Source organism: Medicago sativa, chromosome 3, assembly GCF_051527215.1.
Source record: "Medicago sativa cultivar Bolivia chromosome 3, Bolivia_mono, whole genome shotgun sequence".
Classification (NCBI taxonomy): domain Eukaryota; kingdom Viridiplantae; phylum Streptophyta; class Magnoliopsida; order Fabales; family Fabaceae; genus Medicago; species Medicago sativa.
In genome coordinates this window covers 70978960-71123138 of record NC_140751.1, presented here as the reverse complement: position 1 = coordinate 71123138, position 144179 = coordinate 70978960, and the positions used below count along the sequence as shown (strand labels likewise).

Genomic DNA, 144179 nt, shown 5'->3' with positions numbered 1-144179 from the left:
CTTTTAAAATTATAAAATAACGTATACACGTCTCCGTACGCACAACTCAGTTGGCAGATACAGTGCATTGTTATATGTAGGGCCGGGGTTCAAACCACCCACTTACCACCTTAAAATGGGGATTGTCAATACCCAAATTACCCTTTTTGTTGCTTGGTATTCATACTTCACTTTCTTTTTTAAGTGCCCCCTCTCTCCCTTTTTATAAATACAATAACCGCTAATTCTATATATACATTAATAAGAAGTTGAGGCCTACGTCATCCTTTATGACTTGGCACCAATCAAATTGAGGCATATGGAGTCAACTTTCAAAGTAAAACATGTGAGTCGATTTTAATCACAATGTATTTTTTACTTCTTTTGGTTTTTAATTAATTATGGGTCCGTTTGTTTAAGATTTTTTTAGAAAAAAACTATCTTTTTTAAAAGAAATCACTTTTGTCATTTTTACGTGTTTGTTTTGGTTTTTAAAAAAAATTCATTTTATAAAAGAAAAAAAAATCTATTTTGACTCTAGAATGAAAACCTGTTAGGATTAGTTTTTCTAAATTTTTTTTTTCTTTCAAAAATAAGGAGGTAACACATGAAGGGGTGGTAAACAAATACACATAGCTTCAATTTTATTTTATTTTTTGGTATAAAATCTCTTAAAAAAATCTATGAAATTTTTCTAACACAAAATCTTTTTTTAAAAAAGCTAAAACAAATAGACCCTATAATTTAGTTGTTCAATTTCGATCCAGACCCTATATTTTAGTTGTTCAATTTCGATCCATTTGCACATCTCATACATATAATTTGATTCATGGCTCAACAACTAATGCACAACTAGTAGCTGTGCATAAATATATGAATTAATGTTATTTGAGTTGAAAGATTAATCTTTATAGTTGCGCATAATTATATCTAATTTATTAAAAACACATCCAATGGTGATAAGTTGGACATACATAAGTATGAGAAGATTAAACTTTGGTTACACAAAGTGAAAAGGGGTCTTCTAATTTCAGTTTGATTCTTTCAACTTGAAATTTCAAGATTTTCATTGCACAGGACACATACATTGGATATTTAACATCCTAACTGTGAAGCTTAATTTGAGTGGACAAACAATTCCAACAAGCTCTCCCCATAATAACATCAGTCATGAGGCATGATAGAGGATAAATTTTTACTTAACTGAACTAACCTTTAGTTAGTTGGGTTTCAGTTAGCAAACCATGTAACTGCCTTGTAAGTTGTAACTGTCCAAAACTGAATTCATAACTGTTTTGGCTGCTGACAAAAATCTTGCTAGCTTAAGATTACAATATAAGAAAGTATTCCTCTAAGATTTTGTAACTAACTTCATTCAATAAGAAACTATAGTTTACGAAATCTAGTAAGGCGGAAATTAAACGAGCTAACTGGGTTCGAGGACTTGTCAAATCATATCAGAATTCAAACCTAAGAAAACAATGAGTTCCAAATGTTTCTGGCCAGAATTTACGATGCAAATTAGATCCTCTCGATTTTATGGTGCAGCCGCTTGTAGACCTTTAGATTAAGAGAGAAATTTCTAATCTAACTATCTACAACCGACTTCATCATAAAACCAGCAGCGCAGATGTAGAGCATCTGAGATCCTTAAGAATTAAGATCATATATATTGAACTTCTACTAGCATTTCTTTAGTCCTAAGCCCTAGCAAACATGCAGTGCAACATTGAGAATGATTCTGCATTAGTAATGATAAATATATGAAATCAAAGCAATTGCAAAACCTTAAATCCTGTTTTCCATCAGTACTACATTTCATTCAGTAAATTAAGGTAAATATAATATTACACATAAATTTACAAACTATCAAGAGCCTAAAGTTTTCCACCCAACAACAACAAACATGCACAATCAGTCACAATTCATAAGTATAAACAAAAGTCATAAAAATACCATCATACTACAAAGTAAAAACTTTACTCTTTCATTAGTAACCTACATACATCCAAAGAAACATACTACTTCTACACTGCCTTTGTAGAAGCAACACTAATGATATACTCAATCTCCTCTGACACTTCTTTCATTGAAGGTCGATTCTGTCTTTTCTCCTCCAAACAACCCAATGCCAAAAGTGCCACAGCCTTCATAGTATCAAGCTCTATATTACTAGCTCCATTTTTCAAAATAGGATCAATAACATCAATCAACTTCTCTTCGTCCACCATCCTCTGCACATAAATTGCCAAATTCACATCATCCGAAGCCCTGTTGAAATCTATCGCCTTCTGAGACGTCAAAAGCTCAAGCAACACAACTCCGAAACTATAGACATCGCTCTTATCGGTCAATTGATAGTTTCTATAATACTCAGGATCAAGGTATCCAAGTGTCCCTTGAGCACAAGTTGAGATATGACTCATATCCGTTTGAGCTAACCGTGATAACCCAAAATCTGAAACCTTAGCATTCATCTTGAAATCCAAAAGAATGTTACTTGACTTAACATCTCTATGGTAAATTGGCGGCACTGCCATGAAGTGAAGGTATGCAAGTCCTTCAGCAGTATCACGGGCAACGTGAAGGCGATGGTTCCAATTAAGTGAAGCACGACCCTTTGGCATTTGACCTGTATCAGAGAAAAAGTTAGTTAATAGTTAGTTAAGTTAGTTATCCTCATTATCTTTTTCATTTTCAAATGGACTCATGTATAACTAATATGATATTTTACATTCGTTATTAATCAACCGGTCAAGTTATCAATAAACGAGATACTAAATAATCACCTGTTAAATGATCCATAAGTGTTCCATTTTCTATGAACTCATAAACCAAAATTGGCTGCTCCAATTCCACACAGCAACCGAGTAATCCAACGAGGTTTCTGTGGTTAACTTGGCATAAAATGCGAACTTCGTTTAGGACTTGGTCAGTGCCTTTTGCATTTCCAATTTTAGCACATTTAACGGCTATGGCGGTGCCATCTGGAAGAAAGCCTTTGTAGACTTCGCCATAACCACCAATGCCGAGGAGGCGATCAGCTGAGAAGTCATTTGTGGCTTTCTTGATCTCTTTGCCGGTGAAAAGTTTGGCTGCTTTGCCACCACCACTTGCGTTTAGAATTCCTTCGCGCTCTTTGGCTAGGCGTTGTTGTGCTTCTAATATGCGTTTGTGACGTTTGTAGAGAAGAAACGCAATTGCTGCTAGGATTAGTGCAGCTCCAACTCCACATGTTGTACCTGAATATAGTTGTTGCCATCAAATTAAGAGTGAATACAAAAGAATGAATATGAGAGCTCCTATAGTTCTATGTTTCTTGTTTAAATTTTATTTCAAGATCACTATATTTTATTTTACAATGTTTGAAAATGGATTCACCCATTTCAGAAAGAATTTTTTTATTTTATAAATTTCAACATTACTTTGTTGTTACTAAAAATACATTATCTATTGCTATTATTTTATTTTCAATGCATTACAATTGTTAACTATATAAATGATATATCTCCTTCTAACAATATAAGATGAACATTGACTTTACAAAATGGAAATTAAAAATGTTTTAGAAAGTGAACAAGTTCAAGTTTTAGATGAATACCATTAAGATAAATATGAAGTTCAAATTTCTTTTATTCATTTACAAAATTTCATTTTTATGTACTCCGTAGTATAACGAGTTTCTTCAAGTTTTTATTTGTCTATGGTCGAAATGACAATATTGATATAGTCTAACAATTGCAAAGTTCCTTGCTCAAAAAAAAAAAAAAACAATTGCAAAGTTCCGAGTTCAAATTCAAATGAAAATATGTATAGTCTAACAATATTGATATCGTTAGTTGAGGTAGATCTTATATATCTTTCCTTCAAGTCTTAATTATGTAACTTATTAGTAAAAAAACTATGTAATTTATTTCAGACTTTCTTTCTTTTTCAACTTTCACAAGAAAGGAAAACGCGTGGTATGTTAGTTGAGATCCATATTGGCCTATTTATGTTTGAAATGGCTTCATCCTTCCAAATTCAACTTGAACAAGAATAACGAAGTCACTTGTCAAAAAAAAAGAATAACGAAGTCAGTCAACTTGTTTGGCAATGTGACAGCTAGATACAGAGAGATCACATGCACGATTGAAAGTTGAAAATAAAATCATGTATTGCAATCTCTCAATCAATTTTTCCATGAACATTTTATTTTATACATATATCTTTGGTTGGTGATTTTATGCATAAATCTTATGGGAGCTTCTACGGTGCAGTTAGAAAACTGACTTTTTTGGAAAAGTTAATTTTGATCTTAATGTTTGATTCATTTTTAAATTGTTGATTACTGATTAATGATCAATAGTAATTCATCTAGTAATGCTTGCAACATTTTGGACATACAAGTACTATTTTATCGTTGGCATCTTTAACATGCATACAGAGTTGATGATATTATGTGATAGTCTTAAGTGTTACACTTTGTGGGGTGTTACACTTAACAAAAGGTAGGATAAAATTAGATTAAGTGTAGTCTTGTTAATCTGATTAATTGATGATACTATGGGGACTGAACTTTTGACGCCACTGTGCAAACGGTGGGGTGTTACTCTCTACACTTTTGATGTTATAGTGTTAACTTTACCAGAAAAGTCATTTTCATAACTTCAGGTTATTCTTAAATAATAATAAAAACATGTATATCTGAAAGAGATACACCTTCAATGATATCATACATTAATGTGTATATAGTAATATTATTGGTAAAAAAAGTCATATTCTTCAACTCTAAAAATAGAAAGGAAAAAAAAGGTTTGAAAAGTAAGTAAAATACCACCATACCTGCTATTATGGCTGTCTTATTACTTGATTCACACCCATCTGGATTAAAACAAGTTATTTCTGCATCAAAGTCAAACCAAAACTCCAAATTAGTCAAACATCCAGAAGAAGAAGAAAAAAAAGAAGAAAAAATGGGATCATAATCCTTTACAACTCACTTTTAGCACACACCCCTTGAATAGGGTCCCACACAAGATCTCCATTACATAAACACCTCTTGATCCCATTAGGTGATGAACTATCAACCCCACAAGTCGACGTGGCAGCATCACAATCATTCTGAGACGTGCACACAGTTTCTCTAGGTGACATCCATTGAATCTCCAAACCCGGTCTAGACCACCGGTTCACCGCAAGACCGGAGTCAAGGTTAACAAAACTCGAATAAGCACTACACCCAGAACTCCTAACACGAATCTGGTAAGAGTTACTCGATCCACCGGTTCGGTAAGTGCAACAAAGCGGACCGGACTGACACGTAGGCACGGTGGCGTTGATGTAAGCATGACAAGCACTTGCGGCGGAGCAGTTGAGAGGAGAGCGAAGAAGGTCGCGTGTGCAGTTGAGGTACACGATGGTGTTGGAGCTAGTGATGTTGAACGGAAGAGTGTTGTTGAGTATGATACCTTCATGGATTTTATCTGTGGTGGTGCATGTGTTAGGGATGAGTGGTGCTGGTTGTATTACGAAGCGTTGGGTTTGAGGATTTATGGATTGGATTGGATAGGAGTTGTTGACTGTTTCGAAAACTAATGTTCCGGTGGAGGTGCAGTTGATTTTGTATGATTGGTCGCCGCATGTTGGGGTGGTGCTGAGTGGGAAAGGGACGGTGGTGTTGCCGCAGGGTGGACATGGTGTGGCGGAGAAGACGTGGGTGGTGCATGTTAGCAGGAAGAGTGTTGCTGTTACAAGGAGGAAGCTCGTTGTCTTCATAGTCAAAGTAATGTATGTGCAAATTTGGAAGATCAATATTGGTGATGTTACTTTATACTAGTATATAGTTTTAGAGGAATGCTAGCAACACTCTCTTTTGAGCACTCTCTTTAACACTCACTCTTCTATTGGGTAAAATCAATGTATGTTCCACCACTTTATGTGGGTTCCATTTCCAAAGTGTAGGTGCCACATTGATTTCACCCAATAAAAGAGTGAGTGTTAGAGAGAGTGCTCAAAAGAGAGTGTTGCTAGCATTTCTCATAGTTTTATAATAGTGTGATCTTGCTTTGAGATTGCAATATATTAACTTTTATATGACAAATATGACTCTATTTTTTGTTCTTATCGTTGTTGTTTTTTTCATTAATTATTGTAGTTAGTTTAGTACTACATCCGTTTTAAAATGAGTGTCGCTTTAGCCAACAAAAATTGTTTTAAAATGAATGTCACTTACATATTCCAATGCAATAATAACTTTTTCTTTTCAATTGTACCCTCCAATTAATACTCAGCACACTACTTCTAAAATATTACTTTTAAAACTAACCAATAGTTAACAAGGATAATTTGGTAAAATAACCATTATCTTTCTTTTAATCATTGTATTTCTTAATATGTGTGTAAACACCTAAAGCGACACTCATTTTAAAATGGAGGGAGTAAAATGAATGGGATGTGAAGACCAACAACTTATTTATGGGCGGCTTACGTGAGTTGTTGTTTGACAAAAGTCAAAACTATATTATTTTATGTTTTTTTTTTAACAAGACAAAAAAATATATATTAATAAAACAGGTGTGTTACTTGAAAAAACGATTTGTATGACAATCTACAGATTTATAAAGAAAGTATGTATTGACACAAAAATCAAAGCAATAAAGAGTTAAAGTAAAAATATAATGTGAGTATAAGACTATGTGCAATGGGAGTGTTTAACCTGACAGTCAACAAGGAAAACCACTGCAATGGCATGTTGAAGCTGTGTTGAATGAACTGCTGGATGAGAGAGAGGATTAACGGATTCAACACCAATTAATCTGCCACAGGATGCCACGTGGTGGCGTGCAATTGGACCGCACAGGCGCGTGCAGCACACGCGCAGACAGCAGCGTGTGAGCTGCAGACCGGAAGAGAGAGGGATTGCTTTTTGGATAAGCCTGCTGACGTGTCACTCTCTCATTGGTCACGCAGATTTTATGATTTTAATTTTTTAAATCAATTATTTCGGTGAAAAATAATTTAAAAAAACAATACCAAAATTCATGATTTTTTTTCCTCTATAAATAGAGACTTGGTTCATTTGATTTGGACAAAAAAAAAAACCAAGTTTTTCACTATCTTCATCTCATTATTATCTTGGCTAAAGTGTACTTTTGGCCCCCTAACTTTTAAAAGCTTGCGATTTTGGCCCCCCAAGAAAAAAATATCAATTTTGGCCATCTATGTTTTCCCCCTTTTGCACTATTCGTCCAAATGGCAAATTTTGACCGGTCAACGTCTGCGTGGCATGCCACGCGTGTAATTACTTAATTAAAAATAAATAAAAAATCCAGATAATTATCTTCTAAATTAAAAATAAAAATAAAAAACAGAAAATTAATTTTCAAAAATTTAAAAATTTTAAAAAATAAAAATTATTTTTCAAAATTTTAAAAAAAAATCAGAGAAAACAATTTAAAATAGAAAAAAAATCTGATTGTTTTCAAAATTAAGAAGATATTTAAAAATCTAGAAAATAATTTTCAAAATAAAATAAAGTTCAGATTTTTTATGATCATTTAGAAAATTTAAAATTCAGAAAAGCTCAAATATAAATTTTTTTAAAATTTTTAAATTTAGAAAAAATTCAGATTTTTTTTTTGTGAAAATTTTATTCTTGAATTTTTATAAAATCTGGAATTATTAGTCCAGAATTCAGATTTTACGTAATTATGAAAATTCAGATTTATAAAAAAAGAATTTAGAAAAGAATTCAGATTTTTTTTCGAAAATTTAAAAAAAAAGTTATATCCAGATTTTTAAAAGTTAAAATATTTTCCAGAATTTTTATTTTTTGTAGAAAAAATCTGATATTTTTTTTTATTTTGAAAATTTGACACCAGAATTTAAAATATATTCTTAATTTGGAAAAAAAAATCAGAACTTTTTTCTATTTTTAAAATTTCGAAAAAAAAACTAATGGTTTTTTCTGATTTTTTTTACCTTTTTAAAAAATCTAATTTTTTTTTTTAAAAATATTAATTTTTTTCTGATTTTTTGGATTTTTTTTATTTTTGAAAATTAATTTTCTGATTTTTAATTTAAAAGATGATTATCTGGCTTTTTTTATTTATTTTTAATTAAGTAATTACACGCGTGGCATGCCACGCAGGCGTTGACGTGTCAAAATTGGCCATTTGGACGAATAGTGCAAAAGGGGGAAAACATAGATGGCCAAAATTGATATTTTTTTTCTTGAGGGGCTAAAATCGCAAGATTTTAAAAGTTAGGGGGCCAAAAGTACACTTTAGCCTATTATCTTTCTATTAGCAAACTAAGTGAAGTTTTAATCTTCTTTTTTGTGAAATGGATCCCAATAATAACCCTTTCAACAGCCAAAATTATTCTAATTTCCCATTTAACTACGAAAATCCCAACAATCATCCAAATCCAAATCTATTTTTCAACCAACGTCCTCAAAATATACCTCAAAACATACCTCAAAACGTACCTAATTTTGGTTTTACACCAAATTTCAACCGGTCATCCTCTGTTCCAAACTTTCATGGATATTATGGATCTATGATGAGATATCCATCTCAAACACCCCCGTTTCATGGTTATATGCCAATGGAGAATGAAAATTTTCCCAGTGGTAGTGTATCTCAATATCCTGAATTTTCAACACAAATAACTCCTGGTGGCATGGCAGTTGCTGATGAAGGCACTGCAGAAGATTCAACTCCTAAGAGCAAGAAAAGTAAGGAACCAGCATGGAACACTCAACAAAATTTGGTGCTAATTAGTGCATGGATTAAATATGGGACAAGCAGTGTTGTTGGGAGAAACCAGAGAGGAGAAACATATTGGGGTAAAATTGCTGAGTATTGTAATGAGTATTGCTCATTTGATTCTCCCCGTGATCTAGTTGCATGCCGAAACCGTTTTAATTACATGAACAAAGTAATAAATAAATGGGTTGGTGCTTATGATGCCGCTAAGCGTTTGCAAGGAAGCGGTTGGTCGGAAGATGATGTGGAGGCAAAAGCCCAGGAATTATATGCATGTGGGAAGAATGTTCAGTTTACTTTAAAGGAAGAATGGCGCGCTCTCCGTGATCAACCACGTTATGTTAGTCAAGTAGGAGGAAATGTTGGCTCAGGAAGTAGTGGATCTAAGAGATCTCACGAGGACTCTGTAGGATCTAGTGCTCGTCCAATGGGTAGGGAGGCAGCTAAAAAAAAGGAAAAAAGCAAAGCAAGGACGCTGCCTTGGAGGAGGAGAAAAATGAGTGGGTTCAATTCAAAGAAATGAAGGTGCAAGAGATTGAACACTTGAAAGAGTACACTGCAGAAATGAAAGAGTACACTGCAGTGCAACAAGAGAAAAACAGATTGAAGAAAATGAAATTGTACGTAAAGTTAAGTTCCCAAGAGCATCTCAATGACAGGAAAAAAGAAATGTTGGAAAACTTGGAGCGTGAGCTGTATGGAAATTAATTTCACTGTAATATTTGTTTGTATTCGGTCAAAATTGTCAGTGTTGTCTAGTCCCCAATGTTTACTTTAAATAATAAATTGTCAGTGTTATCTAGTCCCCAATGTTTACTTTAAATAATTGTCAGTGTTGTCTAGTCCCCAATATTTACTTTAAATATTTATGCATACTATGCATACGTGACTTTAATTTCACAGAGCCCATGGTATTCCTCACTATTTGCTTTACACATACTATGCATACTTGAATTTAATTTCACAGCCCATGGTATTCCAAACTAGTTGTTTTACACATACTATGCATACGTGACTTTAATTTCACAGAGCCCATGGTATTCCTCACTAGTTGCTTTACACATACTATGCATACGTGACTTTAATTATCATCACTGTCCACCACACATATTCTATATATAGGAACTCAGATCTACTTCCAATATCACAAAAAATATCATATTTACTTCCAATATCACAAATTGCATTCAGATCTACTTCCAATATCACAAATCTTATTCATATCTACTTCCAATATCACCAAAAATTATCAATGGATCCTTATGATTTCACAGCCTACTTCAAAAAACGTGATGCTGAAGACACTTATATCGTCAACCGATTTATTCAGCGTCGAAAACAAATAGAGGAAGGTAGTGGATCTCGTAGTAGAAAATATTTAAATAGAGATCATTCAGCGGCAAACCAAAGACTCATTGACGACTACTTTGCCAATGAGCCTACATATGACGATGCAATGTTTCGTCGTCGGTTCCGGATGCAAAAACACGTTTTCCTTCGAATCGTTGGAGACCTTTCAAGTAGTGATAACTACTTCACCCAGCGAGTTGATGCCACTGACAAAGAAGGTATATCACCCTTAGCAAAATGTACAACAGCAATGCGAATGTTAGCATACGGTGTGGCAGCAGATGCGGTCGATGAATACATCAAAATAGGAGGTACTACAACATTGGAGTGCTTACGTAGATTCTGTAAAGGAATCATACGATTGTATGAGGAAGTGTACCTGAGAGCACCAACCCAAGATGACCTTCAAAGAATACTACATGTTAGTGAAATGCGGGGGTTCCCAGGGATGATCGGGAGTATTGACTGCATGCATTGGGAGTGGAAAAATTGTCCTAAAGCATGGGAAGGTCAATTTACTATGGGGGATAAGGGAACCACCACAGTTATTCTTGAAGCAGTTGCATCTCATGATCTATGGATCTGGCATGCCTTTTTTGGATGTCCAGGAACGTTGAACGATATCAACGTTCTAGACCAGTCACCGGTGTTTGATGATGTGGAACAGGGAAAGGCTCCAAGGGTGAATTTCTTTGTGAATCAACGTCCCTATAATATGGCATACTATCTAGCTGATGGTATCTACCCTTCTTATCCAACTTTCGTCAAATCGATTAGACTTCCTCAAAGTGAACCCGATAAGTTATTTGCAAAACAACAGGAGAGCTGTAGGAAGGACATCGAACGTGCTTTTGGAGTGCTTCAAGCTCGATTTAAAATCATCCGTGAACCAGCTCGCTTGTGGGACATAGCCGATTTGGGTATCATCATGAGGTCATGCATCATATTACATAATATGATTGTTGAGGATGAACGAGATACATATGCTCAACGTTGGACCGATTTTGAGCAATCTGAGGGAAGTGGATCTAGTACACCGCAACCATACTCAACCGAGGTGTTACCCACTTTTGCAAATCATGTGCGTGCTAGATCCGAGTTGCGTGATCCAAATGTTCATCACGAATTGCAAGCAGATCTAGTGAAGCACATATGGACAAAGTTTGGAATGTTTCGTGATTGAAGATGATTTGTATCGTACTAAATAAATTACTTGTGTGTTGTGTGCTTTTTTTTTCTTGCATTTTAATCTATTTGTGCGTTGCGTGCTTAGTTTGTTGTATTGCATTTTAAGTTAAGAAAATAAAAATAAATTATTTAAATAAATTTTGTTTTTACAAAAAAAAATGTTAAGTGTTTCTTTATTTTAATTTAATTATAATCGATAATTTTAATTTTATGTAATTATAAAAACAAAAATATAAAATTAAATAAGAATAAGAAATAAAAGGTGGTGGGGTAGAGTGTTGAATGAGTTAAACCATTGGAGAGGTTAAAGTTGAATGGGTGTTGAATTAAGAGAGAGAAAATGATGTGGAGTGTTGGGAATTGAAAAAGTGGGTGTTGAAGGTTCTTTAATGTTGGTGACCATTGTAAATGGTCTAAGAGACAAAGTTGTCGTATAAGTTGGCATAAAATGGTTGTGCAAATATCATTTCTCTAAATAAAAAGAGAGAAAGGGACCAAGTTAAGCATAAGATACGCCTAACAAAGAATTAATCATGACAAAATCTCAAAATACAACAAATCTATAAGACAGTAAATAATGTTACAAGGTAGAGTAACCTAAACAAAGAGACTGATTGGTCCACCAGACATTAAAAAAAACGAAGGAAAGAATTAGGCCTTAAGTCACCACCAAGAATGAAATTTCACTCTATCAACTATTTGAGTGTAGTTTACTCTTTGTTTTGAAATATCGGAAGGTTACACACCTTCCATATAACCCATAAACTACTCAACCAAATTATTTGAAGACAAGTTCGAATATCGTTCCTGAAAGATGGACCCCACCAAACTGAAGAGCATGCATACCAATATCACAAGGAAGCCCGGTATATATCCCTAGCTACTATAAAATATATATATAAGGTCAGACATTTCCAAAGAAAGTGTAATACAAGAACATATGATTGACAAGTTGCTCCTCCTCGCAACCACACGAGCAAAATAGCGACTCTAGACGTAGAGCTCCACGTCGAGTCAAGTTATCCTTAGTTGGAAGTCTTTTATCAATAATATCCACGTAAAAAGAGACACTTTGAGAGGCATGACTTTATTCCAAATGATGTATGTGAATGGCGTTTGAACTTGCTGATGATCAGAAGTCAAGATATTGTAAACTCTTTTTATTGAATAACCTTGGACCTGATCGAGTTTCCAACACAAAGTATTTGCAATCAAAACCTGAAAACAATATTATCCAACAACGAACAACATTCCACAACCAGTTCCTCCTCCATCTTCATCTCGCACCCTCAACACCCAAACCTAATCTCCTCATCTCAACTGAAATGTTAGTATCGACATAAAGATTAAAAAAAAAAAACCTATTAAATCTATCTCGTAAAAGTTCTTCTTCTAGTAAAGGATTGTTTTAAAAGGAGGGATTTATTTTCACCATTACCTAGGTGACGTCCCATATCAGCCGCCCTCTTGCACACCTATATCCTCTCTAACACCACATAAATTTTTCTACCAACCAAACACCTTTGAGCCACCCCCCACCCCCGATTCGACTGCCCTCTACCCCATATTTGACCACCCCACAATTCCAACAATGGCCATATTAAATTCTCTAATTTTTCGAATCCTTAAACCTCCTAAATCATTCTCAGAATAAATCTTACCTTAGTGGATCCAGTTGATTTTGTGATCATCTGCACTCCACCCCCTCAAAAAGAAAGATTTAAAAAAAGTTTCTATTTAAGAAATGAATACATGTGGGAGTCGTGAAAAAGAAAAGAAAGTAAACAAGAAGAAGCGACAAGACATGTCTGATCAAGACACGTCGATTACCCATAGACAATTTTTCGCTCTTTCCACCCACATAATCTTTTGTGAATGCTTTCAAACAAAGGAATCCAAAAAGACAAACATCGTGAGTTACCACTATTAGAAAGACACAAATAGATAAACAATAGCCGAACAACTCTATGAATCAAAACTACAACAACTTCTAACAACCAAGACTCCACATTAACGCAAATGAGAAGACTCTTATGAAAATTCACTTTAAGCCAGAAATAATTTCAGAGATGATCAAATAATTTGCCTTAAAGCTCTAATACTACCCTAGCTTTTCTCGTCTAGAAGCAGCGTGTTATCTGCAAATTGCAAACGTAAAACCCAAAAGTTGAATTTTGCCCAACACCATAATTAGTAAAGATATCCGCATGTAATTTAACATCACATTCGGACCTTCAACTACAATAAGGAACAAGAAATATGAAAGATGATTGTCTTAGCACAATCCCTTCCCCCAAATGAAATTCATCCATGCGACTTCCATTCACCAACTGTGCGATTAGTCAAACAAAATACCGGTTAATCAATGATAACTTTCTTTCTCAATGTAATTTTTGGTGCACACAATGGTATCTACTCCCTCCGTTTTAAAATGAGTGTCGTTTTAGCACAAAAAAAATTGTTTCAAAATGAATGTCACTTTCAGTTTCCAATGCAATAATAACTTTTTCTTTTCAATTGTACCCTCCAATTAATACTCTGCACACCACTTCCAAATTATTACTTTTAAAACTAACCAATAGTTAATAAGGATAATTTGGTAAAATAACCATTCTTTTTCTTTTAATCATTACATTTTCTTAATATGTGTGTAAACACCTAAAACGACACTCATTTTAAAACGGATGGAGTAGATAGTTTGGTTGTATAGGTACCTAAGGATTTTTTACTGCTTTGTTTTTTTCACGCGGAAATCCGGTTTGGTTTGACTAAATAGCACTTTACTTTACCTATTGCAGCGATAGCGATTGACGTGTTCTGTTTAGTGCGCAATAAAGGTGGCAGGTAAGCTTTTCTCTTGGTAAGCGTTGACTTTGAAATTTTGGCTTGAGCCACCAACGTAAAAGTACAATATTGAATTGTTTTAACTAATATTATTTGTATTCTCTAAAATACACTAGACTATAAGTTATGGTGGAATTTAGTATGGGAAAATGGAGTTTTTTTCTATGATGGGAAAGTTGCACAACAGCCATTGATTTAATATTATTTTATTTGGATGGTTGGGATGAAAGACTTGCAACTTGTTGTGTAAAAAAAAATCCGGCCCCACCAACTAATTAAATAATATTATAGCATTTGTTTGTTGTCTTTTTTTTTTTGTAAAAATTAACGGGCCTTAGCAATTTGGTTTGGGCTTATTGTTTATAACTCAAAATTTCCGGACTAAATAAACCATAATGCTGCCACATTAAATTGAATTAGAGAATGAAAGGAAGTGATAATTTTCTAAATTTGATTAAAACTATAAGTAATGTGTGGCATAAAATTAAATCACGTGTACTATTCTATGTGACATAAAATTAATTTTGTTCTTTAAAAAAAATGTTGTTGACATTAAATATGGGTGTCGTAAATTAATTTGTTTATATAAAATTATATACACATTGGACTGTGTAACTATTGTTGTAGTACACAATATTAAACCACTTAGTATTTTTGGAAAATTAGGGGGGGTTTACCTCCTCTAATGCAATGTACGTCATGTATTTGTATTCTGATTTTTAATAAAACAAATTAAGTCTGTTAAAAAAAAATTATAGGCATCAATTTAGGATTAACATCTAAGTATTTAACCACATGTTTCAATTAAAATTTAATTCATTTTAATTGTAATGCGAATATTATAGGCATCAGTTCAGGATTTACCTGCAAGGCTGTAATGCGAAAATTTCAATTTTAATTTCAAATAAAACTTAATTCATTTTCATAGAGGTCATTACAATTATAGTACTGAACATAGAGGTCATTCTGCTGAACAACAAACCCATATTATCCAGTTCTTGTTGTATGCATATCTGCAGATTATCTTATTTTCCAGTTCTTGTTCTGTATTGTTGTAGCAAATAGGTTTTAATGGCATCTTCTTAATCGAATCTGCGATCCAGAGTGAAATGGATCAAATACGCCAACAAGAACTGTTTCTGTGGTTGATTTGCCGCGATTAAGGTATCGATGACTGTTGATAATCCTAACAGACTATTCTATTGCTGCAAGGAGGAATCAGAGGAGAAGAAATGCAGTCTCTTTCGCTGGTGTGAACCTATCGGATATGAGGATGGTACATTGCAATTGTTGGAAGCTGCGGCAACGAGTTCAGTCGGCGTGAGTAGTTCTGATGAGAGGAAGATATGTATGAGAGATGAAATTGATAGCTTGGTCTTGACATATGATGCTATGATTGATGAATTGAAGAAAGATGTTGATGTTAAATTTTCTGCTATAAACAAATTGATGGAAGATGAGATAAAAACTATGAAGCAAACGATATGGGTCTAGATCTGAGATGTTCTTGCCACTGTCGAGATCGAGAATGTTGCGTTGCGGTGAAGAAGGTTTGTGAGACAAGTTTTGATTTTTTTGGTAATTTGCTGTGATTACTATGAGCAAAGCTTTGTATGAAGAAGCTCAACGTATTGAAGGGAGGAAACAGAGTCTGAATTTTTTGTCCTTTGTTGGTGTAGTAGTAATAAAAGGGAGAATAGTTAGTAAAGGTAAAGAAAATAATATAAAACAAATTTTTAGTTTTTCTTTTTTTTTACTCTACCGGTGGAAACAGCCACCTGTCATTTAAAATTGAAGTTTCCCATCATGGGAAACAACTATAGTGTCCCAGGCTAAATCCCACCATAAGTTATATATACGAATCTATATTCTGTCAAAAAAAAAATATACGAATCTATATATAACGTTATTGTTGATCACAAAATATATATATATATATATATATAAATATAACGTTATTGTTTAATTAAATTATTTATGATTAATTTTCAATTTTTCGATAAGTTTTTAAATATAATTTACTTTCCGTTAAATCTATTTGTAGTTAAAAACTTTGGACATGTCAAGCAACATGAGATTATCAACTAATGGATTGAGAAATTATCAAATTCAAACACTAATCATCCTAGACCAATACGCAAAACAACAGTGAGTATATGTTTGATGTACTCTTATCCAGTTAGTTAAGTAACTCATCAGTTACCACTGGTAGTTTTTTTTTGCTTGGTACAATGTTATTGGCACCAGTAGTTTACTACAGTAGAAACTAGAAAGTAGAAACTGCCACCAGCATGCAATGTAAGTTTTCATGCGAAAGCGTGAAACCGAGTTAAGCCATTTGCGAAGGGGTTGACAAGAAATAGAAAGTTGTAAGTAAGGCATTGTTTGGTTGCCAAGAAATAAAACTAACCAATAGTTAATAAGGGTAATTTGGTAAAATAACCATTCTCTTTCTTTTAATCATTGCATTTCTTAATATGTGTGTAAACACCTAAAACGACACTCATTTTGAAACGGAGGGAGTACTAATGAATTCCTCAACTATTTTTGGGAAAATCATGGGTAACTTGTAGTACTATCGGTCGATTTTCACCCGTTTACTTCGTATTACACAATATTTCTATTTTTGTAAAGAATGTTTAATAATATATATTTTTAACATGCACCCCTCCCCTTTTACGCTTAAAATTCATTTGAAAAAGTTAAGATGCCATCCGCCAACTTATAATTTTGTAAGACATTTCTTGAAAATAATATTAGATCACATTCATTGAGGAGACCTTTGAAAATGTTTATTTGATTATTTTTTGACAAAATGTTTATTTGAATTTATTTTATGACTTTGCTTAACTTATAGAAATGGAAACCATTTGTCCAAAACAAATTTCAACTTATTTTCATAATTTTCTCTGGATTCATTGCAATGGAAAGATCAGGCCATCTGATGGCATACGATTAGATTGAGTAATCATGATATCAAGCAAAATGGTTAGATGTACAGACAGTATGAACACAATGAGTTATATGCAAATCAATTATTCAACTTTCGTCATAACTCGTAAGTTTTGGTCAATTTTTTTTGAGTAAATAGTCAATTACCCCCCTTAAAATTGTAAGTTTCGTCAATTACCCCCCTGAAATTAATAAAACTTCAATTACCTCCATGAAATTGCACAACGTTAATCAATTTACCCCCTCCGTCAAATTTTTATGTTAGTCAACATGACGTTTTGCAAATACCTCCCTGAAGTTTTGCACTTATGTGCAAAATGCCCCCTAAACTTAAAAATTTATATAAACTTGCTAAGTATGTTAGCTGTTCATAAAATGTGATCTAAAATATGTTCCCAATCCATAATTTATGGCAATCAAACTTCTTTAAACCTTGTCTGATCAAATATTTTAAAGTTTAGTGGTTAAAGCCACCATGGTCTGTAAACATATTTTGAAAGAATCATTAGGATATACATCACACACTCATGTTAAAATATGTAATCCATTGTTATGCCAATATTAATATCAAATGCTAATATGTATAAGTAATATCGTCGATTCGTTTGGTAAAAAAATAAAAATTGTTTACCACGTGTGGCCAAATTGAGTGAACCTATTATAGTTTTCTCAAAACATTAATGAGTGAGACAAATTTAAATTAGATAAAATCAATTAAAATGTATTGTTCATGCTCAAACCTTCAATTTTGGCATCAATTGATATGTGCAGGGGAACACCATATGTGAGTTTTTTGTATGATGGTTATTGGAACAACAATGACCCATAACTATAAGAAAAAAAATATATAAAATTTTTGCAATCACTTTTAAGAATAAGAAAAAAAATATATAAATTTTCAAGTTTATGGGGCATTTTGCACATAAGTGCAAAACTTCAGGGGATATTTGCAAAACGTCATGTTGACTAACAGAAAAATTTAACGGAGGGGGTAAATTGATTAACGTTGTGCAATTTCAGGGAGGTAATTGAAGTTTTGTTAATTTCAGGGAGGTAATTAACGAAACCTACAATTTCAGGGGGGTAATTGACTATTTACTCAAAATCTTTTGTTATAAGTGAGATTGCCGAATAATTTTAAAATCAATATATTATTAGTTTATATGTCAAGTCAAATAACCTTTCAAAAAAAAAATCAAGTCAAATAAGAAAAAGAAACAACTATTGAGGAAAACACCCTCTCAAAAAATAATAATAATAATAATAATAATAATTTTTATTGACGTAAACAAGATTTCATTAAGCAACCAAATCGGCTGCAACAGAAGAAACAATACAAGGAGGACATTCCTCAATCCAAACGGTATCTGAGGAAGTTAATGCAAATTTAGCTAAAAAGTGAGCTGCCGTATTAGCACTACGTTTAACATGACTCAATGAAAAGGAATTAAAATGGGAACTAAGATGATTACAATCAACAAGAATCAAACCAAAGTAAGATTGATTATTTGAGATGTTGTGAAAACCACGGACCACATTTAGGGAGTCACCTTCAAACATCACCTAGAAAAAACCCGTAGAGCAAACTGAATCGCTAGCCTTACACCCAATGCCTCGCCAATATCAGGATCCGGAAGGGCTTCAACAGACCAAGTAGCTGCTGCTGCAACATTTCCATCTGAATCTCTAACAACAACACCAATACCCCACATATTGTTAATCAGACCAGCAGCGTCAACATTAACTTTATAACAATGTGGAGGAGGGGGGTTCCAAGAAATGGGGGAATTGGAAGGCTTTGGATTATCAGATGTTACATGTGTGTTCAACATTAAATTGTAGTCATCTACTACATTCCAAGCCTTACGAACAATATCCTCCGCAAAAATTTATCTCCCATCAAAACAAGACTTATTACGAGCATACCAAATACCATAACATAACGAAAGAACATACGAGATGACTTCTAATGTTGAATGAGAAATGACATGATCGAGTCAAGATATAAAAGAGAGGGGAGAATCCTCTAATCGAACACCCAAAGGAGATTGAAACCACACCTTTTTTGCCCAGATGCACTCTTTAAAGACATGGTTCAAATCTTCATCAGCATTACCACACCGAGGACAAAAAGGGTCAATTATCATTCCTCTATGGATCAACTTCTTTTTTGTGGGGAGACTATCATGAATAATAATGAGGAAAACACTAAAATTTGCATTTGAATAAAGATACAATGTCACCCCAGGCATTAAACATTGACTTCAAAGGCCAACTTGCATGGATATACTAATCTATAAAATCTCCCATACCCCCACAGCTTCATGTTAGGACTCAGCAACTTACAAACAAGGTATCTAATTAATTATAAACTTACATATACACTTTGAAATATAATGTTACATAGATGAAAAGGACCCAAAATTCCCTTCCCACATACCAGAAATTACTATCCATGTTGTTAATAGCTAGAGCCAGTCATGGTAATTTACACCATGAAAGAATACAAAGCTTATATGCAGATTTATTCCACTACTGTATGTACATATACATATAACTTAGTGATTTACCCTTTTTACCAAATAAAATGAAGATCTAGCTAACAAAATTGGGTCGAGGAAACCATGGCATCAAGTCGGTGACTCGGCCAAAAGAAGAGTGTGCCACCAACCACATGCAACGTTTTTAGCTACACAACCTTCTATTGCGACTTCAGATGGAATGTTTCGGTCAGTCACGTCCCCAAGGCCGAGCTGTCACAACCACAAATTGTGACTTAGACAACACTATAATACCATACCAATTATATATTCCATTATTGCACCAAACTAGAACATTATCACTTAAATACATATGTCAGGTAGAACTTTCAATAATGTTCATTTTTTAAAATATGAAATAAAAAGGAGATAAATAAAAATGGCAGCGCAATATACTCACCTGTCCATATTTGTTCCATCCCCAGCTGAAGACTTTTCCATTATCTTGAAGAAACAAAAACAAAAGGAAAACTAGTGATAATCTATTAATGATAGGGATTACTACATTTTACAATAACTAAACTAGCATGAATGCCATTGTAAACTTTTGATAAATTCAACTGTCATTAAGAGGGGGAAGAAAAGAGTAAAGGAAACACAGCTAGAGTAATTGTATTAACATTGGTTGCCAATGTAACTAGGATAAGACTTCACAATTCTCTTGGTTAATTAGAGAGCACCTAAAACTCTCTTCACTCGGTTGTACTTCTCCACCCTCTATCTTCTCTTTTCCCTTCTACTTATAATTGCTTGCCCCCTTACTTCCTATATATGTTCTGTAATGTTACATTTTGTTAATTTTAATAGTTAGTATTACATCATCATTAACTACTCTTCTTTATCCCTTTTCAGACAGACCCTCTTACTGTGAGGTCTGATATCAACGTCACAAGATTAAAGAATATACCTCCACCATTTCACAATAGCACCAGCATCCTTCATCTTTTACAAAGGAAATAAAAAACAGTCCCATTATTTTCCGTCGCTCTAGTTGGTTGTATTGGCAAAAGATAATGTAACTAAACTTGAGGGAAAAACCCAGTCTCTTTTGATGGAATCCATTTCGGAACAAACAAACAAAAGGAAGATGCAAGTATTAAGATTTTAGTACTTTATCGACAGTACCTTCTAGAATTCATTTTAAGGAATTTTATTGAGAAATTATACATGAATTCAAGTCTAGCAGCCTTTAGAGATGCACTAAAGTAAATTCAACAGTGGAACGATTGCTTTGCCAATGAAGATACCGAAATGACATACACAGGTTGCATACCTGTTACTAGAGCAGTGTGACGGGCCCCACAAGATATGGTCTTTACATTCACATTTTCCAGGCTCGGACAATCCAGTAGTCTTGGTAGAGTCTGCCTCGTAATTCAAGTTAACAATTAAAAACTAATACACATAATACCTCATTAAAACTGAGTATGTAGCCTAAGGTGACAGCAATAAAGATATAGTCATGGTACACTGGACAAAAATATAAGATCCATTTGTTAAGCTTAAAAAATGTGGTTTTTAGATTGTGTAAAAGTTCTTTTTTAGAGATTCTGACTTCAGAAACGCTCAAGACAAACCTCCTACGAATTCTTACAAACTGAGTTTTTATACAAGATTTTTTAAGTAAAATTCCCAAACAAATGGGCTCATAAGTCATAATCATACCATTGTGTTTTGTTTCAAATTAAGTGACAATAAGAGTGGGGGTGTGGGTCATCTGTGGGATGGCTAGGGCGTACCTCAGCTTGATCAGAACCAGTTCCCAGCTGCCCAAACTGGTTCCCACCAAATGCATATACATCACCATCAGCAGATGTACAGACAGTATGCCACAAACCTGCAGCAACTCCCTCTATTTGAATGCCCAATAAGGAAGATACGCAGGTCGGACTCAGTTCATCGTCGGTGCTTCCTTGCCCGCACTTATCAAAAACAAGATAACAAAATTTAGTATAAAAAGCAAAAGCATGCATCAACAAAGAAAGCGATCAAAAAGATAAATAGTGGAACAGAATATCCCTTGTTAGAGTGAACCTCATCTTCAACATCTACATTGCTTTTGGTCTCTCATATTCTACTTACCTACATGTTGATCCTAAAGAATGGTTAAAAGTTGAAAACAGGAAGTGTTGTTGTAAGCAAATAAAAAACTCATGAATGTAGGTGCCTTTTGCAAACACACAATGCCAAGGAAGTATTAGACAGTAAAATTAAAAAGATGTTGGCGACATGAAAACTTAAGCAACAATTAACGCCAATAGAAAGCAAAGGCTGATACATATTGTATCAAGAAAACGCATGGAACCTAGTAAGGTGAACTGCATGGTCTTCCCGGAGAGGAATACAACACTAGAATATGCTTTTTAAAATTAGGATCCAAGCAAACTACCACAGGTAAGAACACGTCAGGGGATTTTATTTACAATAAACACAGCCAAAACTTTCTAAAAAGGTAAATTCTGCATGTGTAATGCTGGTTAACAGTATCCTTAGTTAGGTAGCCACATAAGATAGGGAAAAATGCAGATAACTAAAAATAATTTACACTGCCAGCTAGGATATGCAAGTGGAGAAAAGGCTTCATAAGTATCTTTAGTTCCCTTAAATCACCTGTCCATAAAGTCCCCAACCAAACGCAAGCACAGCTCCGGCATCTGTCATTTCAGCAGGCAGATATTAGAAAATCAGTATATATGAAGCTAGAAAGTGACCGAAAATAGTTAAGAAACAATTATAGGACGCAATAAAAAACAATAGAATCTGTTTAATTTTCAATAGATTAACTAGTCAGTTCTTAAGCTAGCATTAAGAAAGACAAGATTTATTGATATTTTCACTGACTGAAGGACCTGTTGTAGTTTCTCCCTCTCATTAAATCATACAATTCAATATCTGATTGTACACATAAACACATTTTCTCTTTCTAAGCACTTTTAACCACCAATCCTGATACCAGTCAGGTAAATTAAGCATATGGATATTCTCATTGTTGGTTCCCCAAAGAAACTAATGCAGGCTTCCTGAAAAATGTTTATTTGTGACATAGAAAAGACTGACACGCGCACCTGTGATTACTGCACTATGTCGACCACCACAAGCAATAGCCTTTATACAGCTTCCAGGAATCCTAAAATTGTGTCCTTCTGAACTCATGCTTCCCTGAACCAGTGAAGAGGAATCAATGCAAGGAATAATATGAGGAGAGGACACCATACGTACTCTGGAGCCCAAACCAAGCTGCCCTTCACCTCCATAGCCCCAACCCCACACCTGTCCTAAATCTGAAAAATTCAGAAAGTTACAATTAATGACATGTCTAAGACTGTATGTCTGATCTTCAATAGCACAAAAGTGATGCTTCAACCAAAAGATGGTCACGTTACATGAAATTTTAAGCTCGGGAGAATAAATAATCCATATGAAGTCAATACCTGACAATACTAGGGTATGACGCCCACCAGCAGCAACACTTGTTATCTTTACCCCTGGATTTAGTGTGACAAGACACGGCATTGCTGTTAGAATATCATCACCAGATGATGAGGTTTGAGCCGCTTGCTTTGCTGAAGATACTTTCCTTCTCTTAGTACTTTCTTCTCCACTTGAAACAGTTCCTCCTGTGGATTTTGAGACTTGAGAACGAGAGCTCACTGTTGCAAAATCACTCTACATCAGTTTGTTAGATAAAGCATAAGTATCCTTCTTTGCTCATCATAAAGTGCAAAACTCTTTTCTTCTTTCTTTTTGGGGTTTCGAACTTTGTATCTTAAATCAGTTCCCTTCTCCATAATCCTTTTCGTAGACCTTGGCTAAGCTTAGACCACCTCCTGGGAGGGGCAGGTATCTGTAGACAAATGTCCATTGAAAAGAGGTTAGACATACCTTGTTCTGTCAAGAATGAACTCTGCTTTCCTTTTGCATCTTTTTCAGGACTTACCCCTTGCGAAGTTTCACCAAATACCTTCCCAGAAGGAATACATTCCTTCCATCCCCATGTGTAAACTTCTCCACAATCTACAACAGGACAGCAGAATATACTTGTAAGATGATGCCAGTAAGACATACAATCTCTTACCCAGATAAATATAATTTCTTGAATCCTATTTGATATTCATGATTTTTTGTTTTGAATCAAAGATGAAGAGAGGCTTCAGATTAGCATTTAGGCACATTCTTCAACGCCGTAACAACTCAGTGCGCATAATGTTGTTACAGCTCATGCCAATAATACTTTCATCATCAGCTACGATATTCATGAAATTAACAGTCAGTAAGCATTGGTTGATTTCTCCAGCAAGACATTACCACTGATTCAATTTTAATTTATCCCTTGTCCTTTCAATCACATCAATTTTTTTCTCAGGCAAGCAATATAAAGAAACAAAGCTTACCCGTTGCAGCAACACAATGTGCCCACGCAGAAGCAGCTTTTACAATAGACACTTCATTTGGAAGAGGGAAAGGCTCTGGAGTTTCCTTTACAAACAAAATTATAAAATGTTGGTTAACCGACAAAAAAACCAAGAGAAACAGTAGAATTCAATATGCTTAAACATTACCCCGTGTTTGCCCGACGTCACATAACTTTGGCCTAGATCATCTGTCGAACCCCATGTTATAAGCTTTCCTTGTTCTGATTAAGGAAGAAAATATGAGCAATGATGAGTCATTTACAGTTTTCAATAATAAAATGTAAAAAGAAAATGATTAAAGAGAGAGAGTGACGGAAAGATATGCATTGCCATAACTTCCTCAAAAAAACGTTCATGGCTGGTAATACGGAGTTCAGCCCAATGTTTGGTCAAAGATTGTTGCAGAATCGAATTTCATGCTCCAAATCAATTTGACCTTGATTGAAATCATTTAAATTAAAAAAGATTAATTAAGTAAATGGTCTCCGTAGATATTCATAACCAGAATTTCACTTTTAGTTCTTACAAAAAAAAAAAAAAACCGCACTTTTTAGTCCCTAGCATTTTAACCGACAATTTAGTCGGGGACAAGAACTGCCGATGGAAAATTTTACAAGAACTAAAAATGCTAACGTTACAGACTAAAAAGTGTAAATTTTTTGTTGTAAGAATTAAAAACATATTTACGGAGACCATTTACTTAATTGACTAAATTAAAAAATAATAACAATAACAATTAAAAAATTAGGCTGAAAAAACAGAACTTTGATGCCAACAAAACCACACAATCAAACAAACACATATATTACTAATAAGAATAACTAAAAATATCTCAATGAATTTCTCACTTAATTAAAATGGAAATGAAACACTCAATGCAAATTTCATCATTTCAAGCATCTTATCAAACAGTAAATGAGCATAACAACACAAAGTAAAAAAAAAAAAAATTCAAACTCAACAAATTAATTGAAAATGGTAAAATACCAGATATAGCCATGGCAAATCCACAACCACCACCAGAAACATCCTTCCAGTTATAACCACCAGACGACGCCGGAACCCTAACAAGTACCGGCGTCAATAACGGCGTCCTTTGCGGTAAAGCTCCCGGTAAATAACCCCACATGTAAACCATTTTCTCCTTCACTTCACATCCTTCACCATTCATGGTTACGATTTTCCCACCAAAAACACACACAAAACCCAATGCAGTTAATTTCAAAACAGTTTTGTGGCGGTTTCTCAGAAAACTTCGACGAGTGAAAGAAAGAAACAACGATTGACCTAAATGTGTTGTCTTCGTTGCTTCGTTAAAAAGAGGGTGTATCATTTTCACTGGAATGCGTGCGCCACGTAGGATTCTCACGTGGTTCAACTAACACGTGGCGTGATGTAAGCCGTTATTTTCTTCGTTGATTTGTGGCCACGAATTTTAAAGAAGTTTCTGGAATGTATGAAAAGTCCAAAAATTCTAGGGCCGTGTTCATTAAGAGCACTTACGTGGGGGTTAGTTCTGTCGCCACGTGTTGTTTGGTCCTTCAACTGACAATCATTAAGTTTTATTACGGTTTGACACGTCATCGATGGAAGGTGCTCCAATGAAGTTGAGTTTGGTGGGTGGGAATGGGATGTGAGTTAGAATAGTGTTATTTTTGGCAATTCAAATGATTTATGATTTTATGCAATTGGACAAATTTGAGCTAAGATTCTTGTGGTTAAGTGACTTAGATGTGTCCTTATTTTCCTTTCCTAATCCAAGGACAACGATATATATAATTTGAAATAATTCATCTAAATTAATTATGAAATGAAATAACAAAAGGTAAGACTTTTCTTTCAAAAAAAGGTAAGACTTTATGGAGGAATAATATTATTAGGAAAAAGTTTATGTCTAACATCAGATAGATATGACTTTTGATAAAAATTTTATAAAAAGAGATATTTTTCATGTAATAAATCAGTTTTGCAACGATGAGTTAGAACTAATATCAACTTCAACAAATATGGAGTTATATTTGTTCAATTTCTTAAAAAAACTTCAAAAAAAATTGTTTTATTTTTAGTCATGAAATACAAACATTATTCTCGTCGAATTTTTGTAAGATACACGGAGAAAAAAAAACAGACAATGAAAAGCAAGAAAAGAGTTAGAAAGATATCTTACATATGCGGAACACCTTTCGAACCACCAAAAGCCAATAAATCTAGCATTAGAGGGAACAAAACACCCAAAAAATTCATTTATCATACATTTTTTTTTAAATAAAAGAGGATTGACTTCTAAAAACGAATAAGAATTCCATAGTTACATGAATGTTTTTAAACATATAAGTCCTAAAAATGTCATAAAAAAGGAGACTAGAGACCTCACTATGACGTGTTTCTATAATATGAATGTTAAAAGAATTTGAAGAGAAACTAAGATTAGTTAACCAATCAACACTCATATTTTCTTTTTGTCACGTATGATTGAAATGCATATGCCAATAATCTATCATTTATGTCTACATCTTATTAAGTTATCATTTATGTCTACGTCTTTCATAAATTATTAATGTATTAATGAATTATTTTGATCTATCAAAATTCAAATCCATCTAACCTATTCTTTTTACCACCCTTAGATTTAAGTGAGCTCTAAGACTCGATTAATCTAATTTTGTTCTATAAAGAATAAATAATAACAAAAGTGTGCTTAATTCTCAATTTTCTTAAATGACTCGTTTTTCAATTTTATGTATGGTACACTTCAATATGTAGCCTGACTTTGATACTTCAATATGGAGCATGACTTTAACTTTACAAGAATTCATTCCAATTTTATGGAAGACAACGACCAATCCAAACTGAGATCCTCACATATATGTAGAAATGGACAAAATAGTTTTGTAAAATAAAAATGTGGAACTCTCAACACATTTGTTATTGGACATCTCAAAAGTGACTAAAGTAGATGTTCCAATTAATCTTAAATAATTTTTCATACAATTATAAAATTTTAAATGAGGATCATTTAAAATTTGTTTAACTTTTACAATTATTTTAATATAAATTAATTAATACTATAAAAACTACGACATTATATTCAATAATTGGATAAAAAGTACATATTCAATCGAATTTCATGAGTATCATTGTGTCCATCTTTAAATTTTATACTCCATCCGTTTCAAAATGAGTGTCGCTTTAATTAAAAAAAATTGTTTCAAAATGATTACGACGCAAATGCAGTTATTAAATAGGTCCATTTTAAAGCGACACTCATTTTGAAATCTACTTGTCCTGTACTAGAAAAGATTACGACGCAAATGCAGTTATTAAATAGGTCCATTTTCAGGATGGTTCCATTATTAACGTGGCTATCAAGCTTCAGTTATTAACTTTATTGATTGATTATTTGATTCATCAGCCCTGTGGTTAAGAATAGCAGAGAAATTATTGATGTGGTCGGGTCCATGGTAAAAACGATATGTAACTAACTCATCACTTTGCGTCAAAAAAAACTCATCACAATCAAAATTATATTTATGAAGTTATGAACGAAGAATTCGTGAGAAGCTAGAACCGTTAGATGTTTATTCACAATCATTGGACTGTTCCTGGTATGAGATCTTGTGGCAAAGAAGAGGTGATGTTTTATTCATTTGATGTCGGCATGATTGTACGATTTCTTATCATTGGTTGATGGTTGTCAATTATATAATAATTGATAAAATGTACGTATAAATGATTTATACATGGGATATGGTTGTTGAAATGTCTATTTTTATCTTACCAATCACAAAAGAATTAATATGGCTAAGACAACGATACGAGAATGAAGAGAAATAATAGTCCATTTTGTATGAAATAATGTGCACAACTTCTACAAAAGTTTTAAAATTATTTGGTTGGATGTTGTGATTTGAGTTCGAACTTCAACTCTTGCACTTATGTATTTGAGTTTTTGATGACTATTGTTATTTCATCTATCTAAAATAATAGAAATAATAAACCATGCTTACAATTGTATTAGTACAAATCATGGTGATTTGATAAAAATCAATTGTTGTTTATCGTGATTTTGGTAGTTCATTGTGAATTTGTCAAACTCAGCATGCATCCAAACGTGCACTTATAATGTTCTTTGTTTTAGTTTAATAGAAAAGAAAAAAAAAATATCATTTATATTTCAAATTGTGGCTTGATTTTTTTTTTTTATAGTCATTATGCAAATAATTTGGCTACTCATCCAGGGATGATAATAGAAATGGTTTGCTAGTTTCTTTTTTACTTGTATCTGTAAAATAAAATATCAAATTTCTTTAAATAATAGACCATTTTGTTTCTAATATTTAGAGAAATGTTGTTTAATTGATTTTGTATGTATAGAGTATTGTAAGATTATAGACTTAATTGTAACGACTGAAAATTGATGACTAAAATTTCTCAAAAAACTATTGAAAAACTAAAATTGGACATTTCTCACAATCACAAAATATGATCAATTTCAAAAATAAAAGAAAATTTGATTGACCTGAAAACTAACATAGACCACAGTCTACTTTAAAATAAATAAATAAAAAATGATAAAGGATAAAGAAATGCCTTTAGATCATTGTTCAAGTAACCAAAGGAAATAGTTTTTGCATAGAAAATGGTATAATTATTACGTTGCCAAGTGTTTAACTCAAATGATATAATGTGTGGTTTGAATTGATGGTCTCTGAAAACGAGTTAGCGTGTGAAAGGGTAAACTGGTGCACTGAAGCTCCCGCATACGCAGGGTCCGGGAAGGGGTCCCACCATTTGGTGTATTGTACGCAACCTTACCCTGTTTTACACAAGAGGCTGTTTTCAGGACTTAAACCCGTGACCTTACAGTCACATGACAACAACTTTAGCGGTTAGCGTGTGAAGCTTGAAATTTTTTCAATAGAAACTAAATCTCGTTAACTAAAACAAGTTGATTTGGAATTAGCCTACACTAAGACCATCTGATCAAAGAGAGGACCTTCAACCTCAAGTTCTTATCAACAGGGCTGGCAATGGCAACACCACTTTTCGTAAGCTCACGACGGTCAATATCTAGTAGAGAAATGCTAAATATCGCAAGAGAATGTCTTATGAATCCTTCACAACTTAATACCACTACTGTCTTATGAAACCACACCTTAACTGCAATCTTTTCTTACTTACTTTCTATTCTATTCAATAAACCATTCAGCCATTTGCCTATTTCATGTCTGAACTCTCCACAGATACATGACAGATAGACAAGGTCACACTACAAAACCCAGTTACCTATATAGGGGAAACAAAATGGGGATAGGTCTACCCTTCCAAGACATCATTGCAAAAACAAATATATCAACTATTTACTACTACTAGTATTCTTATTAAACTCATCAAACATGGTATACCCTACATTAGAAATTTGGAACTGATCTAATGTCAAACTATAGTTGAAAATGTTGTCCAGATTAGCCCTTTGAGACAAGGTATGAGGGATAGAAACTTCACAAATAAAAGTTGAGGAATCAGGTGAAAAGAAATCCGAGAATCACTCGTATAGACAGACAGTTTCATAACTTTTCAAGGTTGAAGATACAGATTTTAAATTACTTTTACGTACGCCTCCTGACACGCCTGCCAATTGGATTAGTTATTATGATGCCCCTCCTCCATCTGCTATATCTTGCCCGTATATGCTACTGCCACTTCTTTTCCCGCTCAACGTCTGACCTGAGTTATCATCCACTGATGCAAAAGTCTCTAGCAATTCTAATAACATTGAAGGACAGCTCTCTTTCAAATGCAAAAAAGCTTCGGACTGCATTACAGCTGCACAAAGCATAATAATACATCAAAAAGTATTGAAAAGTTGAGATTTCAATGGTTCGAAAAGGCGCTAAGAGCAAGATTTGAATTTATTTAAATTCCTATAGAGTATGCAGTGAGCAAAATTAAAATTAAAATAACAAGTCATTAAAACCTCAAAGATATTGTTTCTGAACAGCGACAAAACATTTATTCCAAGACTAGTAGATGCAAGAGAATGGAAGAAGCCTCAAACAAACCCCCTTTAAGAATAATTTCAAGAATTTGAAATTCAACACCAAATTCCAAACAATTTTCAAATCCACTAACTGTGCATAAACTTGATATTTCATGCATAGAACCTTCTAAAATTGCTCCAAGTTGCAACAAGATGAGGTGCCATGGAAAGGGGGGAAATGAAAACCTTGACAGAGGTGGAAAATTTTGGTAAGTACAGGAAATTGAATCACCATGACGATTTCATGATAAGCTCACTTCAAAATCAATCAATACGCAAAATTATGAAATCTGGACTACTAACGCACATCACCATTTCCTTTTATTTATATGATATCAATAATTTATATAAATAAACATAGATGATGAAAAGAAGAAATTACATGTCATTACACGCATTGTTGTAACTCGAAAAATAGGGCAACACAATACAAATGAAAACGAGAAATAAGAAAGATGTTAAAAAGAGCAAGAAAAAGATCATAGCCATGGGAGTCAAATGGGGCCAGGCTCACGATGCAACTGGTGGGAGACGCATAGTTGCCACTGCTCGAGGCCACAGACGGAGATGCTGAATGAGGCTCAGTCTGAAGATGAAGATGACAGAGCTCAAAGCAGACAAATAAGGAGACTTGCATCGAACACTTAGTAGGAAAGAACGCAGCAGTCGTACAATTGACAAAGAATCATTCATCTTATCCTTCCTCCCTGCTTCTTTCTCATCCTCTTTTCTATTTATCATTTTTAATCCATGGTAATAGTAATTTCTTTATTTTACAGAAACTGTTCTGGTAACCTTTGAAAATTAGTACTGCAATAAAGCTTTTGCTTTCCAAGCCTCAATATTTAACGGACATTTAATAGCTCATGCATCAAGAGGTATAAAAAAGTTTGGCCAGTTTTATTTTCCAAAATACTATCGCATATGTCGGTCGGATTATCAATAAAGTAAGTCGCTGAAACTGCGATTGGTGTGGTATACCAAGTGAATCATCACATCATAGTGACTTTTCAAAATGCTATAACTAGTTACCTCTAACCCGAAATAACCCCCCATATGTCTCTCTTTTTTTCAGGCATCTCGTGTTGTCTCTCTTAATAAAACTACTGCGATTGCTAATTCATATTGTTGCTATAATCATCCTCTCTGCTGAATTAGCAAGGACGTAGTTTTATTAATTGAAAAAACAACGGATTGATCTTTTATGATAAATAATTCACTTGTATAATTGAATGACACAGCCTAAAACAGCATCTAACGGCAACATTGTAAACAGTGCGTAAGTGCACATCTCTCTAGATGATTGTTATTTTCAACAGACAATCTTACAAGTTTTTTCACAAACTTGATGGTAATATACCTAAGCAGAAGAATACACTTTTCATGCAAGCAATGAAGACATCAATGAGGAATGTTAGTTTGTGCACATAAACAAGGCCTAAAACAGTTCATGCAAAATATTGAAACATGAATGTCTGCATATGTCCAAACACATAGATAATCACATTCTTTTCACAAAATATCTACTTAAACTAACTTAGATAGTTCCCTTACCTCCATCATTCCTTCCTCCGTAACTTTATAACTTATGGGAAGAGATCTTTCCAAGAGATTAACGGAAACAAAAATGAAGTCTAAAAGCACACTTACAGAAGGAATGAATGAGATTCAAAAGGATCTCAGGTCATAATTAATTTTGAATGTGAATGTAGATATTAGCTATTAATGAAAAATGAAGGCTGCATTATACTATCAAATCAAACCCCTGCAACACTGTACAAACAATAACATGCAATAGTACGCACCTCCCAAATTTTGTCGGATTTGCAATAAATTTCAAACAGATTGCCTTGAGCTGTGGACAATGGTGTTGCTCGGCCAGGGCAAGTGTTGTGGCTAAGGTCTCAGTATTGATTTCTTCGCACAATTTTGATTCACATAACATTTTTTAGCCTGTAAAGACTATAGAGATCAGCAGCAGGCAATTGACGCTGCACCATGACAGTAAAAGAGCACACAGGTATTGAGCCCATAACCTCATAGATATCAGGAAGTTTGTCCGAGTAAATCAAGAGAAGCATAGCCTGAAAGAAAAAAATAACAGGATTTTCACTCAATCAATCTGCTTAACAATAATGCATGAACAAATAATTGCTTCAGTCCGATATTGTCTACAAGCAAAAAACACATAGCATGAAGATAGTCAGGTAAGAACAATATCTTAAAAAACCAGCCACGATTCACCAAGTATTAGAATGGAATGATCTCATAATTGATGTAATCAGTTGTCAGTATTTAACAAAAGACTAGAATGATGAAAATATCAAACCCTTTATGTTTATTTTAATAGAGACAACTCGCTCCGTTTCACTCTACCACAAACAATTATTTTGATAATATACACCAAATTCCTACTAACTGCTTCACAAACAAATGCAAACAGAAATCGTGAATTGGTTCACGGGTACCAACTCACGGTACTCCTGTGATTTGGTTCATTAGAGTTCGTGTGCATTTCGCCGAAAACCAAGTACCAAAGCATGAACAGTGCTCTGGATTAAAAACTGATAATACGTAACGGCTAAAAAAAAACCTGGTTAGTTAAACAAGGGAAACAGCATCTTTGAATTGCATTATGCTTCAGTTTTGCTTCGCTGCTTAAGTACTCTTCACAATCTGCTGTTAATCATATTAGAATTAGCAATTAAAGTACATAAATATTAAAGGAAATCATGTTCCAACTATTGATAGCTTACAAATAAAATAGTAGAAAGTATCATGAACCCAAATAACGCACAAACTATATATACCCCACGTATCAAAGAGAAATGCAAACCACTGACTATGTTCCATATATCACAAATGGGATTAGGCATTCTATTTCTTATAATAACGTTAGAATGCCAAATCATTTCACTGTCCAGATATATCAGCATATATTATAACAACCTACCTTGAAGATAAAGGGCTCAATTTCCTCCATGCAAGGATCCCCACCAAGTCCAAAAAACTGAGCTCTAAACATAGATGAGCTCCAAGCCTTTATTTAATGATTATATTTATGTTTTTTTTTCCTATTATTTATAGAAATAAATTTAGAATAAAGGGATATGATTCAGTTTAATGTAAGGTAGACCTTCTGAATCAAAGAACACTTGGAAATGTTCCATGATCACATTAACAAGACTCACACCCAAAATCTTTAAATCGAAAATCTATATTTTTACCACTAGACAAATTATTTGGAGTTTTGCTCTCTTTCTATTTGGAGTCGTGAACTATTTCTTTTCTAACACTCAATATTTTATTGGGTGAAATCAATGTGTGTTATGCATTTTAAAAATAGGGCACATATAAAGTGGTTGTTATTGAGTGTCACATATAGGGTGGAGTTTAACATGGGAAAGGTTAATCCTTTCCCACCATGGGTCACATAAGATAAATGGTTAGATTGTGCAGTTCTATTAAACCTTATCATGTTCTCCCACACCTAATCTTAACAGCTTCTCTTTCCAAACTTTTCTCATCATCTACTGCCGCTGCATCCCCATCACCTTTAGCTACAGCTACAAACCCATTGTTAATTCAATCTTCAACCTCAAACCCATTTCATGGAAGGGAAAATTATCAAAGGGTCACCAATCAGTTTAAAATACAGTCAAAAGAGGGAACAAAATCTTAGAATTTTGTCAAATTTGAAAAGTAATTTGTGAACAGAAAAACTAAAATAGAAAAAACTCGGATGTCCACATAGGAGATGAATGGAAAACCCAAAAATTTGATGGAATGGGTTCATATGTTTAGTTTTAATTATTCCTTTTTAATAAATTTCAAACAAGGGGTTATGTGTGTGTTTGAAAGTGAAACTAACAAGAAACAAGAGGTTTCAACAAGCAAGTTTTTGCACTGATTTTGCTTTGATTCATGGGTTGCTGGAATTGAATGTTGATTTTTCCTTTGATTTTTATCATGATTTATGGAGGAAGCGAAAATATTAAATTTGGGCCATGAGTTATTCTTTAAGATACTAAAAGAACGTATGCACAGCAAGATTTTTTATTTGATTTTTGTTTAAGAAGTTTTTCCAGTTTTCATTGTTGAAAGGTTGAAGATGAAGTAAAAAAAAATCTAGTGTGAAGAGTCTATGATAAGATCAATGTTTCTCTTTTATCTAATGATCCAAACTTACTTTCCCATGGTGGGAAAGGATTAACCTTTCCCATGTTAAACACCACCCACATATAGTGTTGAAAAAAGAGTGGTTTTACTATATTTCTAGAAAGAAAGAAAAAACTATTTTTAACCAACTATTTTTACTTTAGTTTTTTAATATTGACAACAAACTATACATTGTATATAGTTATAGTACTAGTACTAGTATGATGAAAGCAAACCCATGCGGTCGGTAATTTATTTTCTCTAACTCATGTCACATGACTTATCATACTCCTGTTAAACGAGGAAACTGAGTTTACTGAAATCTAAGAACAAAGTGTGTGATTGTAATAACTATCACTGTCTAGAAGTTTTAGCTCCAAAAAACAGAACACAAAGGTACAAACACACTCTCTACTTTAGTCTTCTTCTCCATTCATCTCAGATGTGACAAATTCATGAACTAGTACTGAAAATCGTTGCTTTCCGATCCATAAATCAAACTATGAAATCACCAATCAATGTCGAATTTCTCAAAACAACCAACGCTCTCAAAATCGTTGCTTTCTTCTTCATTTCCTTCACTTTCTTCTACTTAGGTAAACATTGGTCCGATGGATATCAACAACTCATCTTCTTCACCCAAAACTCCGACCCGGATCCCAATCACAATCCAAATCAAGCTGTTTCAATTTCCCCTAATTTCAATAAAAACTTCAACCTTTCCGCACTAATCGATCAAGAAAAAACCCTAACACAACCTCCTCCACCATCACCGCCACCACCGCCACCGCCGGCGGATTCGGTGGAGAAATTCGGGATCGTGAACGAGAATGGAACAATGTCGGAGGAGTTTGAGATTGGGAACTTCGATCCAGCGATGGTGGATGATTGGGTTAACGAAACGCAAGTTGAGAAGGAAGGTTCTGAGAGTGTTACGAAATTTGCGATCAAGAAATTTGGGTTGTGTTCACGAGGTATGAGTGAGTATATACCTTGTTTGGATAATGTAGAAGCGATTAAGAAGTTGCCATCGACGGAGAAAGGTGAGAGATTTGAACGGCATTGTCCTGAAGATGGTAAAAAGTTGAATTGTTTGGTTCCTGCTCCTAAAGGTTACCGTGCCCCAATTCCATGGCCCAAAAGCAGAGATGAGGTCAAAATTTTATTTTTATTGTTTCTGTTTTCAATTAAGCTAAATGGGTGTTTTAAAGTTTTAATTTTTGATTATGTATGTGTTCATATCATTGAATTAGTGGTTTTTTTTTGGGTGTAGGTATGGTTCAGTAATGTTCCTCATACTCGTCTTGTCGAAGATAAAGGTGGCCAAAACTGGATTTCCAGAGACAAAGATAAGTTTAAATTTCCAGGAGGCGGTACACAGTTTATACACGGCGCGGATGAATACTTGGACCATATTTCCAAGGTTACTTACTATATTTGGTTTAATTATACATTTGCAATCAACATCATTTCAATGTTTCACACTGCATCATAGTATTATTTTGCTACATTAATGGTTGCAAAATAGTGAAATATGATTGGATGTTTGTGTAAAATAGTTTTAAACTATTAATCTATAGTATCAATTAGATTCTATCATATTATTTGGTTTCACCTTTTGTTGGATAGTGTAATGTATCTTGTTGGTTGATGATGAATATATGCTTTTGTAGATGATTCCTGAAATTACATTTGGCCGGCATATACGAGTTGCTCTTGATGTTGGCTGTGGTGTTGCTAGTTTTGGTGCGTACTTACTGCAACGGGATGTTGTCACCATGTCAGTAGCTCCCAAGGATGTTCATGAGAATCAGATTCAGTTTGCTCTTGAGCGTGGGGTACCGGCCATGGTGGCAGCATTTGCAACTAGACGTTTATTATATCCAAGTCAGGCTTTTGACTTGATACACTGTTCTCGCTGTAGAATTAATTGGACTCGAGATGGTATGTGTTTTTCTCTCTTGTATAATGAGCAATAGTTCTAGGTAATTTAAATTTGATGGTGATGTCTCAATGTTGTTATTTACATTATGACACTTAAAAGTTGAAACTTGTTTACTTGTGATGAAGATGGGATATTGCTGCTTGAAGTTAATAGGATGCTTAGAGCAGGAGGGTATTTTGTATGGGCTGCCCAACCAGTTTATAAGCACGAAGAAGCTTTAGAAGAACAATGGGAAGGTATAGTTGATACAAGTTTCCATTTAGATTGAATTTGTTGAAGCATTTTAGCTATGGTATTATTGAATTTCAGTATTCTTCTATGATATATCTTTGACCTAGACCTCTCTCAACAATTTGATTGCTATTCAAAGCAAAACTTTGATCTTTTGTGTTCCCCTATAATGTTTATTTATAATAATTTACTTTTTTTCTGTTACGTGTCTTATATGCTATGACTTGAGGAGAAGCATCTTAAACTGTACAGTGTCAAATAGGTTCATGTTTTTTATTCTTAGATAATGCCTTTCCTACTTTTCTCGAACTGACTTGAACAGTCAATTAGTTATTGGGGTTTGCCTAACTTATTATTATTAAGAAATGCTGCCTGTTCTATGATGAGTCAATGTAACTCTGGGTTTTGTTGTCTACAGAGATGCTTAATCTTACCACTCGACTCTGCTGGAAGTTTTTGAAAAAAGATGGCTACATTGCAGTATGGCAGAAACCTTTTGACAATAGCTGCTATTTAAACCGTGAGGCAGGAACTAAACCTCCTCTATGTGACCCAAGTGATGACCCTGACAATGTTTGGTATTGTTTTCAAGCCTCAGATCTTGTCACGATTATAATTATGCACATTTTTTTATAGGAGATCCATAGTCAAGTCTGTCAATTTTCATCCATTTGAGTATCATAAAAAATAATATATATAAATTTACTATCATTCTTTTATGTTATGTTGTAGTTCATAGAGTATTCCATGATATAATCAGAGTTAAATGTAGGTCCATTCTTGCTATGTTAAAACACCCTAAAAAAGTAAAACTAGTTCCTTTCTTCATTCTGGTTACACTTTTGACATTTATACTGCTCATGAGAAAGAAAACTGATAATGAGCTGTATCAATAATTTATGCTGAAGCATGATAGCTTCTCATCCATCTTACTGTTATTATCAAATTTAATGGCTCATTTTGTTGATTTTATTATTTGCTTTATTTATCTAGGTATGTTGATCTAAAAGCATGCATCTCTGAATTGCCTAAGAATGAATATGAAGCCAACATTACCGATTGGCCTGCGCGTTTGCAAACCCCACCTAATAGGCTTCAAAGTATAAAAGTTGATGCTTTCATATCCAGAAAAGAGCTTTTTAAGGCAGAATCAAAATACTGGAATGAGATAATAGAAGCTTATGTTCGTGCTTTGCACTGGAAGAAAATAAGATTAAGAAATGTTATGGACATGCGAGCAGGTTTTGGAGGGTACTGCATATGTCTTATTTGCTTCCTTGTTGTTAATATACATCAGGGATTTTCTGATAACTATTTTCAAATATACATGTTAAAAAAAACTATTTTCAAATATATTTGTGTGTTTTGCAGATTTGCAGCAGCATTGATTAAGCAGAAACTTGACAGCTGGGTTATGAATGTTGTTCCCGTCAGTGGTCCAAACACCTTGCCTGTCATATATGACCGTGGATTGATTGGAGTTATGCATGACTGGTATGTTACTAACCTTATTCAAGATATATAAAAGACACTAGTGTTCTCAATGTGGTAATGTATCCTCCGCATTACTTTTTTGTCGGCATGTAATAATATTTCATGATTTATGCTATAGGTGTGAACCATTTGACACCTATCCGAGAACCTATGATTTCCTGCATGCAGCATACCTGCTCTCTGTTGAAAGGAAAAGGTACCCTTTTCTCCACTTTATTTTTTTGAAAGAACCCTTTTCTCTACTTGTTTGCTCCATTATCTCCTTAACTGCCTAGGATTTGATGTATTTGTTTTGTGATGTTGAAAAGAAATTGGTTGCTGGAAATATGTAGGGGACAATAGTTTGACAGGAATTTATGTAGGGATTAAAAACGAAAGTTGGGATATTTATAGACAAAAAACTTATTTAACATTTTAAGACTTGTGAGAATTTTCCAATCTACATATTTGTGCATCTTGAAACAACTCAATTTGTTGTTCCCATATTTAGAGAAAGTGCTGTTATTATGTCTTTACAAGTACTACAGTGCTAATTGCAGATAAGAAACTTGTAACACTGATTATGTGTAATTTTTTACTTATGTTACATTTCTCTCTACTAGATGCAATGTGTCATCGATTATGGTTGAGATGGATCGGATACTAAGACCTGGTGGACGTGTATACATCCGTGATTCTCTTGCCATAATGGATGAGCTTCAAGAGATTGCCAAAGCAATAGGCTGGCACGCATCACTCCGTGACACAGCCGAGGGGCCTCATGCAAGTTATAGGGTATTGGTTTGTGATAAGCATCTGCTACGCGCTTGAAACAATGAGGTGGTAGCATGTGTTATTTTTTATACAGTAAACCACATAACATGGCAAATTAGTCATTTGAGAAGTACGCGAAGATGCAACTTGCAAGTGTAAAAGTATCACTTCCTCACAAGAGGCAGTGAACAATTGTTTATTTATTTATACTACTGGGTAGGCATAAGTATCCCAAACAGCTGCATACGTCAACTGCACCGTCTAACTTATTTGTATAATTCAATTTATTTGTATAATAGTACAAACCTCTACGTAGTGTATCTGTTATATTATTCAATGATGTTTACTACAAAGTCCAGTACCTGCTATTTATGTTTTGCTAATCTAAAATTTAATATGCACTCTTATATGTGAAGTTGTTTGGTCTGTGTGTTAAGAATCAATTATTTTCTTTTCTTTTTAAGAATTTCTTTAGGTAGTTTTTTTTTTTTTTTTTTTTTGTAATCTGAACAATTTCACTTTGTATGTGTATTTGGAATTTTTTCACATTCCAGAAAAGTAATTTCCTATATTGAATCCGCTGATCATAAAACAACGACGATGATTTGATTTCAATAGATAAAATTAGAATCGATTTTTTTCTTCTTGAATGCATAGTATGGACAATAGTTATTTGCAGTAATTGTAATCAGAATGGATGAGACTCAGCAATGACTTGTAAAGAATGTTAGGTATTTTATGTCTAGAAGATTTTAGAAAGAGAAAAAAAAAAAGTGGTGAAGAGTTTGGAACTTGATTGGAGCCAGAAGATGAATTCATATACATAATAAACGCCAAACAAAGATGTTGAGTTATTGGAAGACGAATACATAATAAACGTCAAATAAAGATGTTGACTTTTAAATGAACCTCTTCGTGCCAAATAATTATAGTTTGGTTGTTGTTTACAGGTTGATTCCTTGATGTCAAGTAATTGTAAACACTAGTGATTGTATTTGGAAGAGACACATGAAGTTGGCAAATTCACGTCATTCACATCAATCTAAAAACAATAGGTTTAAAAGTGCACAACAGTCACTCCCAAGCCAACATCCTCCTTCATTTCCAAGTCTCGCCTCCCTCCCCCCAACCTAACAAAAACATGTCTGACACAGTCGTCAATTTGTTATCAAAAAGATTAAAAAGACGATTTAATCTATCCTTCAAAGTACCTCCCTCCAACTAAAGATCCCACCAAAATAAAATGCCTACTCCATCCTCAATTAAAGACAAACTAATACTTAGACACGTGTGATGTGATGTATGCGAAGTTAATTTATTTTTTTTGGGTACAGATGTGAAGTTAATTATTAATGACTAATATATCACTCTCTTGTATCGATTTTTATAGAATATTAAATGAAATCTCTATTATATATATTTGCGCTATTTTTCTTTTAAAGTACACGTGGCAACCTATTAGTGAAAGTGTCATTTAATGTTATTTCTCATGTACACATAAGATATGATGGGGTTTATAATAGGAAAAAAACAAACAAAATTGGAATCCAAATTAGGTAACCGAAAATGTTGTTCAAAAAGTCAGAATTTGAAATTGTTGTTTAATGCACCAATGTTTTCTTTTATGTACACGATAAATATGAAAAAGTTTATAATAGAAACAACAATTATAATTTGATGAATTATCCTAAAATGTTATCTCTATTTTATAAGAGTATTTAGTGCACATGATTTCAATCAAAAGTGATCAGAATTTTACGGAAAAAATTAACAGAATTTTACGGAAATAATGAAAAAATAGGATTATTGTTATTTCCTTAACAAAATTTTATAGGAGTATGTTATGCATATAGTGCTTATTTCCTAATCTCTATCTCTATTATAAACATTTGTCTTAATTTTTTTTTGATAGCACACGTGTCATGCTAAAATCTAAGGTGCATTTAATGTTTTTTTATTTACACAACAAAATGTAATATGCTGAAATTTTAAGGTGCTTTTAATATTTTTTTTTATTTACATGACAAAATGTAATATGCTAGAATTCTAATGTGCATTTAATGTAATGGTTTTTTGAATGGTAACCTTTTTTATATGTTATGAAATTTTTATAAATATTATCAATTTATAGTCACAAATAATGTGATTTGCAATATTTTTTGGAAACAATAATGTGATTTACAATATAAATTGAAATGACTAGAAAGGTTCAAATACAATAAAAATAAATAAAATATAACATAAATTTTGGTTATCATTTTTTTTTATCTATATAATTTTATACTAATATTTTTTTAAAAGGGTTGATATTTACTTATATACAATACTAAATTTAATATAATTGAATAATATACACATATGTTGTTATTAATCGATAAGGACTATACATGACCAACTAATATTAAAAGGAAATAAATTATTCTAACATATCAAGTAATCAAGTTAATTATATGTCATCAACATTTTGCATCAATCATGAGATTTATTTTCTTACTTAAGTACAACCAATAAAAATATATCATGAGTCACTTTTTAATTTGTAAACCAATCAGATTATAACATGCATCATAGTTTGATTTGTAAGCCAATCAGATTCTAACAAGTGTAATTTTTTCATCATCATATCAATATGGTTTATTAATGTATAGCTATGTATGTATGTATTAGAGTTAAGGGTTCAAACGCAATTTGATAGTTTCCTTTTCACTATATATAGTTGTTTTGTCTTACATCATTTTAATTTGCCTATGTCATTCACACTTTCTTACTAAATTAAAAAATCGCACTAAAATTCAATAACATCTCTAAGATCAATTCAGTGAAAGAATCATGGAGCATGGTCATCTGGGTTGTTCATGTTTAAAAAATTTCTTTCATGATGTAAACTGTAACTCTTGCATATTCTCACTAGATATCATTATGATGGATGCATCTATATGTAAATATTATAAAAAACCATGTTTTTATTGGAATAATTGATGTTATTTATTTTGATGTGATTCATTTTAGTTATCTTCATTTTAGTTATTTTTGTTTTTGTTGTAGACCATTTTGTGAGAGTTGGTTGATGAGGTTTCTTATAAGATATTTTTTTCTCTACGAGATCTTAGTAAATTGACTATATATATAAAAAATGATAAGGTTTTAAAAATTAAGTTTATTTTTATTTTTATGCTATTATAATTCATCTTTTTTTTTTTTGTATTATATCCCAACCCAATGAATGAATATGGAATTTGTGTATGACATTCAATCAGAAATAGATATGTGATATTATTTATATTGGATCTTTGCATGATCAAAATAGCGAGTGCGGTCATATTAAAAAATGTCCGTAAAACTCCGTACAATCTTGAAAATTATTTAAAATATATCATGAACATTCAATAATATAGAGAATAACATCAATCATTCTGTATAATTAAAGTGTGATCTCTTAGTAAAATAATTTTGTGACAAACTTAATAATACATTGGTCCAATTACACTTTGAACCGGAGGGTTAACACTAAAATAAAGGAAAATTGTTTTCAAATTTTTTCTAGCAACTATTATTCATATTTCTTTTTATGTGATGCAAAATAATATATGCCTCATAATATTATATTTTTTGGAAAGAGTATCAACCAAAATTTTTTAATTTGAAATCGAGTGAAGCTAAATATGTCATCCTTTGTGATCAATTTCAAATTATTCCCTTCCATTTAATTTGAGTAATAAACAAGAGAACTCAGTCATAAATGTTGTTTAATTTTCAATTATGTTGATTAATCTCTCATTTATTTTGTGTTTCATCATAAAAAGATCCTATAAAGGAATAATTTCATTACATCATGTAATTTACATGACTGTATTATTTTTATATTATGCTGAATTGCAAGAATTACGTGAAAAATCTCAATTTGTATAAAAGAATTACATGAACAAAAATATGACTTATCAATGATCTGTCCTCACTCCCTTGAAAAAAATGATCTTTCCTCACTTTATAAATTATTAATAGTCAAATGTAACTGAGATTATGAGTATTTCGAAAAGTTTCTCAGTATGTTAAATTATCAAATTGGTCTCTATTTAACAACTTACTATCAATTAAGTCTCTATATTTTAACAATTTGGTTCTCTATATTAACTTATTATACTATCAAGTTGGTTCTCTATTTATCCACTTACAATCAAATTAATCCTTAGTATATTTTAGGGTTAAGATCTCCTCCATTCTATTTCTTAAAATAAAAGGAGAGCTCCATTACTATAATTTTATGTGTATAAATCACATAAATGCTTATAAATGTCACATGTTTTAGAAATACGCATGAACAACAGCAAACTCAATCACGAAATCAGAATGAATTGATGAAGATTTGAATGTCATTAACTTAATGAAGGAAGGACGTTCTCTCACAGTGTAAAAAAATTAATAAAATTGTTTAAATAATAATTACTAACATTTTATAAATTACTCAAGAACATAAGAAAATTGAATAATTATAGAAATAGTAATAATGATTTTGAAGGAGAATTAAAGGATATTAATATTATTAATATGTGCTAGCCTGTTCTATTTTTAAGTATGGTAGCATGTCATTGATTCACTCTTTTTGCTATTATTACTAATAATAACATTATCAATGAAAGTTGAATCAGTTGGTAATGAATTGACTCAACCACAAGGTCGTGGATTCAATTCCCGCTGTAAGTGTGAGGACCTCTTTGGTGTGTGATCTATAAATACCTTAGTAAGTACTCATTGATGTATGAAGCCTATCATGACTCTGATGAGTTCCTAGAGCTCAACTCACTTAAATTTTTTATCATAAAAAATGGTTTTATTTGAAGTGTAAATTCTGATAATAGTCATTTAGAAACCTCAATATTTTATTCAAAATGAAAGTCTCAAATTTGACATTTTCTAAAAGAAAAAGATTATTCACGAACATGGGAAAACAATATAATTATATAAATACTAATAACGACAATATTTTGAAGGAGGATTAAATGATACTCAAAATCAAATTTGAGAAATAACTCACAAAGGTTGTCTTGAAAAAAATTAATGTATGTTATGTCTTTTAATATCATAATGCACATAAATAACCCTTTTTTGTTACAATGAAGGTCTTTTAATACAAAAAATATATTTAGTACATTTATGATTAATTTTACAAATAAAAATGTATATGGGATACTTTCTTTTGAAAGAATATGGGATACTTGACAAAAAAAAATATGGGATAATTTCTTAACGATTATTGGACCATAATGATTATTGAGGTTATGAAATTTAGTGCCTTGAATAAAAAAAAAATCACAATGAATTTCTTTTTGGTAAAAAAAAATTAAAGCTGAGAGAATGTTGATTTTGTACAAGGTAGAAGATCACAAACATATTTACCTTTACCTATTTGTAAGGGTACTAGCAGGGCTCAAAACCCATAATGTATATATCCAATGTCTATCTTTTTACTACTAGACTAAACCCTTAGAGTTGAGAAATTGCGATGAACTAGGAAATGAATCTATATATCAAACTAATCATGACAGGTGACCTATTCGTTATACCTGAATAATCTCTCATCTTGATTTTTTTTATCAATAAAATTATCGATTTAATTGTTCTTGCTGATTGTGATTGTTCGGTCAAACACATTTTTCAAAAGTTATTGGTATTTTATTTTTATTGGTTTGTTGAAAGAGTTAAAAATTTCTTGATAATTAATTTACCAAATAACAAAAAAAAACTAAGAAATAATTCATAATAATTTTCGAGTCTACAATGAGTTAGATCATTAAATCAGGTTAAGAGGAACCACACAAGTGAGATTGAAATCATATATTCAACTAAAACCTTAAGACATTAGGTATATTTGTTCTCTCATTTATATGTTGGTCAACATCTACTTTTGCATAAATTGTAAAACTTTAACTCACACATGACACAATCATTATCTCTCCCTTAAGTGTGAGACTCTACGCGTAAATGATACTGAGACATAGCCATATGCTAAAAAAGGTGGGTTGGTGGTGGTCAATACAAGAATATTTTTGTTCCCTTCTTTCATGAAAAGAGAAAGGAAATTCAAATAAGGGAAAAGATGAAAAATGAATTAACATGATATAAATGATAAAAAAAAAAAAAAGTGTGTGGTTTGCTCGTAAGAGTATAAAGAATAAAGTGAGTTGCCAGTAAATTTATGTGTTGTCTAAGGCCCTATTTGCGAAATTGGAGAGGAAGGGAAGGGATGAGTTTGATGGGATGAGATTAGAGGAAAAAATGAGAGAATTCTTTCAAAAAATTTGAGCGAGAGTTTTTGCATAAAATGATAAATTAACATTTATGATTAATGTATTTTGAGTGTATTATGATGAAAACTAAACTCTCCAAAGCTCTCTCCACCCCTCAAAACCTCAAAAGAGACCATAATGAGTTGCAGATTTTTCGGTAATTATTTTACCATAAAATTAAACTCAATTAAAAAACGCCACATCATTTTAAAATGTTTAATAAATATTTATTTTGTCAACTCATCATAACATATGTATTTTTTCCAATGTCACATTCTACCAAAGACCCAATGTGTAGGAATTTGAAATAAAAAATGTTTAATAAAAAAATAGCATGAAAAAGAAGGACATCCAAAAACTACATTATAAGATTAAAAAAAAAAAAAAAAACAACACTCAAACTAATCATGAAAAATGAAATATCCCATATACCTAAACAATATCTTTGAGAGAAATGATAAGGAAAAAGGAGTATGTGCTTTTTGTTTAAGAGTATAGGAAATAGATTCAAATACTGATAATTACTATTTTGATTAAGGAGTTGGAGATTTGTGAGTAAATATTTAACCAAAAAATGAGACTAAATAAAAAAATGGTACAATATTTTAGAATTTCTAATAAGTATATATTTTGTCAACTCAATAGAACACGTATGCCTTTTTCTATTGTCAAATTCCACAAAATACCAAAAGTGAAGGAATTTAAAATAGTAGAAGTTGAATGAAAAAATATAGTATGAAAACGAATGACATCCAATAACTAAATTTGAATATAAAAAAATTAAACAATTGACATCCAAAACCTAATAAAACAACTATCATAATGTTGGCATAATGTTGAGACTTCTGGGCGAGTATTAACTAGGTTGGATGACCATATTAGGTCAATAACAACTTTTAGGCAAATGAGATTGACATCACATATTCACATAAAACTTTAAGGCATTGGGTATTTTGTTCATCTCACTTACATGTCGTTCAAAATATATTTTTCCATCCAATCTATAACGTTAACTCACACTTGACAATTTAATATATCCTAATTAAGTGTGCGACTATATGCGTCCGTAATTATTTAACGTAATCAAACAAGGTCAGATTGAGGCACAACATGTTCATAAAGGTTGATTGGTGATGATTTCATGGAGGGAGGTTTATGTTCCTTTCTTTCATAAGAAGAGAGAAATGCAACTAGAAAGAAAGAAAATACGAATACAAAATAAATTTGAACATGAGAGAAACAATAAGAGGAAAATATGTAGTATATATTTTATCCGTGAGAGTATAGAATAGATTGACTTACCAATATTTATATGTTTTTCTTGAAGAAGTTGAATATTTTAAAATGTCTAATAAGCATATATTTTGTAAACTCATCATAACTCATCTGCATTTCCCATTGTCACATCCACAAAAGAGCAGATGTGAAGGAATTTGAAATAATAGAGGTTGAATACAAAAATAGAAGGAAAGCTAATGACATCCAAAAATAAAGTTTTATGAAAAAAGGTTAATTAAGTAAATATTCTCTTTAAATATGAAGATTTTTTGTTTTAGTCCCTAGAAATAAAATCACATTTTTTAATCATTTTAACATTTTCTTTTGAAGTTTTTATGGAAAAAATTGTTGACAAATTTTTTTACATGACTAAAAATGCTGATAAAAAACTAAACAACGACTAAAAATGGTGATGAAATTTTTTACAAGGACCGAAAAGTGTTATTTATTTTTGTAGGAATTAAAAATGACAATTTAGTTAATTAACTTTACAAAAAATAGCAAATGACTAGGGGTGTTCGCGGTCCGGTTTGGATCGGTTTTTAGGTAAAAAATCAACCGATCCAAAATAAAAATCACGTGCGATTCGGTTCGATTTGGATGATTATGTTAAAAAAATCCGAACCGACCCGATCCAAATATATGCGGTTTAATTTGGTCGATTTTTGGATATCCAAAGTGCAACATCTAATTTTTTATTAATATTTTTTTTAAGAGGCTTTTTATTAATATTATTATTACTCATACACAGTAAAATAATAGGTTTGATACAAAATATGACATAAATTTATTTAAAAAGTTAACATTACACAATGAAAATGATTGATTATATTTGAAATAGATGAAGTAGTAATAATATAGATTAAATTAATGCTATATATAAGATTAAATACCAATAAGAAATATATTAATGCAATATATAATACTAATAAAATAATAAATAAGTATAAAAATTTATTTTTGTGGTTCCGTTTGGTTCGGTTCGGTTTTGAAAAGGCAATTTGAAATCCGATCCGATCATAGCGGTTTTTTCAAAACAACATCCAAACACATCCAAAAATATTCGGTTTTTTGCGGTTTTCGGTTTTTTTGAATCGGTTTGCGGTTTTATTTTTGGATCGGTTTGGATTTGAACACCCCTACAAATGACATCCAAACGCCAAAAAAATAGTTCATCATAATGTTGATTGTACAAAGGAAGCCTACATTTGGTTGGAACATCATATTAAGTTAAGAGGGATCACACAAGTGAGACTTACACCAGATCTTCGCTTAAAATGTCTATTAAATATGTACTTTGTCAACTCAGCATAATTGTGTGTACCATTTTATAATCTAAAATAATAAAGGTTGACTAAAAATATAGCATCAAACCGAATAACATCCAAAATGTTGTGAATTCCAGTGGAGCATAAGCTGAGTTGGTCAATCACATTAGGTTAAGAGAACCCATAAAAGTGAGACTAACATCACACGTTCATCCAAAACCTTAAGACATTATGTATATGAGTCGTCTCACTTATATTTTTCTCACCACCTACTCACTCATACATGACAAATTAACTTCTCTCTTAAATGTGAGACTCTCTACATTGTAATCTGGTAACATAACCAAATAAAGTTATATTGAGGCACAATACAGTAAAAAAATATAGATTGGTGTTGGTTTCCTGAAGTGATGTTTCTGTTCCTCTCTTTCATGAGTATAAAGAAAATAACCCAGAAAAATAAATAAGATGAAAAAGAAATTTTAACATGAGAGAAATAGTAAGGAAAAAAATAAGGAGTGTGTGCTTTGACCGTGAGAGTATATGGAATAATGATTGTTGTTGGTAATTTTGCGGGTTTGTTGAAAAATTTGGAGATTTTGAGGTAATTATTATACCAAACATTAGACTCAATTAAATAATCGCAACACCAATTTAAAAATTCTAATAAGCATATATTTTGTCAACTAAGCAAAACATATAGGCATTTTTTCATTATAAAATTCTACCAAAGATCAAAAGTGAAGAAATTTGAAATGAGGGAGGTTGAATAAAAAAAAGAGCATGAAAATAAATGATAACCAATAACTAAAATTTAAGATAAAAAATTTAAATAAATGAGATCTATAAGCTAACAAAACAATTTATCTTAGTTTTGGGACTTTCAAGGGATCCTACCTTGAGTTTTATCGCCACATTAGACTAAGAGACAACACACAAGTGAGATTGATATCATATATTCACCCAAAACCTTAAGCCAATAGGTATATTGGTCATCCCTCATATATGTTGTTCAGAATCTACCCGTCCATATCTAATATAAAATTTTAACTCATATTTGACACATTAACACCTCTTATTAAAGTTTGCAACCCTCTCCGTGTCCATAATTAAGTGTCATAGTCAAATAAGATCCATGGAAAATGTAATATGTTTAAAAAAAAAATTGTTGGTGATGGTTTCATTGAAAGAGGTTTATGTGCATTTCTTACCTGAGAAAGGGGAAAGGAAATTAGAAGCGAAAAAAAAATTACCAAAAAAGAATTTGAACATGAGAGAAGCTAAGAGAAAAAAAATAAGCATTATGTGTTTTATTTGTGAGAGTATAGGAAATAGTATGAGTAGTCGATAAATCTATGAGTTTGCTGAAGGAGTTGGAGATTTTTAGATAATTATTTTACAAAAAATTTGATTCAATTTAAAAAACCCACATAACTATAAATATCTAATAAACATTTATTTATCAACCTGACATAACAAATCTTCGATTTTCCATAATCATTTGCCATTATCAACCAAAAGAAAATAATTTCAAATAATAGAGGTTAAATGAAAAAATTCACAAGAAAGAGAATAACATCTAAAAACTAAATTTTAAAATTGAACTATTAAAGACTTAATTGCAGTTTTAGACTCCTATTTTTAGTAACTCGCGAAATTGGTCCGTTTATTTTAAAATTACTCAGTTTGGCCTCTTTCTTATATCATTGTATAAAATCCAATGACATTATTGTTGTGCAAAGAACATGCCGAGTGATCTATTTGTTATAGGGACTAATATGTTATACGGAGTAATATTTTAATACCTTTTTGACAATATTTTGGTCTCATATACCTTCAGGTGCTGGTTTTGTGCTTCAAGTGACGTGGTATCATTCAGATGTACACAGACTGACTTTAATGGAATTTCTATGGCATTCAAATATCATTGACCAATTGCAATAGGTGCAATGCATTCTCTCCGGCTCCAAAATTAACACTGTCTGATACAGTAAGGTGTTTATCTGCTGAAACTTCGGTTTTTCTATTATCTGATAGAGCAGCTCCAATATTCGCATACTCAGTTTAATTTTATTTATAATGTCAGTATCCTTCTGATATTTCTCATTTTTCCTAATGTAAGTTGTAACTCTTTCAGTGGCCATATTATCGGCTATATGTTATGCTTCATTCTTGATACAATATGCTATATATCCATCTTTTTTTTTCTTGGTTCTTTGGAGCGCCTATGTCTATGTGCATGCACATGATAGTTTTGTAGTCTCTTTTTCAAGCATATTCTGTTGTGTTTTTGGTGATGGGTTATTTTATAATATCCTTAGTTAAAAAATGCGATAGATAGTTGGTGTCTTTGTCGCTGTTTGTTATACTTATTTGTTACACAATTGAATAATTACAAATTCGTTTTAATTGTTGTATAGATGAAGCAAGTGTATGCATAACATTAACTTTGTATATATAAGGGTATCCGCTATATAAATCATGGAATTTGAAGGGAAACTATATATAAGGGCATCTGGTAGAGACGATTTGTTAGATAGGGACAATTAATTGTATATGTAGTGGTTGGCCTCGAAACTGCAACACCCCCGGCTATATGCAGAATATCAAAAAAAAAAACTCATGTCTCCGCGATCAATTTTAGCCATCCGAGAAAAATATTCCGACGTTAAATACTAATATTTCGACTTTACATCCGTTAAATCATTCATGTTTAACGATAGGAGAATCCAATTAATGCTATAGAAAATACGATAACGATGCGTTCTAATGATATATTGTGTATAAAATATTCAATTTGCCGATTAATTAGATTTTATAAAATAAAAAAGTAGTCGTAATTCTAGCCCGTGCTTGGCACGGGTTTCCAAACTAGTTCATAAGCATGTACACGCAAAAGCTTGAACCGTATGCATAGTTTGACAAAACAATTATAAAGTTGATTTCTTATAACGTGTTAACAAGTGATAGAGAATCGTGAATGTGTAAATGAGAAAATTTATAATAATTTGAAAAGATTCTGTAGAGCTCTTTGTATATGAAATAATTTATAATAATAATTTATAATATATATGAAATAATAGTTGCGGTTGAACATGAGTTAATGTTTACGAAAAGAATAAATGATAGAAAGAATACATTTACTCACAAAAATAAAATATTGAAAGAATACATTAATATATAATGAAATGAAATTGAAGGTAAGTTTTTTTTTTTGACAGAGAAATTGAAGGTAAGTTGTATGAGATTATTAAAATCCATTATGATAATTTAATAAATGATTTTACATCTAAAAACCGAAAAATAAAATTGTGTACAATATTAAGCAAACCATCAAATTAATCTTTGTCTTTCTAAGCTATTTTAAATTAGTCTATAACACTATTAATATTAGTCAATGTCTTTATCAAAAAATTCTCAATTAGGTCAATTTCTTTATGTTTTTGTCACTTGACTAGATATCTAATTGAAAAACTTTCGACAAAGACACTGACTAGTTTAAAATATTATACATATTTAACTGAGAAACTTTTCACAAAGACAATGATTAGTTTAAATTTTACCTCGTTTGGATTGAGCTTATTTTGAGCTTATGAAAAATAGGTTATGTAAATAAATAAGCTTTTATTTTAATTTATAAGCTCTCGCTAATGAAAATTGTATCTTCGTAAATTGTTTTTTCATAAACTACCTTAAAAACTTATAAATAGTGCATAAAAACATACTTATTTGCATAAGTTGTTTTATATAAGCTCTAAAATAAGCTAATCCAAACGGAGAGTGGAAGACTAATTTGAAAATAGCTTCCAAAGACATGTATAAGTTGGTTTATTCCTTATTTGTTGAGTTAATTAAGCATAATTTTTACTTTTTTTTAGAAGAATTGCCCACAATAATTCACCAAAAATACCCATAATTTCAAAAAACAACTTAAGCTTAAGACCCCAAATTTCACCGCTCTCACCTTTCCTTTCCTTTCCTCACCTTCTCTCCCTCCACCGTCTGGTCATCTCTGATCTTCAAAACCCATAATATCTCTTTTAAGTTTATACGAAAGAAGAGATATGGGTTTTGAAAAACAATTCTACAATAGCCACATCAAAATCAAAATCAAAATTATTGTAGAGAGATGGGTAGAATTGTTCGTGGGTGGAATTATAATTTCAATCCACCAACAATTCTACCCTTTGCTAAAACAGTACTACCGACAAACCGATTTAGGTTGTCAAATTTCAATCTTTCTTATGTTTCTCAGATCAAGTTTATTTATTTTTTCACTTTAAAAACATAAACTATGATTTTTTTTTCTTTTTTTCCAGTTGCTGCATTTATTTGGAGAAACATTAGTTTGCACTAATTGACTGCCTTAATTGTATGTATGTTATTTTTCCGTCTTCATTTAGGTTTTTATATGTTAGGAAGAAATGACATGAAACTCATTGTTTGCCTTTCTTTTTATAAATTCATGGGTATACTATCCATATATAAAAATAGACTGTATTTAAATTCTTGTGTTATGGCATTCAAATTCATCTTTGATAATGTATTTATACTAGACTTCTATGAAATTCTTTCTAATTATCCAATAATTTGGATTTTCTCATGCTATATTTCAATAATGTTTGTTGTCAAAGGAGTTTACTGGACTGCATATACTTGTTAAACAATAATAATTTGTAGTTACTTTTCAACAACTTAAAAAAAATAGCAAGTTAATTTCTTCTCTTAAAACCCAACTCCAAGGAAGATCACAGGATACTTAAGCAAAAGGCCTGAGCTGAGCAGGTACTTGATTATAATACTGCGTATGTGTATTGTAGAATTGATACATATAACTGTAGAATGGACTCATTATAATGTATACGTGTACTATAATGAAAACCTTTCATTGCATGTGCAGCTACTTTTGTGGAATTGGATTTGTCTCAAGTTCGGACTGATGGACATGTTCAGTCTATTGATTGTACTTGTAAATTCTGGCAACGATGTTTGGTTGAAGTAAGTTTATATGCCCTTCAAGTTTCAAATTTCATATACATTTGCCTTTTATCCTTTACTTAGGGTCTGTTTGGTGTATCTCTGCTTGTTATCTACTGGCATAACATAATTTTTAAACTTTTTTAACTTTACTAGCATGATACCCTTGCATGCATGGGTCACCAAAAAAGTTAAATTTAAGTGTGTCGCATTGTTTCGTAGGTTTGTGGAATTAAAAAAAGTTACCTATGAGTTAAAATATAGGGTATAATTTTGTATAATGCACTGAACTTATAATAGCAGCTGTAACTAATATAACTGAATTATAAAGTTAGTTAGCTTTCATAGAACATTGCTGTAACTAACTCAACTCAATTGAAAAGTTAGTTAGATTTCTTAACATTCTCTCTGTCTTTATATAAGCAGAGTGAGTCATAACCAGAACACCAACTTAACTGAATACTCCTTTCCTTTCCTATAATAATTTTCTTTTCTCAGGTATTCATCTTCATTCATCCACATTTATTCATCCACCTTCATCATCATCCAACCTCCATTGGTCATCCCAGTTCTTCATCAGTTGTTACCTCAGGTTAGGCTTTACCGATCATCCCAGTTCTTTCACACTTAAGAGAGTATGGTAAAGATTCAAACAGAATAGATTCTATATAATTATGTTAATTTGTACGAAGTAATGATTTTTGTGGATCAATTGATTGTGTTAATCAAGATTTAGTAGGTTTATAATAAGTTGTATGATTCTTTTGAAATGTTAAGCTTTACTAATCATCCCAGTTCTTTCACACTTAACAGAGTATGGTAAAGATTCAAAGATAATAGATTCTGTATAATCATGTTAATTTGTACGAAGTAATGATTTTTGTGGATCAATTGATTGTGTTAATCAAGATTCATTAGGTTTATAATAATTTGTATGATTCTTTTGAACCAATAGATTTTGTTAATCAAGCTGCAATCTGTTCGTGTGAATGGCTTGGCTGAATCAAGGTTCAGTCAAAATAATGTGAATGAATATTTGTGCGAATGTTATTTAATTTTATTTGTCGTTCTAGGACGGATATGGCTCATGATTGGACCTTGGAAGATGACGTAGCTTTGGTTACGGCACGTGCTCGATTCCAGCAGTTGCCAGGAATATATAGGAGGATCAGAGAGCACCCAGACTATATTGATCGTTTCGGCCAATTATCCGAGTCTGCTCTTCGAGTAAGTCAATTTTAACGCTCTGGTTTCCCCGCAAACTCCTTCCCTATACCCTTATTTTTAGACTTTATACATGAATCTTTTAAAAAAAATTCTCAACATACACTACCAGAAGCACATTTCTGTTTAGCCCCTCGTATTTTTGGCTGAAGGTTGAGTGTTTAAAGATACATACTGAAGCCTATCCTATCCTATTCTATATTTTACATTTCAAGACAAAGCAAATTATTGTTTTTTTTTTTTTTTTATCAATTCTTTGGATATGTTTATGTGCACATTGGATACCAAGTTAACTTGCCTTCGTTTATGAAAAATGCCAATCAGAAACATGAAGTAAAAAATTGGATAACAGGTTAAAATTTTGGCTTGACAGTGTTCATCTAAGGTAACTATATATGCCCACCATCACAGTAATAGTAGTAAGTTATTATAACATTACTAATAGTAATAATAATATTAATAATAAATTGTCCTAGCTGAAAAGCTACTACTTCATTAGATTCATGTACCCCTTAGAATTAGACATTTTGAACCAATTTTTCCTGTTGTTCTTAATGATTTTCCTCTGCTTGTGATAGATGCATATACTACCGTGTACATGAAATTCTTTGCGTGTTCATTATTGGTTAAAAATCTTAAAAATGTCATGTAACAAGATATACTACAATAGTCATATAATCTAGTACTTTTCAATCATACCAACCTATGATGATTATAATGTTAGACCTTCACATTGTTAAAATGAAATATGTGTGAGTTAGTGGTGTGGTAGCCAAAGCTTGGAAGGTTTTGAGTTTCTTCAAATGCCATAAATGTATCCAAGTTATCAACATAAGATCTGAATATAATATAATGTATCTTATGGCTGTATGTGGAAAAATTATGATGACAAAATTGAAAGTTAAAAACAACAGGAGCAGAATAATGAAATTTAGCTGTAGATAACTTTGTTTTTAGTTTGGATATAATACATTTGTTTTATCAACTGTAGAAATCTGTGTTGATGTACTGTGAACTTTGTTTTTCAGTCAAGGTACTCCAAGCTTTCTCTAGCAGGACGCGTACCACAAATTCTAGGACAAGTTTTGGAACAAGAACACTTGGGAGAGGGAAACGGAGAGGGGCAGCAAGAGGGTCACTTGGGGCATGGTCAGGGAGAGGGCCACTTTGGAAATGAACAGGGAGATCAAGGAGGTTTTGATTTGGAATACGATTTTGCAGAGGACCCTGTTGTGTTGGTTAATAATGAAGGGGAGGATGTTGATGAAGGGATTCACTTTGAAGAGGGATTGGACGTTGTTGAAGGGCTGCCTGATGCAGGAGAGTTAGATGATGTAAATTGGGTCGATGTGTACAATGTGGTTAATGAAGATGTTGCTGTTGACCAAAATAATGAAGGCGGTGGTGCAGAAGCTGACAACCAAAATAACGAAGGTGGTGGTGTGGAAGTTAATAACCAAAATATTGGTGTTGATGTGGAAGCTGTAGATGAAAATAACAATGACAGTATTGTTGTGGGGAATGAAAACAATGATATTGCTGGTGAAGATGGTTCCGTGGAAGGTAACAATCCTGTGGCTAGTGAAAATAATACTGTTGCTGAAGCTGCTGTGGGACCAGTGGGAACTATTTCTGGACCTGGAGCAGCTGATGAGGATTCTACTTGAGACTTACTAGGAACGGAATGACTTAGTGTGATTTTTTTTTACTTACTAGGAACGGAATGACTTAGTGTGATTTTTTTTATGTGCATATTTGAATACTTCCAAACACTTGTAGAAGTCGATTCATGTCTACTTTACTTGTACGATTTGACTTGAACCTGAACTGTGTCTGTTTTATTCGCGTCTTTGTTGTCTACTGGTTTTGACTTCTTATTCTTTTCGGATAATAACCTGGCAGTTGAATGTTGTAAATGAAATAACACATGCATCTAAGCAATTGATTCAAATTCCACTGTGCGGCTCCGATTCTGGTGTGTTGCGAGTTTTCTTTAATTTTTGGTGTATTTTTAGTTGATAATGTGTTTAATTGTGTATGCTTTTGGTGCAACTTTGTGGGCGCTGACACAAAGTATAAGTATTGATGTAGTTTGATTTTTGGCCAAAATCTCCATTCAGCCGTATCTTGATTATGTTGTCAGAGAACTTTGAAATTTTTTAGATTCGGTATCAGTGCTGTTAGGAAAGGTTAAATAAGTTGCCATTGTTTCAGCAGCTCTGTTTTTATCTGTGTTCCCATTGTTTTTATGTTTGAAGTAGTTTTAATGCTGTCAAAAAACATTGAATACGTTGAGATTTTGCAAGATACACAAAAGCTCGTGGTCAAACAGTACAAAACCATACAAACAGATACGCCAAAAAAGGCAGTGAAACACCCCAAAACAGAACCTGCCACACCCCACACAGGGAGGGAAAACAGAACCAGGAAAACCCCCAAAAACACATAAAAACAGCAGGAAACAAAAGCAATGAGGCTCCCTTTCAAAACAGCAAAACAGCAGCATACAACAGCCTCACCGCCCACGCTACAGCAACCAAAAAACGCATCAAATTCAAAAGCGCACCATTACCGCAAGAGGAACTCTTGCGGGTTCCAAATCCATTCATAGAACATACACGCTGGCAAGTTCAACCGATTTAGCACCCACCCTCCAAGCTAGCACCTTAATCGCCTCAACCAATTCATCCATCCCACTTTTAGAGTTATTAAAAATTAAATCATTTCTAACTCGCCAAATTGTTCAAATCGCGGCATGCCAAATGATTCAATAACCCTTGCAAATCTTCTTATTTCCAGACATCTCATTCCACCACTTCCAAGTTCCAATGAAAAAACAGATCCGGTGGTGTATAGTCAAACCCGAGCCACCTCAATAAATCAGCCCAAACCTTCGCCGTAGCACATCGGAGGAATAAATGCTCCGACACTTCCGGTACCCCTTCACAAAGCACAGTTTAGAGGAGAATCCGGTGGTAAGGCATGCCTTCTAGCAAGATTAACTCTAGTTTGAATAATTGTTTTGAAGTTAAGAAGTTGTCTCAATGTTTCTTTGTTTATTGAAGTTGGAGGAACTGTGACTTTTTAGCCAATGGCAATTTTGTTTGACACAACCAAATATCTAAATGATACAAAGGACACATGAAAGCTTGCTTTTACAATTGTTGATCTCAATAGAGAAGAGGCTTAAGTTCAACTGTCTTCCTTTTTACTTCTTTTTAGAATTAGAAGTTCTCACCATTTTTTTGCAGGTTTAAAATGTCATGTCTATTTCCTCATACTACAAACAAAATTAAAATTCCAATTACGAATTTCAAAATTCTTCTACGCTTGTCCTTGAGATAGTACGACACATACTTTTTAGCATTAAGATTTATTGATCCCTTTGTTTTGAAGCAGACAATCAAACTCAGGAACATTACAAACATCTTCTATGTACAATTGTCCTGTATCGCACATTTAGAATCATCGAAAATTAAATGGCATGAAATGGTTTGGGTTAGCTTAAGTACAGAAATGAGATTGAATGAAAATTCAGGTAAATATAGAACATTTGTAAGGTAAAAATTTTGGTCAAAAACTATAGTGCCTTCTAAACAGGTCGACACAATGGATCCATTTGGTAAGTACGCTATAGTTTTTGACCAAAATTATAGTGCCTTCTATGTACAGAATATGGAAGGTTAAGTCGGTATACTAGCAATCCAAGTAAAGAACACTGGCACGCTGTGAAAAGAATATTAAAATACTTAAAGGGAACAATGAATTATTGTTTAACATATAGTGGAGACCCTTCTGTTTTGGAAGGATACACGGATGCTAGTTGGGTAACATATGTTGAAGATCATGCTTCCACAAGTGGATGGATCTTCAACCTTGGTGGAGGTGCAGTTTCTTGGGGTTCAAAGAAACAAACATGCATTGCCGACTCCACCATGGCTGCAGAATTTATTGCATTGGCTGTAGGGAGTAAAGAGGCAGAATGGCTAAGAAATTTATTGTATGACATACCAGTTTGGCAAAAGCCAATGGCGCCAGTATCCATACATTGTGATAGTCAATCCACACTATCAAAAGCTTATAGCCAAGTTTATAATGGGAAATCAAGGCATATTGGTTTAAGACATAGCTATGTAAGAGACTTGATTTCTAATGGAGTAATTTCCATCATGTTCGTAAGAACAGAGAAGAATCTTGCAGATCCTTTGACGAAAGGTTTGACAAAGGATATGGTGTTGAAGACATCATCGGGGATGGGACTCAAGCCCATATCTAATTGATTACCAATAGTGGAAACTCAACCCACACTTGAGTAGCATCAAGTCTTGGCTTCAATGGTGAAAGTACGCTATTAGAGTAATTGTAGTACTTGACAATAGATACATCCCAAGGGTAAAAGTACTTGGACCATAAGAAGAAAAAAGGTAGGATGAGGTTTTCCTCTTAATGGACATATAGCATATATTTGCTGGAATGCATACTTATGGGGCATTCCCGATATAGTCTACCTATGTGAGAATGAAGTTTGGCCGCTTCACGGAGTTCAAGGGCTTGACTCTTAAATTCTCATGAAAAGGGATATATGACACAAGGCCTTCTTAATGTGTCATTTTACAAGTCTCTTTATCAACGGTACTGAGATTCTATGTGTAAGTTATGCACACTTGTTCTAATGAATAGTTGGTTCAAAGCTTGCCTACCATACTATTTGGGAATGAGCGAAAACTTAACTTACTAAGTAATGGTTCAAATCGTGAGATACCATTATCTGAAGGCATGGAATTTCCGGATTTATGAGATTTAGTATTTTGAAAATGGTGGGGGATTGTTGGTGATTTCCAAAATAATGTAATCACTTTAGATCAAGAGTTGTAAATCTTCATGAGAAGCTTTCATATACATTAGAACCTTTGGCAAAGGGGTGCTTAATGAACCTTAGCATTGGTTCAAGTGTGAATGATCATAACCTTTGGCAAAATGGTGCTTAATGAACCATAGCATTGGTTCAAGTGTGAATGATCATAACCTTTGACAAAATGGTGCTTAATGAACCATAACATTGATTCAAGTCAAAGGGGTGCTTTCTCTCATGTGAAGGGTCATATAATGCACTATAAATACTTGGCATTTGGGCATTAATTTGACACACAATTTTGGACAGAATTTTGTTACACTAACAACATAATTCTTCATCATTCTCTTACTCTAAATCATCAATCAATTCTCTAATGCATGAGTGGATTGCTGGAACCATAAATCTGTAAAATACTGTTAGGAGATACGCTTGGTGTGGTTGTGCAATACACGTCAAGGAACTCATAGTATCCTGAAGGGGATTCGCCGGTCATTCCTTATTGCATCCAATTACAGTTATTGGTGGGGGTGAATCGAACCTAAAGGTTAGTGTGGCAACCCCATACGCTTTGAGTTTTACATGCATAATCATTAAACATTTCAGGTTTCAAGTGCAGCAGCCTCTTCCCAACAAACAAGATATATAACAATCTTTAGGTTCGATTTCTATGGCTGCTTCATTGAAAGAAATGACTTCTGATTTTGTTAAGTTGGAAAAGTTTGATGGGAGAAATTTCATCCGCTGGCAGAAGAAGATGAAGTTTCTTCTTACAACATTGAAAGTGGCATACGTTCTGAACATGGCAAGGCCTGAAGAGAAGGATGATGAAACCGTTGCTGAGACAAGAGATAGACAGAAATGGGACAACGATGATTACATCTGCTTGGGACATATCCTGAATGGTATGTCTGACTCTCTATTCGATATCTACCAGAGCAGCCCTTCTGCAAAAGACTTGTGGGACAAATTGGAAACCAGATACATGCGCGAAGATGCAACAAGTAAGAAATTCCTTGTATCTCATTTTAATAATTACAAAATGGTAGATAATAAGTCTGTTATGGAACAATTATATGAGATTGAACGTATTCTTAACAACTACAAACAACATAACATGAATATGGATGAAACAATTATTGTATCATCCATAATTGACAAACTTCCTCCTTCATGGAAAGATTTCAAACGAACCATGAAGCATAAGAAGGAAGACATTTCTCTTGAGCAACTTGGAAATCACCTTCGTTTAGAAGAAGAATACCGAAAACAAGAAGGTATTAAGAATCATGTCACTCAAGAGAAGGTTCATGTTATGGAAGAAGGAAATTCAAGCAAATCTTCCAAAAAGAGAAATCATGAAAATGATAAGTCTCATCAAAACCACAATGGTAATAACAACAAAAAGAAAAGGAAAGGTGAATGTTACTTTTGTGGGAAAGAAGGACACTTCAAGAATGAGTGCAGGTTCTTTAAAAAGAAGAACAAAGAAAAGAATTCAAGAGCAACAAATGATGATTTTGTTGCGGTCATTTCTGAAATCAACATGATTGAAGATGTTAATTCTTGGTGGATAGACTCTGGTGCTACTCGCCATGTGTGCAAAAACAAGGAAATGTTCAAGACCATCAACGAATATGGGAGTGTTTTGTACATGGGAAATGCTTCAACTGTGCAAGTCCAAGGAAAAGGGACCATAGAGATTGAATTCACTTCTGGAAAAACACTTACTCTTAAAGATGTATTTTATGTTCCTGAAGTTAGGAAGAACTTGATTTCTGTACCATTACTTAATAAGAATGGGTTCAAATCTGTATTTGAGGGCGATAAATTTATCCTCTCAAATGGGGTGTGTTTGTAGGAAAGGGATATTTGTGTGAGAATATGTTCAAATGTAATGTTGCAAATATTAATAATAATAATATGATTTCTGCTTATATTGTCGAGTCTTGTGATTTATGGCATATGCGATTAGGACATGTTAATTTTAGAAAATTGGAGGATATGATGAAATCAAATCTAATTCCTAATTTTGATAAAAACTTTGATTCATGTACTACTTGCATGTTGACTAAAATTACAAGACAACCTTTTAAAAGTGTTAAAAGAAGTTCTAGGGTGCTAGATTTAATTCATTCAGATGTATGTGATTTACATGGTTGGCCCACCATTGGTGGTAAAAAGTATTTTGTTACTTTCATTGATGATTGCACTCGATTTTGTTATGTTTATTTAATGCATTCAAAAGATGAAGTGTTAGATAAATTCAAAATATTTAAAGCACAAGTAGAACTTCAACATGAAACTTTCATTAAATGCTTTAGAAGTGATAGGGGAGGAGAGTTCTATCATCCGAGTTATTTTGAATCCACTGGTATTGTGCATTAAGTAACTGCACCATACACCCCACAACAAACTGGAATAGCAGAAAGGAAGAATAGGACTTTGGTAGAAATGGTTAATGCCATGTTGTCCTATTCTAGATTATCTAAAGGATATTGGGGTGAAGCAATGCTAACAGCATGTTACATCCTCAATAGGGTTCCAAACAAAAGGAACAAAATAACCCCATATGAACTTTGGAAACAAAGGAAGCCGACTCTTAATTATTTAAAAGTTTGGGGTTGTAGAGCAATTGTGAAAGTGCCTGAACCAAAAAGAAAGAAATTGGGTGAAAGAGGAATTGAATGTGTATTTTTAGGCTATGCAGAAAATAGCAAAGCATACAGATTCTTGACTATTCAATCGAATGACTCATATTCTGTTAATACAATAATTGAGTCAAGAGATGCAATTTTTCAAGAGGATAGATTTAACTCAATTTTTTATCCCAAGGATATTGTTCATTCTAATGTACAAAATTTAGAAAACAATGAATCTAATGTAGATACATTGGATGGTTCAGAACTTAGAAGAAGTAAGAGGATCCGGAAAGAGAAAGATTTTGGATCTGATTTCTTCATGTTTCTTGTAGAAGGAACAGGTAAATCCATAAATAGTTATGGACCAATTTGCTTTAACCTTGAGAGTGATCCGGTAACATATGAAGAGGCTATAAAATCTCAAGATTCAGCCTTTTGGAAAGAAGCTATTCAAGAAGAAATGGATTCAATTATGGGTAATAAAACTTGGAAAGTGGTCGATCTCCCACCCGGATCCAAACCGATAGGTTGTAAATGGATCTTTAAAAGGAAAATGAAAGTGGATGGTACCATTGATAAATTCAAGGCTAGACTAGTTGCTAAAGGGTTTACACAAAAAGAAGGCATTGATTATTTTGATACATATGCACCTGTTGCAAGAATTGCATCAATCAGAATGCTAATTGCACTGGCATCCATCCATAAGTTTGTAATCCATCAAATGGATGTTAAAACTGCTTTCCTAAATGGAGAGTTGGATGAAGAGGTATATATGAAACAACCGGAAGGGTTTGTGATCAAAGGTCAAGAAGATAAAGTGTGTAAATTAACTAAGTCTTTATATGGGTTGAAACAAGCACCCAAACAATGGCACCAAAAGTTTGACCAAGTTGTGTTAGCCAATGGATACATCATAAATGAATCTGACAAGTGTATTTACAGTAAATTCCAAAATGGAAAAGGTGTCATGATTTGCTTATATGTAGATGACATGTTGATCTTTGGTACAAGTATAAATGAGGTAGAAGAAACTAAAACTTTCTTATCCAAAAATTTTGATATGAAAGATTTAGGAGAAGCTGATGTGATTTTAGGAATTAAAATCATAAGAGATGGTAACCATATTGGTTTATCCCAATCTCATTACATAGAAAAGGTGCTTCAAAAATTCAATCATTTAGATTGTAAACCGATATCTACCCCATTTGACCAAACTGTTAGTTTGCAACCAAACAAAGGTTGTCCGGTGGCACAACTTGAATATTCTAAAGTAATTGGATGCTTGATGTATGCTATGACTTGTACTAGACCTGACATAGCATATGCTGTTGGAAGGTTAAGTCGGTATACTAGCAATCCAAGTAAAGAACACTGGCACGCTGTGAAAAGAATATTAAAATACTTAAAGGGAACAATGAATTATTGTTTAACATATAGTGGAGACCCTTCTGTTTTGGAAGGATACACAGATGTTAGTTGGGTAACATATGTTGAAGATCATGCTTCCACAAGTGGATGGATCTTCAACCTTGGTGGAGGTGCAGTTTCTTGGGGTTCAAAGAAACAAACATGCATTGTCGACTCCACCATGGCTGCAGAATTTATTGCATTGGCTGTAGGGAGTAAAGAGGCAGAATGGCTAAGAAATTTATTGTATGACATACCAGTTTGGCAAAAGCCAATGGCGCCAGTATCCATACATTGTGATAGTCAATCCACACTATCAAAAGCTTATAGCCAAGTTTATAATGGGAAATCAAGGCATATTGGTTTAAGACATAGCTATGTAAGAGACTTGATTTCTAATGGAGTAATTTCCATCATGTTCGTAAGAACAGAGAAGAATCTTGCAGATCCTTTGACGAAAGGTTTGACAAAGGATATGGTGTTGAAGACATCATCGGGGATGGGACTCAAGCCCATATCTAATTGATTACCAATAGTGGAAACTCAACCCACACTTGAGTAGCATCAAGTCTTGGGTTCAATGGTGAAAGTACGCTATTAGAGTAATTGTAGTACTTGACAATAGATACATCCCAAGGGTAAAAGTACTTGGACCATAAGAAGAAAAAAGGTAGGATGAGGTTTTCCTCTTAATGGACATATAACATATATTTGCTGGAATGCATACTTATGGGGCATTCCCGATATAGTCTACCTATGTGAGAATGAAGTTTGGCCGCTTCACGGAGTTCAAGGGCTTGACTCTTAAATTCTCATGAAAAGGGATATATGACACAAGGCCTTCTTAATGTGTCATTTTACAAGTCTCTTTATCAACGGTACCGAGATTCTATGTGTAAGTTATGCACACTTGTTCTAATGAATAGTTGGTTCAAAGCTTGCCTACCATACTATTTGGGAATGAGCGAAAACTTAACTTACTAAGTAATGGTTCAAATCGTGAGATACCATTATCTGAAGGCATGGAATTTCCGGATTTATGAGATTTAGTATTTTGAAAATGGTGGGGGATTGTTGGTGATTTCCAAAATAATGTAATCACTTTAGATCAAGAGTTGTAAATCTTCATGAGAAGCTTTCATATACATTAGAACCTTTGGCAAAGGGGTGCTTAATGAACCTTAGCATTGGTTCAAGTGTGAATGATCATAACCTTTGGCAAAATGGTGCTTAATGAACCATAGCATTGGTTCAAGTGTGAATGATCATAACCTTTGACAAAATGGTGCTTAATGAACCATAACATTGATTCAAGTCAAAGGGGTGCTTTCTCTCATGTAAAGGGTCATATAATGCACTATAAATACTTGGCATTTGGGCATTAATTTGACACACAATTTTGGACAGAATTTTGTTACACTAACAACATAATTCTTCATCATTCTCTTACTCTAAATCATCCATCAATTCTCTAATGCATGAGTGAATTGCTGGAACCATAAATCTGTAAAATACTGTTAGGAGATACGCTTGGTGTGGTTGTGCAATACACGTCAAGGAACTCATAGTATCCTGAAGGGGATTCGCCGGTCATTCCTTATTGCATCCAATTACAGTTATTGGTGGGGGCGAATCGAACCTAAAGGTTAGTGTGGCAACCCCCATACGCTTTGAGTTTTACATGCATAATCATTAAACATTTCAGGTTTCAAGTGCAGCAGCCTCTTCCCAACAAACAAGATATATAACATGAAATATATGTACAAATGTCTAGATGTTGTGATGTGATCGGACATGTGTATAAAATCTATTTAAACTCGCAATGCATACTAATTAAATTGTTTTTAACATTGGAAATTTTGAATTGCTGCGAAATAAAACATAGCATCACATAGAATCATAGTACATTGTAGAGAGGTTTAATGCAATCTATCTTGCCATAGATAACGATGCTTGATTGATCTCATCACAGGTGAATAATGTTGGAGCAAACTTTAGGAAACCAACCATTGAGTACATTGCTGAAGTATATTCAGAAATTATGGGAATTAATGTAGAATCTGCATATCATTTGTGTCAACTTACACATCCTCTTCTAAAGGCATCTGGAATGGGAAGCATTGTATTCATTTCCTCTATTGCGGGTGTGGTGAGCTTAGGTACTGGATCAGTCTATGCGGCAAGTAAAGGTGAGAGTTATCATCATAGCCATACTAATTACTTGTTCAACTTGCTTGTAGTAAAAGGTTGTTTGATCAAGAAAACTAAATGCTTACTGAACAATGATGTTTTCAGCTGCCATCACTCAGCTTACAAAAAATTTGGCTTGTGAATGGGCAAAAGATGGCATAAGGAGCAATTGTGTTGTTCCTGCTACCACCAATACACCACTTGTTGAACATGTAATGTTCTCTTTTCCTTTATTTTGGAGTTATTTGCTTTCCTTTTGGGTGAAGGATTCAATGATAGGATCACATGAATGAGATCCTACTGAAATTTATGTTAGAGAAAAATAGGTCAAAGATAACATAGTTGGCACACTTTTTACTCTAGACTGAATCTAAACATGGCATATTGATCTGTTGAATCATTTAGAGTACAATACTGAACTCCAACAAAGTTTATTTCTTCAAAACACTGAATTAAAGCCTCTGTTTCATAAATATCTTGCTATTTTACGATGAAATTATAAACGGGCAATTTATGCTTTTGGTGTGGTCACAAATTCAGTACGTCTTCATGTCTCAGCTCATTGGAATTCATTATTATTACTTTTCGATCTGATATTAGTAATAAAAAAAATCAACCGCATATACTGTCATCAAGATTATGCTCAACATTTTGAGGAAAATATCTCAAACACCATCCTCCAATCCTCTATTATTACTTGTGTAGTGTTTTATATTTCAGAGAGTTCATACCTGATTTTGTATACACTGTGTCTGGTTATGAATCATGCTGTTAGATTTGTAGTACAAAACCTTTTTCCCTATTTATAATGCAGATGAACAACTTGACTTAAAGTTGCTATGGCATCTGAATTTGATAATTTCTACAAACAGACTCCTGCTGAACTTTTGTATTCCTAATAATGATACAACATTTTTGATAAGTTTCCAAATAGCTACACTTTTTTGTCATTTCTAATTATGCTTGTTGCTAATTGTTTTCTATTGTGACAGCTGCTTCCCAACAAGCAATACATGGATGAATTGTTGTCTCGAACTCCTCTTGGACGCATCGCAGAATCTCATGAAGTTTCGTCGTTGGTGGCTTTCCTTTGTCTGCCAGCTGCGTCTTACATCACCGGACAAGTTATTTGTGTTGGAGGATCAACTGTGAATGGATTCCAGCCCAGTATGAGAGTAACATAATATTCATGCACTTCTTAGTTCATTGTCAAGTATTAATTATCTTTGGAACAAAGGATCCCTATTATCTTTGGGACAAAGGATTAACTGTGAATGATCTCTTTAAATTTTTTTTTTTTTATTGTTGAAAGAATCTCCTTTGAATTTGATAGCGTGTGCAAGAATTTCATAAAATTGTTTGGAGGAATTTCATGGAATCCCAAGAACCTTACTTTTTTTTTTTTTGGTTTTACCAAGAACCTTACTTGTTCAAAGGCCTTTCTCTTTAACTTTAAAGATTTTTTTCTTCTTCATTGACTTAGCAAGTTTATCACTCAAAGTTGATCAATAACTTCTTCCTATTGCCTATCATGCGTCTTCCAGTGAATATATTTGATCATGACACGGACTTGCAATTTATTTATACTAATAAATCCATTTAGAAGAAGAAAGATGGTAATCAATGTGAGAAACTATTTAAACCAATTTCTCATTTGAAGAATTTGTTTATTTTTTAAATATCTTTTAAAAAATTATAACAAGAAGATGACACGCTTAAAAAAATATTTTTATAAAAAAGGTGTAAAAAATAATTATAATTATTTTTTTTGAATAATAGTTATAATTATGGCCAAATACCTCTCTGGGTCCTTTAAGTTTCACGTTTGTAACAGATAGGTCCTTTAAGTTTTTTAAGTACCAGATAGGTCCTTTAAGTTGTTAAAAACAGACACCGTTACCCTTTCAGTCATCCTCCGTTACAACTTTGCTGATATGTCCGTTAATTGATGACGTGGCATAAAACACTGAGTAAATGGCATTCCAACGTGATTAAACTAGGACCCATTAACTTCATCATTCTTAAGACCAAAAATTAGGGTTTGTGTTGGTAAGAGAATTGGGGGAAAACGTGTTTCTCTTCTCCTTCTCCTTCAATTGCGAATCCACCGTTTCTGAATCCAAAGATTTCGTTTCTGAATCAAAGGTTTGTTTCTCTTCTGCGTTTCTTTTAACCGTTTCTGCGTTTTTGCGTTTCTGAATCCATAAAAACACGTTTCTGTTCTGCTTATGTATAAAAACGCGTTTCTGATCAGCTTATCCATAAAAACGCGTTTCTTTTAATCGTATTTTTTTAATCGCATTTCTTGTTCTGCTACTTGTTGAACGTGTTTGCTTAACATGTTTCTCTTCTGCTACTTTCCTGTTCTGTTTTCTTCTGTTCTTAGTTTGTGTTGTTTTCTTCAGTAATAATAAATTGGCCTTTTTTGTTATTTCTTTATTAGTTGCTTATACCTTTTTTGTGGTCCATACCTTTTCCAACGTTGATGTATGTAGTTGTATATAGTTGTTTATTGATTGCTTTTGCTTATACCTTTTTTGTGGTCCATACCTTTTCCAACGTTGATGTATGTAGCATTATATAGTTGTTTATTGATTGCTTGTGGTCCACAACATTGATGTAGGCATGTTTGATATTGTTTTGATACTATTAGTTCTTTGTTTATTTCACTTTACAGGTAGCAAATGACTCGGTTTTCTATTGAGTTCCACCATGGTGGGTATTTTGATGAGAACACAAATTACCAAGGAAATGTTTCTGAATGGGAATGTGACAGTGAATTTTGGGGTTTTTTTGAAGCAAAAAAACTAGCAAAAGAAATGAAATACACTGAAATTGATGAGATGTGGTACAAGGCTGGTGAAGAGTGGAGGCAGTTGGAAGATGATGATGGGGCAGCTGAATTGGTAGAATTGGCTACATCTAATGGAAAGGTACACCTATACTTAATACTTGTTATTTCTCAGCCTGAGATTGTAACTACACTTGGTTATGGAACTACTGATGGGGCCCAAGCTGATGAGGCCCAACCTACTGAGTTCCCAGCTGATGAGTCAGAACATAATCAGTTCCCAGCTGCTGAGGCCCAAACTGATGAGGCCCAACCTAATGATATACCAACTGAAAATGATATAATAGATGATGAGATACCGGAAGATTATTGTGAAGATTATGTAATTTTTGTAACAGGAATACCATGTTGCCATGCCATAACCTGTTATAAATACAGAACTGAGGACCCTGCAAACTGCATACCATCTATTTACAGGAAAGAAGCTTATGTGGCTTGCTACCAGCCTATGATATATCCAACTAATGGCGAGAACCTCTGGGAATCTACACCTTACCCAGATATATTACCACCTCCTGTGAGAAAGATGCCAGGGAGGCCAAAGAGATCAAGGAATAAGGCTGCTGATGAAAAGAAAAAAGATCCATCACTTGTTAGCAAAAGAAAGGTGCAAAACAGTTGTAGCATTTGCAAACAACCTGGGCATAAGAAAGGAACTTGCAAAGTTGTTCCTCAAACACAACAACAATCTTCTACTCAGCCACCTGCACCAACTCAGGCAACCACACCAACTCAGCCACCTGCACCAACTCAGCCACCTGCACCAACTCAGGCACCCACACCAACTCAGCCACCTGCACCAAATCATTCACAACCATCTCAAAAACAACCATCTTCTCAACCTGCAAGTAAGAAAATGAAGATTTCTCATGCTCAGACTACAAAAGCTGCTGCATCTCAACCTATTCCAGATGAAAATGGAAAAAGGCTCAAAAGATTGAGGAAGGTTGGTACTTCAACTCAACCCACTGGAAGTGCAACATCTTCTCTGTTCAAGGAAGGGGCAGCATCTACTATGTCCACAAGATCAAAGTTGCAGACTAGGAAAGCTACATCTTAGACTTAGAAAATATCTAGACTATCTTATTTTGAATGTAATCTGCCATCATTTTGGATGTATGATATGGCAGTGTTTTTGGCAAATATATGTATGAATTGGTGTCATTTTGGATTTGTGGTTTTAGATGTAATTTGATGATGAACAACTGATCATCTTTTTAAATTGGCATGATATATGTATGAATTGCTCTTTAGTTTAAGAATTTTGGATATGGCAGTCTTATTTTGAATGTAATCTGCCATCATTTTTACTGATATGACAGATGCTATGAAATGCTCTTTAGTTTAAGAATTTATGCAACAATAAAAGGGGCATTTTTACTGTCCAAGTGGTGAGGCGATTTTTATGCAGCAGTTCTGATTTTCTGCTGCAGCAGTTCTAATTTTTATGCAGACAGCTTGTTGCTTTCCCTGCTATTGCTGCAAACTTCACTTAGGTGCTGTTAATTCTTTTTCTGGCAGTGTTTTTGCCTTGTTCTTTTAGTTCTAATCCATTCCATGTTTGGTTTCGGATTATAGGGGGTTTTTTATCGAGTAGGTGATCATCGGTCATGTTATAAGGCCTATTGTACTCTTTTTCTTCAAATTCATATTTCATTAATGTACTTGCTCAGCAATTACAACATGTTCAAACATAAACAACACACTAACAAAAACAACACTTCTCACATTACATAACTACCTCAGAAATTACAGCACCTTGAAACATAAACAACACACTAACAAACTAACACAATACATCACTTTAAACTAGCACAATACATCACTTCAAACTAACAATAATCAAACCAAATGTAGTCATGAAACATAACACAGTCAACAACAAACAAGTAACAATAACCATCTTCAACATACATCTTGTTGAATTTTCTTCATCTTTACTTTTCTTTAGCTCCATGTCTTTCTTGCAACACTCAACACATTGAGGACCAACATTTTGTGCTTCTTCTTCATTTTCTGTTTCTTCCTGAGTTTGGGTTTCAGCTTCTGGTTTTCTTTTTGATAGCCAATCGAAATAACCACACCCAGCTTCAGAATCATCAGGCTATAAAACAGATAAAAAAAAACAATGAAGAAGACATAATAAGGATCATAAAATGAACATATAATCAATCAATTACCTTCCAATCTCGACATCCCCAAAATTTTCTTCCTCTGTTTGGCCCCATTTTTGATACTGTACGAAGAACACACGGTACATTACACCAACAATCCGGATATTCACGCCTACCACTGGAATGAAAAGAACTGTTACGAGAATTCAAAGAATTGAGACGATTTGAAGCCATGATTTTCTTCAAAAAGCTTGAAATTGGTTGTTAATGGAGTTAGGGTTTTCAATTTGGGGATGAATTGAAGATGAATGATGAGGAATCTGATGGGTAAGACTTGGAACACGTTGGAATGCCATTTACTCAGTGTTTTATGCCACGTCATCAATTAACGGACAGATCAGCAAAATTGTAACGGAGGATGACTGAAAGGGTAACGGTGTCTGTTTTTAACAACTTAAAGGACCTATCTGGTACCTAAAAAACTTAAAGGACCTATCTGTTACAAACGTGAAACTTAAAGGACCCAGGGAGGTATTTGGCCTATAATTATTTTTGAGTTTTATATTTTTGACTAAATTAAAATTTTATTTTGTAGTTTTTTTTTGAAAGGATTTTGTAGTTGTTATGACTCATAATTTATTTTGAATTAAAAAAAAATGATGTTTGAAAATTTGGAATGTATGATAAGTGTATTTCATAATACACTACCAAAAAAAAAAGTGTATTTCATAATTGGAGTCTGGTGCGTAATTTAAGGGCCGTAGTATCTAGGTTAACATAAAATACAACCCAGCCTCTGAAACATGAGACTTAACAACCTCCATGGCAAAGAAATCTGGAAATGAGTTTCTGGAAGAAGTAAAAAAAGTTGTGTTTCATGATGATAAGAGTGGAAAGTATGATGAGTTTGTAAAAGACATAGATGATTTCAAGACCTGCATGAAGGATGATCATCGAATCATCATACTTCCAGTTCAAGAATTCAAACAAAGGGTGAATGATGTACTCAAAGGCCAGAAACATTTAATCTTAAGATTCAACGCCTACATGAAGCATTATCGAATCAGACTGCCAATTCCAGTCGATGATCATCAACAACGAGGTCATAAGACCGGTTAGTTAATTTTTTATTTTTATTTTTTATGATTATTGTGCTTCACATGTGTTGATAATTTTATAATTGTTGATAGTAATTGTTGTATGAGAACTATATTTTATTTTTATGGGCAAATATAATTTCATTAAAAGGAATCAAACGAAAACCAAATTGGTATGAAAATAAACAACCAAAACACGTGCTAGGTAGCAGCCGTGAATCTGAAACTAAACAACACATATTACAACCATATTCACACTGTTCGCCGCTCTCAACGAATTTGTTATGTGGCGTATATTTATTAGGTACGCTAGTTTGTGGCATACCATTTCAAATAGATACGTCCAAGTTATAATAGTCCCACATGAAGAAGGTTACACGCTCTTGTTCTATAGCCAAACCTTTCTCAATTTTCTTAAAACAGTTTAAGTCATATTCATAGCTATTTTCATGCTCATTTAAGTCATAGCTTGTTCTGTCTTTTTTGTTCTCTTTGGTACTTCAATTCCAGTGAATTGTAGAGGAATTCTTGCGAACCAATTCACAAAAGAACCAGAATTCATAGCGTCTGAAAAATAAACTATAAACTCTTGAAGTAAGCAACATATTGGAAAAAACCCAAGTCCCACATCTCAAAAACTCCAATGTTTGGTCTGCAGAAGCCATTGCATGTTGGATTCACATCAGTGCTGTACCGTGGATCATCATCAAACATATGATACCCGCCATCCAAAGTGACCCTAATACTAAGCTTACCGACAAAAAATCTTTCATTCTGTATAATATCCATGGTTTCAAGACGCGGAGCGCCTTGTAATGGTGTTTGTGCATTCTTCACAGGAAATTCACATGTCCCTAACCTCTTGCACCTTGTCAATGTTCCTTGCTCCACACTTAAAAACAATATTTGATCAAGTGGCTCCGCCACAGCAAAGAAAATATCTTTTTCATTCCATATTGGATTTCCATTATTGCTTTTCGCCAACTTGCTAGCGAATGTTCCAGTCCCATTCCCAAAAGTAGCAGTGATGAAAATGTTAGAGCTTTCAGATAGGTCATCAACTTCAAGTATAAGTCCCTCAACTTGAACCAAATTAAGTCTAAGACACCAAACCCTAGGCATAATATATATCCTTGAGCAAGTATTAAGAGTATGACGAGCACCAATTAGCACATTATCTAATTGTAAATGCAAAGCTTCATGAAATGCTTCATCGGCTTGATTTCCTATCCAATAACACATCATAAGCTCTCCCCTACATCGTCTCTTCGATTGATCCTCTAGTACAAACCATTTGGTGCCAGTGCACTATCAGTTGGAAACCTTTTAGGAATATGAAAAATTTCCAATGAAATCATACCCAAAATTTGATCATACCTAGCAACATTATTCCTCAGAAAAATCTCAACAATTTCTATCCCATCCTTTTCAATTTGATCATTCTAATACTACAAACTCGTTGTGAAAAGACCGTTACGATACGGAAAAATCTCAACAATTTCTATCCCATCCTTTTCAATTTGATCATTCTAATACACGTTGTGAAAAGACCGTTACGATACAGAGCTTTTTTTGTCAGACGAATTTATAAGCTATCTGCAATAAACTATAAACTAGTTTCTTAACCTTACCAAACGGGGTTTTTTTAGATATAAAGATTTTTCGATATGGTTTAATGTTTGGTTGTATTGTGTAATAAAGGTTATTGCAGGCTGCATTTTCTGGATTTGGTCTACTTATCTAGTGTTTGCTAATGCTGTATAGTGGTGTGATCCCAGAAATGGGAAGGTAAACTACTCACATGAAATAAACGAGGATAATACATATAATTGTATTGTATTATATTTATATGTTGGTCTCGATGTTTATTTGAAAAAAAATGGGGAAATAAATCTGTCTTTTCTCGTCATTTTATACATTTTATGGGACCAAAAAAACCATATTTTTCAGAAATATAGACAAAAAACATATGTTTGTAAATCACTTAACGTTGTCATTTGTTGTGATACAAAGGGAACAAAATGAAGAAGGTAGCAGAGAGTTGTCAACTTCCTTGGGATTTGCTTGATATCATCTCAAGAATGCTAGATTTTGATGACCTGTTTGAATTTGGTAGAGTGTCCAAGAATTGGCGTGAATTTCATAAAATTTATTGGAGGAATTTCATAGCATCCCATGAACCATTACTTATCCAAAGGTCTTCCTCGTTGAAGAAATCTTTTTCCTTCATCAGCTTACCTCACCATAAAGTTTTTCAATCAAAGATGATCAATAACTTATTTCTACTTGCCTATCAAGGGTCTTCTAGTGGATATTTGATCATGACACGGTCAGATAGCTCATTTATATTAATTAATCCATTTAGAAGAAGAAAGATGGTAATCAATAACTCAACCTTTAAAGTTGTTTTCTCTTGTTTTGTTTGCAAAGTCTTGCTTGCTTTTTCCAGATGTTCAGAGGAATTTGTCTTGGTGGTTTTATGTCGTGATTCTGATAATTTATATGTCTATCAATCTCGAAATCTTGGTTGGGTTACTTATTCGACACCAGAGAAGGTTGTTGACTTTGCTGTTTTGCACAATACCATATATGTTGTCACTAACAAGGCCAACATAGGGATACTTAGCTTGAACTCTGCAAATATAAATGTTTTACAACTGAAGAGTACTCCTGATGTAACTTCTACTTCTTACTCACATGTAAGGTTGGTTAGTTGTGATGGACATCTTTTAGTGCTTAATTTTATATCCAAGGAAACATTTAGTGTGTACAAGATAGACTTATCAACCATGGATTATATCAAGTTGGAAACTTTGGGTGACATTGCATTATTTTATGCTCCGAGGAAAAGGTTCTACGCTATGAGCAACCCGCGCATGTGGGGTTATGAAAACAACTCTGTCTATGTCATCGATCTTGCATGTGACAAATACAGAGTGTATAAAGGAGATGACAATAAAATGCCAGAATTAATTCTTCCTATGGTACCTGGACGTAATCTACATCCCAGTGTAAGCCACTCAGAACAACCCTACTTGGATTGGTGTTTTAGACATCTTCACTATGAGGTAGATTATTCCCTTGTTGAGATAGTATAGAGGATTCTATGTACCCTTTCCTAGCGTGTAGTCGTAACATTGCTTGTTGTGGATCGTTACACATTGGAGAGAAGCATTTCATGCAGCATGAAAGTTTTAAAGATGTGTATTTTTTTGGCTTGGGGAAGTACTCTTTAATTTCGCAAATTATTTTTTTTCTTTCTAGATTTCATATTTTTCTCAAAAACATAATTAATAAATTCCTAATTCTCCTTGTCTTACAACACAACATGCTTTTTATTAGGCATTTTGGGCATGGGTCGACTCCTTTGCCATGAGTTGCTCTCAAATGAAGGATTTTATAGGGTTATTTTGGCCGTGAAGAATATTCTTTTTTAACTTCATAATTTTTTTTTTAGGAACAATGTTAAGAAAAATTAAAACCTTCTAAAAAATTTGAAAAATAATCAAATCAAATTCTTACAAGAGTTTTCAAAATTTAGAAATCAATTGTTTAAATACTATTTCAAAATATATGATGTTTAACATAAATTCTGATCAAGTATGACTATTACTTTTCTCACCCTATCTGTTTCTCACGGGCACTTTTTTTAAAAAAAATAATATCCTTTGTTCGGATGATGAAATCCGAAACAAATTGTAGTGATTTTGAGATTATAAAATCCAAAACTATGTTTGATTATAAAATCTGAAACTATGTTTTGCCCAGATTTTTGAAGAAAGGGTGACGTATATTATTTCAATGATATAATTAAAAATGACAAAAAAACAAAATAAATGTAAATATACAGAAAGAGACAAAGATGATACAAAATTTCATTTTATTAATTCATAGTTCATTTACAATAAAATTGAAGTTTAAAGCTTATTACACAATTTTCAAACACCTAATGCTAATTTATTAAGAGTCTATAGCTAAACATGTGGTGCAAGAAGATGTAGGGGTAAGGAGAAAAAGATGGAGGGGGAGGGGGGGGGGGGGGGGGGGGGGGGGGGCAGTGTAAGGTCTGTTTCTTGTCTAAGACAAAAGAAACTTTGATGATCAATCTTATACTCAAACAGACCAACTTGACACCCAGACAAATGACGCTTCTTTACGACGTGGCACAATCTCAGTTGACCGTTCATACAATTCCTATAATTTTAGAGTAGCCTTTTTGTATGAAAGGTCAGCGATAAAAACGCACTATAGAAGAAAAGAGGATGAGAGAATGTCAAATTAAATAATTAATTTAAACATTATCTGAAAGTGATTTCTTAATCCTCAAATTTTGCTAAAATATTTTAGAACACAATCTAAAATATTTTGATACTTAATCTGAAATGTTTTGATACTCAATCTGAGATATTTTTGGTACTAAATATGAAATATTTTGGCACTCAATCTGAGATATTTTAGTACTCAATAAAAAGTATTTTGGAAATAGATCTAATATGTGAGTTAGTTGTTCCAAAAGTTTCTCACAAACTAGTTGTGAATTTTCCCTACAAACAGAAAGTTCATTGGGTTGTTTTATCTGAAGACAGCACAATTGTTAGTCTGTCCTGCACAACTTTGTTTACTGCGGCAAAACGTTTAAAAATAACGACTTGATCCGACTCAATTCAACCAGATAATCTCGTCGGTGGAAAAAAATTAAGGTATTTTTTGAATCCTATTTTGATGGCTAACGAAAATGTATTCAGATCTGATTTGACTTCAAAAGATAAATTTAGAATCAATTTTTTTTCTTAATGCATACCATGTACCAATAGTTAATTGCAGTTTTTTTTTTTTTGAGGGAAGTAATTGCAGTTATTTTTATCAAAATGGATGAGACTTAGCAATGAACGTGTTTACAAGGTTTGATTGAATCTACTTATTTGAGCGGACCTGTTAGGTATTTTATGCTGATAAGATTTTAGAAGAAAAAAAAATAATTTGAAACCTTTAACCATTTCATCAAGGATGACGAGTACGAGTTTCAAATTCCAAAGGCAATTGTGTTCAGTGTTTTCATCAAGGATGACGAGTATGAGTTTCAAATTCCAAAGGCAATTGTGTTCAGTGTGAAGGTGAGAAAAACACAAGAAGGGGGGTTGAATTGTGTTTTGAAAAATTCTTCGTTTCTCTAAACAACTGAATACACTGATCAGAAGCTAAGTGAGACAGCTTCTGAAGTGATGATCAGAATCTAAATGCAGCGGAATAAAACAGAGAGAGAGAAGAAGAACGACACAAAGCAATTATACTGGTTCCTTCCACAATCCGGAAGTAGTCCAGTCCCCCTTGCACTTCCAAGGAGATTTCACTATGAGTAATATCTGATTACAAATGCTCAAGCACACAAGCAAGAGACTTCCAATGCTCAAGCACACAAGCAAGAGACTTCCTTTGCTCAAGAACACAATCAAGAGACTTCCTGCTCAAGCACAACTGCAAGAGACTTCCTAACTAAACAAAATTACACAGAAAATTGTTTAAGGTTGAACACTTGATATACAATCAGAGGTGCTCACAATACAAATCAGATACAGACTCAATGGACTTAAGAATTTCTAAGATATGACTTTGAGACACAGAAATTCTAAGTGAATGCAGAACAATTTCAGCAGAGGTTTGGTACTTGTGAAAATCTTGTGAGTCTTTCGTTCAGCGTTCTTGCATTACCAATTCTCTAGGTCTTCACTCCTTTATATAGAAGTGTGAAAGAGACGTTGTGAAATTGCCAGCACACCAAAGAGTCGTTGTTGAAGCTTGATCTTTCACCAATGATCTTTTGCCTGATTTGGTTGTTGTCCTATGAAGAACAAATTTGAAATCCATTCCTTATCCAAAGGAACATCTATGCAGGCGAGACCGTATTCTGGAGCTGTTTTCTTGTCTTGAAGCGCAGACACAAAACAGAGTAGTGGAGAACGTGGTTGTACAATTCGTACAAAGTACAATGTCAACGCTTTCGTCCAAATTGCAAACACACACCTTCAAACACCTTTGAAATGACCGTTGCAAACTCCACTAATCCTTTGTTTGTGTTTTCGAATCCAATAGACAGCTTTTGCATTGATAATTCTTCAATTCTTGATTCTTTGCAAATCCAGTTGATATTCAGCTTCTGGTGAAATGGCTTCTGATGAGGCAGCTTCTGATGATGCAGCTTCTGATGGTTCAGCTTCTGATGAGATGACTTCTGCAGCTTCTGATGATGCAGCTTCTGATAATGTGGCTTCTAGACCTCTTGTCTTCAGAAGCACTATTCTTCAGGAGCAGCTTACTTCAGGAGCGCTATTTCTTCAGGAGCAAGTTGCCTTCAGGAGCGTCCAAGCTTCAAATTTTTGTTGTTTCCATAGCTCTTTATTTGCTCATTCAGAACCAATGATGATGTAACTTTATAATTATGGTCCTGTACACTTGAACAAATATTAGCTAGTCCAATTTACAATTTTTAATACCTTGTTATCATCAAAACTCTTTAAGGTTCATTGTTAAACACATTTTGTTCCAACAATCTCCCCCTTTTTGATGATGACAAACAAAAGTATTTAAAATTGATCAATTGTTGTTAATCTAATTAACAAGTTGACTTTGGGGTTCTGAGGTTTGTAAGCTCAGAATCTGAGGTTTGTAAGCTCAAACTCCCCCTGAGTCTGATAGTCTTTAAGGTGAGGTTTGTAAGCTCCCCCTAAGTTCTATCCAGGTTAATTAAATTCATTTTTCGCGCAATAATATTATCAAAGCTTAAAAACAAGATTGAATCATTGAAAGAATTAACTTATAGATAAGAAGAATGGTTCAATTAATTTTACTTGAATTTTGATACTCCTTCTTTCGTTCATAGCCTATACCAATAAGGTAAAAAATGATAGAAGTTTTTCAAAAAATTCAAATGTCATTAATGGGGCTCAGAGCCTTTAAATACTTGTCACATATACTCCCCCTTTTGTCATTATCAAAAAAAATTAAAATAAAATTAAGCATGAAAGACAAAAAGATATGAGAAAAAACTCAAACATGAGAGAGTATACTAAGCAAAGAACTAAATAAATCAGAGCAAAACAAGTAAATTTAAAATATCAGAAGCAGCTAAACAGTCAGAATCAGTAAGCATTCAGAAGCAAGAACTAAGAAATTTTAAAACAAACAACAAACAAAGAAAAACACAAGGGTGTGCAACTAAGGGTTGGTTTGTTGTTGTTTCTTCATCTCTTCCATTTCTTCAATCTTCTTCTTCAACAGTTCTTCAAGTTGTTGTTGCCTCTGAAGAAGAGCTTGTTCCCTTTCTTTAGCTTCTTGCTGCTGCTGTGCCATCTGTTTCTTCAGAAGCTTACACAGCCTTGCTTCTCTGGTCAAGTAATCCGTTTCAAAGAAGAAAGGCTGGTTTGCCAGGAGCAGTGTAGAGCTTCTTACTCTCAGACTCTGATTCACATGCTCCATTACCCTTCTGACTGAAGCTTGCTTGACTCTGATGCATTTGGCCTTGATTTCTTCAATAACCCCAGCTGCCCGGTTCTGAAGAGATGCCCAGGAGTCTTCATATGCACCTGTGAGATCAATTGTCCTTCTTTGATCCACCAGATTGTGCATCTGACTCAAGATTGTCAGAAGCTCAGAATTAATATATCCAGATTCCAGGATGTTTGTGGGTGGATGTTCAAGGATTTCAAGATCAGAATCACTGATTTCTAAATCTTGAATAGGGTTAGGAACTGGAATGGTAAGGTGTGTTTGTGTGTTTGAAGATGTAGGCTGGTCAGAAACAATGTGTGTGGTGGAGGTTGAGGCTTGAACGTTGACTAGAGAGATGTCAACATCCATGGGAGTTGGTTCTTGAGAGTGTTCAGGTAAAGATTGAAATTCAGTTTCAGTTGGTGGTTGTTGTGGTGAAGTTATTGTTTGAGTGTTGAGTTGGGGGTCAGTGGTAGCTATTGGTGATTGAGGGGGTGTTGTGGGTTTATGTGGTTCAGGTGTTTGTTGATGGGGGTTTTCTGAACCAACGTTTTCAGAAGCAGTTGCTTCTGGAGTTGTTTCAGAGGCTTTTTCTGAGGCTTTGTCTATGGGTAACTCACCTGAGTAGTGGAGAGCAAGATTGTCTAAGACAGAAGTGTCTTCTATTGGTTTAGGTGCTGATGGTGAAGAGGGTGAAGTGGGGATAGAGGTGACTGGAATCTGGATTACCTGATCTGCAGGGCCAGCTTCAGAAGTGATAGTACTAGGTGCTTTCAGAACCGCTTCTGAAGCTTTAACAGCCACTTCCTTGACTTCTTCAGACTTCTTCTTGAAAAATTCATCACAATTCTCCAGACCTGAAGCCTTGAGCCTTTGATCCCTCTCCAAATTGTATTGAGCTTCTTTCCTTTTTAACTCAGCTAGCATCTGAACAGCTTGCCCATCAGCTTCTTTCTCCATATCAGAAGTTACTTCAACCATTGGAGTGAAGGTTAGTTCAGATGCCTTCTTCTTGTGCTCATTTGCCTTTATCCCATCAAGAACTTTATTCAGATGCTCTTCTGTGATGATGGACTCTGATCTGCCCTTACTTCTTTTTATGGGAATAGAAGCAGCCCTAATTTTCTTCTTCTCCATTCTATCTGCTAACTTATCAGCAGCGTATTCCTTAGCCATCCTTTCCATGGCTGGAGTTACTTCAAACATAGAGTTTTTCAACTCAAGAGGAGCTTTCTTCTTCTTCAACTTGGGATCAGCTTCTTCTTTCTCTAACTCGTCCAGAGCTTCATCCAACTTCTCTTTATGGTAGACAGTTTCAGTCTTTCCTCTCTTTCTCTTAACAACTTTCAGTTGCTTGACCTTATCAGCAGCAGTTCCAGGAGCACTTTTAACTTTCTTCACTTTAACAGGAGCAGCTTCATCCTGAGTGCTTGCATCTTCCTCCAAGATGTACTCAGCTACTAAATTGGCTAAGATTTCAAGGTTGCTTTCTTTAAAGATGGGAGGAAAGTCCCTGATTATCTCAGTCTCAGCAGTTGTCATCTCTAACCACTTTTCATCTTTAGGGGCTTCTTTGAAGAACTTCATAGAGTGTAAGCTCCTGCTACTGATAGTCCTTTCAGCAGTAGAGACTTTGAAACATTTATCAGAAGCACTCCTTGTCCTTTTTAAGAACTCCAGCACCCTTCCTTGATGAAAGATTTCAGACAGCAATCTTCCATAGGGTACTTGTTTTCTTCCTCTTGTAATGCTTTCGTTTATGGCCCAGCAGAGATGATCCATTACATATCTTGGGAAGTTTATCTTTTCCAGAATAGCCATGAAGTAAATTGCTAGCTTCTGTTGATTGTTGGGTTGGTCAGATCCTCCTGCTCTTTGAAAGAAGCAATCATTACTGAATTTCACCAACATCCTGTTGTGAATCTCCATTTCAGAAGGCTTTGCATCTTTCTTCCCACCCAAAAGAGTGTTGTAGTAACCTTGTAGCAGGACATCTTCCTTCCTGACTATTTCTTGGAATCTTCCCTCTGCATGCCTTCTACAAGCTTTAGCTATAACTTCCTCAGTGATGGTTATAGGAATGCCCATCACTTCAGACCTTATTTCTAAGCTGTCAAATGATGTAGGATTCATATCCATGACCATTTTCCCTTTCTTTGACCCAGCTTGTTTGCTTACAACTTTTGCAGGCTTTTCATTGTACACTTCAGCTTTTAACCAAAAGTCCTTGACCAAGTTCACATATGTTGGCCCATTTAGCATCCTGAAATACTCAGACAGCTCCTGTGTCTCTATCAATCCTTCCATGTTTACTTCGTACTTCTTGAGTGAAGTAAAATCCACCGGTGACTCTACTTGAATTATTAAGGATTCCCATGGAATATCCATAGTCTTCTCTTTGTAAATGGACCCAGATTCTGATACGCTTTGCTTGTTTGATGTAGATTCTGAAACTTTTGAGCTTGATGATGCCATTTGATGATTGACGAAGATTTGAAGAAGATGAAGATTTTAGGGTTCTAAGTTTGAGAGAATGCGCTTACTTCGCAAAAGGTTTGAGAGCAAATGTGTTTGTTGTGAGTGAGTAGTGTGTGAATTGACAAAGTGTTAAAAGTAAAACGATTGCAATTCAAAAGAGACAAACAAACATAACATTAATGACAAAATTGGGGGCGCGTGAAAAGTACTTTCAAAGCTTTTAAATCATCATTGCCCTTTTTAGTTATACACCAACACATATAGGCCACGTAAGAAGTTCACAGAGTAACTACCAAGTTAGTGGGCCAGAAGTTACTTTAAAAAGTAACTCCCAACGTTTCCACTAATTCAACTATTCAGAAGCAACAAATCCAGCTTCTGGACTTCAGATGCTGATGTCATCATCAGAAGCGAGTTTTCCTCAGAACCTCAATAAAGAGCTTCTGATGGACTACCGCTTCTGAACTAACTTCAGAACCTAAAACCCTATTCAGGAGCAAGCAAACATTTAATCAGACACGAAGTGCATGTTCAAATTTTTCTTTATAAAATCAAATCTTTCAACAGTTAAAGGCTTAGTAAATATATCAGCCCATTGATTTTCAGTATCAATGAATTGTATATCTAAAATTCCTTTTTGAACATAATCTCTGATAAAATGGTGTTTGATTTCAATGTGCTTAGCTCTTGAATGCAAAATTGGATTTTTAGACAAACAAATAGCAGCAGTATTATCACAATAAATGGGAATACTGTTAGCAGTTATCTGATAATCTTCCAACTGATGTTTCATCCAAAGTAGTTGTGTACAACAACTTGCAGCTGAAATGTATTCTGCTTCTGCTGTAGACATAGCAATAGTTGTTTGTCTTTTGCTAGCCCAGGATATAAGATTATCACCCAGAAATTGACAATTGCCACTGGTTGATTTTCTTTCAATCCTATCACCAGCATAATCAGCATCACAGAATCCAATCAGCTTATAATCTAAGGATTTCCTATAAAGGAGTCCAAGATTAGTTGTTCCCTTCAAATACCTGAAGATTCTCTTGACAGCTGTCATATGAGATTCTCTAGGATCTGATTGGAATCTTGCACACAAGCATACACTGAATAAAATATCTGGCCTAGATGCAGTGAGGTATAACAAAGAACCAATCATACCTCTATACAGCTTCTGATCTACTTTAGCTCCTTCATCTTCTTTGCTTAAGGTGCACGTAGGGTGCATTGGAGTGTTCATCACTTTACAATCTTCAAGTTTGAACTTCTTCAGAAGCTCCTTTGTGTACTTTGATTGATGAACATAGACTCCATCTTTGCATTGATTGATTTGAATGCCCAGGAAGAACTTCAGCTCTCCCATCATGCTCATTTCAAATTCATCCTGCATTAACTTAGAAAATTCCTTGCAAAGAGATGCATTAGTAGAACCAAATATTATATCATCAACATATATTTGCACAACAAGAATATCTTTCCCAAGGGTCCTTCTGAAGAGTGTAGTGTCAACCTGTCCTCTCTTAAAATCATTTTTGATTAAGAAATTACTTAGTCTATCATACCAAGCTCTGGGAGCTTGTTTCAAGCCATATAGTGATTTCTTCAGTTTAAAAACATGGTCAGGATATTTAATATCCTCAAATCCAGGAGGTTGCTTAACATACACTTCTTCTTCTATGACACCATTGAGAAATGCACTCTTGACATCCATCTGATATAATATTATGCCATGATTAACTGCATAGGAAAGAAGTAACCTGATTGCTTCCAATCTTGCAACTGGAGCAAACGTTTCAGTGTAATCAATGCCTTCTTGTTGACTATACCCTTGTGCGACAAGTCTGGCTTTGTTTCTAGTTACTTCACCTTGCTCATTCAGCTTGTTTCTGAATACCCATTTTGTTCCAATAATGTTCTTGTGCTGAGGTTTGGGTACCAGATCCCACACATCATTTCTTTGAAATTGATTCAACTCTTCTTGCATAGCTAGGATCCATCCATCATCTGAAAGTGCTTCATCAACTGTTGTAGGTTCAATCATTGAGATTAGTCCAATCATTGACTCTTCTTGTCTGAAATGTGATCTTGTTCTTCTTGGACTATCTTTGTTTCCAATGATTAGCTCCTCAGGATGTGAAGACTTGTGTTTGAATGTGTTTCTGGGAGGATCTTCTTGATGTGAGCCATCTTGTGCTTCATCAGAAGCAGCTTCATCTTGTGCTTCTGATGTGGGTTCAGCTTCTGGACTGTCTTCAGACTCAGCTATCTGATCAGGTTCTGGAATAGCTTCAGGAACCTGTATCTCTGCAAAACTTTCACCTTGCTTTGAAGTTTTATCTTCAAGCTCCTTGTCATCGAATTTAACGTGCATAGATTCTTCAACACAGAGTGTTTCTGAATTATACACTCTGTATGCCTTTGACCTTTCAGAATAACCTAAAAAGATTCCTCTTTGGGCCTTGGCATCAAATTTCTTTAGGTAGAGCTTGTTGTTCAGAATGTAACATGTACATCCAAATTGATGAAAGTAAGAGATATTGGGTTTTCTTCCTTTAAAGAGTTCATATGCTGTTTTCTCCAAAATAGGTCTAATATAGATCCTGTTTTGAACATAGCATGCTGTATTCACTGCTTCTGCCCAAAAATGTTTTGGTAAATTGTTTTCATGAATCATGGTTCTGGCCATTTCTTGTAAAGTTCTATTCTTTCTCTCTACAACTCCATTTTGTTGTGGTGTTCTAGGAGAAGAGAATTCATGGAAAATTCCATGTTTTTCACAAAAAGCTTCAAATGGCTCATTTTCAAATTCTCCACCATGATCACTTCTGACTTTCAAAATTTTTGATTCTTTTTCAGATTGAATTTGAGTGCAGAAGCTACTGAATACATCACACGCAACATCTTTACTCTTTATGAATTTCACCCAAGTCCATCTGCTGTAATCATCAACAATGACTAATCCATATCTACTTCCATATAAGGATGCAGTACTCACTGGTCCAAATAAATCAATATGGAGTAATTCTAAAGGTCTTGAGGTTGAGACAATGTCTTTGGTTTTAAAAGATGATTTCACAATTTTCCCTCTCTGACATGCACCACAAAGTGCATCTGAATGATAGTCAATGTCTGGTAGCCCTTTCACAAGTTGTAACTTACTAAGCTTAGAGATTAACCTCCAGTTAGCATGTCCCAACCTTCTGTGCCACATCCATTTCTTATCATTCACTGATAGTAGGCAAATCACCTTCTGATCAGCCAGTTCAGAAAAATTGATTTTATAGACATTGTCAACTCTCTTTCCCTTGAACACAATGGATTTGTCTTCCTTGTTGATTACTGTACAGTTGGGTTTTTCAAAAAGCACATCATAACCATTATCACAAAATTGACTAATGCTCAAAAGGTTATGTTCAAGACCATCTACCAACCATACATTATTAATTGAGGTAGAGGAATTACCAATAGTTCCTGTACCTATGATCTTGCCTGACTGGTTGCCTCCAAATTTCACATTTCCTCCCTCTTTCATTGTTAGGCTGAGGAACATGGACTTGTCTCCTGTCATGTGTCTTGAGCAACCACTGTCTAGGTACCATGATCTTTGCTTTGGCACTGCTCTTAGACATACCTGCATCATTGACATTTTTAGATTTAGGTACCCATTGTTCTATGGGTCCTGGAAGGTTAGTACTTAAGGCTTTACTCTTCACTTCTTGTACCTTGTGCTGTGAGTTGGGTTGCTTCTGATTAACAATCACCTTAGGTTTTGGTACTTCAGAAGCAGTAACTGTCTTCTTCTGAAACTTAGACTTCAGAACCCCAGATTTTGGTTTCACCAGACTCTGAGGAATAGGTTCTGATCTTTTCAGGATCCTAACCTTTGAAGTTTTGGAATCAGATTTGATTATAGCCTTTGACTTAGAGTTCTTTGGCTTTGAAGTAATCTTAGCCTTAGAACTAGAAGCTTCAGGTTCTGATTGAACAACAGTTTCCAACTCAGCCCCTTCTGGTACAAAGAATGTTTTCAGACCTTCCTTGATACATTCACAACAAGACTTTAGATTGGTTTTCTCCAGTTTTACCTCTGGACAACCAATTCCTCTGCCATTGTTCTTGTAAATGCTATAAATCATAGAAGCTACTCTGCTTCTGTCAATGCCAGATATAATGAAATCTTCAAGAGCAATTTCATGATTACTTAAAGGTTTTTCATTACACTTTTCTTGTAGCTTCTGACATAAGAACCTGAGCTGGTCTTCATATGTTTTACACATGAAGTCAAAGCCCCTAAGTCCTTGTTCAGAAGCTTTCAGATCCAATAGAGTTGATTTTTGCTGTTGTACCAAATCAGCATATTTTTCTTTTAAATCCTTCAACTCATTGGTTCTTACTTCAAAATGTGTAAGAAGTTCTTTAAGTGACTCAACAAGTTCATCTCTGGGAATTTTGGAATATACCTCATTTTCATCTTCTGAGTCTGAATCTGATCCAGCTTCTGAAGTTGCTGTTGCTACCAACCCAACAGCTACCTTTGCATCTTCATCAGCTTCCTCTTTATCAGATCCAGATTCACTACCCAAATCATCCCAGGTTGCCATTAAACTCTGCTTAATCTGCTTCTTGAATTTGCTTGGTTTGAATGTAGACCTCTTTGACTTGTCCTTTGACTTTTCTCTTTGAAGATCAGGGCACTCAGCAATGAAGTGTCCAGGCTTCTTACAGTTGAAGCATCCCTTCTGATCTTCTTTCTTTGAGCTTCTGGAGTTACCCCTTCTGGAGAGAAACTTTCTGTTCTTCTTGGCCAGATATTGAAGTCTGTTTGAGAGCATGGCCATTTCAGCAGCATCTGGTTCAGAGTCTGAACTTGACTGTTCTTCCTCTTCAGATTCAACCACTTTGAGAGCTTTTGATGACTTGCCTTTGGATGGAAGAGCTATTGATTTACTCTTCTTAGTAGACTCATGTTCATTAAGACTTAACTCATGAACTTTGAGAGAACTAACAAGATCTTCGACACTTAAAGTGTTTAAATCTTTAGCTTCCTCAATGGCAGTCACTTTTGGTCTCCATCTGGCAGGTAAGCTTCTGAGAATCTTGCTTACATGATCAGAAGCAACATAGCTCTTCTTTAGAATCTGTAGCCCAGAAACTAAGGTTTGAAACCTTGAGTACATCTCCTCAATAGTTTCATCATCCTTCATCTTGAATAACTCATACTGATGTACAAGCAGGAGAGCCTTTGCTTCTTTGACCTTCTTGCTCCCTTCATAATTTGAACAGAGAGAAGCAAACATAGCTTTAGCAGTGGATTTGTCACTCATCTTCATGTATTCTGCTTTGGGTATGGCAGTGACAAGAGCTCCTCTGATAATATGATGCTTCTTGTAAAGTTTCCTCAGTTCTGGAGTATGTTTCTTTCTATCCACAGCAGCTCCTTCTTCATCAAGGACCTGTTTACGTTGGATTTTCGTAAACAACCGCTGGTTTACAAATGGTAACTTGCAAGATCAACCAGTAAATCTTAGGACATATTGTGTTTGTTCTTGTTGTTAGAAATTCTGCGTTTTTGATGTCAAAAATATAAGAAATATGATAAAAACAATCGAATTCAATCCACTTGAACTCAATCGAACTTAATAAAATAAAGTGCAAGAACACTTAAAGAACAAAGGGTAAATTGCATTGATTAAACAAAGGTTGGTACACAGATTCATACATTGCAACTTGTGACTCGTTTCTCGCTTCCATACGGATACTTTGAGTATAAGTTTGTATGACAGAATTGTGACCCGTTTTTCCTATGAAAAACTACTATTTATACTAAGTCTAGAAATAACTACACTTCTTTGAAATTCAAACTACAACTGCCACAAGTCGACAGTTTTCCTTATTTGAAAACAAACTTAAAATAAAAACTAACTTAAAGAATAACTGTTGATAACCACCTTCGAAAACTGCTTTATCGAAGTCTTCTAGCATCTTCGAACCCATATTTGCTTTCAACACAACACTCTGTTCGAATCTTCTTTAAATCTAGGTCAACTATACTTTGACCACATTTATTACAGCTAGTAAAATATATTGGCTAACAAATTGCCCCCCAGAAACGCCATTTTCGATTTCACCGAAGGAGAAAAAGACGTTTTTGAAAAAAAACTAACATTCTCCATCGAAATGAATGATGTCAGTATTTAATTCAAAACTAATTCAAATTTCCTTTAAATACTGACCCCACAATCTTAGTTAGTGGGCCACGTTCTCTATCATTGGAAAAGACAACACTTTAATGGTAAAACTGTTAAAATAAGATCTTGACATGTGTCATGATCAAAGGTCCATATAGAAGCAAACTCACCTTTACTCTTTTCACTTTTCACCATTTCATTTTCACTTTCACTGTTCCTCTTCTCCGCCAAAAAAGTTCTCTCGAAAAAAACTTTGAACTTTCTGCAACTCCTATCTTTAAACACGAACTATTCATCAAATTCTCACAAAAACACTTAAACAATGACGAACGCAGCAGGAACCTCTCATGTGTATCGCGAAGAACCCATTGATTTTACTAAAGAAATCGCTAATGCTGCTCCTGCTTTTATGAACGAACCAGAGATCAATGAAGCTGAAAAAGCTATCTGGAAAACCCAGGTAATCATCCCTTGTACTGATACTCCATATGCATTTTTAGGCCCCATTTCTCTAGAACCTGAAACTCCAGAGATTAACTCTCTTTTCCCATGCATTGAAACTCAACCTCCTTTAATTTTCACAAAAGGTCCTTTTGACCTAAGTTTTGTAAAATCCAAAATTAGGACTGAACCGAAAACTTATCCAGAATACATTGCTTGGTTAGACAAAGTTCAAAAACAAAAGGGCCAATTTTGGAAAGAGAAAGGGATTTTTGATCTCATCCAAATATCTCGATATGGTCCAAAATACCATAATGAATTGATATTTGCTGCTTTACATTTTTGGAACCCATCGAACAACAGCCTTCACTTGAAATGTGGAATGCTCACTCCTACCCTTTTAGATGTGGCTGGCCTTACTAGCTTAAAACCAACTGGATACACCTTTAATCCAGATGTTACCACTTCTCAATACTCAGTAAATTTCGATAGCCCTGCCTATGGTTTATTTATAGCTAACAACCATGATACCGAATGTGCTGAAGTATCTGCAGATGAACATGTAGCTTTTTTGACCTACTGGTTATCTATGCATGTTTTTTGCTCAAGGTCAGTACAAGTCCCTAAGAAATTCATGTGTCTAGCTAGTCAGTTGCATGAAGGAACAGATATCTGTTTAAGCAAACTGATTCTAGGTTCTTTATATGAAACCCTTAACCAAACAACTAATAATCTTAGAGATTATCCCCAAACTGGTGGAAATTTAGTTGTATCAGGACCCATATGGTTGTTTCAACTATGGCTTTTAGCCACTTTTGGATCAAAACTTGCTTCGATCCTACCTTCCTCTTACACATCAGCATACTCAGACAAGACCACTGAAGGTATAGGCTTAGCTATGTTTCACCCCGATGGGAACAAGTCTTCACAACAACTTTTTGAAAATGCTTATACAACCCTGCTTGATTGTTCCATTTTCACCCCTATGATGGCACCATTTACCACTAGGAAATATGGACCTAACTGGTTCAAAGAGGACTTTCCTACTACTTCGAAAAAAGCCAATAAAACAGAAATCAATGCTATATGGGAAGCTTATTTGACCCCTACCTATCTATCTAGCAGACTTACACCTGGTAGCCCTTATGGAGTATATGGTTATCAACCTAACCATGTAGCTAGACAGTTTGGTATGGTTCAATCAAAACCCAGCTCCTTGTTCAAAAGTATAAGTGAATGGAAAATTCCTCTGATCGAACCTGTGTGGAAATCCATAATTCAAGCCAAGAGAACAACTGTGTTCGAGCCTACATATTTCTCAACATCATTTGCATGCTCTGAAGCATTCTTTCGATGGTGGCGAAATTATTACATACGCCAATCCAATCGAGGGAATCCCGATGAATTGCTGCCTCAACTGACCAGTACTTTTCACACTTTGCAGAACAAAGACAAGAAGACTAGAGGTACGCACATTAAAGAAATTCAGCAATTTCAAAGATATTATCAAACAACATATGACCCTTTACATCCAAAGAGGACAGTATATTATGCTGCTCAAACTCTGAGAGATAAAGTTCGAGAGAAAATTTCAGAAACAATTTTTCCCCCTGGAACACCCAATAAATATCTTTATGTTTTAGAAAAGAAAATGAGACTAGCAAGACTTCCATCTTGTAATCTTGCTTTGGCCTTCAGGCCACCATACCCAAAATGGTTACTTTATAATTTCAAATTCCCACAAAATAATTTAGTAACCTATGCTAAATGCAATTTATACCAATATAATGGTGAACTTGGCTATGAATTATCCCAAGTTCGGATCGAAACTCCCAGTATCATGGGTATGATTTTTCTTTCGCTAAAACACATTAATACTATTGTTAAAAGAAATAGTACTTATCTGTATAATCACATATTTCAGCTTTGCCTTTAACTCCAGGAGAAGCAAAGCTCGATGATGCCAGCACCCAGAACACTTCGAAAAGCAAGTCTGACAAGAAGAAAAAGAAAGCTTCCCAAACTAAAGAAGTTGAATCGAAGAAATCTGAGGCTGCATCGAAGGAACCTCCTAAATCAAAGGAACCCAAAGTGAAAACAACTTCATCAAAAGAACATTCTAGATCGAAGAGCAAGAAAGAACGAGCAACTGTCGATCTCTCTGATGATGATAGTGAGGTGGAGATAACTAAAGAACAGATCGAAGCTTCCAAAGTAACACTTCCCAAAGTCCATACTGAAGGAAGAAGGAAAAGAAAACAAGAACAAATATCACTTGTCCAAGAAAAGGAAGTCGAAGTGGAAGCTTCTGAAAGTTCTCCCCCCATCTCACCATCTAAACCATTCAAACGTCGTCGAAAGACTTCTCATTCTAGTGCTCATTCACATGTTGGTGATAATGGTTCGAAGGTATTTTATCGAAACCATATTTTATACGAAATGTCTCTAAATGTCTTGTTTTTTAAACATCTATCTTATTCTTTTTAGGGTATCGAACAAGAACAAACTAATCCATCACAACATGGGCAAGTTCTTCCTTCTTCGAAGACCACTTCACCAATTGCTGAAGACAAAGAGGATGAGCATGATGATGCTAGCAGTCCAGAAGGTCTTAAAGTGGATCCTCCTCAACAACAACAGGCAGAAACACCCACTGATGACTTGGTAAATGATGAATCACTTAACAATGACCAATCTCATTCTGCACCCACCCTTGGAGATAATGTATCGAACTTTGCTACTGAAGATACAAACATAACTACTCAACAAGATGCTCCTGGTGATGCAGAGATGATTGCTCAACAAGATGCCCCTATGATCGATCTGGAAGAAATCGATCGATTGGCCAAAGATGATCCTTTCAATGCCTTTGCCTTGATAGCTAAGAGTAATACTCTTTTCTCAACTAGCACTGGCCAAACTTCTGATTCATCCAAGGGAAATCCTTCTGAGACTTCAAAGAACAACCTGCTAGCAGAATTTCAAAAGAAGATCATCGAAGCCAACTTGCTAGAGTTGATTGAAAAAGATGCTGGAGCTCTTGCTGAAATCAAGAGTTTATTTGAAAAACTTGGTGCTCTCCCAACTGGTTGGAAGTTTCGAAACCTGTTTAATTATCTTGAACCAATGTTGGAGAGTGCTAATCAAAATTTCCAGAAGAGGAAAACTGGTCAAGCTCAAATGGCAGAGAAGAAAGCGCATCATGATCAAATTGTGATCGAACTGTCATCCTTCCAAGAGAAATTTAGAATTCTTCAACAAGAAAGAAACAATGCGAAGCAGCAAGTGGTTGACATCGATGCCAAGATTAAAGAACTGGAAGCTCAGAAAGCTGAAATTTTGGCTAAGGATGAAGCCAGAAATCGAGAAGCCAATGAAGCTGTTAACAAATTCAAGCTCTCCAAGGAACTAGAGTCTACCATTGCTCAACTTGCAAATGACAACCATGCTCTCGATACCCAATTGGCTGAATACAAAAGCCAAATTGAGAAACTCATCTCATCATTTGAGATTTAGTTCTGTTTCCATTTTATTCTCTAAGACTTTTATTTTATTTCAGCCTTATCGAATATCTTGGTCTATAATGTTTTTATAACAATTTGTGGACCATTTTCTATTTCGAACGACAATTTCTTTTCAATCATCGAAATTCCTTTCTTATTTTCTTGTATCGAATTTAAATTTTATTTAAATCCAAATAAGATTGGAACAATTTCCAAGACATTTTAATGATGAGGAAACAAAAAAGTAACTTTTTGTTTAACCCAACAAGTTAAACTTGCCTAGGAAGTTGAAAAGAAATAAAACAAATAAATGACCTTTTAACACAAATTAATCCTTTTTAAAATAAAACCTTTAAAACTTCCCTCAGATTACGAAGTTAAGTAACCATTGGCCATCGGAATAACTGTTCCCACGTGTCATCATCTTCAAAGCAAGAAGAACCGTTTGATTGAGCCACTTCTTTCAACTTCCCTCCATTATAAATATGATTTTCCCTTTTATAAAAATCACTCTTTTCTTTGTTTCGTCTTCGTCTGAAAAATCTTTCTTACTCAAAGCTTTTCTTTCTTAAATCATCATGACCACCATTGATAATCTGAGTGATGATCTTTTAGTCAAGATTGCTGCAAAGATTGCTGCTCAAAGCAGGAAAGATTTTTTCGCCTTTCGCCATACCAATAGCAGGCATTGGCGCGTCAGTGAAGATTCTGAAATTTCTAGGGCTTTTGGAAATGATGTCCTCTACTTCCTCTACGACCCCAATGAATGGTACAACAATGCTATGGTGGCTCATTCTAAGTTTGCTTTTAAACTTAGACTCTGGAATCATGGCAACGCCATGTTCTGTATTCTTCGAAGCACTCAACACATGTTGGATGCTAATCCAAACATTGAAGAAATGAAACGCCTCCTTACTACTGCTATCAATGCCACTGGCTCTCTGAGTGCAAGGTACTACCTTCTTCTGATCAATGCGCTCTCCATGCCTATGCCAGAAAACATCCTCGAAGACTTCAAAGATCTTGCATGGACACATCGATTGGCAGAATTTCGAAGCGACATTTTGGGAGGAACTTCAACTTATCGATTTCGCTGTCCTTGGTGGAATAGGCCCATGCCTATTTGGCTTACTAGGCGTCGTTTTTGCAACAACTACCACAACTGTGCAGGAGATGGGAGAATTGGAGGCTGGTATTCACTTCTACCTGGGCCAGATCATGACTACTACTTGGTCAATGCTTGCTTCAGGTGTCGTCTCGATACAGAAATTCGCTGGTTTCTCGATCGTTTTGGGATTGTAACTGAATGGTGAAAACCATTTCTAAATGCTTTCTAGACTTTAAGTACTTTGTGTTTTCTTTTGTAATGGTTTTTCCATTTTAAGCATTTCAATGTAACCTGCCCATCAGTTGGCATTTTTAAATTAATGCCAAGTTTTTATTTCGAATCAAATTACTCTTGTGTAATTTTAATTTCTTGTAACATCGGTTTATATTTTTTCAAATATTTACCGTTTATGCGTAGAATTCTCTGATCTTCTTGTAGTTCCTCGATCTCATACGCATTATTCGAAAAAACTCTTAGAATTTTCCATGGTCCTTCCCAACTAGGAGACCATTTTCCTAAACATCGATCCTTTTTATCCATAGGCAAAATAACTTTCCAAACTAAGTCTCCTTGCAGGAATAATTTCGATTTAACTCTTTTGTTATAGGCTTTTGCTATTCTTTCTTTTTGCTTTGTAAGCACTTCTAAAGCCATCAATCTTTCTTCATCAATATCTACTAATTCATCCAACATCATATCCAAATATTGATTTGTTGGAATTTCGATTTGTCTTTGAATTCGAGTAGATTGAAGTAAGATTTCTGTTGGCAATACAGCATCATGGCCATATGTTAATCGAAAAGGAGTAGTATTTATAGATTCTTTAGGAGAAGTTCGAACTGCCCATAAAGCTTCATAAAGAAACTCATGCCATTCTTTGGGTTTTTTCTTTTGGCTAGCTTTTCTTTTGATTATAGTAATCAAATTCTTATTTGCTGCTTCTACCTGACCATTTGCCTGAGCATAATATGGTGTTGAAGTCAACAATTTATATCTCATTTCTTCAGCAAATTTTACCATCTTTCGACCAGTGAATACAGATCCTTGATCTGTAGTAATAGTTTCTGGTATGCCAAATCTATAAACAATAAATTTTTGAATGAAGTTTATAACTTCATCTTGAGTAACATCTTTTAGTGGAACAGCTTCTATCCATTTAGTGAAATAATCTATTCCAACCAAAATATATTTGTAGCCTTTGGATGACTTAGGTTTGATTTCCCCAATTACATCTAAGGCCCATCCTCTGAATGGCCAAGGTTTTACTATTGAATGTAATTCACTAGCTGGTACTTTTTGAATTCCAGCATGTTCTTGACATTCTTTACAACCTTTAGCAAAGTTTATGCAATCTTTTAATATGGTTGGCCAATAAACACCTTGTCGAAACAAAAGCCATTTTATTTTATGGCCTGCTTGATGTGTACCACAAGCACCACTATGAGTATTCGATACAGCCAAATATGCTTCTGCTTCACTAAGGCATTTAAGTAAAACTCCTTCTGGAGTCTTTTTAAATAATTCATTGCCTATTATCACATAACTCAAGGCTCTATATTTGACTTTTCTACAAGTTGTGCCATCTGGATTTTCCAAAAAATTGACTATGGGTTTTCGCCAATCATCATCATCCAAATTGTTAATGACCAAAATTTCAGAAAATTTTGCACTCTGAAGGTATCCTTGAGATGTTTCCATGCCCCCAAGTTTTGGTCTTAACAATTTGTTAGGCACAATGTCCATCGAATTACGCTTTGTTTTAATTTCAATAACCTCTTGCTCTTGTTCCTTCGAAAGTTTGTACCCAGAAGCCAATTGAGCTAAATCATTAGCTTCTTGATTTTCTGCTCTAGGAACATGTTGAACTTCAATTTGAACAAAATGTTTAAGTAATGCATTAACTATAGTGTAATACATTATCAAAGTTTCTTTGAGGCATTTATATTCTTTTGTTATTTGCTTTATTACTAATTCAGAATCACCTCTAATAATTAAACATTTTGCCCCCAGTCCGAGTAAAATCTCTAAACCATTTATTAAGGCTTCATATTCTGCCTCATTATTCGAACAATATTGGCTAATTCGAAATTTATATTTGGTTACCTCATTTGTTGGTGAAACAATAACTATACCTATTCAAGAACCATTTTTATGACTAGACCCATCGAAATACAATGTCCATGGAAATGTTTCGATGCCCCCAGTCACAGGTTCTTCAATGGAATGATCAGCAATAAAATCAACCACTATTTGGCCTTTCACAGTTTTCAAAGATTGATAAGTTAAAGAATATTCTGTGAGTGCCAAAGCCCATTTACCAACTCTACTATGCAGAATAGGTTTAGATAACATGTGCTTAATAATATCGAAATGGGAATAAACATAAACATCAAAAGGCTTTATATAATGTTTAAGTTTCATACATGAGAAATATAAACAAAGACATAGTTTCTCACTAGGATGATATCTTGTTTCAACATCACTTAAAACTCTACTAAGATAATAAATGGCTCTTTCTATACCATTTTCATCCTCCTGTGCTAACATACTCCCTATAGTTCTTTCAGATGATGCTATATATAACTTCATCTTTTTGTTTTTCAACAAAGGTGAAAGAATAGGAGGATTAGATAAATATGACTTTATGTCTTCAAATGCCTTTTGATGTTCAGGCTCCCATCTAAAAGTTTCCTCTTTCTTTAATCGAAGTAATGACGAGAATGCTTGCGCTCTGCCACTGAGATTAGAGATAAATCTTCTGAGGAAATTTATTTTGCCTAATAAAGACTGCAACTCTTTTTTGGTAGAGGGTGCTTTAGCCTCCATTATAGCTTTAGTCTTATTTTGATTGATTTCGATGCCCTTTTTATGGACAACAAATCCTAAAAAATCACCTGCACAAACACCAAACGCACATTTTAATGGATTCATTTTTAATCCATATTGTCTCATCCTTTCGAATGATAACCGTAAATGTTCTAAGTGTTTGTTTTCAGAAGATGATTTCACAACAATATCATCAATGTAAATTTGCATAAAATCTTCAATAAAATCATGAAACATTGAATTCATTGCTCTTTGATATATAGCACCAGCATTTTTAAGACCAAATGGCATTACTATCCACTCATAACATCCTAATGCCCCTGGGCATCGAAATGCTGTTTTAGAAACATCTTCTTCAGCAATAAATATTTGATTATAACCTGAATAACCATCAAGCATACTCAAATATTCGAAACCTGCTGCAGAATCTACCAACATTTCTGCTACTGGCATAGGATATTCATCTTTGGGAGTAGCGAGATTTAAATCTCTAAAATCAATACAAACTCTTATACTACCATTTTTCTTTTTAACAGGAACTACATTAGCTAACCAATCAACATACCTTGCAGGCCTGATGAAGCCACATTTGAGGAGTCTTTCGATTTCTTCTTTTATTTTTGGTAGAATCTCTGGTGCAAACCTTCTTGGAATTTGCTTCACTGGTTTCTTGTCTGTCCTGATTGGCAATTGCAACTCTACTACCTTTCTACTCAAACCAGGCATCTCATGATAATCCCAAGCAAAGCAATCCTTGTAATTTTTCAAAAGCGCCACAATTCGATCTTTGAAGCTCTTAGGAATCTTTGAACTTATGTATGTTGGTCTTTTTACAGAACCATCTCCTATATCCACTTCTTCAAGAGGATCTTGGGCCTTCATTTTTATTGTAGATCCCATTGGATCTTCTTCAAAACCCAAAGGTTCATCATCATAAATACAATCTAATTTTTTATCATCAATGAGGTCATCAGAATTATTTTCCACTGAAGCATCGAAGACCTCTTCTTCTTTGGCTGTTTCAGCCAAATCGAAGTTTTTCTCGGCTACATAAGCCGTAATCTTTTCCCATATGCTGGGCTCAACCATTGATCACTTATTGATATCCCACCTAGTTGGTGAGATTCCATTTGCTGAACATCCTTGGTCATCAGTGACCCTCTTGTACGAAGTACTTCTTGTCTTCAGCAAATCTTTTTCTTTTACAGGTATCTTCTCATGGCAATCTTCGTTGTTCACCACTACGAAGTCATCGTCGAATGCAGTTTTCCAACGAAAACCCCATTCTAGTGCAAGTTTTACAAAGAATTTTTCTTCTTTAGTCATAGAACTTGATGCATCATTTTCCATGAATGGTGCAATAAATTGAAGCTGTTTGTCAAAGTTCTTTTTGTTGATATCTTGATTATCAACTTCAGCTTTAAAATAATAACTCTGATCAGCCTCAATATTCTCTACCAAACCATCTTTCCTCCAAATCACAATCCTTTGATGCATTGTAGAAGGAACTGCACCTACAGCATGGATCCATTCCCTTCCTAATAATGCATTGAAATTGGCTTTAGAAGGAACTACCAAAAACACAGTTGCTCTGGTTATGCTTCCTACTACCAATTCTAGTTCGATAGCACCAAGAGATTGTCCAGTAGATCCCTCATAATTAGTGAGCACTACATTATGTGGTTTCAAATCACATTCAGAAATACCAAGTTTCCTTAGAAAAGATTGTGGTAAGAGATTAACAGTAGCACCACCATCTACCAACACTTTGTTAATTCCAACACCATTTAATTTAGCTTGAATAAACAAAGGCTTTAAATGAAGCTTCATGCTATCATCAGGTTTCTCGAACACTGCATGTTGATCTTCGATGCAGCCATTATTCATAACATAATAACATAGAGGTCTATGACGAGCCATTTCCTCAATGAAATCACATTCATCATCATGATTGGCCTTCGAAGATACATCATGTGCATATTCAATTGGTAGTACAGAAACCACACATATAATGTCAAGACTTGGTTCAGAATCTGAAAAAGTAGAAGTTAGAATATCATCATCCCCTTTAGGGATGTTTAAAGCAGAAGATAATGGAGGGAAAATTCTTTCAGTAGCTGGTTTTTTAACCATTTCGAAAACTATTGGTTGTTTTCCCTTACTTTTGTCACCATTAGTGACATCTTTTAAAACTCCTTCCTTTTTCTGGCGTTGAAAACGGCGCCATTGAGTTCTAGTCATAGGATTCTTACCTTTATAGTTATTTTTGTAAGCATACTTGTTAGGATTAGAACTCTCTGGTTGGTCTGGAACTTTGACAGCTCTTTTTACCCATTTTGTTGGTGGTGCTGGAGGCGCAGAATGACCAGTTTTCTTGCCTCCAGAGAAAACCCAAGTATCAATAGGAGACTTCGATGAAGGAACGAACGTCTTCTTATGGTTCTTCATTTGATACTTCTCTGAAGTTTTCATCTTGTAAGGAACACCTCTTTTGTTAAAGCCAAACTTAGAACGGTTCTCGAACCACCCTCCTTTACGTTTTGTTTGAGGTTGATATCCTTCAACTGATTTCGCAGCTTCTTTATCGAACACTGCACTACATCGAGGACAAAGCATAGCATGGGTGTTAGATATTTTACATCGGTTTAAAAAATCAACCAAATCTTCTTCAGCCTTTGGATATGCTTTCTCCATTTCCTTGGCCAATTGATCATCAGTAACCACTGGCTCTTCAATTCGATGGTCCTCAGTAACCATTTCTACATCAATATTATCTGAAATTTCCACCATATTGATAGAAATATCAGCAAACATGGACTCTGCCTTTTTCATAGGATCTCCATCCACTTGTTGTTTTGGTTTTTCTCCGAATTTTAGCCTCCCTTCATCAAGAGCTTTTTGTACAGAATCCCTGAAACGAGTACATCGAGATAGGTTATGACCTAAAAAACCATGGAATTTACAAAATCCTCTTTTCTTCCTTTGTTCCAAAGGAGGTAACTTCATATTAGGTGGCACCAATATTATGCCATCATTAACTAATAGATCAAAAATTTCTTCACTTTTAGTAATATCAAAAGTATAAGTTTTAGAAGGATATTTGTCACTCTTGGGATCTTCAGGATTTTTTCCATTGGATGGCCTCAACATTTTACAAGCATATGGAGGTCCGTCTTTTAATTCTGCCAGGTTTATATCATTGTCTTCAACGATATCTAAACCCCAATCGAATTCGGTTTCACTATCTCCTGTTTCTATATAGGCAATTTTTTCTTTTTTAGAAAATTTGTTATGAGTTCTAGTTTTTTCAGCTTTAAGTCTTTCAACTTGTCGAACTCTGTCTGCCAATTGGGCCATGTCTCTTAAGTACTGGGTATCTAATTTCTTTCGAACAGAATAATCGAGGCCACCAGCAGCCATTTCGACTAATTCATATTCTGGAACAGAAGTAAAACATCTAGCCTTAAGGAGACGAAACCTATTGAGATAATCATCTATTGACTCATGACTTTTACGTCGAACACTGGCCAATTCTTTCAAACTAATCTTAGATTGACCCATGTAAAATTGTTCATGAAAAGCTTTTTCTAATTGGTTCCAACTATAAATTGAATGAGGAGGTAAAGTTGTAAACCAAGTAAAAGCATTTTTTGTCAAAGAACTTGGGAAATATTTCATTCTCAAATTTTCATTTTCTGCAATATTTCCTGCTTCCATGAGAAACCTAGCAATGTGTTCGACAGTAGATTCATCAGTTTCTCCAGCAAATTTGGTAAACTTTGGAATTTTCCAATTTCTAGGCAATTCAGCATCTAAAACATATTCAGACAAAGGAGACACAAAATTTGGTCGACGTAAACCCATATTAAAACCACTTTGGGCTAACAAGGCCTCGACAATACCCGCTATATTATTCTGACCATCGAAATTGTTCCGACGGGCTTGTAAAACCACTTGATCGGCATCCTGGTTTCTATTAACCAAAATGGGTTGCCTTTCAGGTTCTGCCTGAACTTGTGGTCGTACTACTTGTGGTTGGACAATATTTTCATGATTTCGAACCATTGGTTCATCAGCAATTATTTCAATTGCCCTCACATTTCGATTTTGAGGCAATTGGGTATTTTGGATTGGTGGAGCGCCAAAGAAATTGGCAATTCTTTCCATTTGATCAGACAACCGTTGATAACTAGTGTTGGTGTCTCGAATTAAAGGATTTATGACAGTACCAATTTGTTGGGTCATCATATTAATCATATCATGATTAGTTTCTTCCATAGTTTGCCTAATAGCAGCCATAGAAGCGTTGGTTAAATTTTGTTGGGGACTTCTATATGTTGTAGATACCCCAGGACCAAAAAGTTGTGGTAATGAAACATTTAAATTTTCTGAAAACATATTACCACTAGTTTGTAAGCCTTGCATTAATGATGATGGCATACCATATGGCATTGATCTATGATCCCAAACTCCTTGAATAGAAGTATTATTTGGATAATCATGTGAAGTTTGGGTAACCATCGAAGGCATGGCTTGAGAAATTACTGTGGCCATCGAAGGCATGGCCTGAGACGATGTTTGAATGACTGTATTACTAATTGGAATAGCCTGGGATGTTCTAACATTCCCTGGGGATGAAACATCATCTTCAACCGTCACTTGATCCACATCTTCATTTGAAGATGTTGGATTTGTTTTCTTTTGGTTGTTAGCGCGTGTCATATTAAGAAGCAATTTCTTGTTTCTTAATTGCATACACAACAAAACAAACCAGAATTAAAAGAAACTCTAACAAAAACTATAAACAAAAACACAAACGGTCCCACTGGGCGTGCCAATTTGTTTACGTTGGATTTTCGTAAACAACCGCTGGTTTACAAATGGTAACTTGCAAGATCAACCAGTAAATCTTAGGACATATTGTGTTTGTTCTTGTTGTTAGAAATTCTGCGTTTTTGATGTCAAAAATATAAGAAATATGATAAAAACAATCGAATTCAATCCACTTGAACTCAATCGAACTTAATAAAATAAAGTGCAAGAACACTTAAAGAACAAAGGGTAAATTGCATTGATTAAACAAAGGTTGGTACACAGATTCATACATTGCAACTTGTGACTCGTTTCTCGCTTCCATACGGATACTTTGAGTATAAGTTTGTATGACGGAATTGTGACCCGTTTTTCCTATGAAAAACTACTATTTATACTAAGTCTAGAAATAACTACACTTCTTTGAAATTCAAACTACAACTGCCACAAGTCGACAGTTTTCCTTATTTGAAAACAAACTTAAAATAAAAACTGACTTAAAGAATAACTGTTGATAACCACCTTCGAAAACTGCTTTATCGAAGTCTTCTAGCATCTTCGAACCCATATTTGCTTTCAACACAACACTCTGTTCGAATCTTCTTTAAATCTAGGTCAACTATACTTTGACCACATTTATTACAGCTAGTAAAATATATTGGCTAACAGGACCAAATCACCAACACCATCTTCCAGAATATCCCATAATTCTTCATCAAGGCTCATGATGTAACTGTAAAAGTTGGTCTTCCACCAAGAGAACTCTTCAGCATCTCCATTGAACTTTGGAACTTTTCCAACACTGGTTTTCTTACTATCACTATAATCATGTGAGACATTTTTATAGCTAGTATCACTAGAACCAGAACCATTAGGAGGAGGAGTAGTCATGTTTTTCTCAGATCTTTGACTGTTGCACGGTTAAGTGTTACACAACAGACCAAGGCTCTAGATACCAATTGAAGGTGAGAAAAACACAAGAAGGGGGGTTGAATTGTGTTTTGAAAAATTCTTCGTTTCTCTAAACAACTGAATACACTGATCAGAAGCTAAGTGAGACAGCTTCTGAAGTGATGATCAGAATCTAAATGCAGCGGAATAAAACAGAGAGAGAGAAGAAGAACGACACAAAGCAATTATACTGGTTCCTTCCACAATCCGGAAGTAGTCCAGTCCCCCTTGCACTTCCAAGGAGATTTCACTATGAGTAATATCTGATTACAAATGCTCAAGCACACAAGCAAGAGACTTCCAATGCTCAAGCACACAAGCAAGAGACTTCCTTTGTTCAAGAACACAATCAAGAGACTTCCTGCTCAAGCACAACTGCAAGAGACTTCCTAACTAAACAAAATTACACAGAAAATTGTTTAAGGTTGAACACTTGATATACAATCAGAGGTGCTCACAATACAAATCAGATACAGACTCAATGGACTTAAGAATTTCTAAGATATGACTTTGAGACACAGAAATTCTAAGTGAATGCAGAACAATTTCAGCAGAGGTTTGGTACTTGTGAAAATCTTGTGAGTCTTTCGTTCAGCGTTCTTGCATTACCAATTCTCTAGGTCTTCACTCCTTTATATAGAAGTGTGAAAGAGACGTTGTGAAATTGCCAGCACACCAAAGAGTCGTTGTTGAAGCTTGATCTTTCACCAATGATCTTTTGCCTGATTTGGTTGTTGTCCTATGAAGAACAAATTTGAAATCCATTCCTTATCCAAAGGAACATCTATGCAGGCGAGACCGTATTCTGGAGCTGTTTTCTTGTCTTGAAGCGCAGACACAAAACAGAGTAGTGGAGAACGTGGTTGTACAATTCGTACAAAGTACAATGTCAACGCTTTCGTCCAAATTGCAAACACACACCTTCAAACACCTTTGAAATGACCGTTGCAAACTCCACTAATCCTTTGTTTGTGTTTTCGAATCCAATAGACAGCTTTTGCATTGATAATTCTTCAATTCTTGATTCTTTGCAAATCCAGTTGATATTCAGCTTCTGGTGAAATGGCTTCTGATGAGGCAGCTTCTGATGATGCAGCTTCTGATGGTTCAGCTTCTGATGAGATGACTTCTGCAGCTTCTGATGATGCAGCTTCTGATAATGTGGCTTCTAGACCTCTTGTCTTCAGAAGCACTATTCTTCAGGAGCAGCTTACTTCAGGAGCGCTATTTCTTCAGGAGCAAGTTGCCTTCAGGAGCGTCCAAGCTTCAAATTTTTGTTGTTTCCATAGCTCTTTATTTGCTCATTCAGAACCAATGATGATGTAACTTTATAATTATGGTCCTGTACACTTGAACAAATATTAGCTAGTCCAATTTACAATTTTTAATACCTTGTTATCATCAAAACTCTTTAAGGTTCATTGTTAAACACATTTTGTTCCAACACAGTGTTTTCATCAAAGATTCTCGTTTTTGTAAAGAATTTCATATTGAATGAGAGATGACATGAGTAAGTATTTATAAGTGGGTTAATCATCATCTCACAAGTCGATCTTATGAGATTGTGTTAGGTTCAACCACAATTTCTAGGATGATAGCGGAGCATCCTCATTCTAAAATGAATATCCTCGTTTACACGTGTTATTTTTTTAAATGGCGAGAATCCCTATAAGAAAATTATTGAGTCAATTCATCCAGTTACCCAAAAATATGGAATAATGCTCTTAGAAAAGAAAAAGAGGAAATTACATTCCCCTCCCCTCAAAGATGTTTGAATTACACTCCCCTCCCCTCTTGTGTTAAAATATACACTCCCCTCCCCTCTTATTCAAAACATATTAGAAAATATTTCACTCCCCTCCCTTGAGAGAAGCTTGAATTACATTCCCCTCCCCTCTTAAGTTAAAATCTACGCATTAGTCCCTCAATAATTTTTCTTTATTTCTAATAATCTATCAAAAAAATAATCTAGCACACTTCAAAGAAAAATAGCATTGCGGGTTCATTTTAATATAATCAAAGTTTGAATACATATCTTTCTCTTTTTTTATTCACAATTTCATTAACATATAGTTTTAAACCCTGTTATAAAATATAAAACAACCCAAAATAAAATTAAAATATGTGAAAAATTACTAAAGTCGATTAAGTATGGTTATTTAAAAGTGAATTTTGTACTCTAAATTATAAAATTAATTATAAAATATTTAAATTTAATTGTCATTGACATTTAGATTATAAAGAAACAAATTTAAATTTTTTAAATGGTGATTCAAAATTAATATATATTATAAAAATATTTATTTATGTTAAAATAGATTAAAGTGTAGTCCATATTTAATTATTAAGGGAGGGAGTTGTAATTCAAGCATCTTATAAGGGAGGGGAGTATAAATTTTACATTTCAAGGGAGGGGGGTGTATATTTTAACATAAGAGGGGAGGGGAGTGTAATTCAAGCATCTTTGAGGGGAGGGGAGTGTAATTTACTCAAAGAAAAACTAATTGGTCCAAACTGAAGTAGACTTTTTATTTACGCATTTTTCTCAAGATATATATTAACCCAATTTCAGTAAAAATAAATCAGGTCGAGTAAGACTTACTTAGTAGACTTAATTTGTCAAAAGATTTTAAAATTCAAGCATGATGTGTACTATCTATCAAAGACTCTTTTTAGGCTTGATTGTTCGTTTTGAAGACCTAGTAAAACATGTTAGCATACTTAAAAGCTAGTTTTTTCTTAAACTATGTAGGTCAAAAGGAGTTATTATAGCATAATTTTAATTTGTTAGTATGATATACAATTTGCTTATCTCATAACCTAACATTTTAAAAAGTCTAACTAACATAATAGTCTTTGCAATAAGAATTTAAAATTGGTTATAAATTTATTTGTAAGTTCTAGTCTTTATGCGAAGGAACATGAGTTATTTCTTGAGTAGGAGGTCTGTATTCTTTACCGGTGATTAAACTTATCGTGACTGATCATATATTAATTCTCTTAAGAGTAATGATATTTTGACATCCATTTGATGACAACTTTGTTGACAACCTTGTTTTTCTCACTTTTTATTGGTCAAAAACAATGGAGAGAGAAAAAGGAAGAGAGAGGATAATAACAACATGTGAGTATGAGAGAGAAAGTTGTCCAAAAGTTGTCAAAAAGTGGTTGTCAAAATATCATTTCTCTTCTCTTAAGGATGTGAGTTGTGCCTGTAAAAAATATTTTGATGCCAAGTGTTTCCATGTAACAAACTAAGTGAGATATGTAATGTGTGATTATATTTTTTTTTAATTTTAATTAAAATATTTTCTACCTTAGCTTGGTAAAGCAATGACATCTCAATACAATACGTGATGTGATGATCAAATTAAAATCTTTTCTGCCCTATCTCATAATGTTTCTGGTTCTTCGTTGATTTTATATGAATGGTGTTCTACTCATATTAAACATTTACTATTAACCAATTTTGTTGAAGTCTTATTTCAAAACCAATCAAATTTTAGTTTCTTTGTTTTTTGATTTAACCCTCTTTATGTCAAAAAGAAGAGGTGACCTATATACCTTTTTTTTTTGTCAGGTAGCGTAGTGGCTAGAATTCACCTTATAAGGTGAATAAGTGGGGTGTTCGGGGTTCGAATCCCGGCCCCTGCATATAATAATGCATTGTCCTACCAACTGAGCTATGCTCACGGGACGACCTATATACCTTTTATTTATGGGTCATGTTAACTTGTGTCCTTAGGGCACATGTTAAGCAACCCAAAAGTAGAAATTGTTTCTTAAATTTTGTGCATTCAATTAGTCAAAAGTCAAAAAGTTAAATTCAAATACATTAATTACAACAAAACATTTCTATTTTTACTTCTTAACTTGTGTCATGAGGGCACAAGTTAACATTAGCCTTTATTTATTTATTTTAAATAAAAGTATCTATATACCTAATTTAACTAATGATAGTCGATATATACTAATTTAAAGTAAATTTTCCAATTCAAAAAGTCAACCTAAAAAATTTACCACTAGTACAAATATTTGTGAGTGAGATCACAAAAATTCTCAAAGAATCATTCCCCAAACAAAGTAGATTCAATGATAGGCCCAAAAAAGGTACTATGAAAGTTCCATGAAAGTTACCTAAATCCCACTTCTTCTTCTTCTTGTTGAATAATGCTTGAAAATCATCACACTCCACACAACACTTCTTCCTTTCAAAGTACAAAGAAGAACAAGAACTCAATACCCTTTTTCCCGCCTCCAAATCCAACGACTGAATGAAAAGGTAACTATGTAAAGTTCTTGTAATAGAATCAACAAAACCCTTCTTCCTAAGTAACGTTACTCTTGTACGGTTATCACTGTTTTTACTGCTTCATTGTTCATACTCACCGTAACGAGTAAAGTTGCTTCTTTTATCACTCTTTGTAATGCCAATTACAATTTTAGCAATGACCCTTTATTATTTTTCACCGATTTTCCCATTTGAAGGGTTACATTTGCTTGATTGTGGTTTTTTTATTAGTGCTGTATGTTTCTATATTGATGATCTTTTTGGGTTTTTATTTATTTTTTAAAAATTATTTAGGTGCTCTTTGATTGGTTTGTTTGTATTCTTGTTGATTGTGATTTCTTTTTTAGTTATGGGCTTGTGTGGTTGAGTTGGATTGAGAAAAATTGGAATTTTGTGGAATTATGTGATTTCTGTTCTTGATTTTGTGTTTGGTATGATTATTAGTTAGAAGTAGTTTTTATAGGCAGGATTATTGATTGATCTTAGTTCATAGATGAGATCAAGGAATCATGTTAATGTGGCAACATTAATCGTTTTTTATAAGAATTTATGAGAGAGCAAGTAACACTGGCACCAATCAAATAGTGTTGATACTTGGTAGCCTTTTTCTGTTGAGATGCATAGGTTCATGGTAATGGGTCAACCTGAATTGTAACTTGATTGAATATTTTGGAGTCCAAAATATTTAGGATAACGGTGGGAGTCGGATCGTATTTATGTATTCTTTGTAATGTTGAACCGGTACAGTAAGGGAGTGATAGGGTTTCTCAGTGTATCGATGCGGCGCTCTATATCTGTTTTCCTGAAAGAATTTAGAAACTCTCTTATTGTTCGTTGATGGGCAGGGATTCTCTCCCGTGAGAAATCCACTGCAGGCTGTACAGTGTTAATCCATACGGTTCATTAATTTTTAATAATGTGACCTGCATGGTTTAAATATAAATTGAGTGGGGGAGATCACTGGTTGGAAATTTCACGGGAGACAATTTCCTTCCCTCGTTGACGTAGGTTACATTGACTAAACCATGTAGAATACGTGTGCATTCGACTATAATTCTGTTTTTTTCTCTAATTCTGTCGTAACACTTCGCTTTTAAGCTTCCAAGATTCTCTACCGTTGTGTCGATTGTGGATTATATGTATCAGGTAGCTTTTTGTGATTGCGCATGATAGCGTTTTTATGCGGACGCGCATTGAATCACATTAATGGACCGACTCGGATAGTAACCCGGCCCAATATTTTGGTTTTGGAGCGCAAATATTAAGGAGTACAATGCAAACCAACCCCTTTATATATATTCCTTGTAATTCCGAACCAGTACGATAAGGATACTAGGGTTTCTCAGAGTATCATTGCGGCTCTCTTATCTATTTTCCGGAGAGAAGTAAGAATCTCTCTCCCTGTCCGCGTGGATGTAGGTCAAATTGACCAAACCATGTAAAATCTGTTTGCATTTTTCTTGTTCATTCTGCTATGATTCTGTTTATTCTCTTATTCTGTCATAACACTTTGACTTCAAACCTCCTCCTAATTTTGTAATGTTGTGTTTGATAACTTAGATATAGTTATCCATGTCATTTATTGATTATAGGTAGCTAGTTGTGATTGTGCTTGATGCTTGGGTCAAAACCCTAAATACGAAATAAACATCGTATTAATTGTTTGTCATGTCTAGATACCTTCTGATGTTGGTATCATGGGGGGAAACCAACAAGATTTGATTTTGAAGGATTATGAATTATCAATTAATTAAATGATTTTATATTCTCATCCATGTAAATATTCATGTCAGGTTTCATGTTTAACTGTATGTTGAATTTAATAGACCACATAGTTCAGTCTCTAACTTTATGAACAATTGCACCAGCAGGGATTTCAAAGGACATGAGGCGTGTTTCAAGATGCATATGCTTGTAGATTTGTGATCCTATTGCTTTCATTTTGTTCACTTAGTTCTGCAAACCATTGTCGTTACTATTGGGAGTCACTGAGACACAGAAAATGAATTCACATAGTATGTTGGGCGTTGTTTTAACTGATATACTTCGGACGGTGACACCCTCACAAGAAGATTGGGAGATACGGCTTGCAATTATTAATGATTTGCGAAGCGCTGCTGAATCCGTGGAGAGTCTGAGAGGTAAATTTCTAAAAGTTTTGTTTCTGCCTCCTTAAATGTAGAACTTGATTAGGTGTTGATTTAACACTAAAGCTAAGTAAGATAAAAGGTTCATAAATGAATTGATATTCCATAAAAATGGAAGGATTCTCTTTTATTTATATTACGATGCCTATGGATAAGTATTTTTGCTGGTTTGAACCTTAAAAGCTAATTTGATTGGATCAAACCAAGGTTATCACTTATCAAGATCTAGATTTAAATAGTAAAATCTTACAATTTTGCGATCCTACTCACCCACCCCTTCCGATCTGACTTGCACGCAAGATCCCCTTTTTGAGCAAGATTGATGCAAGATGGTTTCAAAATTGTTTTTGGATCCTGAAATTGCAAGATTGTGCGTGATCCTGAGTGTTTTTGGGCTCGGATTTACTCGGATCATGCACGACCCAGTTGAGTTGAAATGAAGAAACCCAATATTTTTTTGTTCGAACTGCATTATCTCCCTCTAACAACCATCTCTGCCTTTCACTCTCTCGCGACTTGGTGATTGCTCTGTGTATATGTCTTGGGGCTCAGTTTTTTGTTTTTTGGATCAATACTGCATTCATGATTTGATCTAGGCTTTTAAGTATTTTTTTTTGTAGACTTGGTTGTTTCATGTTTATTTGCATAGTTTTTTTGGGGACTTAGTTGTTTTATGTCTAAGCTTTAGAGTATTTTTATTTTTTGTTTTTTTTTTTATGGACTTGGTTGTTCTATTTTTAAACTAGTGAACTTTTATGCACTATATACTAATATTTTCATTTTGGTTGGATCTTACAATCGTGGTTACAATCTTACATTTTGTGATCTTGCTATCCCCCTCCCGATCCTACTAAACTTACAAGAGGATCTTTTGACCGTAGTTGCGATCTTGCATGATGCGATATTGCTACCCACCTTCCGATCTTGGTCAAAATCTTGATCCTGACAACCTTGGATCAAACAGTTTGATAGCATATGTTCTAGGCTAACTAAAGACACGTTTTCTGTATATGGTGAAAGAAGATCCATGCAGGGGCTAATTACATTATTTTAAATGTTTTGATTAGCATGAGTTTTTTATGTGCATATAATTGCATAGTTTTGATACTCATAATTGAATATACAAGAGTCATTAAATCACTATAATGTGTCTCATTGCTGTGGCCCAGTAACAGGATCAGACCTATGTGGCAGGGATGACTAGCTCCCTCTGTTTTATTCAGAGCTTTCTCTTTGTATACATATAATTGATTATTTTCTTAAATGTCTTTGATCAATATTTTAAAACATTTGATATTAACACATTCTCTAACACACATTTTCCAACACTCCTTCTATTGTTTGATATTCATGTATGGAGGAGGGTTTTTGACGTTTCAATTGATTATGTCATTCATCCTATATAATTTTTCCTTTATCTCCTGTTAAACACATGTATAAATTTTCTGTCCTGGGAAATTTTAAAGGTTGAAGATTAGCCTTACTCTGCAAACAACATATCATTTAACTTTGTTATTATTGTTAATCTTATTTTATAGTCCTTAATGAATCTATCCTCGAGATATCTCAAGGTTCTATCACAGTATCACGATGACGATTACACAGTTGTACTAAATTTTTCTATTCTCATAAATAATCTAAAGAATGGAAAGAACCCACTTGGGTTGGTCTGGTAGTGTTGGCTTGGGACCTTCGAGTTTGCTCCTCTCAAGGTCTCAGGTTCTATTCTCAAAAAAAAAAAAAAAATCTAAAGAATGGAAAGATACCATATACCAACTTGTAGGAAATAACTTCACATTAGCTTGAAGGTTTCTCCAATAAATAATGGAAATTAAGATGAATTGTATTATCTTGTGCTCAAAACAACTTTTCAAACATTTAATTTTTATTGTTTGCCATGAGTACAACCAACTTTGAAACAAATGTGTTAAATTCACTTACCATGAAGTTTTATACTCTGTATGAAGTTGTCTTATAATAGGCTTGGGGTCCTGAATCTTATAGTAGCATGCAAATTATTTGTTTCAGTTATGAAATTTAAGAATTTAAAATTGCACTCAATTTTTGGAACAGGGGCAACTGTTGAACCATTTGGGTCAGTTGTATCTAATCTCTTCACGCGATGGGGTGACTTGGATATTTCAATCCAGTTATTAAATGGTTCCCATATTGGATCTGCTGGGAGAAAACAAAAACAAACGTTGCTCGTAAATTTTCTCAAAGCTTTGAGGATGAAAGGTAATTTCTTCTACTTGAAACTTCTGTCGCATGGAAGTTGGTACAATTTTTTTGTATCCGTTACCTTTTAAAATTTGGAAATGAGGCCTGACTCAGTCCTGCAAAACTGGCCTGATTCTCCTAAATTTAAAAATACAAATAATACATGCACCAAATGGGTTTACACTAGCATATTATGCAACTATTTTAGAGAGCACTTATTAGTAATAGTGACTTGTGCAAGTACAAATTTGGTTTCTTAATTCACCTTGAAATGTTCCTTCCTAGTAATTTTAAAAACTATTTTTGAATATTTTTTCCTATAGATTTTAGAGCTCTATAAGTAGTGCTTATTAAGCATAACATGTCTTGTTACTTTAGAGTTTTATAACCATAATTAGCAAAAAGGAATGCATGAAATTTACAAGTTTATTTGATATGTCCTAATACATTTGGCAATAACACTGATTTACAGGTGGATACATGAACTTTCAGTTCATCCCCAGTGCAAGAGTTCCCATTCTAAAATTTAAAAGTGTCCGACAAGGCATATCTTGTGATGTTTCGATCAATAACCTGTCGGGCTTGATGAAATCCAAATTCTTGCTTTGGATCAACAGGATAGATGGCCGCTTTCATGATCTGGTTGTAGTGGTACGTTCTTGTGGCTGAAGTTTCAATAACTTGGGTGGCTGTTCTGGGCTAACAATTGCTTGGGTTTGATTCATTCTTTCTGGCTTGTGTAGGTGAAGGAGTGGGCCAAAGCACATAAAATCAATAACTCTAAGACTGGAAGTTTCAACTCCTTTACGCTCAGTTTACTTGTAATCTTCCACCTTCAGGTACCTCTCTGCTTCTGCATATTTCTTTATGTGGTGATATTTTTCTATCCTTATTTGCGTTTGCCATTTTTTGGGGGGTGGTCAATGTAGCAGATTCTTGGAAATATTTGTGTATTATACTTATTATCATTTAAGTTATTTATTTAGGATTGATTTTTTTGCTAGAATGTTATGCCTTTTCTGTGTACTTTCTGTCATATCTCCCTCCCTACATGAAATAGACCCTCAACCATTTGATAGTGCCTTCAGTCTCTTGGTCCCTTTTTTGATTTTCAACCCTCCGGTTCTTAGGGAAAAGGGACACTAGTAATCCAAAGTTCGGGTGGAAGGTAAGTAAAGTCTAGAGAATGATTGTTCTAGGCAAAACTTCAACTCAGGTACTCATGATCGATTCAACATTCACTGAAATTCATTAACCTGTGAGCTCAACCACTTGGTTTCAATCTTGTAAAAACTGCTAGGTGCTTGGTTCAGTTTGAAGATTTGTAACAAGTTAACATGTTGATGCTTCCGCTTTAATATGTTTTGTCTGTTGGTTGTCTTCTGCGAATAAGAAATGGATCTTTGTCTTCTGATGCATGGAACATTTTCTTTCATTTTCAGACATGTGCTCCTGCAATTTTACCACCACTGAAAGATATATACCCTTACAATATGGTGGATGAGCTGAGAGGTACATTTCATCTCTGATTTCAAGCATGAAGTATCACTATTCTATACGTTGAGATGTTGGGGCAAATTTTATAGGAGCTAAAACTGTTTTTGGAAAGTTGAAATATATGCTTTTCTTTTAGATGTTCATGTTGTGTGCATGCTTCAATGTTAAGAAATTTGTACATGCACTGCTTTTAGGGATTGAGTTATTAGGTCTAATCCATTATCAGTTCTTATATAACCATTGTCTTGATGTAATTCCCGCAGGTGTTAGAGCTGATGCAGAGAATCTTATTGCAGAAACCTGTGCTGCCAACATAAACAGGTTCATATCAAACAAGTCCAGGCCAATTAACAGAAAATCTTTGCCTGAACTTTTTATTGATTTCCAAAGAAAGGTAAATTTTTCTCTTCTTGACATACTTTTAGTATCAGCGAAAGACATTTCTATGCTCTCTCCATTGAACATCTGGCATTCTTATGTGCACATACGGTTCATAGCTGATAACTTTTAGATTACCTGTCTCTCTCCCTAATCTGTTAAAATTCCAATTAGAAGTTGCAGTGATAAATATTATGTTCTTTTAATGAAAAGCAAACAATATGGACTTGATAGTGAATTTCTTCAAACTATAACATAGCCCTCTTGGCATTTTTTATTTTATTGATTTCCAAAGAAAGGTAAATTTTTCTCTTCTTGACATACTTTTAGTATCAGCGAAAGACATTTCTATGCTCTCTCCATTTAACATCTGGCATTCTTATGTGCACATACAGTTCATAGCTGATAACTTTTAGATTACCTGTCTCTTTCCCTAATCTGTTAAAATTCCAATTAGAAGTTGCAGTGATAAATATTATGTACTTTTAATGAAAAGCAAACAGTATGGACTTGATAGTGAATTTCTTCAAACTATAACATAGCCCTCTTGGCATTTTTTATTTACTATAATGATCAGAGCATGTTTTATGATCCCGCAGTTTGCTCAGATCGATGAATGGGCCTCAGAGATCGGAATTTGCACTTATAGTGGACAGTGGGAACAGATAAAGAACAACATGAGATGGTTGCCTAAGACTTACGCAATATTCGTAATACTCTTCTCACTTGAACTATATCTTTCTCTTACCATTTTTCTGTGCGATTGGGGATAGACTATGTTTAATTACTCGCACAAAAATGTTTGGTTCCCCTTGTCTTATTCTCCTGCTCTGCTATTGATATTTCTTGTATTTGAATTTTACTTGGTTAGGTTGAGGATCCTTTTGAGCAACCGGAGAATTCAGCAAGATCTGTCGGCACAAAACAGCTGAAAAAGATAGCTGAAGCATTTGTAGGGACTTACAGCTTACTTGTATCAAAAAATCAGAATCAAAACTCTCTTCTGACACAGCTAGCACCAGCACATGTGTGGAGTCTTATTGCCAGGCCTGTCATTCCAAATTATAATGTCAGGCCTGCCATTCCAAATTATAATGTCAGGCCTGCCATTCCAAATTACAACGGAGGTTACTCTCATCCAACTCATCCACAGCCACAGGGGCAAAGGGGCGTGTTCCCACACCCAAAGTCACAGCGCCATTTTCAAAATGGCAGGCAAGGTGCAAGCTCCAACGGTTCAACGTCAAAGCAAGGAGCAAACTCCAACGGTGCAACTTCAAATCCAGAAGCAAGCTCCAATGGTGCAACTTCAAAGCAAGGAGCAAGCTCCAACGGTGCAACTTCAACAGTACCTGCTAAAGCACGTCAAGGTCCACAGCAGCAGGCATGGAGACCAAAGGCTCCAAATCCAATGGCATAGCCAAAATACAGAAGGGAGTATATGTTTAGCTAGTCAGCAGTTATGAATAACTGTTGTTTTTTGTTTACTTCTTGTTAATAGAAGTAATTGACATCACCGGATTTCTCGGGTTACAAGTCAATTGGCATAATTTTTGGGTCTTGTGGATTAAAGGATTGTTACCCAATTATATTAATATTACTTGACATTTTGGCGGGGATTATATGCAATTATTGTATTAGACAATTCTGAACTTGTGCTACTATTCAATGCATACAAGAGTTTGCTTGCGACCCAAACAACTTGATTTGCTTTTCGTTACTAATTACAGTTGCATTGCAAGAGTATAGTGCTACTATTATAAGGTTAATTACGGATAGCATAATATAATATAGATAGCATAAGTTTGACCAGGGTTTTTTTTGGACAGTCCCACTCACACTCCCTGTTTTGTTCCAATCTCCCCTTCCCCTTGGCTTCATTTTACCAATTTTTGGACAGTCCTATAGTATATAGTATAGCCTATTTTTCTCTGTTTTGCAGGTATCTAGAACATTAATATCGATGAGCCTAACTTACCAGGCGAAGAACACCAATAGAATGTTTTTCTAAAGTCCTGTTTACTTTGTGAAAATATTTTCTATTTTCTAAATTTACGTTAACTTTATTTGCTAACGAAGAGATAAACTCTTGAAATGAACCATTGTATGCATCTTTCTGGAAACAAGGGAAACGTCACAGAATTGTTTTCATTATTTCCAGACATGCATTATCTTTAGGTATCATTTCATCTTCTCTCATTCACAACATTTCCCTTCAAAAGTCTCACATCTTGTTAACAAGTTAAAATGAACCCATTTAAGAACTGAAAATAAAAAATGTTTTCACAAAGTAAGCAGGGTCTTAGCTTTTAATGCTAAAACACAATAATGCCCATAAATCAACATGTTTTCTTTGTGAAAATAGCTAAGCTCACGAGGACTGCTAACAAGGATATAATAGACTCTTGAAGTAAATAATTGTGTGCATTTTCAGAAACAACGAAAATGACAAAACAATTGTTTTCATTATTTTGAGAAATGCATCATCGCTAGCTAGCAATTCATCTTCTCTCAATCACAATGGTTAACTTCAAGAGTCTTAAATCTTCTAATTAGCACGTTAAAATGTACACATATTTTAAAAAATGAAAATAAAAAATATTTTGACAAAGTAAATGAGACCTGATAAATTTGTGTTTTGGAAACATAATTTTCTGATGGTATTATAAATAAATACATCAGAAAACTTGTGTTGATTTAGAGTTGTGGTAGCAAAAAAGATTGGTGTAGATCGCAATATTTTTTTTTTGTTATGAGTGGCTAAGCCCATAAACTTAGATAAAAAAAAGTCCGACAATTTCTTTTTTCACATTATTCTTTTCTCACGTGTCCTACTCAATTTCAAAAATGCTCGTTTGGATTATATAATCCGAACTTCTTTTTGAATTTTTTTGGATTATATTATAATCTGAAAACGTGTTTAACTAGGTTTTCAATTAGCTTATCAAAGCAACGACATACATTATTGTTGTGTGTGACTCAAAACCTTGTTGGAATTTTTTTCTTGTTTGTCAAGGAATATGAGCTGCAAGGCTATTTTTTGAAGTGCAAGACAAGCAAATTAGTTGCTTCACTTTATTACTTTGACAAGTCTTGTAGTACACGAGGTTATTTCTTGAAGTGCAAGACGATTTGAGTGATGCCTATATACAAGACGTTAGTTTTCAGTTATAACAAGAGGTGGAAAAGTGGGAGTTCTAGAGTTACAAAAGAGGGAACTTTTAGGGTTAAAAGTTAAGAGCTTTTGAGGAAATTCTAGAGTTGGGAAACACTTCAACGCACCTTGGGGATAAATCATTGAGTCTCTTGGTTATGAGAAGAGATTCGAGAAAAGGGAAGAAATTAGGGTTTATTGTTGAAGGCTTATTTCTTGTAACTCTTGTATCTCTTTGTAAAGAACTATTCAATAATAAATTGGAGAGTTGCTTTCTCCCCCAGAGTAGGTCAAATTTGGACTGAACTTGGTAAACAAATATCGATATGTTCTTCTTCTCCTTTTATCTTATCTTGTCTTATTGTTTTTGACCTATGTGGTTTTGGTTGCTACTAATTTTGCCCCACACATCAAAGTATTAATGTGAGTTTTTCCGAATTCACAACAATCACCGCCGTTTGTGGGGGCAATCGAACCAAATCATTACATGAGCACAATGGGTACCAAATGGGATAACGAGAAATAAACTGGAGACAACGATTTTGATTTATGGAAGGTGAAGATGCAAGCACTCTTCATTCAGTAAAGGTGTGCAGAGGTCTGGACAAGATCAGGAGTGTCATTGTCTTGTACCTCAAAGATAAAGTGTTTATAGAACCCACAAAGGAAACAACTGTGGTGGTGATGTGGAAAAGGTTGGAGTCATTGTATATGACAAAGTCATGGACTCATAGACAATTCATGAAACAAAACTCTACTCATTTAAGATGGTGGAGTCTCAAACCATCACAAAGCAGTTGACAAAGTTCAACAAAATCCTTGATGATTTGGTGAACATTGAGGTGAAAATAGAGGTTAAAGACAAAACTTTACTCTTGTTGTGAGCTTTACATAAAGCTAAACTTATAGTACAAGAAGATGGAGGGGGAAGGAAGAGAATGTTTGTTTCCTCTCGCAAATACACAAAAGGAGGGGAGGGGGAATGTTTGTTTCCTCTCGTACAGCCTCTAAAGGAGAAGATGAGAGAATGAGACTCTGATGAGCAACCCCGGATCCAGATAGAGGGTGCGAATTCGCAGAGTGGGACATTGCCCTTTGACCATTCATAATATCCCTACAATAATAGAGGACCATGAAGTAGATAAAATAGTCACAAGGAAGGGGGTTTGAATTGTGACCCTTTAAAAATTATCCTGTAACTTAAAATTAATTCTCAAGTGGAAACTTGGAATGGCTAAGTTTGTGACAGACTTCAGAATGTTCTGATGTCTGAGTGCAGAAACAGTTTATCAAGTTAAATGTGTAAGCGTGTGTTTGTGTTTGCAGTAAATAAAGAGTATAGGGAAGAGAGAATAAACACACAGAAATTTATCGTGGTTCCCCCAATGTGGGTTAGTCCACTCCTCACAGTCTTGTGAGAGTTTCCACTATGATGCTTGAGATAACCTCTCAAATCCTGCACCTTACAATCTATGTTCACCTGAACACTTACAATCTTGTATTCTCTAAGCCTCAGCAGGCTTGCACCTTGTTGCTAAGTTACCCACTTAGACTTTTACAACCTTTGCTCAAACTAACACTTTAGTACCCTTAAAGCTAGATGAGACTTTGTTACAATTTGTATGAAGGTTTGAATGTTTGTAAATCAAACAGACAAGAAGAGAGAAAGAGAAGTTATCTTAGAGATAACAGAGAGTATTGATGTGCACTAAGTAAATGAAAGCCTTAGAGATTGATCAATTTCAGATTGCAAGAGCTTCAAACAAAATCAAGTTGTTTTCTTGTATGCTTTGCAATGGTGCAAGTAATGTTGAGCCTTTGATCTGTATTTATAAAGTCTTTGGGCTCATATAGCCGTTGTAAGGTGTCCAATGGTGTTATGACACGTGTCTTGGGCCCCACAAGCTTTTACTTGAAAATCTGGGTGAACATTCTGACCATCAGAATGTTGTTGTGTTCCCATGATGAACATCAGAATGTTGTTGTGTTCTTCATCAGAATGTTTGATATTCATGATGTTCTTCATCTGGGTTCATCAATGATGAATGTTTGATGAATTTCTGGGCTTATCCAGTACGTGACATGAGATTTGTTGGGTTTTATCCACCAAAAAGTAGCTTCTCCATATGCATCAAAAGTTGCTGGAAAAGGTGAGATAAAGTTGAACCAAATATGTCTTGGACTTTGTGCAGGAGAGAGAGAGAGAGAGAGAGAGAGAGAGAGAAGATAGTGGATCTGCAGCTTCAGGCTCATGCTTCTAAGAAATCTGCTTGATTCAGTTCAGAGGACATGTTATCTCTGATGCAAGATCTCCTTTTGCTTTGCTTGCTAACTTTTCACCAACTACACTGTTCATAGCTGAAGCATGCGCAGAAATGAACATTCTGACCATCAGAATGTTCCATTTGTTCTTACTTTAGGATGATTTGTAAGACTAGCTTTTAATGTAATCAATCATAATAGTAAGGACATGACTGAAGTGCAGTGAATGCAACATCTAGGATTAAATTCTCATTGGAATATTCCTAGTGCTTTAATGTTCATAGTCTTGGACGAACATTAAAGATCCTTTTTACATGATTCCTTGTTCATGCCTTTATTTGTTGATAGATCCATGCAGATGTACTTTTCTGGACCTTTTATTCATGTCAAATGTACTTGCATGTTCTTCATGTTCTTGATGAATCTGGGTTTGCTTATGAACACCCTTATGTACTTTCATCAGAACGTTCTGATCAACTCACTGATCAACATTCTGAACTAACTTTCTGAACTTCAGAGTTAGTTCATGATTTCAATGTCCTTTGATTTCTTGTATCTTGGTATGATTTAAACCTTGTTCCTGTCTTAGTAAAACACTCAAGAGCACAAGTTAAATACCAAGGAATTAATCAAAGTCCATTTAATCCTTAATCATTAAAGTTTATTATCTTTAAAATTAATTAGGGATTTTGCCTCAACAGACCATTGTATAAAAGACCATCGTTGGTCAAAGGGCAATGTCTAGGAACGTTTTATGGCTATAAATAGCTTTGCATTCATTCGTTCTTAGCTTTTTATTGATTATACAATTTTCTGTCTTAAATTTCATTTTAGGAGTGGTTATGATATCATAGTCGTTGTTTGCCACTCATAGTATCTTCAAAATTGTTTTGCAATTTATGTGAGGATATTACGGTGGTCAGCAGAGACTTTCGTATTAATTACAAAACGATTTTTTAGTTTTAGTCATTTTCAAAATATATAATCCAAAAATCTTCAAAAATGTGTTCAAAATATATAATCTAAACGATGATATTTTCAAAATTGAGTATGACACGTAAGGAGAGAGTAGATGGAAAAAAAATAGTGATATAGTTTTTAAACTCGTCTTTTTATGTATTTTATTTTATTGGGCTAAAGTCTTGGACTACAGTGATATGTTTTCGAATTCTGCTCTTCCCCCAGCACATTTTACTCGCGCCCAGCATGTTTTCCAAATATACCCCTGCGTGAGTTAAGTAACGCTGCGTGACTTAACTCACGCACCTTATAATCTCTGTGTGACTGAAGTCACGCACCACTGAGCCTTTGCGTGAGTGAGTTAACTCACGCAAGTTGGCCGGTGGTCAAAACTGAAGAACAAACGTTTTTTTTCTCACTTTGTTCAGGTTTTCACCATTCAATTAACACGTTTTTAACCACTTTTACACGTTTTTTTGACCATATTTATGGTAGATACAAACTAGGTTATCATTTTTACCTATAAATACCCTCATAAACTTCCTCTTTTCCTCACATTATCTCCTCCCACTCTCTCCCCTTCTTTCTCTTCTTCTTTTTTGCTTTTATAGTCTCTAGGCTCTTTATACCCCTTTAGGTATATAGTAGTGGCTCTTGGGGGAAATAGTGGTCAGTCGAGTTGGGGAAAAGACATCATCCCTTGAGGTAAAATTAGGTTTGCTTCCTTTTATTCCCAAAATCTTTTTACCGTGGGTAAAAAGAATCACCATGGGGGTATAAAAGGAACCAAATTTAAATTTACCTCAAGGGATATTGATGTCTTTTTCCCCAACAGGACTGATCACTATTTTCCCCCAAGAGCTATTGCTATATACCGAAGAGGGTAAAAATAACTTTTTACCCCAATAGGGTAAAAGATAATAAGTAGATTAGTGAATTCAAATAAAATATATGTATTGATTATTGTAATGTTTGAATGATATTAATAAAACGAGAGTTATATTTATTAATTTTGTTTTTTATTTGTATTTATATTTGCATTTATTTTATGTTTATGATTATCTATTGAATAAATAAATATTGAATAAATAAAATCAAATTTATTTTCTAATTTCGAATTTATTTTAAGTGCATAAATAAATTAGAATATAGCAAATAAATAATTTAGAATAAAGTGAACAATTAATTTAGAAAATAAATAATTTAGAATAAAGTTAAAAAAATATTTTAGAATAAAGTAAATAAAATAATTTGAAAATAGTAAATAAATTAAAAAAAATAGCTATTGTGCGTCACTTAACTCACGCCACTTAACTTAACTTACGCCACTTAACTCACGCAACTTAACTTAACTTGCGCATTATTTTACATTTGCGCTAGTTAACTAGCGCAGGGGCATTTTGGCCATAGCTGCAGGCGCGCGAGTGTTTTGTGCTAGGGGAAGAGCAGATTTCTATGTTTTCACTAAAATAGAAAAAGAAAAAACCCATAATATAACTGAAGGAATCACCTCCTTATCTTTTGAGGAACGAAAATTGAATCATAGTATATATTAAAAATGAGAAAGACAATTTATTAAATTGTGTTACAAGAAAAATGAGAAGGACACTATTATCTTTTTTTTTTTGGAAGGAAAAGGACATTTTTATCTTTTTTTTTTAAATAAAAAAAACATTTTTATCTTGAATTGTGTTACATACAGCACTAAAACATAATACAAATAATGCATTCAAATAATCAATAGGACATAGCAATAATCAACAAAGGATCAAGTATTATTGATGAGATTAAAAGTTTAATTCCTCCACTCACATTGTCTTTGACATGCAGCTTTGCCAGAATCTGATACTTCATTCTCCTAATTAGTCAAATGATTTGCTTATTAATTAACTAACTAATTAATTACAAGTAATTTTGGATGATGAATGGTTTTTCAAGTTTCACTCTCACACACGAATTTCTTATAACATTATTCATTATGGATATTATTTATATTCATGAAATCTCTAGAGTGGAATATAACCTCAGCATAGAAGGACCATGAATTAGATGAGTGGTGGAATTGCTAACAGCATGCTTCAAGGATCAACATCTTATCTAGTCTTTAATTTCCCTCTTATTTCTTTTGAATCTTGACTATGTTTTTATAGATTCTTTGTTTTGTCCCCCTACAATTATAATAACACGTGGATGCTACGTGCGTGCATTCATTGATCAATACATTGTACACACACAAAGTTCTTGTTATTTTTTCCCATACGCACATATTTTGTCACATTTTTTCTCCATTTTGGGTTTTGTTAATTGTTATATCTAACAAGTAACAACAATATGTAATTTGAGAAAATTAGAAAGCATTGTACGTAATTGTTGATGTGCCAAAATTTCAGGTAGGATGATATAATTGTTGGTTGGAACTATAACTGCCACATGAAACCAGCACCGACCGTGGTTATATATATTTTTTCTAAGGTAGGGCAAGGATTCATGTTACACACAAACAAACAATTACACTATGATTTTTGGTGATCTAACTATGAAATTTTAATTATGCATAATTACATATTTCAAAAGTGACAAATTCATTTATCTTAAATGATCTCATTAGATATTGCATGATTTTGTACTGATGTACACATTTGTAAATATGATATATATGATAATAATTTTACCTAATACTATAGATTTTGAGATCCTAATACAAAAATCTTATAATTTGGATGAATTTTTTGCTGGGTTGAGGAGGAACTTTTTTGTAACCAAATTTCAAGCTACCTAAAATTTTAAATATATATATATATATATATATATATATATTACACACTTTTTCAGGCATATGTTGTATATGGTAATGGGGCTCAAGGCATCACTTATTAACATTGTTCAATATACTGATATAGATCATGTACCAAAAAAAGAACTATATACTTAGATCAACAAGACACAAATGCCAAAAAATTTATCATGTTGTATCTTTCTACATGTGTGCTTCTGAATATCTAATTTCGTACTCTCTGTATCTTTCTTTCTTGTGGAAATTAGTTGGAGTTGACCAAAAAGCTGGATTGACTGTGGAATATGGAGATATATGTTGAATACAATCATAGCAATAAAAATATCTCTCTTTCTAACATTTTCGAGTCTGATTTTGTTCTGTTGTCGCCACTTATTGTTGCAACCTATATGCACCATAATATATAATAGTTCAAAAAAAAATATGCACCATATAGTTTCATAAAAGAAAAATAGTACCATATATATATATAATAGTTTGTCAAAAAGAAGATCATTGAATAGCATAGTCATATAACCATATCAAGGAAGCTACATAGCATTTATCCTAATTAATTTCAATATTAGGTAAGCTAATTATGTTTAAAGAAGACTTGATAATTGTTTATTATTATTTTAAGGTCAAATTCAATATTATCCCAAAAATAATGTGAAAAAGAAAGAAAATGAATTTAGTGTCCGTGGCCCAACTAAAAGGGAAGGGTTGATTGCAAGCAATCAAGCATCAAATCCAAACAAATCTCTTCCAGCTAAGAGATGGTGACTCATAAAAAAGGACCAAATGCTACGTGTCCCACATGTTTAGCTTATTTGGGGAATTTGTAACAAGGTGTCATGTAATAATGCAACACAAATTGGAATCCAAATATCTTAATTTCCTTTTCATTTTGTTTACTTTCAAAAAGAAAAAAGATATCACCAAGATGATATACATTAAGAGAGTTAATATCATGACTAGTTGAAAAGAAATGAATAATAAATGTATTAGAAGGAAAAGTATAGCAAAATATAATTTTGATTTATGGTTTTTTGTTATTTTGTTTTCTTGCCTAACTCATGTACGGTAAGGAACTACAAGAATAGGAACGTGGAGTATAACATGATTATTATTTTTTTCAATTCATCCACGACACTTGGGGTCCCAAAAAAGGAGCAGTGTACATCAAAGTACAACTAATGTTGAGTTTGATACGAGACACCTGTGTGGTGTAGATGAAATTGTTGCTACCATGCTTCACCATTTTCAATCATGATTTCAAATTGTCACTACAAATTACGGATGCAAGGGATAGTCTACAAGAAAAGAAGGGGAAAAAAAGATGCTAATGTGTATCACATTTCGGGATGAAATTGGTAGTAAGTATTTAGGGATGAAATTATGGTAAAGTCTACGGTCTAGAATATAGGCAAATCTTGTATAATGCATAAAGTCATTTTGACAATTGAATTAATAAATTTTACTTTAATGCGTGCATGATGCAAGACTAATTTTTTTTTGCATGTTAGACAAAGTCTGAAATTATTTATGAAGTTTAATAGGAATCGGGTTTGTTACCTTAGTATGTAACCAGTCAATTAAAGGATTGACTACCTTTGTAGAGGGAAATATATGATAGGTGTTCGGAACCGCGTCAAGTGTGCACAAAGTGTGCGAAAGAAATGAAGATGTTACACGTTTGAGTTCAATCATGTGAAAGCAACAACATTAGAGTTTTTTGGAGAAAATTTTTGTGCCCATTTTGATATTACATTACTCAAGAGATTTTATTTTTTTTATACAATTTTATTTGGGAAGGGCGATTTTATTTGTAACGCCGACATTAATGATCATTTTACAATTGTTTCTTATTATATTTGAACCATATCCCTTCTGGCTATAAAATCAAACTATTGATGTTGAACTCACCCGTGAGATTAATTTTAAATATTAAGCATAATATCATGGCCATTCAATGATATTATGTTATATTTAATAATCTTCTTATGGTAATACTATTATAGTAAAATAACTTTGTTTGGATTATTTTTTTATATACTTGCTAGTAATGAATTTTATGATTTAAGTTTAAAAATAGTTGGATATTTTTCCTATTTAGTTACAATTTTGTTTATAGTTAGTGTTCTTTTTATGCATGATTTTTATGATTAAGTTTAACATTATTTGTATTTAAGGAAGGAGAGAAAAAGAGGGGCAACTTTGAAATAAATATTAAATATTGGGAACTTATGAACTTAAATTTGTTAGTAATATTTTATGATTAAGTTTGCCCATATTTGAATATTTCCTTCAATTTAGTTACCTTTGACAGAGAACTCTTTGTCTGAGTTCTTATCAGCTCCAACCATTTAAATTATAGACTTTCTCCCACAACGATAGTTTAAAAAATTAGGATACATGTTTTCACTATATGAGATAGGGGATAATAACTAATTATTGTTATAATTTGTCTATCATTTAGAGAGGAAGTTCCTCTTCTCTCATCATATTCCCTTCTCAGGTTTGATCGGGTTGAGGAAGAAGACCACCGGTACAATAATAGTCTCCGGATAAAACATAAAACAAATGTTAATGTGATGTTTTAAGTAAAAGAAGCTTACATTATTATAAATAAGAGGAGAAATTTTTACATTACACACAAAAGAAAAAATGAAGTCTTTAGGATTCAAACCGAAGACATTTTAAGAGCATCCAAACGCAATTTCCAATGTTTACATATAGGATCATGTTCGAAATTTTAGAGGGTTGTGATCAAGTTTAGGGGCTTAAAAGCAATTTCCCATTTTTAGCCTAAAGCCCTTGTTTTACTTGGCTAAAGGTTGGACTGTCTTGTCCTAAAATTGGCTTACGTGGGCACAACACGTATGCATTTAACATTCACCTAATTCCTCTAACGAAAGAATTTCAAAGATTAAAATGACCATAACTTACTACAATTTTTAAATAATTTAGTGATTCCTGTTATCTGATATCTGATATCTACTTCTATCTTCTATCTACTTCTACTTCTATCTATCTATCTATCTACTTCTACTTCTACTCTCATTATATAAAAACACAATACTACCAAAATTACTTAACTACTCATACCTCAAACTTTTTCACCAAGGTTATTTTTGTCAAATACTATCAAAATTACTTAACTACTCATACCTCAAACTTTTCCTTCAGGGTTATTTTTGTCAAAACATTTCCACTATCAAAACCCACTTTACTAACTCACTTTCTCACATTTCTTTATTTAATAATAAACTTTTCTCTCTCATTTTTCTTTATTTATAATAATAAACTTTTCTCTCTCATCTTTATTTATTTAATAATAAACTTTTCTCTCACCTTTATTTTTTAATAATAAATTTTTCTCTCAATCTCACTCTCATCTCTTATCTTTTTCTTACCAACTTTCTTCATTTTTCATTTTCCTCTTCATTTTCAACTCCATTTTCTCTACTAATTTTCAATTTGGTTTTACTAACAAGTTTTTTTTATTAGAGGAAACTGACAAGTGTTGTTATAGCAGAATATCATTTTGTATTTTACGATAACACTATTATATAATACGTTAATTATATTTTTTCACGAGACGCATATTAATATTTTTCACACTCAAACATGTTAGTAAATAAAATCTATGATTATTTTTATTTATTAGCTTTTTTCATATCGTCAATACTAAAACAAGAACAATATTATAATATAATATGATTAATCATACTTTAATTTTTTCTTTTTTACAGTTATAACATGAGCCCCATTTTAGTAACTACAATAAGTGATCAGTTTTAATTAGTATTTTTTTAATATCTCTTTTTTTGTGGTGTCCGGGATTCGAACCCCGGACCTTGCATATTTTATGCATTGTCCTTACCAACTGAGCTAAGCTCACGAGGACAAAAATATATGTGGGTGTATGGACTAAGCACCGCGATTGCCTAAGTTTTACTAATATATTAATAAAATATATGTGGGTGTATGGACTATATATTAATAAAAATATATATGAGTATATGTTTGTTTTATGGGAATATAGTAATATATTCTTATTTCTGAAATTTAATGGAAACTATATATTGATAAAATACAAATGAGTATATGAACTATATATTAACAAAAATATATCTCACTATATGTTTTTTTACGGGAATATGTTAGTATATATTTATTTATGAAACGTATTTTCATTTATTAGCTTTTTTAATATCGTCAATATTAAAACAAAAACAATATTATAATATACTATGATTAATCATACTAAAATTTTTTCCGTTGTTTTTTTTTAAAATGTATCGCTAAAAAAATCATTGGAGTGTACAATTGTAACACGGGACCCATTTTAGTAACTACAACGAGTGATCAGATTTAATTAGTATTTTTTTAATATCTCTATTTAAACACTGCGACTGCTTAAGTTTTACTAATATATATTCAAAAAATATATGTGGGTGTATGAACTATATATTAATAAAAATATATATGAGTATATGTTTGTTTTACGAGAATATATTAGTATATTCTTATTTCTGAAATCTAATGGAAATTATATATTGATAAATATATATGAATGTATGGACTATATATTAATAAAAATATATCTCACTATATGTTTTTTGTCAAAACTTTTCCACTATCAAAACTCACTTTACTAAAACTCACTTTCTCACCTTTCTTTATTTTATAATTTTACATTACTACCGATCAATATATATATTATTATGCTTTAAATACTTTACATATTTTCACTATGGACAAAAAAAATCACTATGCCAAACGCAACCGAGACGAGACATGCGGCGGAGCCGCGGACATATAGCGCGGAGAAGCCGCGCTACCCGTGTTGTAGCACGGGTATCTCGACTAGTTTTTATGCATGCTAACATCATGTTGATACACCTTGCATGTTGATGTATAAAATAAGAAAAATGCTAAACTTCCCGACACATATTATCCCGATAACATCAAGAATAAAATTTATGAATAAAATTTATGCATGATTCCTAAATTATAACCACACCCTCCCTTGAATTCCGGCCAAGGAGCAACTTAATTGGACAGCACCTCTTCGTGATCAGCTCGGGATAATTTTCATCGGGATGTATAGCAATACTCATAAAATATTAGCCAAATGTTAACTTGCCTATTAGTTATCTACAAGTTATGCTACACCAAATATCTCTAGCTATAATAATCTTGGACAATAATACACGTGTTCGGTTAAGAAATAATGAAAAGACCGAGTTAAGTTTTGTTCTAAATTTCCAATAGTTCATTCATAAGAACAAAAACAAACAAAAGAATTGCTACCATTACCAACCAAAAACCAATTTTATAGATTCGATTTCGATTATAGACAAAGAAAGGTGTGTCAACCGGTTAATTAATACCTTTGTTGACACAAATTTTCCCTACACTAATTTTTTTTTTTTTGTTGTAACTTGTTCATTTTGTTTTTCACAGTTACACTTTTTTGATTGATCATCACTCACTCATACCTAAATTCCCATCCCATTACATTACATGATAATTGACAGGTTGATTAATCAAAAGCCATTCCATTTTCTCCACATCCTTAAAATGTTTCATTTCTCACCGCCCTTAATTAATTGATTAATTAATTTAATTATTGTTGGAATTTGATGCTTGTCGTCGATCTCTCCTCAAATCAATCACCACCACACTAACATTATCCGAACTATGTCTTGCCAAAGCCAACTTAGTCAACAAAATTGAAGCATCGGAACATGCCCTATCAGAACCATCCGTCGTCACCTCGTTTTCCGGTGTCCCCGGCAGCGACGGCAGCTTCTGCGCCTTCAAACACATCCTTACCACACCACAAGCAGTGTCGTTTGACACAACATCCCATAGTCCATCACTCGCTAGGATCAAACACTCATCTTCTTCTTTTCGTTCCGTTACCGTTACCTCAGGCTCAGATATCACATAAGGTTTCAAATAATTGTCACCTGCAAAAAAGAATACAAACATTAAAAACAAAGTACATAAAATAAAATAAAATATAATAAAACCGACTTTGTTAAAATACTCACCTATGGCTCTAGACATGGCAAGTACTCCAAGGACTCTTGGACCATCCCAATAGATCACGCGCCCTCCAGCCGCTTCGACTCGGAGCAATTCATCGGGTCGATCCGGCTTATGATCGGAGGAAAGAGGAATAGCAACGCCGCTACGGCAAAGAACGGCTCTTGAATCACCACAGTTTGAGACGATAATTTTGTCTGGAGTGACAACAGCAACAACAGCTGTGGATCCAACAGCATCACAGTGAGGAGTTTGAAGCTCACATCTACATGTAACAGTTTGGCTACTGCTGTTCCATCTTTGAACTTCATCGTCCATGCGAGCAAAGCCTTGTTGCATGGTGCTGTTCCACTCTAAATTCTCTTGAGCTTCGTTGATTTCTTCCTTCACAATTTCGTGAAGTCTCTCTTTACACATAGTAGCAACCTGAAAAAATTAACAACAAACCAATTAACACCGCAATTCACCGGAAAATTTAACAGATCTGTCGCCGGAAAAAAGAAAAATACTTACATGAGAGCAACCGTGACCGTCGAAAACACCGAAGTAGTGAAAAGGTTCTTGTGAAGAGAAAGAAGGTTTAACTGAAACTGAATCTTCCATATCTCTTCTTCTACCACAAACTGAAGTAACACCGAATTTCGGACACTCTTCAACTTCGAAATTACCTTCCGTTGAAGGTTTTTCTTTATCTTCCTTCTTGTTTTTCTTACTTTTGTCGTCGCTTGAGTCTTCACAGCTTTCGAAATCCTTCTTAAGATCTGGTTGGCGGCGTTTCCGTGAAGCTCCGGACGCCATGTCGGCGATGTATTTGAATGGTAGTAAGTCCAAATTCCGGCGCCGGGAGGGACGTGAACTCGCCGGTGAGTCACCTTCTCCGACAACACCACAACACATTCCAGCCATAATGAAAAACTTAAACAATAAACTAGAAACTCAACTTTATGAGTTATAGTTATAAGAATTAGTGTATGAATATGAATATGAAAACAATGAATGAAGGAACGGTGAGAGAGAGAGGATGAAAGAGGAGGAAGCAATGGACCCATGAGAATGGGTGGGAGAGAAGCTTTTGTAGGGTATGAGAAATTCACCTGGGGGCCACAATGTAATCACGGGCAGGCTGCCCGTCACCGTCAGGGGCAAAGAAGATGTTGCATTGATGCCATCTGGACCGTTGATGAAATCGCGGGCTGGTTTTTAGATAGTACACGTGGTGTTGGCTTTTAGAAAAAAGGGGTACGTGGCACCAATCATGTTGGACCACGGTGGTAGTAAAGCTTCTTTCTTTATTCACACGCATTTGCCTCCTCCCACTCTCACCTCACCCTCCGTTTTCAAACTTTACTACGTTTAATTTTGATTAATTAATTATTAATAACAGTTTTCACTTGATTGATTAATCAATAATGATTCCATTTTTTTATAAACATTTTTATCCCGGATTAAATTGGAATTTTCGGTCTCCATAAGCATAATTCAAGATAATGTATTCTTATATGTAGAGGTCGAAATTCGAATCTCGAAGATCTTATTTATTCTTATTAAAAAGTAAATTATAGCAATTCGGCTGTTTAACCCCAAAAAAAATTGAGATTTTGCAATTGTGTGTCTTAATTTTTAGATAGTATTTATTAATTTTTTTTTATAAAACAAAAAATATATTAAAGTTGGATTGTTATACTCGAAAGAGCTTTTATGCCTGTTGCGTTGTTCAGGGGTTGTTGGTATGTGAATCATGATCCTGTGTTAGCGGTCGATCCATTCGCCAATTCTAAACCTAGTTTGTCCTATGGACGCTCACTCTTCATATTTTTTTTTTGTAATCTAGTATCGTGCCTGTACAGGGGGTTCGCTAAGTTGCGCTCATGAGAAATGTTTATTTGTTAGGATTGATTAGGGTTGTTCCACCTGATTTGTATTTTCATGGTTTATGTCCACTCAAATTGTATTTGGATCAGGTCTTATGTCTTCCTAATCTGTATATCTCGTTATTTTTATTTATTATATTTCTCTTTTGGCAAAAAAATAAATATATATTAGAGTTTTCTCACAATTTTCTCGTGAACAATTTATTATTCAAACAAAATAATACTATTCAAACTAGTCTCAATTTATTATAATGAATTAGAGACTAATTCATCCTACACATAAAAATGTCATAGACAAAATTTATCCGAGATTAAATTACGAGGAAAGAAATTGATATTGGTTCAAAATATTAATCAACCTTGGAGCTTGACGTCCATAAAAAAAACTACCCATTGACGTGGTATAAACTTCACATTAAGGAAAAATCACACAGTTTATCCATTAATTTAATTTTAGATAACACTTTTATCTAAGAAATCATTATTTAATTTTAGATAACACAGTTCAATCTTTTTTGTCTTTTATTTTTAGATAATCAGATGCATTAATCTGGAAAATTGAATTTTTTCTTATAATAATGATCAGAGGTAGGAGTATGTTCTAAGAACTCGAATTTTATACTTAACTAGTATGGACACCCGTGCCAAGCACGGGCTAAAATTTCATCATATTTGAGGGAGATAATGTTGTCATGTATCAAGTGTCGGTTAACAAAAATCTTATATGTAAGTCTTAAAGTTTTGGATAAAGATGTGGTGATATCATTTTCACTTGTGTGGTTGCTCTTTCTCCAAATTGTCGATCTACACCAGTGTATGCTCTTCCAGAATTCCAACGGTGGTATCACATCCCGGTTCAATATTGTGGAGGACCGAGAGTGATTCTTGGTAGTGGATCACAAACACGGAGTTACTGACACTTAATAGAGACATGTTAATGTGTCAAGTGTGAGTTAAAATTCCACATTGTAAGCAAGAGTAGATGTGAGCAACATATATGTAAGAGTACTCATATACATAATGTCTTAAGTCTTTGAAAGAAGATGTGATGTGAATCTCACTTGTGTGACTTCTCTTAGTCTAATGTGATAATACAAACTGATGTAGGCTCCCACGGAAGTTTGAACAACATGATGATTTGTTTTGTTAGTTTTTGGGTTTATTTGTTTGATTTTTTGTCTAAAAAATTTGTTTTGAATGTTGTTCGTTTCCATGCAAAAAAATGTATTCAACCTCTCTATCATTTCAAATTCCTTCACTTTTGGTATTTCGTGGGATCTTACAATGAAAAAATGTAGATGTGTTATGACGTATTGACAAAATACATGCTTATTAGATATTTTGAGTGGCACTTTTTTAATGACTCTTACGGATAAAACACACTCCTTATTTTTTTTCTCTTATCATTTCTCTCATGTTCAAATTCATTTTTCATCTTTTTTCCTTTTCTAATTTACTTTATCTCTTATCGTGAAAGAATGAAACAAACAACCCTCTTTGAAATCGCTGCCAACCGATATTTTTTTACCATGTGCCTCTGAACTTATGTGGCTATCTCACTATAACACAAACATACGAAGTCTCGCATTCAAGGGAGGGATGTTTATGTGTCATTTGTGAGTTAAACTTCTACATTGGCTGCAATAGTACATATTGAGTAACATATAAGCGAGACGAAAAATATACCTAATGTCTTAAGATTTTAGGCAAAAATGTGATCTTAATCTCACTTGTAGGGTTTCTCTTAGTCCCATGTGATGGTCCAACCCATTGTAGGCTCCCTCAAAACTCCGAACATTACGATGAAATGTTTTTTTAGTTTTTGAATTTTAATTTGCTTAATTTTTTATATCAAATATAAGTTTTTGGATGTCGTTTGCTTTCACGCTTTTTTTTTTATCCAACCAATATCATAAATTACCTTCACATTTTGATCTTTGGTTGAATCACCGAATGGAAGAATGCATATGTGTTATGATGAGTAGAAAAAGTACGTGATTATAAGACATTTTAAAATGATGTGCCTTTTTTTTTTAACCGAGTTTTTTTTTTAACAGAGTTTATTTAGTCTTAAATCTCCAACTCTTTTAACTAACCCATAAAATTATCAGTAATTTACTTTATTTCCAATACTTCCATGGACAAAACACACTATTTTTTTTCATCTATCATTTCTTTCATGTTCAAATTTCTTTTTCATATTCTTTTTTTTCTCATTTCATGAAAGATAGGAACATAAACTTCCCTCTATGAAAACACCATCAATCCATCTTTTTAACCATGTTGTGTCTCCTTTTAAACTTATTTGAATGTCAACAGATCACATATGTATAAAGTCTCACACTTAAAGGATATATGTTTATGTGTCGATTGTGACTTAAAGTTCTACATTGGATGTCAAAGTAGATGTTTAGACACATATAAGTAAGATGACCAATACACCTAGTGGCTTAAGGATTTGGATGATGATGTGATTTCAATCACAATTGTGTGGTTGCTCTTAGCCTAATGTCATTATCCAACTCATTGTAGACTCATATATAACTTTAAATATTATGATGATCTGTTTCATTAGTTTTAGGATGTCAAATGTTTAATTTTTATATTAAATTTAATTTTTTGGTCTTTGGTGGAAACTAATTATTGAAAGACATGAAAGTGTTATGCTCAGTTGACAAAATGCATGTTTATTAAACATTTTTATGATTGATAAAACATGAGAATAATTTGATACGTGAGTCACATATGTATTAAAAAAAAAGGCACAAATTTTGATCTGCAATGGATGAGATATGTGAGAATGCAAATAAAGGAACCAATAGTTAAGGTTTCAAATTGGAAAGGCAGATGAATATCTTTGTATTGAAATCATTTGATTGTCATTGTTTTTGTTATGAACACAATGATGGACGGTTAATTGGTAGTATACATTTATATTAAATAATTAATAATGATAATTGATTAGAAATATGATATTGTAAAATTTGCATTTAGGGTTAATGTAGTGAATGAGGGCACATTTGAATTTTAAGTCAGCACAAATTTTAGTTTCGTATAAAAACTGAGACCCAATTAGTTGCTAAGAAAAAAAAGGAATCTTTTAGTTCAAAAAAAAAATTTGAAAATTTAGTCTCTATCTCATGTCTTCGGATTTTTCATATTTTGGTATAATTGTCCTCTTTTTTACTTATTATTTTCATTGAAGTAATTATACATTTTTTTATTATTATCAAGACATAAATGAATCTTTAATTATTGTGAGTGATCAAAGTTTGGTTGCAGAATCCATTAACAACACTAAGGCGAGCTAAGGGACGTTGGAGGAGGTTTAAGTCAGAGGTTTCATGTTTGATCCCCGAGAATTATCCTTTTGCCCTTTGCTCTAGCAATTTACTAACAACTAATATTTGTCTGTCAAAAAAGGAAAAACAATAGCACAAAAGTGAAATGAACGACAGACTTGACTTGTGGTCATGAATTCGCCATTTCGATTGAGAAAATTCGATTGAAAGGAAATATCTATATTGTGTGCTCTACAAATTCCTTGACGGAGAATAGTAATTGTTAAACAGCGGCAAAAACTTTCAATCTATAATGTGATAAAAAAATTATAGCAACATGGTAGTTTTTAATTTAGAGAAACGCTTGAGTCAAATAAAAATTAAGTTTATCAACAAACAATTTAGTGATAAGGAAAAGTTTAAGAAATGCTATTAAACCTGTCAAAAAAATAATAAAAAGAAATGTTATTACGACTTAACTACTCTGCTTTATCTAGCATGTAAAACAGGAATTTGGCTCCCTTTTTGTTGTTATTATTTTAAGTTCACCAGCTAAGTTGATTTCAAGAAAATGTTCATCTGGTAAATTATTACATTGATCATACATTCATACCGATGAGAAGTTTACTTATATATATTGGTCTTGTGGTTTCATTCAATTATAAGGAAAACACTTATTTGATCTAAAATTTGAAATACTGACAGTTCAGTTCGGTTAAGATGCTTCATTTAAAAAAATCTGATCTGATTCAATTTCATGCAATTTAAATATGCCCGGTTTTTGGTTGATCCCAGTTATAATTGAAAAATTAAATTATACCAAATTACTAATTTATGACTTCAAGTAGACTAATACATATTTGATGAAAAATTAAAAAGGGTCAACTCATGGCTAATGTGCAAGACAATATCATTTGTAACACAAATTCATGGCTACAACGTAGTTATATCCCGTGATTCTCTATAATGTACTCATCAGACCTTAAAGCCAACAGTTACACTAACCATCTAGAGCATGTCATCCAAAATCTAAAAACAAAGTGATATACATAAACTAAAGTATGCTTACCTATTACAAAAAGTATTATTCAATACACATAGAACTTTAAGATCGCAATGGAGTTAAACTTTGCCTCACTGAGTGAAGATTGATTGGAATAAATTCTTATACATCAGCGAAATTCCTCCCATGTAAGTAAAATAATAAATTAATTCTTGCTTAGGGGTATTTTTGTTGCTATTCCAAAGAACAAAATTTTGTAACAATACAAAGTAATGAGTTTTATGGATCGGCGAGTGCAAAATAGAAAACAAATGCGATGTTCATTGATTTGTGCAAAACTCAAACCTTATTTATAGTGGAAAATTACAAACCGATATTGTTAATCCACATTGCACCACCATAGTTTAATAAGTTGATTAACAAATTAAAGGAATAATTGATGGATGGTAGTAAATTAGTTACAATATTTAAAAAAAAAATTTGCAAAAATTTTGTTATGCAGTATAGAAATACTTGAGAATGCAATAAAAGAAATAAATGCTGAGATTTTAAAATTGAAAGACTCATTAAAATTATTGATCATCTTATCATTGATTGTTTGTTGATTGGAGTTTTTCATCAATTAAAATGATTTAAAATAAATGTCTTTAACCAACAAATTAACATGAGATGGAGGCAAAAATCATGGACCGTTAAAACTTAAAACCTACTTTATCGAGCAACTAATGATTCTTTTTTTGAAGGCTCATTTTTTTTTAGCAACAAATATTTTTTTGAAGGCTCATGTGTCTTTTGACTAATACAAATACTCCCTCCGTTACATTGACCATTTAAAGCATATGAGTAAATTTTAAAATAGATTGAATAGATAAAAATTCCAAGTAGCATTGAAACAGACAAATTAAATAATAAACTCTTCGGCGTCAAGGAAAAAAAAGTAACCAAAAAAATAAAATAATAAACTCTTCCTTTTTTTCCCTCCAAAAATAAAATAGACAAAAAATTTGTCAGAAACTTTCATAATAAAATGAAGGCATATAATTATGGAATAATCTCATTTAAAGAATACACCGTGTTTTTTTAGATAGATGAAATGACAATAGTCATTAGAAACTCAAACACGTATTTGGAGGAGTCAAAGTTTAAACCATGTCACATTATCGCCTAACGATTTCAACATTTTTGCAAGTTGAGTTAAGACATCTACACTATACGGTGGTTTTTTTTTATTTGACAAAAGAAATAGAACTTTTTAAAAGAACAAAAAATCTTGATGTAAAAAAAAACATATGCATACGTGATGCATACATCCTTGAGCAATTAATGATCATTAAAAAAATAAACATGCCATTTTACTTTATAATTTTTGCAAGACAAATGTTTACTACAAAGATTTACCATTGTGAAATTTGCATATACCAAAAAATAAATTTTAAAATAAACTACTAAAAAACTTTTATATTTTGGTGCGTCTAATATGAATCCAATCCAAATGTAAACATTACCATTTCTAATAAATATTTTTACTTCACATATATAAATATATATTAAGGTATGAAATGGTACCTATGTACGAAACAATTAAAGGGGTAACATCGTTTTTTTTTTATCTTAGAGAAAATGAAAATGGGAGAAGATTTGCATATGATCTTTGGTGCACTATTGTTGAGATTACTAACTAAAAGGATATGCAAAATGTACATATTCTTATTTGTATCTTTTTGTTAAGTCTGATTTGAACGGTTATTTTTCATATAAATTCATTCGTGAATTTTTATTGTCATTTAATCATTCCTTTAATTTAATTATACATTTTATTTGATATATAAGATTTCCATTCCAAGCAATAGAAGTCAAACACATTGATTGATAATTTTTTTTACATTAATAGTTGATTCATATTTAAAAACGACGGAATTGGAACATGTGCATGTTATATTATTCATGTATTGATTTCTTTTACGATAATTAATGATAATGTTTTATGAAAATAGAATCTGAATCGTTGATTTATATATTTATTCCAAAATAACTCCAACAATAATATACTGTTATAGAATGATTAATATTATGTGGAACATAACATTCTTGTAAAAAAAATGTAGAACATAACAAAATTAAGAAAAAAAGAACATATATAAAGATCAAATCAAATCAAATGAATTAAGATCATTATCCTATCAATGTCTAAAAAACCAAATACCATCGACTATGCATTATTAGGCATTGTTTGAGTCAGTCAAGTTCATTCACCTACTAACTGAAAATTATAACAATGAAGTTTGGATGCCAATTTTCTAAGCCAAAAGTTTTACCAAACTTTATCAACATGACCATTTTCGGAAAAAAAGTGTAAATCTTTTTAGAATTACAACACAAGTGGATCGTAAATGGGTATGTTTCACAATAAAATCACTCTTCCTACACAATAAAGACACAATTTTTTGTATTGATATTGTAGAATTATTTTTTTCCTTCATAAAAAAATATCAAAAAAGAGCTTGAAATTAATTCTAACTATAACTTTTAAAAATATAGTCATTGTTATGGCAATGGGTACCCAATGGGTAGGGTACTATAGTACCCTTCCTCATGCCCATGTTTGTAAAAAAATGCCCGTACCCTCGTGGGTAACAACTTTAGTACCCTTCCCCATACCCTATGGGCACCTGAGTGCCCATACCCGTACCCATTACCCACACTTTAATTATAAAATGACAATAAAAAACATCACAATTGAAATAAAACTATGATACAATTTTTTTTAAAGCAACTCATAAAATAGTAGAAATCGTAGTATTTAGCCAAATAAAAAATCATCCAAAATATTCCTCGAAAATCAAAATAAAAACATTCAAAATACATATAAAAAAGTGCATGCTAAAATAAACATCAAATTGATTTAAATCATAAATTTTTAGCACGTGAGCGTTTATGCTTAAATAGCTAAATAAATTAAGTAATTGTACACCAAAAATAAATAAAAATATTTATTATATTATATAAATATGTATATGCGGGTTGCGGGTCTGGGTAGTATAGTGCCCTTACCCGCACCCATACCCATCTAAATTTGCGGGTAATTACCCGGACCCAAGCCCATACCCATAAAAGCGGGGTTTTACCTACCCATTGTGGGTATTTTTTGCGGGTGTCCATCAGGCCTGGGTCCAATTGTCATCCCTAAATAGAATAGTAAAAAAGTAATAGAATAATGTGATAAGAATTGATTAAATTGATATTTAATAAGAACATCAAAGCATGGTCATAAAAATTGAAATCAATCTTTATGCAATCAAATATCATCAAAGCCTTGATCAATCATTATTAATGCCTAAAAAAATTCAATCTCCTACTGTACAAATTAATTTGTCATTATTTAATACGTAACTTTTTATTTCAAGAAAAAAAACTTCCTTTTTTAAAATTTAAATGTGTATAAAATACATATAATATATATACATATATCACTATAAAAACATTATTATTTTTTAACATTGAACACTTTTTTTTTTATTTTTTTAAAATATTCTTGAAAAATGTGATAGAGTAGGGGATCTCTTATCTAAAAAAATAGCCATTTAAAAAATAATCGGTTAAATGAAATGCTAACTATTGATTGTTATATCATAAATGGGTATGTTTCACAATAAAATCATTCTTCCTACACAACAAAAGCGTAATTTTTTGCATTGATATAGTAGAATTAATTTTTTTCTTCATAAACAAATATCAAAAAAGAGTTTGAAATTAATTCTAACTATATTCTTTTAAAACATTGTCATTTTTTAATGATAGAATAGTAAAACAGTAATAATAGAATGTGATAAGAATTGATTAAATTGATATTTAATAAGAACATGAAAGCATGGTCATGAAAATTGAAATGAATCTTTATGCAATCAAATATCATCAAAGACTTGATCAATCATCATTAATGCCTAAAAAAGTTCAATTTCTTATTGTACAAATTAATTTGTCTTTATTTAATATGTAACATTTTTATTTCAAGAAAAAAACTTCCCTTTTTAAAATTTAAATGTGTATAAAATAATATATATATATATATATATATATATATATATATATATATATGGGATAGGATCAAATGACACCATGGTGTCAAAATTAGTTTGACACCAAATCTCACCCATTCATTACATTTAATCCAAAGGTTAAAAACTATCCATAATATAATTCTCCTACACCAATTTCTCTCTTTATCACCTAATTAAAAAAATCTTTATCATAAATTCATTATCAATCATTTCCATTTTTTCCCCATTTTTACCACTTATTATTCTTGCTTAGGGTTAAAAAAAATCATACTTACGGTTGATTGGGTCAGTCATCAGCCATCACCACCGATAATTAAATAAATTGTATTAAAAAAGTCACCCATTTAATCAAAACACTAAAATGATTATTTTTCTTTCACCGTTGTTGCTAACTGCCTCTCAAAAAATTGCTGCTAATTAAATTGTTTTACCACTCGTCATGTTATATTCTTCCTTTTCGTGTCACTCATAACAATGCTCAATAAAAAAAATAAGTAATAAAAAATGACAGAAAAAAAAACAATGATTGATAATGAATTTATGACCATAAATGTTTTCCATTTTTTCTTAATAGATGATAGAGGAAGAAATTGGTGTAGGAGAATTATATTAGGGATAATTTTTAACCTTTGGATTAAATGTAATGAATGGATAAGATTTGGTGTCAAACAAATTTTGACACCATGGTGTCATTTGATCCTATCCATATATATATATATATATATATATATATATATATATATATATATATATATATATATATATATATATATGCGCGTGTGTGTGTATATATCACAATAAAAAATTATTATTTTTTAATATTGAACAGTTTTTTATTTTTAAAAATATTCTTGAAAAATATGATAGAGTAGGGATCTTTTATCTAAAAAAAATGCCATTTAAAAAATAATCAGTGAAATGAAATGCTAACGATTGATTGTTTTATCGTAAATGGGTATGTTTCACAATAAAATCACTCTTCCTACACAATAAAAAAACAATTTTTTGAATTGATATAGTAGAATTATTATTTTTCTTCATAAAAAAATATCAAAAAAGAGCTTGAAATTAATTCTAACTATATTTTTTAGTATAAATATTTTTTCATATAATTACATTTTGTTAAGTTTTTCATCATGATTCATACACTCAACATGGACTACATTTTATTTATCATTTACCATTCCAACATATTTACTAACACCAGCAAGACAATTTCCCAAAGAACTTAGCGGCAAAATGATCATACACATTATAACGCGAATATCTACGATGGACTCCCAAATTCCTCTAAAAAAATTAATTAAAAAGCATCATGTTAACCAAAATAATTTATAAAAATATCTTCCATATTAAGATCGATGCTCTAGTAAAAAGGTAAACATAAAACCAAAACTCAATAATCTTGAATCATCATAAAATAAAAATTAGGTTAAAATGGGAACACAGACAAAGAAATAGAGAATAAAACAAATTTAAGACAAAAATAAAAATACAAAATATTCATTTCCTCGTAAAAAATGTTGTGTGTGGTCATAGATTTTATCAAAAAAATTTGGGCCCAAGAATGGTTTCAAAGAATGGGAGATTGAAGAGGAGAAAAAATGAAAAAGAAAGAGAGCGAGTCAAAAGAGAGAAAATGGGGAGCGGATTAGAGAGGTGAGGGAGACACATACTTGGAATGAATAGAGAGCTCTCTCTCTTTTATTTTGATTTGAAGGAGCACTTGAATAATTTGAAAGAAAAATATAGAAAGAATTCAAAAGAGAAGGAGTAACCTACCCACGATTGTTGCTCAAATAATAAAAATGAGTTGATTGTTCTTTATGTGAGAAAAGATATGCATGATTTGCTTTTAACAACAATCAATGTGCTGATGTGGATTAATGTAAATGTGGTAGAAACCAATCATGATCAACTGTGAGAACAATTGTGTATTTGTGTAAGAGCAATTAATGAGGTTAAGCAAGATTGAGTGACAAGTGTACTTCTCAAAAAAAATAAGGCAAATATATATAATAGAGATTAATGTTACGTGAGTTTTTTTCTAGATATATTTCACTCGGTAACCAATAATGGATTGATTCAAGTGGTGAGAGGCTTGAGCTCCTTCATAAGCATGTGGTTACGGGTTCGATTTCCAACTCATGCGTATGGAAAAAAAATTCAGTTGGGAGGGGATAATCCACCTTGAGTTCCCTACAAGTTTTCTAGCGTAAATTAATCACTCTTAAACGGTCTTGGAAACTTCTTACCAATATTATAACAATTAAAAAAAGGAGAATGCTAACAAGTGTCATAAGAGCATTGGTTAAACATCCAAAACAAGTGTATTTTTATAATAATAAAAAAAAAGTTGTGTAATCATTATTTGATCAAAAGTAACATATTATATTTCCAAAACAAAATTTCTATTTGTAGGTTACTTAACCATTGCCCTAAAGTCACCGGTTAGCAAGACCCTAAAACAATTACTCTATGGGTAGTGTTAACTTGTGCCCTTATGGCACATGTTAAGAAACCTAAAAGAAGAAACTTCTTATAAAATTTTGTGCATTTAAATGATTAAAAAGTTTAATATTAAATGCAATACACACATTCCAATAAGTTTTTTCTATATTTGAATCATTAACTTGTGTCTTAAGGGCACAAGTTAACATTTCCCTTACTCTATATACATTTATGACAATTCATTAACATTCTTTTATAGAGTCAAATATTTAAGTGTCTTAACTCTTTTATTTCAATGGTCATAAATGTATTCCAGAGACCCAGGTTTGTTCTTTATATTTTGATAAAAATAAAATATTTATGCATTTTTTTAATATGTCTGAAATGGTCAAATGAGTCATTTGTTTTAGGACAAGTGAAATATAATTAGATTGACTTTTTTATTTTAACAAAAACAATTATATTCATTCATTCAAATTAATAGAGTACATCATATAACATCCCTAAAAATGTAAAAGATGAAAATGCGAATAAACTCATATCATACAAATTAATAGTATACAACTATAAAATTCCTACAAATAATATGATAAGAGTGGTCTGAATACCCATGACTTTGGATATGCAACGTTGACGTATAAATCATTGATTCCATAACTAATTTTTCAACATAAACCAAATGAACACCACTTCAAGACGGAAAATCAAACAACACACAAAACGACACACAACACAACGTCGCACTCATACGACAGAATCACGATGAAACAACTTAGATCTATGTTGACCCAAAACACCCCTGAATGAGGAAGATGGAAGAGAAAACTGAGAGAGAGAGAGAGAGAGAGAGAGAGAGAGAGAGAGAGAGAGAGAGAGAGAGAGAGAGAGAGAGATAGAGATCCGACTTGTTGGAGATGAAGATTATAATTAATCTGACCTTGAAAAGTTGTGTACATTATACTTATTTTAGGCTTAATTGCAACTTTTGTCCCTTTATTTTAATTCACTCATGAAATTGGTCCTCCTATTTTTTTTTTTGAAGAAGCTAAATTAACCCACCCATATTGACACTGGAGAAAATCGAACCTAAGACCTTGAGGAGGAGCACACTCCCAAGTCCCAAGCCAATACCGATTGGTCCTCCTATTTAGAAATCACTCAATTTCGTCCCTTGAAAAATAATGATGTTACATATTCTAAATGGAATGACAAACAACATGATGCGGAACAATCAACACCAACGAAATTACATTAATACCCCTTAAAAACTTCACTTTCAACCGCAAAAATTATTCATTTTTGTAATTTTATTAAAGAATTGAAAAAAAAAATTAATTCACCTAAATGATTTTACGTCATCAAGTTGTATGTCGCGTCATTTAATTGATGACATATGATTTGGTGTAGCCTACTTTTTATTTCAAAATTACCCTTAAGGAGTTACTCACAGAATATATACAACATAGTTATTTATACTCATTTTCAAATTCTCGAGTCATTCTACATTCCTACTAACTACCCCCAAACACGGTTATTCAAAAAAATAAAAACAAATAAAGGAGAAAAGGAAGAACTGCGAGACACATAAAACAAATGAGGAAGAAGTTTGGTCAATTGTGGCATTCCAAGGCAGAAACAAAAACATACCAATGTGGACGAGGATGGACAGGTCCATGCAGATGGTGTTAAGTGCCATTTTGCTACAATTGTGTCATTCTCTCCAGGGGTGATTTTACCACCCGGCGAGCCGGGGCACATGCCCGGGCTCAACCCATACATTCTTTGTATCATTACAAGAAAATTGACTTGTAGTGACAGCCGAAATCTGTCACTTAATGGCAAATTGTCGTAGCTAAATGTCTGAGAAAAAAACTGTAGGTTATTTTAAGGATACCATTTTAAAAAACATTAAGAACCTCTACCTATGGTTGCGACTGTCACTAAAACTTATCATTGTTTTATCTTCTTTTTTTTTATATATTTTCTTTTCTACTATAAATTCTTAAAATGAATAATTCATAAAATTACCACTAAGATTAGTTTAATCAATATAATAAAATATTATAATCAATATCCTTGGAATTTGAAATTGATTACTATAATCAATTTTTAGAATAAATTCTTGAAGTAACTTAACTAGAATAATCTCCCTAACTATGAACTATTATACCATTCACCCAAACCAATATTCAATACTCACATAAATCAAAATCTATATATACTCCATTGCTCATTTAATTTATGGTAATAACAAAATTTGAACCACTATTCATAATAGCTTATTAGACAAAATGACATACTATCAAGTTACAACTTACAATCACTTCTACAAATCACATCATACCTAAAAAAAGTTGAAAGTCCACCAGTTGTCAAGCCTTGTCAATAAGCTAGTAAAATAATTTTATAAGCCAGTGAGAAAGAATTGTTATCAACAAGATCAACGATGTGCGATTCAATGACTTGATGATATGTTATACCGAGCGGGAGATATTCAAGTCACTTGATGATGTTGATATTATTCAAGCATGCACGGCAAAGAAGTCTCAAAAAGGGCATTTATCTCCTAATTTTATTTAGCACACTGTTGACAAGTTATGTTTCATCTCTCTTATTTCAAATTGTGCTTTTGTTGACAAAATGACGAGTCTATTTTATTTCAATTTATGACTATTTATATATTATGTCACATGTGAATTTGTGATTAATTTTTTTGTCCAGGCGCTATAAAATTTCTGGCTCCGCCACTGGTTCACTCCCCAAACTCAATTAACCGCAACAGAGAAAGATTTGAATGGAAAGAAGAAGGGATGACAGTGTAGTAGAAAAAGAGGACAGATGGACATAGGAGTGTCTCTCTGGACGCTAGCATAACGTAACAAAAATTGTATTCTAAAGTAATTGACCCAAAAAAAAAAAAATGTACTCCAAGATAGAGATTAGTTGCTTTTTGGGTTGTATTATTTGAATACACAAAACACGACATTGCATTCAACATCTTCCAAAAATAAAAATACACTTCGAATCTAATATAATTTATTTTTAATACGATACATGAGGAAATAATTGTTAAAAAATACAAAACATATCAAACTATATGTTTTTTTTAAGGAAGGAAAAACTATATGTTTTTAGGGTGTGGAATGTCAATTTGTATGTACACATAACATTTTTTTAATGGAAAAAGTATCAACGAGTTACTAAAACATCCATAAAAATAACATAATGAATTTAGTTTTAACAATTAGTTTTTTCATATTCTTTCTCTTAATCAATACTAGAAAAATAATTGAAATAAGAGTGCTTAAATAAATTTTTCGTCCCTACGAAAATTTGAAAATTTTCTTTTTAACCCCAAAAAAAATTGCATTTTTTGCCCTTCAAAATATCAAAATCTACCCATCTAAAAAAATACTCTACTGAAGAAGCTGGAGAATCCACAACTAAGAGACAAAGCTCCTTTCTCGGTGTCAATCATTTGAAGCAAAACAAAAACAACTTAGGACATCTAGGCGAACCTCAACTAAATTATTACTCCATCAACAACAAGTTCATACGAAAGATGCATGAAATCGGTACCTTGACATTGATAGTATGCTTCCCGTAGAAGAAGCTTATGCATTGATAACTAATATTAAAGATGTAGCATATTCCCCTTTAAATATAGTTGCTTGGAACAATTTGGCTCCATCGAAGATTTCAATGCTTGTGGACAAATGTAATTTAAACGAAACATCCAAACATTTACTCTTTTACCGTCCAATTGCTAGTAAATTTTGGTCGGATGTTCTGTCTTAGTTGAATATCAACTATACATCCAAAAACATAATTTTGCAAAAATAAAATGTAATAACACGAAAAATAAAGTAATAGAGAGAAAGTAAAAGTGCAATATAAGCATGAGAGAGTAAAAATAAATATCATTTCTCTTTATTATACGATGTAACTTATAGGTTTTGTATCTATCGAAAGCAAATAAACATTCAATTATTTGATTAACATGCATGTGATCAATTTAGAAGTAAAGTAAACCATGTGGTTGTTGGGTCACATAGGGGAGCTCTGGTGGACCGTCCACATCTAGGCTAGAACAACTACACTAGCGAGAGAGAGATCTACATTTTTACGGAATGAGTTTATGGATCCTCTTATTTATAATGTGTTCAACCTTACTTTTCTATCCGATGTGAGACATATCACTCACACTTGTACGTAGTGGTACAATGAAGAAAATATTAGCATGCAAAAAATATGTTGAAATACTAGAAATGAAGAGGGAGGAGCGTGTAAGATACGTAAAAGGAAGAGAAGGTGATTGTTCAAGTGTTGATTTAAGAGAAGGTTCACTTTAATATAGCTATTCCAGTTGTCCAATGAAAGCGATGAACGTAACAAGCGAAACAGCGACACGTGTGGGACCGCATGTCAAAGGAGATTGACGCTTGCAGAATATCTTAGATTCTCATAATTGCATTTAAGACGCGTGGCATTTTTCGTACGTAGTTGGATCCGAAAACTCTGCTATCTAACCCGACACACACCTAAGTTTCATTTCAAATTCAAAAAAACACAACCAGCACAACACAGCACGTAATAGAAGAAGAAAGACCTAAACAAAAATACTAGAACTACACCAACCTTCCCACTCAAATGCTTTCATTATATGACATTTGTCGATCTCTCCATTTTTTTTCCTCAAATTATGTTGACCCTTCTTGTATTCTTTTCTCAATCTAACATTAATCTAATGCTAAACTAATACAGCACCTTCTTCATAAAAATACTAATCTGATTCTTCTATATATTTTTAATGTCAAGAAGACACATTCAATGCCTTAAAACTAAGAAAAGAAGAAGACATATTCAATTCAAGAATGCACTTTGCTTTATACGTGTATGTGAGTATGGCTTAATAAATAGTTTGGTTAATTACAATAGTTTTTTCTAGTCAATTACATTTTGCCATGTATGTTAGTTTATGTGTGTGTTTGGTATGGCGGTGGCGGGAATTGATTTTGATAGAATTGAGTTTGAGAGAATTGATTTTGGTTAAAAGTGAGTTGAATGTGAATTGATTATGTTTGGATACACTTTAATAGAAGTGATTCTTATTAGGTGATGTTGTTTGTATAGTTTGAATGAAAATTGATTTTGAGTG

At 33.4% G+C, this 144179-nt stretch overlaps 9 protein-coding genes and 3 pseudogenes across 23 annotated transcripts; 7 read left to right on the top strand and 5 right to left on the bottom strand.

Annotated features, from left to right (window-relative positions):
• Positions 1-1757: 1757 nt before the first annotated feature.
• LOC146939789 (Protein kinase family protein) lies at positions 1758-5779 on the bottom strand. The gene is made up of 4 exons (XM_085753342.1): positions 4962-5779; positions 4804-4863; positions 2769-3221; positions 1758-2611 (listed from the first exon to the last, which is right to left on the bottom strand). Exons 1-4 carry the CDS (start codon positions 5734-5736, stop codon positions 2007-2009), a joined length of 1893 nt encoding a protein of 630 aa, XP_085609468.1. The 5' UTR covers positions 5737-5779; the 3' UTR covers positions 1758-2006.
• A 2499-nt stretch (positions 5780-8278) lies between these two features.
• Positions 8279-9487, top strand: LOC146939788 (uncharacterized; annotated as a pseudogene).
• An 8849-nt stretch (positions 9488-18336) lies between these two features.
• Positions 18337-19108, bottom strand: LOC146939787 (uncharacterized; annotated as a pseudogene).
• Positions 19109-19405: 297 nt separating this feature from the next.
• On the bottom strand, positions 19406-25304 carry LOC146939786 (Regulator of chromosome condensation (RCC1) family protein). The gene is made up of 11 exons (XM_085753341.1): positions 25003-25304; positions 24163-24236; positions 23995-24079; positions 23486-23617; positions 23035-23253; positions 22669-22884; positions 22214-22257; positions 21343-21525; positions 20877-20967; positions 20004-20047; positions 19406-19816 (listed from the first exon to the last, which is right to left on the bottom strand). Exons 1-11 carry the CDS (start codon positions 25184-25186, stop codon positions 19694-19696), a joined length of 1395 nt encoding a protein of 464 aa, XP_085609467.1. The 5' UTR covers positions 25187-25304; the 3' UTR covers positions 19406-19693.
• A 3802-nt stretch (positions 25305-29106) lies between these two features.
• Positions 29107-33275, bottom strand: LOC146939785 (BTB/POZ and MATH domain-containing protein 3-like; annotated as a pseudogene). The gene is made up of 3 exons (XR_015031764.1): positions 33009-33275; positions 31861-32139; positions 29107-29841 (listed from the first exon to the last, which is right to left on the bottom strand). The product of XR_015031764.1 is annotated as a BTB/POZ and MATH domain-containing protein 3-like (transcript).
• Positions 33276-34538: 1263 nt separating this feature from the next.
• On the top strand, positions 34539-39051 carry LOC146939784 (S-adenosyl-L-methionine-dependent methyltransferases superfamily protein). The gene is made up of 9 exons (XM_085753329.1): positions 34539-35366; positions 35487-35636; positions 35887-36157; positions 36284-36394; positions 36808-36967; positions 37383-37640; positions 37761-37883; positions 38002-38079; positions 38486-39051. Exons 1-9 carry the CDS (start codon positions 34716-34718, stop codon positions 38691-38693), a joined length of 2010 nt encoding a protein of 669 aa, XP_085609455.1. The 5' UTR covers positions 34539-34715; the 3' UTR covers positions 38694-39051.
• A 12347-nt stretch (positions 39052-51398) lies between these two features.
• Positions 51399-55623, top strand: LOC146939783 (uncharacterized). Of its 12 annotated transcripts, none has more exons than XM_085753323.1 (6): positions 51399-51687; positions 51786-51838; positions 52210-52251; positions 52367-52464; positions 53517-53670; positions 54696-55623. In XM_085753323.1, the coding sequence occupies exons 4-6, from the start codon at positions 52406-52408 to the stop codon at positions 55332-55334; spliced, it is 852 nt and encodes a 283-aa protein (XP_085609449.1). In that variant the 5' UTR covers positions 51399-51687; positions 51786-51838; positions 52210-52251; positions 52367-52405; the 3' UTR covers positions 55335-55623. The 12 variants fall into 12 exon arrangements, with proteins under 12 accessions (XP_085609449.1, XP_085609454.1, XP_085609453.1 ...); XM_085753328.1 differs by adding an exon at positions 52942-53035 and having other exon boundaries at positions 51399-51838; positions 52214-52251; XM_085753327.1 differs by adding an exon at positions 52942-53035 and having other exon boundaries at positions 51399-51838.
• An 8954-nt stretch (positions 55624-64577) lies between these two features.
• Positions 64578-65992, top strand: LOC146939782 (tropinone reductase homolog At5g06060-like). The gene is made up of 3 exons (XM_085757950.1): positions 64578-64757; positions 64864-64970; positions 65751-65992. The coding sequence occupies exons 1-3, from the start codon at positions 64610-64612 to the stop codon at positions 65940-65942; spliced, it is 447 nt and encodes a 148-aa protein (XP_085614076.1). The 5' UTR covers positions 64578-64609; the 3' UTR covers positions 65943-65992.
• A 4514-nt stretch (positions 65993-70506) lies between these two features.
• LOC146939781 (uncharacterized) lies at positions 70507-74028 on the top strand. Its single transcript, XM_085757949.1, has 2 exons — positions 70507-70837; positions 72834-74028. Exons 1-2 carry the CDS (start codon positions 70546-70548, stop codon positions 73916-73918), a joined length of 1377 nt encoding a protein of 458 aa, XP_085614075.1. The 5' UTR covers positions 70507-70545; the 3' UTR covers positions 73919-74028.
• A 13268-nt stretch (positions 74029-87296) lies between these two features.
• Positions 87297-91559, top strand: LOC146939780 (uncharacterized). The gene is made up of 3 exons (XM_085749818.1): positions 87297-87561; positions 89340-89824; positions 89903-91559. The coding sequence occupies exons 1-3, from the start codon at positions 87297-87299 to the stop codon at positions 90929-90931; spliced, it is 1779 nt and encodes a 592-aa protein (XP_085605944.1). The 3' UTR covers positions 90932-91559.
• Positions 91560-104761: 13202 nt separating this feature from the next.
• HESO1 (Nucleotidyltransferase family protein) lies at positions 104762-112849 on the top strand. Of its 3 annotated transcripts, none has more exons than XM_085753281.1 (9): positions 104762-104897; positions 106778-107047; positions 109127-109291; positions 109746-109924; positions 110017-110112; positions 110716-110785; positions 111034-111164; positions 111748-111858; positions 112020-112849. In XM_085753281.1, exons 2-9 carry the CDS (start codon positions 106909-106911, stop codon positions 112566-112568), a joined length of 1440 nt encoding a protein of 479 aa, XP_085609407.1. In that variant the 5' UTR covers positions 104762-104897; positions 106778-106908; the 3' UTR covers positions 112569-112849. The 3 variants fall into 3 exon arrangements, with proteins under 3 accessions (XP_085609407.1, XP_085609408.1, XP_085609409.1); XM_085753282.1 differs by having other exon boundaries at positions 106775-107047; XM_085753283.1 differs by having other exon boundaries at positions 104762-105012.
• Positions 112850-125618: 12769 nt separating this feature from the next.
• Positions 125619-127398, bottom strand: LOC146939778 (protein phosphatase 2C 37-like). Its single transcript, XM_085753316.1, has 3 exons — positions 126871-127398; positions 126363-126783; positions 125619-126278 (listed from the first exon to the last, which is right to left on the bottom strand). Exons 1-3 carry the CDS (start codon positions 127261-127263, stop codon positions 125929-125931), a joined length of 1164 nt encoding a protein of 387 aa, XP_085609442.1. The 5' UTR covers positions 127264-127398; the 3' UTR covers positions 125619-125928.
• Positions 127399-144179: the final 16781 nt, after the last annotated feature.

What these genes read in the sequence shown, in the direction of transcription:
- LOC146939789 (XM_085753342.1), bottom strand. Translation starts at nt 5,736, where the DNA reads ATGAAGACAACGAGCTTCCTCCTTGTAACAGCAACACTCTTCCTGCTA. An exon ending in TCAAGGGGTGTGTGCTAAAA is followed by an intron (nt 4,864 to 4,961) that starts GTGAGTTGTAAA and finishes ACTTTGATGCAG; the next exon opens with AAATAACTTGTTTTAATCCA. An exon ending in ACTTATGGATCATTTAACAG is followed by an intron (nt 2,612 to 2,768) that starts GTGATTATTTAG and finishes TCTCTGATACAG; the next exon opens with GTCAAATGCCAAAGGGTCGT.
- LOC146939786 (XM_085753341.1), bottom strand. Translation starts at nt 25,186, where the DNA reads ATGAATGGTGAAGGATGTGAAGTGAAGGAGAAAATGGTTTACATGTGG. An exon ending in ATTTGCCATGGCTATATCTG is followed by an intron (nt 24,237 to 25,002) that starts GTATTTTACCAT and finishes TTCCTTAATCAG; the next exon opens with AACAAGGAAAGCTTATAACA. An exon ending in TCATACCCTAGTATTGTCAG is followed by an intron (nt 22,885 to 23,034) that starts GTATTGACTTCA and finishes TGAATTTTTCAG; the next exon opens with ATTTAGGACAGGTGTGGGGT.
- LOC146939784 (XM_085753329.1), top strand. Translation starts at nt 34,716, where the DNA reads ATGAAATCACCAATCAATGTCGAATTTCTCAAAACAACCAACGCTCTC. An exon ending in TTTAGAAGAACAATGGGAAG is followed by an intron (nt 36,395 to 36,807) that starts GTATAGTTGATA and finishes TGTTGTCTACAG; the next exon opens with AGATGCTTAATCTTACCACT. An exon ending in ATTGGAGTTATGCATGACTG is followed by an intron (nt 37,884 to 38,001) that starts GTATGTTACTAA and finishes TTTATGCTATAG; the next exon opens with GTGTGAACCATTTGACACCT.
- LOC146939783 (XM_085753322.1), top strand. Translation starts at nt 52,406, where the DNA reads ATGGACATGTTCAGTCTATTGATTGTACTTGTAAATTCTGGCAACGAT. An exon ending in GGCAACGATGTTTGGTTGAA is followed by an intron (nt 52,465 to 53,516) that starts GTAAGTTTATAT and finishes TTGTCGTTCTAG; the next exon opens with GACGGATATGGCTCATGATT. An exon ending in TATCCGAGTCTGCTCTTCGA is followed by an intron (nt 53,671 to 54,695) that starts GTAAGTCAATTT and finishes TTTGTTTTTCAG; the next exon opens with TCAAGGTACTCCAAGCTTTC.
- LOC146939782 (XM_085757950.1), top strand. Translation starts at nt 64,610, where the DNA reads ATGGGAATTAATGTAGAATCTGCATATCATTTGTGTCAACTTACACAT. An exon ending in AGTCTATGCGGCAAGTAAAG is followed by an intron (nt 64,758 to 64,863) that starts GTGAGAGTTATC and finishes TGATGTTTTCAG; the next exon opens with CTGCCATCACTCAGCTTACA. An exon ending in ATACACCACTTGTTGAACAT is followed by an intron (nt 64,971 to 65,750) that starts GTAATGTTCTCT and finishes CTATTGTGACAG; the next exon opens with CTGCTTCCCAACAAGCAATA.
- LOC146939781 (XM_085757949.1), top strand. Translation starts at nt 70,546, where the DNA reads ATGGCAAAGAAATCTGGAAATGAGTTTCTGGAAGAAGTAAAAAAAGTT. An exon ending in ACAACGAGGTCATAAGACCG is followed by an intron (nt 70,838 to 72,833) that starts GTTAGTTAATTT and finishes TGTGATACAAAG; the next exon opens with GGAACAAAATGAAGAAGGTA.
- LOC146939780 (XM_085749818.1), top strand. Translation starts at nt 87,297, where the DNA reads ATGACGAACGCAGCAGGAACCTCTCATGTGTATCGCGAAGAACCCATT. An exon ending in TCCTTTAATTTTCACAAAAG is followed by an intron (nt 87,562 to 89,339) that starts GTCCTTTTGACC and finishes CACATATTTCAG; the next exon opens with CTTTGCCTTTAACTCCAGGA. An exon ending in TTGGTGATAATGGTTCGAAG is followed by an intron (nt 89,825 to 89,902) that starts GTATTTTATCGA and finishes TATTCTTTTTAG; the next exon opens with GGTATCGAACAAGAACAAAC.
- HESO1 (XM_085753281.1), top strand. Translation starts at nt 106,909, where the DNA reads ATGAATTCACATAGTATGTTGGGCGTTGTTTTAACTGATATACTTCGG. An exon ending in ATCCGTGGAGAGTCTGAGAG is followed by an intron (nt 107,048 to 109,126) that starts GTAAATTTCTAA and finishes TTTTTGGAACAG; the next exon opens with GGGCAACTGTTGAACCATTT. An exon ending in CTAAGACTTACGCAATATTC is followed by an intron (nt 111,859 to 112,019) that starts GTAATACTCTTC and finishes TTACTTGGTTAG; the next exon opens with GTTGAGGATCCTTTTGAGCA.
- LOC146939778 (XM_085753316.1), bottom strand. Translation starts at nt 127,263, where the DNA reads ATGGCTGGAATGTGTTGTGGTGTTGTCGGAGAAGGTGACTCACCGGCG. An exon ending in ACGGTCACGGTTGCTCTCAT is followed by an intron (nt 126,784 to 126,870) that starts GTAAGTATTTTT and finishes TAATTTTTTCAG; the next exon opens with GTTGCTACTATGTGTAAAGA. An exon ending in TGCCATGTCTAGAGCCATAG is followed by an intron (nt 126,279 to 126,362) that starts GTGAGTATTTTA and finishes TCTTTTTTGCAG; the next exon opens with GTGACAATTATTTGAAACCT.